Genomic DNA, 113,035 nt, shown 5'->3' with positions numbered 1-113,035 from the left:
TGAAACCTCGGATTGTTATAAATTGTTATATCCTTCCAATTTGTCATATTTTGTTAAATTTAAATAGTTTTTATTATATATTTTATTTAAAAAAAACCCCACCAATGATGATGTCCCGTTAGAGTCCAACTTCAGTCGTTTATGTCGTATGATACCTGAACCAGTTTAAAAAGAAAATAAATAAATAATAAATTAAAGTTTTTCGTATCCAAAAACCCCGAGCCCTTTTTAACTTATAAAACAGTTTTATGATTTGCATATCAAAAAACTCAACACATCGTTCATTAATATCCTAGGTTTAAAATACTACATTATTATTAAAAAAAATTAAAGAATTGAATCCGAGCAATATCTCTTATACTTTTATTTGGAAAAAAAATCATCTGAGAAAAAATGTATTTTCTGGGTTAAGATGATGATATTGTATCTATCAACATCTCCGATCTTCTGAATAGCAGTCTTTTTAGCCCTTATATCTTCATTTGTTTACATCTACTTCACATTTGTCTTTATAATGTATCTTAGTTGGTCAATAATGATATTATGATCATCTCTAACAATCTTATGAATTTTCTTGGCCAAATACATATAGTTGGAAAACTTGTTCTCATTACTTCTAGCACAATTGTATTTATCTTGATATATGTTGGACTCGAACCGTCAATTCTCACGCTAACATCGGATACTATTGAAACAAGGGAAATCTTCTTCATATCTTGCCCCTCTTTAAAAGTAGGATGTCTAGGTCCCTCTTCATAAGATCCCTTCATACTTAAATCATCACCTTCCTCATTTGTCTCATTGAAGTGTTCAAAGTCATCTCCAGCTTCACTTTCCTTCCTCTTCTCACCAATTTTACTCTTTTGCAAATATTTCTTCACCACTGCTCCCCTCAGTATCCTCCAAAAGTTCAGACGGTGCAGCTGAGTAATTTTCATCTGAAGAGTCATCAAATTCATTAGGTTCTATAATGCCTTCATTCTCACTACTAAAAACATTACCAAGATCAAGATGATAGGATTTAAATTTTGAACAAGAGAAGAAACTGGAATATTGTCAGAAATATCATCTGAGGAGAGAAGATCTTCATTCAAATATTGTCAATGTTGATTAAATTCAGAAAAGGCAGGCAGGAGACAAGTATCATCGTTATTTTTCTAAGATGTTGGAATTTGTTCAGAATTAGTTTCAAAGATTCATTTGGTCACATTCATCCTCGAACAAATTTTTTCTAAATTATTAATTGGATCGAGAAAATTTCACATATTTAATTATCTATTCTATCAATTACTATTATTATTATTATTATTATTATTATATATTTAAAGTTTTATATTTTGCTTACACTGGGACGACATTAAATATCATTCAACGCCCAAGCCCACGAGAGCATTCATCCCTACTTGCGGAGTTCTGGCTTCATACCTGTAAACCCTAACCCCATTGATATCCACTGTCCTGTTCACGGCGTGACGGCGAGCTTGTCTTCGTCGGCGGTAAATCTCCGGCGTCTGTCTTTTTTCGACTGTGATTTCATGTTTTGTTTTCTATCGTATACTTCAACGCCTGACCTCGCATATTCGTGATGGATTTTATCATCCGAAAGTGATTTCTTGTTCGAAGCCGTGATTTTAGTTGCAAAGTTTTATTATTTTATGGATTTTGAATTTCCAAAACAAAGTTTATTTCTTTCCCTGTTTTGATTTGTAGCTTAATTGTTTGTTAATCATCTTTTTGTTGAAACATGATAGAAATTTATGTTAGCTTGTTTCACGCAGTCCCGTATTGGATTGGATTTGGCTTCTTCTTTTCTATGTATACCTTCACGAAATTTAGTTACCATTTTTCATTATGATGGACCGTAACGCTGCATAATCTGTCGAGGGACAGATGAATCTTGGCACTTATGCCGCAACCATTGTATATTTAAGCAGTGATGAAAAGTGGTCCCAACCATTCTGTAATGTGGTAAAACGGCGGGGATTTCATTCTTTTTTTTGTCGCTTTGATGGTGCTGGTTCGTTTTTTTTTTGTGGATAAAAAAATTAGAACTTAACGTTTGTAGTGCTAGTTGGACAATTTACAAGATTCATTCAAGCCCACCGCTCGTGACCGCTATGCTTTCCCCTTTTTCCCAACAATGCTACTGCTTGTGACCGTTATTCTTATTTTTTTTCCCAATAATAATGTGTCTTATTGCTGCTAATGTCACTGCTGGAGTTTTTTTCTGCACGCTTGCTGCATATTCGTTTGATGGATTTTTTTGACGGTTGTGCAATTTGAGACGGAATTCATTAAACTTCCTTAACTTCTATCTGGGATTCAAATCTGAAATGCCAACGTTATCTGATTTATATACTTTTATACTTGTTTCTACTCTACCTTGTCTATGCAATTGCTATCTATGCCCGCTTTGCTTTTGCTAAGATTTGAATGTGTAACTAGTGCTACACCCTGAAAGGTACAATTGTAATTTTTTATGATTTGTTAAGAGCATTTACTTTTTCTCTACTTGTAACAGAGAGTTTTCATGACGGCTAGCTTGTCTTTGTTGGCGGTAAATCTCCGGCGTCTGTCTTTTCTAGACAGAACATGGTGATCTGCATTTGCCACCCAAATTAAGAGAACCATCACCATCACAACACACACAAGTAGCCCCAACCCTCATACCTTCATCATGTTTTGTTTGATCATGCATTCATGATGATGGTTCTCTTTCTCAGCATTTCATGTTTGACATAAGTTATTTCACCTTTTCACAGCTATGGTGTTGCTTTCCATTGGAGAGAAAAATTTCATAAAGGGTGGGATAGCTCAGGACCTTCGTACTGATGGAAGGAAAAGATTAGATTACCGGCACATCAATGTGGAAACTGGTGTCATTCCTCAGGTATCCAGATTTCGAATCTTTGGATGTTCTTTTGTATGTCAGACATTTTATTAACGCTCATTTCTGCTCATGGACATGAAAAGGCTAGTGGCTCAGCAAGAGTGACGATAGGTGCAACAATTGTCATTGCAAGTGTGAAGGTATTTCACTGTCTCGACATCAATACTTTTTTGATTGAATTTCTCATTGTTTTGGGTAAGTAATATGTTATCCTTCAGTCATTTTCTTTGAGATCTATGTTATAATTCGACTCATGATCAATGCATAATTTCATTTGCAGGCTGAGCTTGGGAAGCCCCATCCATCTCATCCTGACAAAGGAAAGGTTTCTATTTTTGTTGATTGCAGCTCGACAGCTGAGCCAACATTCGAGGTTTAAAATCTTTCATGTTTCTGTTGATTTACTGCTGATAGTTCAAACACTGGAGTTTACCTATGATACTTTGCAAAATTGAGAATTAGATTTTTTAGGCGAAAACATGTTACAACTAATTTATAAGAAGTTTTTGGGAAAAAGGGCATAAATTATATATATATATATATATATATATATATATATATATATATATATAGTTACTGCTCACGTACTTTCTTTCGTACCCAATCCCCGGGTTAATAAAGACAGTTTTTGGCAAGTTGACCGGTTGAACTTGATTTGAGAAAGGAAAGCAGATGAAGCACTTAACCATTCATCACAATCTGGAGATTGTTAGTTCTTGACGATCTGGAGCATCTTATAGGGTTTACTGCTGTTCATTTGAATGTTATGATTTATAGATCATTTTTCTCTTTTTGTTGGAGAATATTGTTGTCATGTTCAAACATGAATTTATCTTGCATTAGTTTATTGTGGGCTATAGATACTGGATGCTTCTATTATTCAGTTACCCATTTTCTGCTTTACACTTGACTGGATAGTTCTATTGATTAGCCAAACAGAGGTTTGGTTAAGTGCTTCATTGATTTACTCGTGCTTGTAGTGGTAGGGGTTTCATTTAGGCTATTTTGATCATCTTTCATGAGATTTAAAGTTTGCCTTTTCATATTGAGGCCTTGAGGTGTGGAATCAATAAGCGTACAGGGTGGCCTCGATAATTTGTGTTACCAATTTACTGAATCGTCATATTTTAAAGCTTTGCTGCCAATGCTTGTGTATCGTGATGCCCTGCAGTTGCGTCAGTTAAATGAGGATCAAAGTGATCTTTTGGAAAAATTCATGCTACAAAAAGGTTTAAAAGACTATTTTAAAAAAAGGGTTTAAAAGACTATTTAGCATTTGTTAAAACTTAAAACTAATGTTGAAGTTTAAAATAAAGTAAGTTCACGTGTGTGTCTGAAAATTCCAATACCGAAATAAGGTATTTACCGAAGTTTTAGTCTTAATTAGAATACTCTTAACTCTTTGGGACTACCTAATTCATGCATGTCCCTGTATATTCTCATTTCTCATTCAGTGTGCAAGCGCATCTATAATGGGTTTGCTGTAATTTTGTTTCGTTAATCACAGGGCAGAGGCAGCGAGGAATTAGCCGTGGAGCTCTCTTCGGCACTTCAATTATGTCTTTTGGGTGGTAAAAGCGGGGCAGGTATAAATAATCAATGAGTAAGGGAGATATTATACTTTGACAGTTTAAAGACTGGAAATTTTTTATGCCTTGGGCTGCAGGGGCTGGGATTGATCTTTCGTCTCTATCTATCATTGAGGGGAAGGTTTGTTGGGATCTTTACATTGATGGTCTTGTCCTTAGTTCAGATGGTAATATGCTGGATGCCTTGGGAGCTGCTGTTAAGGTTTATTGTTGTTACATATTAGAGATTCTTTATATTACTGTATGGTGGTTTTACTTTTTCATCGCCATGTTCTTATTTGCTTTTCCCATTTACGCTGCCCCCTTCTAGGCAGCGCTAAGCAATACGGCCATTCCAAAAGTCCAAGTTTCAGCAGATGCCTCTTCTGATGAGCAGCCAGAGGTTGATGTAAGCGACGAGGAATTTCTTCAGTTTGATACAACCGGAGTCCCTGTCATTGTCACCTTAACAAAGGCAAGATAGTTCAAACATCTGGTATTTGGTCTTTGACATGAAACCTTTAAACACAACCAACTAGTTCTCTCATCTGAAATTTTAGGTTGGAAGGCATTATATAGTAGATGCAACTTTGGAAGAGGAATCCCAAATGAGTTCCGCTGTCTCTGTTTCTGTCAATAGGCACGGGCGGATATGCGGGCTGATGAAAAGAGGGGGTGCGGGATTATGTGCAAGCACCATAATGGATATGATATCAGTTGCTAAACATGTAAGTGAGCATTTGATAAATGAATTGGATTCGGCGATTGCTGCTGCTGAGGCTTGTGATGAGGACTAATGAGAAGTTGCATTTAGCTCCTTTTAATTTTTAGGCATTAATCGAATTTGATCATTGTAAGTGATCTGTAGTTTGAGTTTTATGTTCAATATTGCACTTTTAATGGCAAGTGGTTTTATTAGAGTGAATTAGTTATGCCTTCAGATTCTTTGGGTTTATCAGTTTCTTGAATAATACTATTGTTATGGTTAATGTTTTAAATTAGTTTAAAATTTTGGACCATATTGTTGGTTAAAACGGGTGACCCAAATGTAAGTCGGGTCCAACTTTTTAATTAATGAGTAGGTCTCTTGTGAGACGGTCTAAAGAATTTTTATCTATGAGACATGTTAACCTTATTGATATTCACAATAAAAAGTAATATTCTTAGCATAAAAGTAGTATTTTTCATTAATGACTTAAATAAGAGATTCGTCTCACAAAATATGATCTGTGATATCGTTTTAAACATGTTTTTGCTTTAATTAATCAACTTTTCATTTATGTAGAAGAAACCTTAGTAAACCCATAATTTTGTATTGGAACAAACTAGGGATGAGCAATTGGTTAATTTTATCGGTTTAACTAGTTTTTGAAATCCAAAATCAGTGTTTTAGAAAGCGGTAGGTGGTAGGCGGGCGGTTACCTACCGCCTAGCGCCTAGGCGATTAGGCGGGGCTTAGGCGGTTGTCTAGGCGGTTGTCTAGGCGATTTTTTTAAATCTTAAATTCATTAAGTGGCTCATGAGTATTATGTTTGTATATGAAATAGATATTATTATAAAATTTAAATTGTAATAATAAATATATATTAATAAATTTTTATATATGAATCATCCACATCAGTTTACTAATTTACTACAACCGTTGTACAATGAAAATTAAATTTGTTCCACATTTTTTCCAACATAATATATTGATATTAAACATAAACATCTAACTCTTCTAGTTCATCTCCATATTTTTTCAATATTTCTTCTATATCGGATTTAAACTCAAAATCCATGGCTTCTTCCTCCTCTTCATCCGATACAAATTCTTCTTCGTGAAGTTCCCCTGCATCTTCAACATTTGTCTCAACATCTTCATCTCCATCATCAACAATCAATCCTTGTGCCATAGTTGTTTCACTATAACTAGGAATATCATAATTTGTTTTTTTAAAAGTGTAAACCGCCTGGGCGGATTTTTAATTGTAAAATCGCCTAGACGACTTTCGCGCCAGGCGATCGATTAATATGGTGGCACCTAGAAGTTTCGACTAGCCTAAAATCGGGGCGGTTTTGGACCGCCCAGCGCCTAGGCGCCACCTAAGCGGTCATAGACGGGGATTTTTAGAACACTGTCCAAAATCGAATTGAAGCGATATAGCTGAAATAATTGATTTCATTTTTATTAAGAAACGAACTTCTGAATTAACTAAAATTTTGAATTAATTCAATTCGTTCGGTTAAATCGAAATTTTGCGTATCTAAGACAAATGAACATGTTGCTAAAGACTTACCGGATAAAAAATAAATTTTTTAAATTATAAAATATGGTTGTGTTATTATAAATGTAAAGAGCATTGTTTTATATATATATATATATATATATATATATATATATATATATATATATATATATATATATATATATATATATATATGTGTGTGTGTGTGTGTGTGTTCTTATGCAAAAATTTGTGTGAGACATTCTCACATGTCGTATTTTATGAGACATATCTCTTATTTTGGTAATCAATGAAAAATATTACTTTTTATGCTAATAATATTACTTTTTATTGTGAATATAGGTAGGATTGACTCATCTCATAGTTAAAGATTCGTGATACCGTCTTACAAGAGACCTACTCATGTTCTTAAGAATCGAAACCATCTTAAGATTGTTAAACTAGGTGGAAGCATTCAAATCGTCGTTAAATTATTAACTAATAATTTCAATTAAAATAAATAATTATTATATTATATTAAAGTAAAAAACTTGGTATGAATTTCTGATTAAATAAAATTTAGAATAAAAATAATAATAACACATACAACACGTATATATTTTTTACTAATTTATAAAATTAACAAGGATGGTAGAAAGAAATTATTATACTTGACTTGATATTTGATCTATTAAAATTTTAAATACTTTTTTATTTTCGTAAAGTTTTTTAAACTGAAGTTTAAAAATTATTTCGTTTTTAAACTCTATAAAAATATGATATTTTTAGAATATCACTAGATTTTTATAGAGTTTAAAAACGAAATAATTTTGATTGAATATTTATATATTTTTTAATACTAGAAAAGTGCTTAAAAATCGTATAATTTTTCCATAGTAAATACAACCTCTAAAAATAGTTGGATTAGCCATTTTTGTATGAAAATTTGGTGAAACTTTTTAAAAAAGGTATTTTTGATATTTTTTCTTGATAGAAAATAATTAGGTTTGCCTAATTTTTGGTGGGACCGAATATATATATATAACATAGAAAATGGGCTAACGCGCACGCGCTTCCTTTTCTTCCCTCCACAAGGCAGCGTCTACGAGTTCTCCCCACTTCTGGAAAGCGGCGGCGCGGAGGCGGCAGCAGCAGCAGGATAAACTAAGCCTGTATTTTTCTATGTATGTACATTTCTGCTTGGCTGACTATATCTTTTCCGGGGCTGTTTATAGTGTTTCTGCATCACACTGTAATTTTCTCAAAGGAATTTGTTTGTTTGTTTGTTTGTTTGTTTTTCGATCTCTTATAGTTGATCAACGAGACTGTTAATCATGGGTAGAAAAGGAGGGAAGTACAAAAGGAAGGAAAGTAGTGGTCCGATGAAGAAAAAGGCGATTCCCTTCAATTCGGATGACGAAGACATGATGAATGATGAAATTGATGCCTGTACGTGTTTATATTTACCGTTTATATAGAATTCCGTAGAAACTGTATATTGATAGCCGTGTTTCTTTACTCTTAATTGTGTGTTTTTGTTTCTTTCGGGTTGTTGTTACTGGCTTGTGTTTTTATCTAGTTCATAAGCAGAGAGATGTTGTGCCGTTGCGGTTAGATGAGGATATGGAAGAATCCGACGAAGAGGGCGAGCAATCCGTGTTTGGTATTGAGGTTTGGTTTATTTAATTTAGTTTTATCTCATCGGTGTAAAGATTTGGTCTTTTTGAACGTTTTGGTATTTGTTTTGAACGTTTTGGAATTTGTTTGATTCATTCATTCTGTGTTTACTAATCGTTTTCTCTGTGCATGTTTTTACTCGCTCTCTTGGTGTTTTGTGGTAGTTTTTATTTATTTATTTTTCATTTGATCGAGCTATTTATTGTCAAGTTAAGCAGTAATGGTGAGCTATTTTTGTGTGCCTTTTCACCGAGATTGCATTCCAAATTTGTATTTTTGTTATCTTCTTTTTCTGTTGACTTCTGTTTCTTTTCTTGTTCTTTTAATGTACTTTGAATTTAATTTAGATAAGGGTGAAAGAAAGGTCTGAAAATTTATCCTATTTCTAATAAAATCTTGTTCATCTTCTTTTTAACCATTTTGAGTAGGCTGAAGAAGACGATGAAGAGGAAGATGCTGAGATTGATGATCCCCCGCCTAAGGGTTTTGAGGCAAAATGTAAGAGTGTTAGCTCTTCTTGCTGTGAATTCAAATGTGCTGGATATGGCTTTAACAATATGTAGGGGTGATCAAATTTTTTTATTAACCGCCCGAACCGCCCGAACCGAATTGCACCGCACCACCGCTTTTCATAATATTTTAGAAAAACCGCAATTAAAAATATTAATCATAAACCGCACCGCAAACGCGGTTCGGTTATTTTTTTTGCCAAGAACCGCACCAAACCGCACCGCCTAAACCGCTTGCCATAATATTGGCCTAGAATTATAATAATTTGTAAACAACATATTCAAATAAAAGAAGTCATCATTCATTATATCCTAAATCTCTTTAAAATTATTATTCTTACAAATAAAATTTATCTTTTTCTTAATTATACTTCATATTAGTCATTTATTAAAGTATTTATTTTTTTTGCTACAATATTTTGTTTGTAGTCTGAAGGTAAAAAAATTGATAAAATAGTGTAAATGTCATTTTTGTTGTGAATGTGTTGTGTTGTTAAATTATTAACTTAGTTTTGAATCTTGATTATTGTTTAATCTATTTTGATCTTTATATGTTTTGAACTATATTTTATATTTGAAAACAATATATTGTTGTTGTTTTCAAATAAATTATAATATATGTTCTAATATTTTTCATTAAAAAAACCGTAAAACCGACCGCAACCGTATGAAACCGCTCAAAACCGCAAGACTGATTTTTTACATAAAACCGCGATTAATTTTTCAAAATACTAACCGACCGCATATGGCAATTCGGTTTGAATTTTTTAAAAAAAACCGCAAAACCGCACCGTGATCACCCCTAACAATATGTAGTAAAAAGTGTGGGTTTCTTTCCTCGGGAGTTTCAGAATCACTGGAGCATATTTTTCTCTGTCTGAAACTTATTTGTTAGATTTAGAAATTGTTTTTCTTATATCAAGTTCAGATTTTGTAACTTTTCGATTTTCTCAGGTGGTAGTGGTTTTTATTCTTGGATGGTGACGGGTTTTGTTCTTATATCAAGTTCAGATTTTGTAACTTTTCGATTTTATCAGTTGGTAGTGTTTTTTAATTTTTGGATGGTGTTGGGTTTTGTTTATGACATATATTATAGTCTTCATGACCAATACTGCAGTCAACTGGATTTATGAGTCATGAGGTGATTTCTAGAGTTGGTTTCACTTTTTGTGCTGAACTAATTTGTCTACGTGACACTTGTAGGTATGCGATGACAGTTATTATTGTTAGAACTTTTTTTTTTAATCTAGAGGAGCAGATGCTTTGTTCTTTGTTTTTTCCTGGGTCATCATCATAGTCGGGTATCCCTCGATTGGGCTATTTTTTGTTTCCCTGATTCTTCATATATTAAATTTGTTGTATTAATTTCTATAGTTGATATGTATAGTGCAGAGGACTCAAAAGTACATGATGGCTGAGTTTGGTGGAGTTGAAGATGAAATTTTTGATGATACCCACGAGGAGGAACATGAAAATGTTGTTTGGGGCGGTACTAAATACAAATATGGTGCTGATGTGGTCAATGAGGTAGTTTCCAAACAGTTCTGTGTTCTTTAATTTACATTGTACATAAACTATAGGCTGATTGATTGTCATCTATTGCTATATTGAACTTTTAATTATGCAGTTACCTCCAAGGATTACTTTAATTTAAATACACGATTTTAGTTGATGTACTGTGAGTTATTTGTTATTTTTTATACATGGTGACAATTCTGGTTGCATAATAAATTCATTATCAGTTTCCTCGTTGCGAATCCAAGTAGGAATCATTATTCCTTTCTATACTATTTGTATAAACTTAATCATCTTGAGGATGCCCTATTATTGTCCTTACATTAGATAAACCTTTCTTCTTAGATTATCTTTTGTTTCTCATAATCTCATACAAAATTTTGTATTGTAAATTTTAATGAGGTAAATGCTAAAGTAAAAGGTGCAATCTATCCCTCAAGACATTGGACCCTCATTCTTTTTCAATTAGAGCAGTTATGGTTCATGGATTCGGTGCTTGTTGTCCTGCTTGTTTATGACCAGCTAGTTTAAATTCCTTGATAATGATGATCACCGACCATAAAATCTCTTTTTCTTCTCGGGGCTGACACGATAATAAGTGGCAAACTATGCTGAGAACTTATAAGCTATATCGGGTAATCGAGTATTGAAAGCAGTGCAAAGCATCAATGTGTATACCTGTCAACTTGAAGTTATACATTGGGATTTTTTTTAGAAATAGATTTGCTTTGTATTTTATTTTGGTGTGTGTTTTGACATATCTAATGCTTGTGATAATCATAAGCCATTATCAAGCGATGATGAGGACGCAGCTGAGGAGGAGGCAGAGGTGTTGAAATTGCAGAGTGAGAAAGCAAAAGCTCTGACGATGGAGGATTATGGTCTTGGAGATGATGGTCAGGATGTAGCTGGTGTGGAGCCCACATTGGAGGTGAAATATACTTTAGATTGCCTCGATGTATATCCATTACTAGTCGTGATCCTTACTCCTGCGGCGATGCTTGGAATGGAAATATCATATTATGGATTGCATCTTCTCCCCCTATTTCAGGAAATTTTTGACCAAGGGAAACCTGCCTCAAGACCTTCTTTTGACAAAGTAAATGAAATGGGTTTGATGTATGAGGTTGTAAAGAAAGACCTACATTCTTTGACGAAGGAAGAACAAATGGATGTTGTTTACAGGTCAGCACGATTTCACTCTATCTTACCTTCTTTATTATTTATCCGCATGTTAACTTAGAAGATGTGAATGAAGTCATTGAGTTGCTACAAGGTTTTATTGACTCTAAGATGTTACTTTTTATAATTATTGCAATACTGAAGTTGTAATACAAACAAAGATACTTAAATATGAAAAGATTCTTTTACCTGTCATTTATGCTTGCACGAGTGTGATTGTCAGAGTACTGGAAATGCTGGTTTCCCTTCTTTTTGTATAATTTTTTCATTATAACTTAAATGCTGGTCAATATTTGCATCAAGCTTTATATTTTACCATTTAACTGATTTGTGATTTATGATGGGAAACTGAAATTGGCCCATCATATTGAATTTTTCGATTTTGATTTAGAATTATTGGAAACGAAGTAATTTGGAATTCTACACAGCTTATGTTTGACTAGATCATCAGTTAACTTCATATTGGTGTAGTTTATTTCATATTGGTGTATTGGGCCGAGTAATAGCCTGTCTGTCGTGAATTCAAGTTGACAAATTAGGTGTTTTGGCACACAACAGTTTTCACGCTCTTTATGCAAAGTTGAAGAATAAATGCAAACTTGAACTTAATGTTTACTGTAACTACTGATACTAGAAATTTCTTTATGCTGTAACGGGCTATCACTTTAATAAATCACACGCACATTCCATCTAGCTTTTACGATGTTACGCAAATTTTGGTAAATAATAATTTTCTTACAGAGTTGTTTTTTGATTCGTTTGGTTATGTACGAATTTTTCTAAACTTTTTTACGCAAATTTATTTCAGTTAATTTATATAAAATTTATTCAATAACTTAGAAACTTTTTATATGTAATAAATTTATCCATTGAATTTTAAAATTTAATAGGTTCAATACTTGTGAATGTGAATTTAACAAAATAGAAGTAAAATTGCAAAAAATTGTTCACAGCAACTTAAGTTTTACAAGTATAGTAAATTCAAAATTATTGTTACTTATATTTTATTTCATCATATTTATATTTTATTTATGCTGGAAAAACACAATTATTCTCCTCGCAAGTTGGAATAAGAGCCATGTTGATCAAAATTTGAACGTTGATGATAATAGATTGAATTATTTTGCTTAAATAAAGAATATAGTTTAAATTATAAATTTTCAAAATTTGAATATTGTCAAAAAAAGATTCTCTGATTTATTTAGATTAACTTGTCACCTCCTATCAAACATTAAATAGTAAATTTGTATCCCCTGTTATTTCAAAAGTTCCCATAATTCTTGTTAGAATTATTTGTGGGTCTTTAAATGAAAATCTAACAATTTTACTTGCAGCCTGCCTTTCTTTTCTTATGATGCCTTACTAACCTGGTTACTTGTTTAATTGTTTTACAGCTCTGCTCCTGAACTAATTGGACTTTTGTCAGAACTTAATGGTGCCCTTAAACAACTTGAAAACAAAATTAACCCACTGGTGAACAAGGTATGCTTGTTTATATTTGATCAAACTCATTTTCATTTGGATTAAACTATCTGATCGTACTGGTACAGTTTATCAATGAGATTTTGAAAAACATGACATCCACCATCTAAAGTTGTATTAGCTTACGGAGCGTTTGCGAAAGATTATGCTTTTAAAGAACGATTAAATTTATAGATTGTTCAGAACTTAGAAAAATTTGTAATTGGGTTCTTTGAAAATTAAAGTGAAGCTGAAATTTTTTAAGGTTGAGTGATTGGTAAATAAGTTATTCTAATACTAGTTTTTTATAAAATACCAAAAGTGTTTGCAAAAGATAGAGTTTGATGGTGTATTTTAAAGGGTAATACTGACTAGACAAAAATATCGGGGGTAAGAGTGTTGACAAATTTTCATTTATTTACCAAAATACTAGAATCATTTTTTAAGAATCAGAATTAGCGTGGGCTAGACTTTTGGGTTTGAATTAAAATATGTAGAAGCAGAAGAAAAATTTGGGGTTAAGAACCACAAAAATTGATTTTTTAAGTGAAAAGTGAAAAATCTTTCTTTTATTGGTTGCAAACACTTCCTAAGCTTTTGTTGTTGAGAAAGCATTCCAGTTACAACATGAAATTATTATTTATGCCAGAGGATATTCTAATCTTGAAATTATCTTTTCTTTGAAACTATTTGTGAATCATGGAGTCTCAATGTATAATGATTGCAATGTATGCTCATTATTCAAAAAAAGAAAGCGTTGGAGGAAAAAGTAACTGCATTTCAACCAGCAGATGATCAGAGAAAATGAAAAGGATATAGATGAAGTAAATTGTAGGGTGAGAGTCACTCAAAACGAATAGAGATGTGCTTGTTAACTACAAGAAGAATTTGGAATCAGCAGCTCTGTTTAATGTTACATTATGCCAAACGAATATGTTATCTTATCAATGAACTCTCGCTGAAAATGGTCTTAGTGTTTGTGTGTCAAATTTTTAGCTTCTTCCCTTCATCAGGACCATTGCATTTCTGTGTCTTGGTGACAGATGCTGGATTGTTAAATGACACCGTTTTTTAAATTTTATTCCGTACCCAAGAAATCAATATGCAGCAAATATTACCTACTCGATTATTCTAAAAGTAAAGGTAAACTTTTTTCTGTAATCTTATTCACTATGTTGATTGATTATTTAGATTAGAGAACAAGAGAGTGCAAAGAAGGGTGTGATGCATTATATTGAGGTGAAGCAGCTTCTGTTGCAGTCTTTCTGTCAGGCTATAACCTTCTATCTTCTTCTCAAGACTGAAGGGCTACCAGTCCGTGATCATCCAGTTGTTTCTCGTCTTGTGGAGATCAAGAGTTTGTTGGATAAGGTTTTTATATCTTCTCAGATTGGCCTAATTTGTGTATTATTGGCGTCAAAGTTTATTATGCAAGATAGTATGAAGAAGATTCAACTCTATTGGATTTTAAATCTTCTTTATGTCTTTCTTGGTGTTAAATTTTCTCTTTGCTTGTATTTTACCTTTCTCTTGGGAATATGTACCATCATATCGCAAATATATGTGATATAAGTAATTAACTACAGGTTTCATTTGATGACTTACCGTTTCTTTTGCTGGCTTTCTCATTGCGACATGTTTCCTGGTCTAAAAATGTATTAGATCATTTGGCAAGGCTCTTTCGTATTTCTATTCAAGTTTTGTTGGGAATTCATTTAAATACTGGAGATGCACGTAAGATTTTGTCATATTGCAATAATTCTAGTTTCAAGAAAATGAAGGTTTGGAATGGTTAGCCGGAGCTGGGCTTTTAATTTTATTCGTCTGAGGACATATTTTTTTAGCATTAGTGTGAAACTTTTTATGCTTTCGGAAATATGTTTGGTTCACTATGTTTTCGAAATTCCTGCATTGCTTCTGGTTGTCTCCTGATACCACGAGTTGAGAGTGACGGAATTTTTATCGTTTCTTCTTTGGTGGCAGATGAAAGAATTGGATGAGAATCTTCCATTTGATGTGGAGGATATTGTGAGCAAACATGTGAACCATGCAGCTGCATTGAATTTGGCTGAAGAGATGGGGGCTACACATGCTGATTCTTTCAACAAAGCAGTGATTGCCTCCACAATGTCTTCCTTGAAACACGCAATAGTTGAGGTATGTCCCCATTTAAAGTATCTTCTGTTACTTAGTTGTCACATATATTAAAACTCATCCATTGGGTTTGAGGGGTTTGTCAGAATCGTGCGTAAAGTTTATTTTGTTACTGGAGTCAATTTACCAACTTTTCAATTTTTAAAAACTTATTTGGCTGAAGAACCAAATAAATATCTTATGTTGGCTTGATGAGAATAGGTTACTTGATATTTAATATTCTTTTAACATTTTGTTTCAGCTTCAATTGTGTCAAAATATTAATATTATCCCTATATTTTAAATATCTGGGAGATAGGAAGAAAAAAAGGGAATGTAGGAATTTAATAGCTCGTCCATGAAGTGTACAAACAGCGCAAATGTCTAAAACTGTTATTATTCTCATTCAATCTAAATTATGATAATCACCCTATATAAACAGGATCTTTGTTATGTTTTGCTAGGTACTCCTGTAGAAACCCTTCTTTTTTATTGTTATTATAATTTTGTTCCTATGGATGACAGTAAACCGAGACCCATATTATAGTTATAGGAAAAATCTAGACATTAATAAAACAATCTCATTTTACTGAAGGTGTAATGAATTAGATTTTCCCTGAAATGTTATTTTAATGCCGGAAAGCTGCTGGTTGGACAAGATTAAAAGCAATCGAAAACCTCAGGGACCATGAATCCCTCAAACTTCAAAGATTAGTTGAAAATTTTCCTTTGAAAGTGTGTTTTATGTTTGATTTTTTAATCCTTTCTGTGAGTCTTAGTTGTTAAAAGAATAAACCCTTTGAGCCTTGACAAGAGCCAGGGCTAAGCACTTTGAGGCATGTGCCTTAACGATGAAGCCCATGCATTTTGAAAATCCCGAGCAGGTATTTGATGCTGCTTAAATGCAGAGATAATAAATCTAAGATGAAAGGCAAGACAATAGTAGTTTACTTTTCTAATAAACTAACAAGTATTTGTTCTACTGTTGCCCCCCCATCTTCTGTTTTAAGTAGTGTTTTACTTGTATTATATCTAAGCATACGAGGGCTTTTTTTTTTTGCTGTGGCATATTATATATTATTACGAATTTAAATTTTACAAAATTCTCCCTTGAGCACTTCATTTTAATAAGATGGTGCGTTTCCTCCCATTTTGCGCCTAGACTCTACAATATCCAGGCGCCTTAGGACTCCTCTATCTTATAAAAGCTATTGTGCAAGTGCACAATGTTTGTGGAACTCTTGTCTGAAATCTGTAGTCTCATTTTTTCCCTTTCTTTGGTTGGTATTAAATTGTAGCCTGATGAAAAACCCGAGCTAGCCGAGTTGAATATCACAAGAAGTTCAAAGAATATTGAATCGCGACAGAAGCTCCAAGTGAGTTTGTGAATATCTGCTCTAGTATCTTTGCTATTTGTTTGCTATTGACCATAAAGCTGTTGCAGTGGCTATGTTATAACTGTGTTATTACTTGTATCATATCTGAATTCATTTGCTTGACATTCTCGACATAATTAAATTGTTGCAGGATATACAAGTTGGAGCGGAGAGTCTGGAAATGTTAAAAGTAAGGGCTGCTCTTGAGGAAAGATTGAAGCAGAAAGGTGTTTTGAGTTCTCCAAAGAATGTTCGGAGGACAAAACATCTGGAACCGGTGAACGGGTATTTTTCGTTATCATTGCAGACAATATATTATTTCATTTGTTCTCTGTACTAGCTTATGCCGTCTTCAAGTACTCCTTTAAGTGAATATGAGCAAAATTTGTTTGTATTAGGAAACTTGAGACATTGAACGATTTTGATGACGAGGCCAGAGAGCTAGACTGGCGTGCTTATGGTAAGAGTAACAGGGATGAGAATAAATCAAGTTTGAGTAAACTTTCCCAACAGCCGCATCTTCGGCCAAATAAACGCAAGGTTTGAGGTTGAACTGATTTGTTTCTACTTATAGTGGCAAAATAATGATTTTCGTTTTGATATTTACAGTTATATCTTTAGTCCTTGCGAACATTACCCCCATTCTCTTCACTTACGGCCAACTTTGACTAAACTTCCATTCTTGTATATCAAATCTCTTATTGGGCGCACTTTGGCCCGGAAAACAAATTAAAATTCAATTAAATTAATTCAACTTATTTAATTTATTAGTGATTTTTAAACGAGTAAATTTTTAAGTAATTTGGATAAAATCCAATTAATATACTTCTATATACTTTTATACATGCATATATATAATGATCTTGTAAACTTTATCTTTTGTAGCAAAATAAATATTGAATGACCATTATACGCAATACATTTATTGCTTTATTACATAAGCGAGACTGCGAGAGTAATTTAGTAAAAACATATAAGATTCTGACCAGATGAGTTGTTTGGTATAAAATTTGGTGTTTTTTTCTTTTGATATAGAAATTTTAGTCACAGTTTTCTGGTGAAATTTTTAAGAAAGAGTTTTTGGGGTTTTTAGAAAAACTATCATTCAGTAACGTTGTGTGTATTGGACCTGACGGAAAAGCTTCTATTTGTTCCTTTCAAACCCTGCAAGATATTTTGTGACTAAACCTTGTTTTAGTTGTAAAAGATCAGGGACTGAAATTGTCAAGTCCGATGGCATAGGGAATAATAATTAATTAATGATGAAATCATCATCCTTGAAAAGTTTTTGCAGGCTAAAATTATCTCCCATGTTATTGTTATCATTGCAGAGAAAGTTAATTTAACCATTGGAAAAATGGGTTAGTAGTAAATTGTAACACTGATAGCAAATAAGAATTTGAACTGTGTGAGTGATGCAAGGCCCTCTGTGGAATGAGTAAATAGGAAAAAAAGCATATATTAACCAGACTCAGTCAACTTGAATTTTCAGCCATAAAAGTGGTGTAAATATTAACTATTCAAAATTTCTAGAACAATGGACAAACCATGAACAGTCCAAAAATTGTTACTGCATTAGATTGACTTCTTCATTTTTATGATCCAACTTGAGGAATTTACTTGTTACTGGAAATAAGCAATAGCAAAGTAGCTATTAACTCAGGTTTAATTTACTGGCTTTCATGAGCAAGTGCTCCTAACATAAAAATTGGTGTATATTTTGTTCAATTCCCTATTTCTGTTCTCATAGAACATTCATGTTTTAGTTATTTATTAAATAAAATATTCTACTTGTTATTTGAATGCACCATCTAATTTGTATTTGTCAGGGAACAAATATGAAACAGAACAAAGCAAACAGAATTTAGTAGAAGGAAGAGGAATAACAACTGGAAACATAACATATATTGGTGGAAATTAACAAGAAAAACACAGAGCAAGCTCTGTAACAAGCAGAAACTCCCTAGCTCTCGCTAGTCACTTTCAAACAGAAAATAATCAGAAAACGTGAATGCTAACTAACTCCTCTCCTCTCTCCTTATATTTCCCCCCATGCGTTTCTTTTCTCACCCTTCTAGAACATACATTTCTTATAATGGGCTTATCATTATTTTTATGACCCATTTGATTTATAGCCCTTTCATTTACAGCCAGCCCTGTCAATACCCTCCTCCCCAAACAGCCTTATCCTCAAGGCAGAAGGTCGGAAGTTGAGCGATCATGGTGTTTGCATCCTCCCAAGTTGCTTCCTTCATGCTTTTGCCCTTCCACTTCACAAGGACCCGCTGCACTTGCTCCCTTGTCTTCGTCTTATATCTTCTTGTCACAATCTGTTCAGGCTCATAGTCAATGGCCAGATCAACCTCCATCTTTGCAGGCAACTCAATCGCCTCGTTTTGCTCTCCCTTAGCTGCCTTTAAACATGATACATGGAACACCAGATGCACCTAGAACCAGTGGGTAATTCCAATTTATATGCCACTTCTCCCACCTTGCAAATAATTCTAAACAGCCCATAATAACGTGCAACCTGCTTCTGGCAGGCTCCTTTACATAAAGATTGCTGCCTCTGGGGATGGAGCTTTACATAAACCCAGTCATTTACCTGAACAACGCCTCTCTACGACAGACGTTGGCCTGTTTAACCACGCGCTGATGTGCCCTGTTCAAATTGTATTTTAACTGACGAATCAACTCGTCCCCGTCACTCAAGTCTTGTGCAACAACTGCCACAATGGACTCACCTGGCAGAAACTGAACAATCGGCGGGGGCTTGATCCCATACATGGCCTCGAACGGAGTCATTCCGGCGGCTGATTGATATGAAGTATTGTACCAATATTCGGACCAATGAAGCGAGTGTGCGCAACTATGAGGCTATTCCCCTGCAAAGCAATGCAATTAAGTTTCTAAGCATCAGTTTAATACTTAGGTTTGTCCATCCGTTTCTGGGTGGTAGGCATAGCTCATCTTGAGTTTAGTGCCCTGCAATTGAAAGAATTCGGTCCAAAAATGTCTCATAAACAGAGGATCTTTGTCACTTACTATAGATTGAGGCACCCCATAAAGACGAACCACTTCCTTGGTGAACAATTCAGCCACTGCTCTTGCAGTAAATGGATGCTTCAAGAAAATAAAATGTCCATACTTAGTGAACCTGTCCACTACAACCATGATAACATTAAACCCTCTAGATTTTGGTAATCGAAAGGCTCCTGAATGGCCTCCAATCAGAGTGACGTGGAATTCTTCCACGATTTTCTTTACCCATTTAGATCCATCTGTTCTTACTCTTAGGTCACGGTGGAATAGTCGTCCTTTAATAAACATATATGGTGATGGTTCATCTGAACTCTGTTGGATCTGCTTAATGATTCACCCCAAGGTTGCATCTTCGCTTACTGACCACTACACTTCTTCCCAATTCATGTGGTGTAGTGATGCGCTGCTGCAATAAGCTTCTTATTGACTTATGGTCTGTCAAGACAATGAATTTCTTACGCAGCGGGTAATGCCTCCAATGCTGGATTGCCCCCACTAACGCCGCCAACTCTTTTTGTAGGTGGATTTAGCCAAAGCTTGTTCAGTGGCTATGGGTCGATCCTCTTGCGTAGTACCTCCCCTACTCCTTGTCCCGACGCATCGCAATCTATCCCAAATGTCATATTGAAGTCCGGCATCCTCAAAACAGGTGCTGAGCTGAGTACATTCTTGAGCTCTTCGAATGCCTCCCATGCTTCTACACTCCATTTACAACTTTTTTTTCAGCAACTTCGTCATGGTTTAGCGATATTACCGTAATTCCTTGTAAAATTACGGTTATTACCGGTCAACCACAAAAAACCCCGAATCTCCTTGATGATGCGAAGTTGGGGCCACGTTTTTATGCTTTCGATCTTCTTAGGGTCCACACTTACTACCCGACCCGAAATTACATGCCCCGGTAGTCAATCTCTGTCAATCCAAATTGGCATTTCTTGCTGTTCAACATCTGATTGTTTTGCTGCTGGGCCTCAAGGACTGTTTGAAGATGATAGACATGTTCGTCCCAACTTTTACTGTAAATCAAAATATTGTCAAAGAATACTAGCACAAATTGCCTTAAGAAAGGTCGGAATACCTCGTTCATCGTAGCTTGAAAGGTGGCTGGAGCATTCTTTAAGCCAAAGGGCATTGCTAGAAACTCACAATGCCCGACATGCGTTCTAAACGCCGTCTTTGACACATCATATGCCAACTCTCTGATTTGATGAAAGCCGGGCTGCAAATCCAGCTTAGAAAATAGCTCTGCCCCGTGCAACTCATCTAGCAATTTATCTATCACCGGAATTGGATACTTGTCCGGAACTGTAATCTCATTAAGTGCCCTGTAATCAACACAGAATCTCCAGCTGCGGTCTTTCTTCTTGTCTAGAATAACCGGGCTAGAGTAGGTACTGTTGCTAGGATGAATTACTCCAGCCTTCAGCATTTATGATACCATTCTTTCCATCCCGTTCTTCTGGCTATGGGCGTATCGACAGGGACGCACCGCGTTGATCACGATGGCATGATCATTCTCCCTAATCGGTGTCAGCCCTCTAGGCTCCTCAAACACCCCTTCGAACTCATCCAACAGCTTCCTTAATGCCAAGTTCCTCTCCCCCTCCTCAGTTACACTTCACCGTGGGAAACATCCATAGCCCAAATAGCTCCCCAAATTCCACATTCGATGATTTGATGATGGATTTCAAGGATACAACCGTTCTGTTAAGTGTAGGATCACCTTGCAACAACACTTCCTTAGAATTCTGCACAAAACTCATCTGCATCTTGTCCTAATTCTCTTGGCATTTCCCAGTGTTCTTAACCATCTGACTCCTGATGTCTAGTCCACTCCTCCAAGATCGAACAAATACCAATCGACGCTCACCTGACATACTCCTAAATCCACTGTCGTGCCCTTGCACACACCATGGCAAGAGATTCTGCACCCACCACCCAAATACACCCTAAAAAGCCCCAGGCAAGCACATCTTTGTTTCCCTTCCCCACTTGATGTATAACTATATCAAATTTTCTTTTGGCAGGTTATTTCTGGTGATGATGACATACCGAAACGAGATGATATTGGAGAAAGGAGAAGAAAGCATGAGCTGCGAGTTCTGGCTGGAGCTGGAGTCACATCTGTTGATAATCACGAAGATGCGACTGATAATTTTTCCAGTGATGGAGTTTCTGAGGCCAATGGGGAGAGTGATCCAGATCCGGATTTGGAATATTACAAACAAGTGGAACAACAGCATGCTGCAAAGCTTGCTGCTAAATCTAACAAGTATTCCAGGTAATTTATGATGCGAGGAGGTATTGTTCTTTCGGCTTGATAATAAGTGCAGGTAAAAAACGTGGAAGTAAAAATTTGTCATTTTTGTGATGCTATCCAAAGCCAGAATCAAGTACATTAAAATAAAATGCAACACTATAATTGATTTACCTTTGCAATAGAAAGGGATTTTAGTTTGTCTTCTGATATATGCAGTGCATAGTGAGTCAATATATGGAAGAATGTCTTCTAATATCGTCTGGCCTCCTAAATTATATATTCTGACCAACCATAACCTCAACAGGACCCCTGAAGTTTCATCTTTACCTGACGATACTGTTGATGGCAAACGGATCATCACACGTCAGGTGCGGAAAATTTTGTTCCTGCTAAATGAAACTATTTTCAATTTTTGGTGGTTATTGAAAAATTTATTTCGCTCCATTTTTGTCTAGATGGAGAAAAATAGGGGATTAACTCGTGCTCGTAAGAAGTTGATTAAAAACCCCAGAAAGAAATACAAGGTATCATTTGCTTGAAGCCATTAGATGTCTGAGCCTTTGATTAAATATGGTGTGTGGTAAGAGTTCCAAGACTAAACATCTGTTAGACTAAACATCTCTTTTCCCATCTCTCAGTTGAAGCACCGGAAGGCAGAGATACGCAGAAAGGGGCAAGTACGGGAGGTCAGAAAGCCTACAGGTTCTTACGGTGGGGAAGCAACCGGTATCAATGCTGGGATCAGCCGCAGTATCAGATTCAAAAGCTAATTTTGCAGTAAGGTTACATGAAACTAGCAAATCGAACTGTGAAAGAAGGCCGTTTCCCTTTGTGTGCAACCTTTTTTGCTCAATTTCTCGTAATGGAGTCTGCCAATATTTATATTTTCAGCATATTACCTCAATCTAGTGTCAGTAGATGAGACAGATTCTTGTATGCAATTTTGACGCAAGTTTTTCCATAATTTGTTATTCCTTTCTCCTGTTTATGTATTAAAACATATTTCTGCTGTTTCAAAATGAGAAGATAACTTTCTTGCAGTTAGTTCATCAATTGTAAACAATTTGACAACTTTTTTGTTCAGTTTGCCTCGCTTCTACTATCTATCCAAGACTACTGTAGAATAAGAAGCTCTATCTCAAAACAATCACTTTGATCAATGTTAGATGTTATGAAAGCAAACCAAAATCAAAGATGTAAAAAAAAATTACAGTGTTTTAGTCCAATTAACACTGATCTGCAAGAAGCATGCTTTTTAATGATTAGTGCGATCAAATTAGGAGTAGAACTGGGACAATATCTGGATATGTGTTTTCGGCGTTTACAAAAAATGCCTCCGGCGAGTAAGTGTTTGCGAGCCAAAAAGGTTGTGCGAATGATATTTTCCTCTAGCATTATGGTCACATTTATGGTATCGCGACTATACGACAAATTATAGACTTCACTAAACATATAAATACTTATTTTGAAAATGAATTTTTAGCATATCAATATAATAATTATATAAAAAACAAATTTTAATATTTCCTGTTACTAAATAAGCCCAAAGTTATCCAAAGTTATTTCCTCACTTAAATGAATGAAATATAAAAGTATCTTTTTTAGTATGTGAAATTATCTAATTTATCAAAATTATTAATTGGATGGAGAAAATTTGGGTTAATTGGGTATCAGTACCCAATATAAAAGAACTTGTGTTTTAGTACCTGGTGAGAGAAAAGAAATTTTAAAATGCCAAAATTGCCCTTGTCTTTTATTTAATTTTAATTGATCCCCGCGCTCCCGAAAAATGGTATCAGAGCATGGTTAATTTATTTCAAACACAAAAATTTTATTATTACTAGCAACTAAATGTATGAGAAGGAGAATTTCGAAAATTATGAATCCGGACTTTAGTTCGAGAAAAATAATTTACAAGAACTATTCCAATATTTTGGAATATACACAAGTTTATCTAACTATTGTTAGATATCAGAAACATGAGAACAAACGAAATTTATCTCCTGATAAAAGACGGCAGTATTTGCAAAACCTTGCATACACAAAAGGTAGACCCTTACAGGCCGAAAAAACCAGATCTTCATTGATCTGTTAAACATGCCAGGAACTACCATCCAGTTCGAAATTGAACTTATTTCGCTAGAAATAATTCAATTAGAGCAAGAATTACAGCGAAGTACATGCTTCACTGAACTCAGCACAAAAAGTATGCGTTTACAAGGTTTAAAAAACCGGAAAAACATACTTCAAAATCTACTCAGAAGAAATTCTTCAGAGAACAATGGATCTGTATAGACAGCAGATTTACGAAGGGAAGCTACTGCACCCTCAGGTAAAATCTCAGGTAAACTTATGATACAAAATAATAAGTTTCTGGAGATAGTTCCAGACTCTTCTAAGCTCTCTTTAGATCTTAGAGAAATTCAAAAGACAGTCCAAAATTATGGCAATATGCTGTATTTTGTACCGCAACGAGTTGAGAAAATCCTTGAAACCCAAGAAGAAATTCTGGGATTAATAAAGGATATTCAAACAAGAATTCAGAAACTAGAACAACAACCAAGTTCTAGTAGAAGAACTTCAGGAGGATGGTTACCACCATCTTTTGGCACTGAACCTTTGTTACATCAACAAAGGAAGGCCAGAGTGGTGTCAAAACCTTTGACTGAAGAAGAAAAGATGATCAATCTAATCAAGTCTGTCTCAGAAAAGAAATTCATCTGATGACAACTTTAGAAAGGATTGGTTTGGAGGATCTACAAGAACTTGCGGAATCTTTCGCAAATCTCAAAGTAGTAGATCTAAAGATGAATACAGCAGTAGGTGAAACACCACCTGCAATAACCTGGTCATCTTCTCAGGAACCACTAAGGGAAAGTATGGGATCTCATAATGTAAATATGAGAGAATCTCAGACTAATTTCCATACTGGTGGAGGATCACACCCAGCGGGAACAAGGGCAAGGAGAACTCAAATTCCTTTGCACCAAACACCCTATGGGAAAACTGTTTTAGATCCTATACATCCTTACGGGGTTATGCTTAACCTTGATGTATTAGACTTCAAAAACAGAGAAGATCTCATAGACGATTGGACATCTGCTATGAGAATTGCAGCAGGAACACTTGATCTCAACAAAGAAGGATTCATTAAACTTTTGGAAATGAGTCTTATGGGATCAGTAAAAATTGCTTGGGACATGACTTCATCAGACATGAAAGAGTCAGTCCTAGTTGGAGAATCTCTTAGTGAGATCGCGGGAAAAATGGCTACCCTATTTAAAGCACACTTTATAGGGGTAGACTATTTCAACAGTCAAGATACAGAGAAGAAGAAGAAATACACTCAAGCTCTGTATAGTCTTGAATTACATGACATATGTTTGGTGGATGAATATATTATGTTATTCACTAAATACAGATGGAATTCAGGAGTCGAAGAGGATATAGCTATGCAGCTTTTCTTCGCAAAAATGCCGAGCCCTTGGAGAGAAATGCTCATAAGGGAATACGTACCTGGTAATCCAGATACGTTGGCAAGAAGAGCCTCTTTCCTTAAAGGAAAACTGGCAGAATGGTGCCATATGGCAGCATTACAAAAGAATTACAAACGCTTAAGGGGTATCAACAAAAGAACTCCTTTGTGTTGTAAAGAAAATGATCTTCCAACAATTATTGGAAGTAAACCACAGAAGCATAAAAGGAAAAGCTTTAGGACTCATCCTTATGCACGAAGTGGGAGAAGTTCTTGGAAACCAAGAACCGTATGGTCTAGACAGAAAGCCAGATCTTATAAATCTGGACAAAGAGGCGGACCATCGAGAAGTAGGATATCATCCCAGGCATCGAGTTCATCTCGAAGCACAGGAAGAACACCTACCAAGAAAACTTTCAGAAGAGCTCATACTAGGGCCAATGAAAGTTTCAAGGACTGCAATTGCTGGACATGTGGAGCAAGAGGTCATATCTCGACCAACTGTCCAGAAAATGAAAAAAGAGGTATTAAACGCTTCGACCCGACTCCGGATATAGAAGATGTAGTTTATTACCAGGATCTTATTCAAGTATACCGATTTGAGGACATTGCCTCAGATGAAAGTATATATGAAGAAGAGGAATTCTTAAGTCAGGAAGAATCTGATGGAACAGAATCGGAATCTGACTGAAGACGAGGTGTTTCGACATGAAACACATGAAGATTTGTCTGGGTTTTTCAGCCAGACAACTATATCTCATAACATGGTTCAAAGAATCATGAGAGAAAATCCAAGTCTACAGAGATATCAAGGTTTCTCCGCAGGACAGGTAGAAAAGTTCTTAGGAAGTCTTGGCCTAAGAAACAGAAAGCATCATCTAATCTATAAAGTTTCTAGAAGGGAAATGGCAATCCCAATGGAACTTACAGGAAATAGGATGGAGATGCAGTTAATTCCTTCCGAAGAAATTAAGGAGGAATTACAAAAACTCAAGATAGAAGTAGCGAGGACTATGTCCTGGATTCATATCGGAGCAATCCAAATTATGATAAAGGCTACTTTCAAAGAAGGGATAGATTCACCTATCGATATTGCTATTTGCGATAAAAGAATGGGGAATCTACAAGACTCAGTACTAGGAACAATCTCAGGAAACCTCTGTGCAGGAAAAATTGTAGGGGTAATCTATCCAAGGATAGCCTACAACCTGGCAGATCGAGATTTCAGCCGAGCCTTGACATTGCATCAGAACTTCAAGGAAAAAAGGCTGATGAAAGAAGGTAATAGGCCATATTCTATTACCTATCAAATTTCATATGCTCTATCTAATACACATCATTCTGAACTGTTTATTAGAAATGAGTTTATTGAAATACCTGAGATATTTGCTAAAGTTGCTCAGACAATTTATCCAGAAAGAGTCGAGTTTCCTTTAATACAGGAAACAGATATCCAGATCCAAGACAAACCGATTCTACAAAGGAATCAAAGTCTTAGATTGGAATCAAGAAGACTATTTTTCAAGGAGATAGAATTACAAGTTACAGATGGGATAAAAGGCCTGTCATAGACACCCAACAGGAGCTGAAAAGTTTTTCTACAATAGGAAAACTTAGATGCCCGGAAGGGTGGAAGGAGGTTGAAATAGTATTTGATATTACAAAGCAAAGAATCAATTTCCTTGTAATTCAATATACTATTTAGAACAACCTGCGATGGGAACTTACCAATGACTGATTAATATCGGAGAATTGTAAGTCCATATCCAAGGGATTCCAGGGAAAGAATCAGATCGACTGATTCTTGGACTAGAGTTTCTCGAGGAACATAAACCTTGGAAACGTCTAGAGTATGGAATGGAGTTTATGGCAGAAGATAAAATGTGGAAAATACAATGACCACAAGTCCATTCTCCATATACATTCCAGTAGGAATGTTGTATGAACAATATAAGGCAGAATATTTTGCTGCTTATATTGATTCAGGTGCTGGAATATGTACAGCAAAACGAGGAGTTTTTCCAAATAATTTGGAAGAAGAAGTTACCCAAGATTGCTGGAAGAGATTTTTCCAGAAGAATCTTAAACTTAGGTAAAGGGATCAAGATGACTGAAATCATGATTGGCGGTGCTGGACAAACACCTTGGTACAAGGTAAAGACACCACCAATTTATTTTCATGACACAGGAGCTGACATATTGTTAGGAAATAATTTCCTACAAATGTTCAAGTCCTATACACAAGAAAATGAGACTAGAAGATTAGTGTTCACAACACCATGTGCTCACAAAATCATAGTCCAGAGACTTAGGGAGGCATTTTACAGAAAATTGCCAATCCAGTTTCGCAGCAAGCGTGGTGATTCAGGAAAACTTCTGAACCCGAAAATGAAAGATTCAAGACGGTTTGGAGAAACAATGCTCCAGTTAAGAGCAGATAAGGAACTCCAACCAGAAGATATAGAATGCCTTAAGATAACTCTACATACAAATGAAGTAGAGTTTGAATCTAAGGTATCACTGGAAGATGTCAAGAAAAGGATCAAAGAAAATTATAACGAAGATCCCTTGGCATGGTGGGACAGAAATCAACTCAGGGCCTGCCTTAAGATCAAGGAAGGCAAAGAGTATGAATTTGTCCGTTGTAAACCCATCCCAATGAACATCATTGATCAGAGGGATATGCAGATTATAATCAAGGAACATTTAGACCTTGGATTAATCAAAGCAGGCATATCACCATATAGCAGTCCAGGTTTTCTGGTAAGAAATAATGGTGAGATTAAACGAGGGAAACCCAGATTGGTTATTAATTATCAAGAAATTAATAAGATTCTGGAGTTTGATGGGTATTTTATACCTAGTAGAGAACACTTGATTAGTTGCATTCGCAATGCCAAGATATTCTCTAAATTTGATTGCAAGTCTGGATTCTATCAGATTCGGATGCAGGAAGAAAGCAAGAAATTCACAGCTTTCTCCACACCTCAAGGACATTATATTTGGGAAGTATTACCAATGGGATTGGCTAACTCACCCCAGATATTTCAAAGAAAGATGGATAATCTTTTCAAAGATTATTTCAAGTTTATGTTTGTTTACATCGACGATGTTTTAATAGCATCCAAAGATATGAATGAACATGTTAAACATTTGGAAATTTTCTCTAATGTTTGCAAGAAAGAAGGACTGGTTTTATCTGAAAAGAAAGCAGTCATTGCTACAAGAAAGATTGAATTCCTCGGAATTGAAATCGATGAGTCAGGAATAATTCTGCAAGAACACATAGTAGAAAAGGTGCAGAATTTTCCAGACAATCTCAAAGACAAGAAGCAACTTCAAAGTTTTTTAGGGGTTGTTAATTTTGCTGGGATGTTTATCAAAAACCTAGCAAAACACAGGAAAGTGTTCAGTCCATTATTGAAAAAAGATGCTAGATTTATATGGACAGACGAACACACAAAAGGACTTATCCATTTAAAGAAGGTTTGCAAAAATCTTCCAAAGATGGCTATTCCTCAAGACGAGGATGATCTGGTATTGTATACCGATGCCAGTGATCATTGGTGGGCTGCAGTATTAACCAAGCTCACACCAGATGGAGAACAACCATGCAGATATTGTAGTGGGTTATTCTCAGATGCAGAAGCCATAAGATGGCATATCAACGAAAAAGAATTCTATGCAGTAAAAAGGGCTTTTGAAAAATGGCCGTTATTTTTACTTGCAAAGAAATTCACTTTGAAAGTTGATAATACTCAAGTTAAAGCCTTTTTAAGGAATAGAATTGAGTCTAAACCGGAGAAGGCTAGATTATTACGATGGCAAGCTTTATGTCAGAATTATATTTTTGATATTATGATAATAAAATCTCATGAAAATATTCTTGCAGATTTTTTAACAAGAGATGGACATCATTGACATTGATGCTATTATCAAGATGCAGAGGCATTTGAGGGAACACCTTGAAATGCTTCAAAACGAGTTCAACAAGTTAGCTGTTAACGCAGAAGTTGCGGGAAGGCTACAACAAGCTGATAAGAGAATTGTCTCTGATCGAATTACAGGATGTTTACAGGCATATACTCAGTTATGGTCTGTAACCTAAAGGCCTATCCTCCAGGGCATTGAGAGACCACTGGTTTCTCAAATGGAGAGTTTTCGAGTACAGGACTCTATACCTGTAGCGGGGGATTCAAATACCCCTTGCACAAGTGTTAAGTCGGGATCATCATCAGATGAGTCGGCCAAAACAAAAATTGAGACTCCTGATCCTTATCTTGAGTCTTCAAGTCAACCCTTCATCTCGGGGATTGAAGAGGGAGAGATTAACCTTAGGCCTCGTATTGACAAAGGCAAAACTAAGGTTGATACTAATGAAAGTATAATTTCTCCATTTCAGGTTTATCAGCAGAATTGGGAGAAATTAAAAACACGAATTGACATTAACCCAGCTACAAGCAGGGTTGACGTTTCAGGAAAATATCCAAGGGTATGGATGAAACAAAATTCATATCCAAAGGAAGTTAAAGCATGGTATGAATTTGGGGCTCTTGCCTCAGTTTATACTACATCACCCAGCTTTCCAGAAATTTCAGGTCTACCAAAATGGATCCAGGAAGCTGTTCACGAGACTTGGGCAAACAATGATTATTTGTCCAGGGGAGATGTTCTAGAGCTATATTTCTTTAGTACAGCACCAGAACCAGCAGGAAAAGGTTCTCACGAAGCCTTCCATTTCATCAAGCTAAGGAGGCCAGATTTGAATGTCCAGAAATTTATCAAGGACCCTCCGACAGAAGAAACACCCTGGTGTCTTCAATAACTGAAGATGACATTTCTACCAGAAGAGCTTGGGGTATTTGGGTCTGTCTCACTGAGATGGACAAAGTCAAGTTTCCGTTCAAATTCTACAATCATTCAGTGAACGGATCATTCCTGTTAAATACCATGACAGGAAAAACAACAAGTTTTGCAGAAGATCTATTTGAAAAGAAAAGAAATCTTTTGTGGAAGAGCAAGCTGCCGGCAAGTAAAGAAACTCGTCGGAAATTCTGTAATATGGCACATGTAGGAAGATGGTCTGAAAACATCTGTCCAGAATGCCAAAACCAGAAGGAACCGGAATTTGGTAAAGGATTCAAGCCGAGATCTGATCGGAAACACTTTACCGATACCAGTACAAGTGGGGATGGACCACATTCACGATTTCCTCGAGGAAGCCGAAAGCCGAAGATTCCTCGACAAAATTAAAAGGGACATGTGACCCTCCATTACAAAAGCAGGACCACTACCATGTGAGTGGTAGAAACAAGACAACCACTAATTAGTGGTAAAGGACAAATAGACCACCAATAACAAATGGTGGATGACTCAGCAAGCATTGGATACCAATCTAAAAGGAATCCAATGAATAAAAGTAAATTAACTGGTCCCGAAAATTCATCCATAAATAAGGACAGAAAGGAAACCAGTTAACACACCAGAATCAAAACTTAAAAATGTATCGTGTATATTTGAAAGTTTTGAAAAGAAGAATAACATACAAGAGGAAAGAGGCAGAAGCACTGAAATGGTTAGTAAATCATTTCAAAGAGTATAAAAAAGATGAAATTACTGCCGATATCCTGGAAACTCATCGTCAATGGTATCTAAGAGAGATAAAGGAGGATGAGAAGTTGATGTCAAGATTAATAATCTAGACAGGGACCCCTCAACCACCAAATGGTCCCCAATGCAAGCTGTAAAGGCTTATGAAGATTTGAAATCCGAAGTTCAAATCCGAAGGAGCCTTCTATAAATAATGCAGGAAGAAAGAAGTGAAGATCATCAAATATTTTCTCCATTTCTTTCATACAAGGTTGTAATATTTTCTTTTCAAGTTTTATGAGTGTTAAGAGTTCAGCTACGATAAGTAGCTAAACAAGTTTCTCCTCCTCTACAGGAGGTTACTATGTAATAAATAAATGCTTGTGTTTGAATAAAAGAGATCTTTTGCTCTAGCCCCTCTCATGTATTATTTTCAAAATTTTATTTTATACTTTACACTCTAAGGTAGGAAACGAATTAGAGTTGTGCCAAGTGCTGCTGAAGGAATCTGCGTCGGTAACCATCGATTGCGATCGCGTGGTTAGGCTGTGAGGAGCAGTCTGTAAAATACGGTGGATATAACCCGGTGGCACTCCGGTCAAAGAGGTATAATGTTTAATTTATTTTACGGAAGCATGATGGGCCGTTAAATTTTAAAAGAAAAAATCAATTATTTAAATTAAAGCATAAAGGGTATTTTGGGAAGTTGGGTACTAAAACAAAAATTGAAAAACTTTAGGTACTGAAACCTAAGTTGCCCAGAAAATTTCACATATTTAATTATCTATTATATAATATTTAAAATTGTATATAAGCCCAATTTTGCTTGCGCTGGTACGATATTTATCATTCAACGCCCAAAAGCCCACGAGAGCATTCACCCCTACTTGCGAAGTTCTGGCTTCATACCTGAAAACCCTAATCCCATTGATATCCACTGTCCTGTTCACGGCGTGACGGCGAGCTTGTCTTCGTCGGCGGTAAATCTCCGGCGTCTGTTTTTTTTCGACTGTGATTTCATGTTTTGTTTTCTATCGTATACTTCAACGCCTGACCGCGCATATTCGTGATGGATTTTATTTTTATCATCCGAAAGTGATTTCTTGTTCGAAGCCGTGATTTTAGTTGCAAAGTTTTATTATTTTATGGATTTAGAATTTCCAAAACAAAGTTTATTTCTTTCCCTGTTTTGATTTGTCGCTTAATTGTTTGTTAATCATCTTTTTGTTGAAACATGATAGAAATTTATGTTAGCTTGTTTAACGTAGTCCCGTATTGGATTGGATTTGGCTTCTTCTTTTCTATGTATTCCTTCACGAATTTTGGTTACCATTTTTCATTATGATGGACCGTAACGCTGCATAATCTGTCGAGGGACAGATGAATCTTGGCACTTATGCTGCAACCATTGTATATTTAAGCAGTGATGAAAAGTGGTCCCAACCATTCTGTAATGTGGTAAAATGGCGGGGATTTCATTCTTTTTTTCGTCGCTTTGATGGTGCTGGTTCTTTTTTTTTTTGTGGATAAAAAATTAGAACTTAACGTTTGTAGTGCTAGTTGACAATTTACAAGATTCATTCAAGCCTACCGCTCGTGACCGCTATGCTTTCCCCTTTTCCCAACAATCCTACTGCTTGTGACCGTTATTCTTATCTTTTTTCCCAATAATAATGTGTCTTATTGCTGCTAATGTCACTGCTGGAGTTTTTTTCTGCACGCTTGCTGCATATTCGTTTGATGGATTTTTTCGACGGTTGTGCAGTTTGAGACGGAATTCATTAAACTTCCTTAACTTCTATCTGGGATTCAAATCTGAAATGCCAACTTTATCTGATTTATTTACTTTTATACTTGTTTCTACTCTACATTGTCTATGCAATTGCTATCTATCGCTTTGCTTTTGCTATGATTTCAATGTGTAACTAGTACTACACCCAGAAAGGTACAATTGTAATTTTTTATGATTTATTAAGAGCGTTTACTTTTTCTATACTTGTAACAGAGAGAGTTTTCTTGTAATTTCAAAAAACTAACGGAACATTTATGCGGATTCTCGATTGAATGTAGTGCCTATCGTCGACAGGTGGAGATCATTTAACCACTCAATGAGCAGATGATGTTCCTGATTGTTGATTATTGCCTCTTTGACACCTTAGTTTATGTACTTTAAGAGAATTTTAGATGGATGATTTGGAGGTGTAATTATGAGGATGCCAATTAGAGGGAAGCCAGTTGATCAAAAGTTTTCGGTTGATAATTGCATAACTGCTATTTGTTCGTCGGTTACAGGAAAGATTCAATTCATCTTGCTTCTGCGACTTCTCAACAATTACCAGGATCTTTGTAGGAACGTTGACTGTCGCCAGAATCAATGGATCCTGGCCGCTATGGTCTGCAGCAAGGATGGGAACATAACAGCGTAATTGTGGTTTCCTTTTAATCACATGATATTTGAGAAATTAGGCACATGTGATTCTCCATATTTTTGCGGACTCTCATCCTTATTGAATATATGAGAGAAGCCATGGAACAGTGAGGATGTGGAATCGTCCCTGTCTTTAGCATGATTATTAATTGCTGATATAGCTTATCCTCTTGAATCCACAGGCCTTGGAGGGTTATGGTGCCGTTCACGATTCAAGTTTTCGGTGAGTGCAGTTTGATGCTTAATAGTCAAGAGTGTAATTTGTTTCTTGTAGTGAGATAGAATATTCTCGAGGCGCATACTCAACAGAATGCAGTTGAAGGTTGCTCTTGGATGGATCAAGAGCAAAGTAAATTTGAGGCGTTGATGTTTTCCTTTTGTTTTTTCTCTCATTATGTTTATTACATTAAGGTTTTCTAATAGCTGCAGTATTGTACTTTTCCTTGTTTCATCTGCTTGTTTCCTTCATTTCTTTCACCTTATTCTATTGTCCATCCTTGGTATTTTTTTGACAGGGCTGGTGTATCATATGATGATCGGAGGTTTGTAGATGAAAGGTTCTCGAGGGACAATGTCTACCCAAGGGGATCCTTACACCGGGACATGTTGGAGAGGGATAGTTATCCTCCTCCGCATTCAACAGCTAATATGTGGCCACAAACAAGGAGAAGAAGCTACGAAGAAGAATATTCTATTGAAAAGGATTACAGACGACATGAGAAGCTGTATGTTGATTCATGTCGATAAATGGTTTTTTTTTGTGACGCTGATAAACTATGACTAGATTGATCTATATCATGATTGGAAACAGCTATATCTTATAACTGTAACTGGACTATTGACAGTTCTTGTGATGATGGATTTGATAGGCCTGCTAGATACGGAGCGCGTGACCGCGATGACTATGCATATGATGATTATGACTATGATTATAGGTCTCGTGCTTCTCATCACGGCAGGGAGGATAGCCATGAAAGAAATTATGATTACGGACGTCAAAGTTATGATTCTGATTATGACAAAGATGATAGGAGAGAAGGCAACTGGAGAAGGCGTGAATCTCGAGATCGTGAGCGTGACAAAAGAGGTCCGAGTTGGGAAAGGGATGGAAGTCCGTATGGAAGGCACTGAACATTCTCGATCTCGTTCTCATGGTCGGGATGATCGTGCTAGGTCAAGGTCTCCTCTAGGTAGAAATCATGGACGAAGTCATAGGGAGGACAGCTATGATGACAGCTGGCATGGGAGAGACCGACATAGAAATCACAATGATAGATATCATCATGACCAATACTCTGTTGTATGCTTCATTTGTACGACAAGTTGCTTTAGTTATTTTCTTCTCTTGTTTGATAGATTGATCCGTTGTGCTGTCTCTTTATAGGCTCCCTCTGCTACTGTTGTTGCGAAGGGTCTTTCTCCGAAGACCACCGAAGAAGATTTATATCAGATCCTTGTAATTACTTAACACATACAACTTTTCCTTTAATAATTCAATATGTGATTTGATTACTTGATTTGCATCAATCTACCTGATTCACATTCACAATCTTGTTTCTTTAAAAAACAGGCTGAATGGGGACCCCTACGACATGTTCGTGTCATTAAAGAGAGAAATTCTGGCATTTCTCGCGGGTTTGCTTTTATTGACTTTCCTTCCGTGGTATGGAAGTGCAAAACGTTCTATTAATATGTTTGATATTTGTTGAATGCTGTCAAATATGGAGCTTATTATGTAAAGCAGGATGCAGCTCAGGCGATGATGGATAGGCTTGGGGATGATGGTCTTCTCGTGGATGGTAGGAAGCTCTTCTTTGAATACAGGTATAAGGAACTCATTCCAATATTTTGTCTGTCCTCAGTCAGCTGACATTAATTTGGTGTAGCTGAATTGTGTTGAAAAGGTAACATATTAATGAATTTGATGGAATACCGAGAGCATTAAAATACATGGAGAGTTCCGAAGTTACAGGTTTGATCTTGAGTGTAGTCATGCAAAAGTTACATGTTTTAATTTATTTAAACAAGAAGTACTTGTTCACCACCAAGCAAAAGAGAGGATTGGAAGAACTATGGTACTATCTAAAGGAAACTGTTGGGAATTATTGGGAAAAAGTGAGCTCATAATTTCTTGATGCGTAGAGATAAAATAAACTTGCTGTTTTTTGCGAGGGTATTATTATAATATTTTCGAGTAAGGGTGATGTCAGAATATTCTGCACTATGCTTTTGTATCCTGTATCTGCTTTTATCTTCTTCATTACTGCAATGTTCGAATTTTACAAGCTTGGATAATTGAATTATTTGCTTCCTTCTAAAGACTCTAAACTGCTAGATTCAACTGATTTGAAAAATTGCTGATTAGTTTCTTATATTTTAATAAACCGAATTCGGCACCGATTTAAGCTTGTTATTTATTACTGATGAAACTCTGTCTACCGCTGCAACATAAATTTTACTTTCATTGCAGTAGCAAGCCAACTGGGATGGCCGGTGGATCTATTGGAGTAGATACTGCACCAAGATCGGGTCATGGTAACCGTAAAAGTGTCTCAGTGCCATCTGATTGGATGTGCACCATATGTGGCTGCATCAATTTTGCTCGGCGAACATTCTGTTTTCAGGTTTAATTTCTCACCCTCTAGTTCTGTAGAATATTTTTTCACTTCGAGATTTGAGATTTCCCAGCTTTCGCTACTAGTGTTTTGAACTTTGTTTTGATTTGTGAATTCTCTCGCTCTCTCTGTCTTAGGGAAAAATTTCCCTGTTAGCTAGTTTACCCCCTCTCTGAAAAAGAAAAAACCTCTACATATCTTTTTGCATGAGAGGTTATGTGTTAGCCATACAAAATATTGAACCCTCTGTCCATCACTTTTCAGTGTAATGAGCCTAGAACTGAAGATGCTCCTCCAGCTGACATGACATCATCTAATCCTGCTCCAATTGGCAAGAAAGGAGAAGCAGGTTGGTTTATGGTGCGCTATCATTATTAAAAAACATAACTTTTCTGCATTCAATAATTCTTAAATTGATATGCACTTTAGGTCCTACATATGTTCTTGTTGTTCGTGGGTTGGATGAAAATGCTGATGAGGAAATGTTGCGTTATGAATTTTCTAAACATGCTCCTATCAAGGTGCATTATTTTTCCTTTGTTGTGTGCTATTTTTTTAATCTGCCTTTCAGTTTATATATACAATAACATAATCAAAATTGCAGGATTTGCGGCTTGTCAGAGACAAATTCACACATGTCTCAAGAGGATTCGCTTTTGTGCATTTTTACTCGGTAAGTACAGAGTAATTTTAGTGCCTGTTCATGAATAACGGATTCCAATTGTTGTGCTAAAAGGATTAGAAGTAACGGCAAACGTCACCTTCCAATTATATTTTTATGTAATAGCCAGGCTTTTCACATTGGTGGTTTAGTATTTTTCGCAACAAAATGATTATATTGTGTTTTCAGATAGTCGACAAAAGAAATGTAATATTACAGTTAATTCTTTGGAACTGAAAGAAACGTGCTTTAATAAAGTGATTGACAGGACCATTATATAATTTGAGCGATGTTTCTGAATGTTCTGTTGGTTGTGGAAGGTAAATATGTGTTAACATATCAAAATTCAGGGCTTAATTTCAAAACTAATAAATGTTTGTGTTGTAAGGGCTGTATGAATATACTTGCCGAAGAGAGTACCCAAGAACAGACCAATATAATTCCTTCTGTCATCTATTAGGATTTTGTTTATCCTTGAATATTAGGCGACCTTTTCATGAAACATGTGCAAATATTAAAGCCACTTGATGTTGAAAGTTGAAAGTAGCACAGGGTGTGAGAGACTGTTTAATTAATTGTCTAATGAATTCTGAAAAAATGGCTTGCAAAACTCAATGTATCATATAGTGTTTGTTCAATGTTACTCTGAAGGCATAAATATGTATGAAATTGGTTCTGTGGATTGTGATCTAATTGTTGGTGTCTGATTCTTTGATGCCCTTTTTCCCCGTCTTGAGAGATTCTCCGACTTCCGGAAAAGTTAGCCTAGATTTCAAGGAAGCTCTGATAACTGCATAGGCCATTGGAAAGGGCATCTATTTACTATGAATTCCTCAGGTGCACTTTCTTTTTCTGTTTATTTTTCTTCCCTCTAATCTCCAAAATAAGATGTTCAAAATGGGCGTAATAGCTATTGTTCACTGTAATAGTTGGTTTTGTAGTCTCTCTTTTGTCCCTGGATTTCGTGAATGTTTTCATTCCCTTTGAAAGCTCATCTTTCTGATTCTTCTTTTAATGAGGACAAGTATTTATTATCAATAAATTTGTCTGTACGTCGAATTACCTTAAGGTTGAGGATGCTACTAAAGCACTTGATGCCACAAATGGCACTACTTTGGAGAAAAATGGTCAGATCCTTCGAGTTGCCTATGCCAAAAGTATAATTGGGCCTGGATCCACAGCTTCAGGAGCTTCTCAGTCTAGCAGTCTCGCTGCTGCTGCAATTGAAGCCGCAACATTTGCCCAGCAGGTTTGTTATCCCCTTTTCTGCAGCACTATATATATATATATATACACACACACACACATTTGCTAACATAGTTCTGTTTCATTTGAGACACGTTTCTTCCTGCATATCTTGTAGTATGATGCAGTTGGTTGGGCGCCCAAAGAATATAATCCAGATGATAAACAATCATCTGGTGGTCAAGAGCAGGGCGGTGTCTCAGGTCAAAATAATTCTGCCCCTCCACAATCTGGTTTTGTGTGGGATGAGGCCTCCGGCTATTACTTTGATGCTGCTTCTGGGTTCTACTATGATGGAAATACAGGTATGTTTTGCGATTGTTTGCTGAACTTTCACTAATATATCCCTTTGTGGAAGACATGAACTAGAATCACAAACCCCTGCCCTTGACTTACTTTAAAGATCCCATGTCCATAAAAGCTATTATTTTCTTCAATCCCTTGAAAAAAAGAATTTTATTCATTGTATCTGGTGGACGCTTGAAATAAATCTGTTGTGTCACCATTCATAATACATTAATCTAACTGTAAAGTGTACGGACAATACATAATTATCGTTTTTTGTTTTAAATCTCGGAGCTTGGATTTATGAGCCATTACTCCAAAATGGACAGCTTAACTAGAATCTTATTGCTTTGACAAATTTTAGTTATGGTTGATAACTGTATCGGTTATAACTTTCAAAACAATTTAAACGATGTTTTTTCTTTTGAAATTTAATGCTGGATCAAAAAATAGCGGGCTTGTAAGGTTGTGAGAGTAAGTAAGTTTAATCAATTGAGATGATATATCATAGGATTTTAAAAAAAATTATGTGGAACAAAAAACAAATATGGCTTGATTTTTATTTATGTAAATTATGCAACTTAAGATGTCTATGTATACTCGAGAATTTACAATTCAAGATAGACGTATGATTCCATCTACGATCCCACAGCTTTATTTCCTATTTTAAAGAATCGGAATTGAACTATTGGTTCTCGTTTTTGGTACCATTTTTTGGGAATCGAAACAGAAAAGGGTTTTGTGATTCAGTTTGTTCGTATCCTTCAAACTAAACCATGGTATGGTCTAATGTTGGTTTGCCTTCATGTTTTTTATTCCATGATACTTTTTTGATGGGATCATACAAATAAGAGTAGCAGGTTAGTTATAAGCTTTTAATAGTCGCTGATTGATGTATTGTATTATGTGTTTTTTCAATTCCTGCCTAGTATTTGTCTCACTCATCCACACGTTCCTATCTATCTGAGAATCTGATGGATAAAAGTTTGTAGGGTAGGGTTCTATAATTTTCCCAGTGAAGAGTGTAAATGACATTGATACCTGTTCTTGCAAAGTAAAATTGAGAATCCGATGGATAAAAGTTTGCAGTATAGGGTTCTATAATTTTCGCAGTGAAGTGTCGTGGTATTGATACCTATTCTTGCTAAGTGAAGTATTGGCTTTCTTCCTTATGTATTATATACCTAAGATAGTGGAGCTTTCCAACTTTACTCTTATGATAAGGAAATCTTTCACTGCGTACTAGAAAGTAAAGGATGTCATGTATTTTAATAGTGGAAAGATTATATGATCTGGCCAATGAGGTGTGGCCTATGAATTTGTCCCTGTGATTTTCGTCCTGAATAAAATGCTGGATGATGGAATTCTGTTTATTTTGATGCCAAAAGCCTGTACTGATCAACACAACACAGAGAACCTGACCAGGCTCCACATATAACTCATGCATAGGGTATTTGATTGAAATTGTTTGTCTTACATGTATTTTCCATATAGAGATGCAATTCATTACAATTAAAACTTTTTTATTTCTTGGTGCTGGTTCTTGAGCCATACTTTTAGCAGTTTTTGTGAAGTGTTGGTTTACTTCTTTTTTTTTTGACAATTTTCTCTCATTGAGTCTTTATCACTTCTTGAAATTCCTTGTTTTTGACCTGGTGTACTTCATCATCATAATGCACATTGAATCGAGCAATCTGAAATATTGCGTGCAAAGGAAAATATTCTACTTTCTGCTGATTCATCTTTCTTGTTGCATGACAGACAATTTGTCTAATTTGATGATATAGTGTTATATTATGTTGATATAGATTTTACATCATCTGCTCCATAGGTTTATATTACGACGGCAACAACAGTGCCTGGTATTCTTTTGACCACACAACCCAGCAATATGTCCCTTGCACTAATCAGAGTGATGAAACAACTGAAAAGCAGATTGAAACTTCTAAGGCGTCTGATGGTTCCTCCAGTAGTCGGAAAGTTGTAATATCTGCCCCAGCAGCTACCATAACAGCAAATGAGAAATCTGCTTCATTACCCGACGCCGTTCAGGCAGCAGCAGCAGCAGCAATAGCTGCTGAGAAGAAAGAGAAGGAGAAGTTAAAAGAAATAAGACTAGCCTCCAAAAGTAGCATCTTGGCTAACAAAAAGAAGATGAATAATGTTTTAAGCATTTGGAAGCAAAGGAGTCACGAAGGACAAGCACCACGTGTGGCTCTTGATGACAATCAACTGTCAATTTCAGCTGAAGAAAAAGCCATCCCCGCATCATCAACAAAGAACAAGTTAAAAAATGAAGTGCTGACAGCAAAAGAAAATGCTATGGCTTCTTCAGGCTTTACAATGAGTGCCATGACACAATCTACAAACTTGGAATCTCAAGAAAAGGCAAGGTCTGTTACTACCAGTTCTGCAGGAACTTTAAAGGGTGTTATCAGAGGCTCAGGACTGAGGGTGGTCAAATCAGATACCCTTTATACAAGTTCAGCAGAAGTTCCTTCCACTTCTTCAATCAGTACATTTAGCGCTGTATCATCTTCAACAGTCGCAGATATGTCCACAACAGTGGCTCCATTCAGAACAGATGCATCTGCCTTGGGTTCTTATGCACAGCCTGTTGCTAGTGGTAGTAAAAGAAGATTCTCAGAGATGCCGTCTTCTTCTGTTTTAAATAAAGAACAGTCACAAAGTACTTACAGGGATCGTGCTGCTGAACGGAGAAATTTGTATAGTTCATCAGCTTTTGGAGACGACATTTCAACTGGGGTTGGAGATTCAAGTAAGTGGTCTTCAGTTTCTCTTAATGCCATGTTCTCTCTCTGTGATCAATAAAATTTTGTCGGTTCATTGTTGTATCTAGAGTTACTTGGGCATATTGCTCAGAAATTTGAAGGATCTAATTTTGCAATGGGGAATTGTTGGAATATCATGGTCTTAGCATCAACCTTTGACTATTGTACTTAAATAAAGATTTGAGAAGGATCTTATCCATTGGGTTCGATTGCTAGTTTTATTTATCTTCGGACTGTGTATTGACTTGTGAGAAAATTTATGTTCCTGTTATCGATGGGCTTCAAGATCGAGATTCAACATATAAAAGGGGCGTGGGCGTCAGTGGCTTCTATGCCTTTTCCCCCTGGTGTTGGAGGTGGACGTGTTACTGGAGATTTGGATAGTCAGAGCTATGATATTATCACAGCGGACAGGGCAATTGATGAGAGCAATGTAGGCAACCGGATGCTACGGAACATGGGATGGCACGAAGGCTTGGTACCATTTCTGATCCCTATCTTGCACAACTTTCCTTTATTTTCCAAGTTGAAAATTTTCTATTCCACCATTGTCAACAAATTCCCTCACACTGCCAACTCGATTGTTTTACTTATTTTACCATCTCCCTTCCATTTGTCACATCCAGTGGTGTATATTGTCCTACTTTGGAATAGTCCTCTTTAAATTTGGAAACCTCTGACTCGTCAGCATCATTGGTTATATAGTGGCCATCTTTTACTTTTTTACTCATCCTGATCCGACTTATGGGGTTGGAATTTTTGTGGTTTTTTTGTGTCTCAATCCCATGTTCAGGGACTGGGGAAAGATGGCAGTGGCATGGTAGAGCCTGTCCAAGCGCAAACCATGGAAACCAGAGCAGGTCTAGGTAGCCAACCAAAGAAAGTTGACCCAAACCTTGAGGTGCAGGCAGGAGATAGCTACAAAGCTGTTATTCAGAAGAAGGCCATTGCCCGGTTTCGAGAAATGTCATAAAATGACCGGATATTAAAACAGTAAGCATGTGTGCTGATCTTTTGCAAATATAATTTTTCATGATTGCTTTGTGTGCAGGTGCTATTTATAGAGCCCTGTCTGCACTAGTACTAGCTGAAGTCAATTAACCTGTTTATTTCTATCGGCAATTCTCCTTGTGCTCATGATTGTAAACTGGGCGAGTTTCGTGTATGGTCATGACCTCGCAACTTGGTGGGTCTCTCTGCGTGCCATTTCTTGAGCCATTGTAGAACACGGGGGACCCGATGAAGGAGCTTTTATTTTATAAAACGTGCGTCGCTGTGTCTTCTTTACCGTCAATGCTTTCGACACTGTTTGACAAGTATTTTAATTAAAACGTTATAGTGTTTTGCAAGTGACAAAAACTTAGTGTGTTTATACAAGATTTCTGCAAAAGTTTTATAAAAATATGTTCTCTAAGTTTACTTTTTAAAGAATATAAATAGAAGTTGTGTGTTTTTTTTATATATTTTTAGAACTTTCAAAACTTTTTAATTGTGTAAGCGTTTTTATAAAAAAATTCTGAAGACTTTTAAAACTTTTTGTAAGAAACACTTTTATAAAAACATTATTATAAATAATTGTCTAAATGAAACTTTCATTTACACCATTTTTTCAAATGATATCGCTTCCATCTGGTAGAGACCATATAAAGAATACATTCCTATTGAAACTAGGACATGGATCTTCAACTCATTTTTATAGCACCATAGAATTATGTGGGTTGTTATTTTTATGGAGGTTGACCTCATTTGTTGAGAATCCAAAATCGGGTTTTGTTCACGTCAAACAAACTCTTGGTATCAATGATTTCACATCACGTTGTCCTGTGTACAAGATCGTTCGATAAGATGTTGATAGGGAGTTGTGTTTACTCTACCAACACAAACACTCATTTGAGACGTTTCAATTACATTTTCCGTTTGATGGACGGTGATTTCACTGAAATTCTTTCTTCTTTCATCAAGTGTTTGATTTTTTTTGTGTGGACTAAAAACCAAGTGTTAACTTTATTTCTCAAGAGGTTCATATATGTACAACCAATCCAATTACAACGTAAATATTACATATATCATGCTGAGGTTTTATGAAAAGTAATAAATAATCCAATACTTTTTAAAATTACGAACTCCACATTTTGTTATTCATCCTAAATCTTCATCCCTCAAATTGGTATTTATCTTATATTTTAAGAGGCTAATGTAAGATAAAACAACATGGAGATTATATGTAATTTTAGATGAATGTTCAATTACGCTCAAATAAAAAGTATCCTATCAAAAAAATATTTTCATGAGCTCACAAAGAGATCTTCTCACAACTACGTCCGTGAGACGTCGAAAGTTTTTTCATTTTAGAAATTATTTTTATCTATAAAACAACACATGAATACGTATGCCCCGTACGTAAAATTGAATTTTATTTAAAATACACGATTAATTTGTTTTAACCAAATTTTTGTAACAATAATTGAAACTAAATTTGGGTGTAAACGAATTTAACCGTCTTGAAAAAACATTTTATTTGTATTCGAAATTATCAAATTCGAGCAGAAAAATATGTTCAAACTTTTTCGAACCGAACTAGATCTCAAATTATTTTGTTAAGTAATCTTGAAATGCTAAATATTCTACTAATATAATATAATATAATTATATATTAAATAACATATTTCAAGTATTTATTTTCGAGCGGCTCGCGAATATATTTGAGTATTTTGAGCCAAACTCGAACATTGATTTGGACTGAATTCGAGAAAAAAATATTAAAATTTTTAACATTCAAATCGAATTTAAACTCGAATATATCTATTTCTCACTTCAAAATTTTCTTCTTTGGTTAGCTATGAATGCATGTGAAGAGAGACCAAAACCAAACTTGTCCTAAATGAAAAGGAGGAGCTGGCCGAACGCTGTGCCCAACAAAGTTGATTGGGCCGAAAAAGACACAAAACTTGGACGAATTCGGATCGTGGCATTCTCCCTTCCCCCCCATTCATCATGATAATCCATGAAAGAAACTACTTTTTTTTGGGCATCTCAAAACCGTAACCCTAATTTCAACCAATGATGATTATTTTCTATTGATTAACCACTAGCCCTGTCGGGATAAAGAGGGAAGCAATGGACAATCACTTTGCTCATAATCTTTTCGACAGGCGCTCCATAACCAAGTCCAGAAACCCTGCTGTCAGATGGGTCAGAGAATGGTAAGGAAGAAAATTCTCAGTTCTTACTACTTGTTGATATTTCTGTATAAATTTACTCTGGGTTCTGATATACTTGACCTCGTTTTTGGTATCTGATAAGGAATTGAGTTTATTGATTGGTTCTTACCTCTGTTGAACGATTTGAATTCATCTTCTTGGGCATTGTTTTCTCTTTTTCGGCAGTATTTACAATAAGGTCTGGGATGAACTGTTCTCTTTTTCTGAAGCATTTACCAGAAAATCTAGCATCAATGCAAACCATGTGGGCATCTTATTATTTGTTTTTATCTGGGAGAGAAACCTTAACATGGGGGGACAATAGATGAAATGATTATCTGCGCATCTGCCAGTTCAATTTTCATTATCTCTATTAGTGTTGGAATGAAAACATGCAGGATTTGTTACTATTTTTTTTGTTTTGTTGGAAAATCAAAAGGGATGCATTTAATTGAAACAAAATTGAAAATTCAATAGACTTCGTATCTTTAATCCTTTCTTTCATTTCTTCCAATTTTTCAATTTGAAACCGTGGGTAGATCCATTTTTCACTTCCTATCTTTTAGTTGTTTACTATTTATTCAGACATGTCTGTCAGGATCCATGGAGTAAAATATAAACTATGAAATTAGATTTTTAAATCTACTTTTATAGAGAAGCATGCATCCTCCTTAGGTTTGACTCTATACACGGCAACCTCCCCTAAGAAAGAAGAAGATTGAGATAGGAAAAGGAGTCCTCTGCTGAATTAAGCGTAGTTTGTGGTATAGCATTGATATTTGCTCTAACAGATTGGGGTAATGCTTAGAAATTATGAGTGCCCATGATATAATTGCATCAGTTTGATTTTTTCTGTAAGTTGTACAGTGTGCTCATTTTCACCTAATATTGTATTGAGTATGTGCTTTAATTTGATTAAGTTTGTACCTTTTGCCTTGCTGCCTTGTTGTGGCGCATTTTAATGCCTGTGATCTTGTGAGAATCATTTGTCTAGAACATAAAAAGCATCATGGCCAATGAACAGGCTTTTTCGGCTTTGAATCATATTTGGGATGACTGCGATAACAAAATTACTGAAAAATGGGTTTGTTGGTCCATTTAAAGTGAATTTAGACAGATAATTTGAACAAAGTGCTTTAGAATGGGTTTTTGGGCATGTTCTAGTTGCTTTTTAAATTGTTCAAAAAGTCAGAAATTAGGCACTGGTTACCTTTTGCTTAACTTTGTCTGCCAAAAAATTGTTTTTAAATTTTATTTAGTATATCCATTCTTAAATTTGCTTCTAGTTCTATTTGAAATTAATGTTGACTTTTTTTATCCAGTTGCTCCTGTTTCCAAACTTTGTATTAGTAAGCTGGTTGTGTGGTTTCGGTTTTAATTTATGAATTGCTATTCGATGAGCATTTTATTGATTTTTGCTCCATGTCCTTTAATTTTTAAAAATTGACAATATGCAACATTCTTGCTCTTTGATTTTGTTTCATACTTTATTAAATGTTTTTTAGTAAACTTTTCTTACCTGTTTGCTTTGCTCTAGGGTGCCTCAAGATCTTGTCGCTACTGGTGGGAAGTGTTTGGTTTTGAAATGGGTTAATGGTTAGTTTCAATTTCCTGTTCTATTAAGCAGATGATGGATTTCTTTAATTTTGTTTTTATTCCAAATGGGTATAATTTTTTTGTATGGAATTGGCCAAGATGTAGCTATATGTGATTGTGTTAATTTTTCTTTGGTTGCCTTAAACTCGATGCATTCTATGTAATGATAACTTGTTTCTTCTTTAGGTATGCCATATTGTCTCTATCTAGTGCTTATTTCCTATCCTTTGCTTTTGCTCAATTGTACCTTGAGTCGCTGCCACCTTGTTGGGGAGGTTATACAGGAGACTCGTTGATTTGTAACTCGAAAGTTTTTAGTAGGATTCAGACTTTATTAATGAGAGACATAATGCACAAAATTTGACTTCTAGTAGTCATCAATAGAAAACAAAGAGGTCAAGAAATGATTAAATGATTTAGACATTTAGTGATTTAAAGCTATTTCCTACCTTGTTAAGGGGAGGATTTGCAGGGGGCTTAGTTATTTGTAATTTAACATTTTTCGTTATGATTCAAACTTATGAGATAAATAATGTCCAAGTAAATGACTTCAGTCAGGATCAGAATAGAAACAAATGGTCAGGATATAATATGTTTTTTTACAAATTGTAAACTGAGTGATGCAAGGACTTCAAAGAAGTAAAAGAAGGAAATAAGAAACAAAGGCACACAATTGATGTGGAAAATTCTTTTTACATCGAAAATGGAAGTGCCATGTACACGGAGAGAAATAATTTTTATATTTTATATATATTTATTATGTTGATAGGAGAGATCTAATTAATACTGCCTCCCCGCAAACTTGATTAACTTAGAGATGTTATTGTAACTACCTAGTGAAGGATGCACTGGGATGTTTAATATTGCTGTTGAAGATGGTGAGCTAAGCTGTTCTGCTATTACCGGGTGTGATGAAAATAAATTGAAACAAATGTTCATTTGAGAGCTTTGATGCACAGTTAGTTGGCAGTATTTCGTTCTCGGTAAATTAGTTGAGTTGATCTTTTTTCTGAAACAGCACTTGTTTATGCATATAGTTTACTACTAACAGCTATTATATTTTTTTATTTCCTGAGGATGATTGGAAATCAATTGAAAAAAATCTGATTGTAGAACTTCAGACCTAGACTGTTGTCTTTTAGGAAGCACCGACTCTTGAGCTACCAACTTATATCTGGACCTTCTTCATAAGATACTCTTTGGGTACACCTAACTAGTATAATTTCACGTATCTCAAACTTATTTTGCCATATCAGTTGCATATTAGACATTTAAGTAATTTCTAGTAAGAAATTACTGTACCAGTCAGTTGGATGATGTGATACTGATTTCCATTTGTTTATTTTTCTTTAGAGTTATTCATTGATATTGATTTTTCCTTTTCCGTATTCCCATAGTTATTTAGGGCGCAAGGCGCACTAAAACGCTAGGGTACCTTGGAGCCTGAGACGCAGGGCGTAACAAAAAGCACATGCTTTATCGAAGGAAAGCGCATTTAAGATATATTTTAAAACTCGATATATATAGTGATTTATACTATAATATTATATAAATTAAATAATTTTCACAAAGATAACAAACATTATAAATAAAAAGTTCATTAATAGATAATGTAACGTAAATCATAACCAGGAAAAAAAATTAATCATTTAAAGTTCATTAGTAAATCATCAATTCATAGTATATTAAAAAAATTCAAATATCTAAATCATCAAATTCTTGTTCAACGTCTGCAACTATATCGTCGTCGTCTTCCAAAACGATGATGAGTCATGAGTGTAGAAGAAATTAGATTAAAAGTTTGTATATGATTACACTATCATCTAAATCATCAAATTCTTTATCATCCTGCTCAACTTTCATCATCATCGTAAATGAAAGAACATTACAATAAAAGTTTGAATAAATGACTTATGAAATTTCTGTTAAAAAAATCTTGCATAAATGAGCGACAATATGGTTTTTTTAAATCATTAAATAGCCACAGACTTTGCTAATTGAGCTTCAAAATTGGTTGAGTTCGAGTTAATTTTTATTCACCTACAAAATATCTCAACTTCTTTAAAGCGCACGATTTTGCGCCTCTCAGAGCCTCGCGCCTAGGCAAAGGCGCACGCTTTAAGCGCGCTTGTTTCAAGTGCTTCCCAGGCGCAATGTGTGCGCCTGGCTGAGCCTGTCGCCTAGGCGCAGCCAGGCGCACGCTTTTAATAGCTATGTGTATTCCACTGAAAATTTTACTTAACTTGTGAGCCAGAGGCTAAATCTGACCCGTAAAAAGTGTTCTGTTTTTAGAGGCAACATTAAAGGCTATGAAAGACAAATCAAAATTGCCAGAAGCAGCAGAGCCCGAACCTGAACCGACGACAGAGGTTTTGTTTCTTTGTAGCTATGAGGGTTGTGGAAAGACATTTATTGATGCTGGAGCTTTGAGGAAGCATTCTCACATTCATGGAGAGAGACAATATGTTTGCCATTATGAGAATTGTGGAAAAGTAACGTGGCTCCTTGTTTTCTCAATGAACTATATGAACTTTATTGTAACACATTTTAAATTGTTTTTGCCACATTTCATGTTTGACGAGTGTTTCTTTCATATTAAATAGATTTTATTTTGCAGAAATTTTTGGATAGTTCAAAGCTAAAGAGACATTTTTTAATTCATACCGGAGAGAGAGATTTTGTGTGTCCCCATGAAGGCTGTGGTAAGGTGAGTATTACCTTCTAGGAGGATATCGTGTAAAACCCCTCCTCCCCCACATCCACATGCATGCACCAGGGTCCTCTTAGTAGCCAGAAATTAATCATATCATTAAATGCATAAGTCTGAGTCTCGATGAATTTGTGAAGATGCCATTTTGTTGTAGACAAATTGGTAGCATACAAGTGGATGCATTCTGTTCGTCTTCGACAACCTTGATATATTTCAAGAATACCATAGATTGGAAATTTTAATGTAACGTCTCTTCCTAGTATTCTGTTACACCTGGCTTGTTTTCTGATGCTGTGAGTCAATATTTGTCAGGCATTCTCTCTGGATTTCAATCTAAGGTCACACATGAAAACACATTCGCAGGAGAACTATCACCTTTGCCCGTATCCTGAATGTGGAAAACGATATGCGCACGAGTATAAGCTAAAGAATCACATTGCTTCTCATCACGAGAAGGTGATACATTTTCCATCTCTTTTCAAGTTTTAGTACTTTCCTTTTTGTGATTGTTTTGATCACATCATTTAACGTTCTCTGATTTTTGCTTTTTACTTGTACCTTTTAGCTATTTTGTTGGATGGTTTCATTTTTGGAACCTAAAAGACTCACTTCTGGACTCTGGTTATCCTGGTTCCACTTAGATTAATTGTGGTCCGGTCCCTAATGATTCCAAAATCACTTAAGATTTCATGGCTCCAACTTTTTGTTGAAAACAAACAGCCATGGGATTCAGATGTGTTTGCTTTTATAAACATGAGGGACAAAAACTGATGAGTTTGTGAGAGGATCAAATCTAGATTTGATACAATGGCATACTTGAGGGACCGAAAATGAATTTAACCAACTAAATTTTTGACCCAAGCAGCTGTATTAATAAAATCTTAAGCCCAAGCATAGAATCAGAGAAGACAAAGTTCATTGAAATTTCCTTTTTAAGATATAGCTGGGCTATTACATTTTATGTCATTATGAAACATCAAACAATTATTTGCTTATGTTCAAGGTGAGGATTTAAAGCCCGAGGCATGGCAATAATATACACAAGAAGGTCAGATGACTTTAAAGATCATTTTTCTTTTTATCATGCTTGATAAATATTTTGAGACAAATGCATTAAAATGCTTGAAGAAGATCATGTGCTCTCTGTTCCTTTTCTTCCAAAATCATCTGAGAGAGTCACAAAGTTAATTGAACCGCCGAGACAAATTGGTGTAGAGTTGCCGGTTTCAATGGTTAAAGGTTGTTTTTTCCTCTTTATAATAGAGGTAACATAAAGATCATTTGCAACAAGACTTTTATAAGATTCAGGCATTGAATTTATGTGGCTCTGTGTAGAGATATAGATTCACATGAGACTTACAGCTGCTATTCTTCTGTCATTTTTAGCTCTTCTGTAATGTTCCCCAACTTGGAGTCTTGGACACAATGAGATTGTAGGGCTGGAAAATAATACCAAGACAATCACAAAGTGATGTGACATTGGCAATTAACTTGGGAATTTTTTTAATTAAAGCAAGGTGTGGTTTGTTTGGACAAGCCTTGGTCTGACGAAGGGCAGAAATATGGGTTTTTGGGTAAAAGTAAAATTGGTTAGCAGCCTCCTTTAGTTATGTTAGAGTTACGGGATGAACACATTATGCACCTATCTCCACAGACTCTATGCTTCATCCATGGAGTATTGGCAAAATGTTTTTACAAGTCAAAATTTTCTCCTGATTCCATCTCATCTGTTGTAGTCCCTTTCCTATATGAAACATATTTGGTTCCCAAGCTGATAAATTTTGAAATGAAGGGGAGACCAATTACTAACACGAGGGACTAACCTTGGTTAGGGAGTACCCCAATCGATCTGGGGGCATAAGTTACGGGACAAAATGATGTATGCTTACTGTTCATACTTAGATTAAGGTTCTTGTGAACTTCATAGTGTGATGGGTGTTATTAAAGGACCAAAATGAAATCACCCCTCTTTTTGGTTGTTGATGCTCTGATAAATGGTTCTTGTTAACTCGAAACATAACAGGTATCATCAGACATTAAAGTCATTTCTCCTTTTTCACATTGAGCACTACTAATTATTGTCTGTTGCAATGCTGGGAAAGAGATATTAATGGTTCTGTTTGCCTGGACATGTTGAAAAGCTTTTCTACATATGATATACGTACTTTAAATTTTCACTTTTGATATCTTGTTGCTGCAACATGTAAGTAGCTTGAACTCTGGCAATTTACACAGAACGGTTTCGATGATGTCAAATACACCACACCAGTAGAAAAACCAGTGAAAACTTCAAAATCTAACACTGGAGCTTCCGGACCTGCATCATCAGACCGCCCGTTCGCATGTCCATATGAAGGGTGTGAGAAGGCCTACATCCACGAGTACAAGCTGAATCTTCATTTGAGACGAGAGCATCCTGGCCATTTTCCAGATGACAAAGCCAAAAACAACACGCAAGCCAATACTGAAAATGAGATAGATGAAGGGAGTGATCAAGAAGCATATACTGGAAAACGTGGGAATGGCAAAGTTCAGAAACAAAGCAGGTCAAAGCCAACTTTGAAGATGCCTCCTTCAAAAGCGACTCAGCGCAAAACTACTACCACGTCTTCTGCCAACTTGAATGTGGTGAAAAAATCTTGGCCTGTTAAAGACGAAATGTATGATGAAGAAGATAGTGAAGAAACGGAAGAAGAGCGAGATAACTTAGCAGAGGGAGGATGGAGGTATGGGGAAAATAATGATGATGATGAAGAAGAGACAGAAGACGAGGATTAAGCGGGTTGTTTAATCGGTGTTTGAATGCCTTCCTCTTGAAATGAAAGAGGTGTACTATGATTAGAAGAATTTAATCGATAATGCTTTGTATACACAAAGAAAGATCAATAAATAATCTTAAGTTCATAAATTTGGAAGTTCAAGTTTTCTTTTTTCAGAGCTTCAAAAAAAAGTGTACTTTTTTCAGAGAATTATGGTTGGACGCTGGGTCTAAAAGCATTGAATCGAGCCAAATCAAAAATTTTATATTCGAGCTCGATTAGAAATTTGAAAATTTTGTTATTTTGTTCGAAATATTTGAAAATGTTGACGAGTTTTTTTAAAATAAAACCTCAAAGTATATTTATTTTATATATAATTATCTAATATTAATAAAATATTTGCGAGTGGTTTTTAAACTTTCGAATGAAATAATTTGAGCATGATTTTGGTATGAAAAAAGTTTGAATATGTTCGAGTTCGGGTCAAATTCGATATTTATAAATGCAAAATAGGTTAGATTATGTCTCATCCTGAGCTAAACTAGTGTGGTAGCTTAATCGAAGAAGTTGAGCTTGTGCCAAGCGCACTTTTTATAAAATCTTGACGATGGATAGAGGAGTTTTGGAACCCTCGTCGTGAATTTAATGTGAGATATTTTAAACCAAAAGTCATGCTAGCAATATTTTATGGATAAATTGGTGGACAGTTCCCAAATCAAAGCAAAGTTTATCCCAACTCCCTGGTAAGAGAAATGTTTCATTTCAATACCAAAAAAACCCTTAGTTCATATTAAATTTTAATTGATCCTCGCGCTTTCGAAAAATGGTATCAGAGCTTATAAAAAGCCCCGAGCCTCTATCGCGTGATCTGACACGAAGCACGACTCTCGGTAGAGGATAACCTAAGGCTCTTATAAAGAGTTTTGGGTTAGCAAACTGATAGGTACCTTTTGGAGTGTCACCCTATGATTAATCCTTAGATCCCTCATCTCCTGATGCAAAAGGTGGAGCTCTGAGTTGGGGCACTGATCGAAAAATGATATCAGAGCCAAGGTTGATTTATTTCAAACACATGATTTATTATTATTAAGAAACAAAATGTTTGAGGAGGAAAATTTCGAAAAAATTATGAATTCGAACTTAAGTTCGAGAAAAATAATTTACAAGGATTATTCCAAAATTTTGGAATACAAACAAGAGCATCTAACTATTGTTAGATATCAGAAGCAGAAAGGGACGCATCAGCACCCTCAGATAAATCCTTAGGTAACTTATAATTCAAACAAATAAGTTTCTGGAAATAGTTTCAGATTCCTCTAAGCTCTCTTCAGATTTTAGGGAAATTCAGAAGACAGTACAAAACTATGGCAATATGCTATATTTTGTACCTCAACGAGTTGAGAAAATCCTTGAAAACCAGGATGAAATTCTTAGAATATTAAAGGATATTCAAACAAGAATTCAAAAACTAGAACAACAACCAAGTTCTAGTAAAATAACTTCAGGAGGATCGTTACTACCATCATTTGGTACTAAACCCTTGTTACATCAACAAGGAAAGGCCAGAGTGGTATCAAAATTTTTGACTGAAGAAGAAAAGATGATCAATCTAATTAAGTCTGTCATAGAAAAGAAATTAATCTGATGACAACTTTAGAAAGGATCTGTATTAGATTTCAAAAACAGAGAGGATCTCATAGATGACTGGACATCCGCTATGAGAATCGCAGCAGGAACACTCGATCTCAACAAAGAGAGAGTCATTAAACTTTTAGAAATGAGTCTTATGAGATCGGTGAAAGTTGCTTGGGACATGACTTCATTAGACATGAAGGAGTCAGTCCTAGCTGGTGAATCTCTTAGTGAGATCGCTGGAAAAATGGCTACTATATTTAAAACACACTTTATAGGGGTAGACTATTTCAACAGTCAAGATACAGAGAAGAAGAATAAATATACTCAAGCTCTGTATAGTCTTGAATTGCATGATATATGTTTGGTAGATGAATACATTATGTTATTTACCAAATATAGATGGAATTCAGAAGTCGAAGAAGATATAGCGAACATTATGTTATTACCAAATATAGATGGAATTCAGAAGTCGAAGAAGATATAGCGATGCAGCTATTCTTCGCAAAAATGCCTAGTCCCTGGAGAGAAATGCTCATAAGGGAACATGTACCTGGAAACCCAGATACATTGGCAAGAAAAGCCTCTTTACTTAAAGGAAAATTGGCAGAATGGTGTCATATGAAAACATTACAGAAGAATTACAAACGCTTAAGGGGTATTAACAAAAGAACTCATTTGTGTTGTAAGGAAAATGATCTTCCAACAATTATTGTAAGCAAACCACATAAGCATAAGAAGAAAAGTTTCAGGACTCATCCTTATGCTCGTAGTGGAAGAAGTTCTTGAAAACCAAGAGCAGTATGGTCTAGACAGAAATCCAGATCTTACAAATCTGGACAAAGAAGCGGACCATCAAGAAGCAGGATATAATCCCAAGCATTTAGTTCATCCCGAAGCACAGGAATAACACCTACTAAGAAAACTTTCAGAAGAGCTCATACGCGGGCTAATGAAAGTTTCAAAGATTGTAATTGCTGGACATGCGGAGCAAGAGGTCATATCTCGACCAAATGTCCAGAAAATGAAAAATGAGGCATTAAATTCTTTGATCCTACCTCGGATATTGAAGAAACAGTTTATTACCAAGACCTTATTCAGGTATACCGATTTGAGGACATCGCCTCAGATGAAAGTATATATGAAGAAGAAGAAGTCTTAAGTCAGGAAGAATCTGATGGAACAGAATCGGAATCTGACTGAAGACGAAGTGTTTCGACACGAAACACATGAAGACCTGTCTAGATTCTTTATCCAGACAAAAATATCTAATAACATAGTCCAAAGGATCATGAGAGAAAATCTTAGTCTACAGAGATAATAAGGATTCTCTGTAGAACACGTAGAAAAGTTCTTAGGAAGTCTTGGCCTAAGAAACAGAAATCATCATCTAATCTATAAAATTTCTAGAAGGGAAATGGCAATCCCAATGGAACTTACAGGAATTCCTTCCGAAGAAATTAAGGAGGAATTACAAAAACTCAAGATAGAAGTAGCAAGGACTATGTCCTGGATTCATATTGGAGCAATCCAGATTATGATAAAAGCTACTTTCAAAGAAGGGATAGATTCACATAGTGATATTACTATATGTGATAAAAGAATGAGAAATCAACAAGATTCAATACTGGGAACAATCTCAGGAAATCTCTGTGCAGGAAAGATTGTAAGAGTAATCTATCCAAGGATAGCCTACAACTTGGCAGATAGAGATTTTAGCCGAGCGTTGACATTGCATCAGAATTTCAAGTAGGGATGGTGTAGTGACCCGTTCCAGAATCACCTACTAATCAAGAATTACGCATGCAATGAACTTAATTAATAACAATCAGAGATAATTGCGGAAAAGGTCAACAAACGATAGATATACAACCAAATCGAAGTCCAGAATAATTCAAACAACAATAAATGGTACAACTGTCTCGAAACAAAGCAGTACTGATAACTAAAACAAATGGCTACTCAACGTCCTCCTCCTCCTCCTGAGCCATCCAACCTGAGACCTGCCCCGTGGAAGTGGGGTGTCCAAGATAAAGAAAAACGAGGACGTGAGCGATAAGAACGCTCAGTACAAAAGCATGAGTATACAAGCCTATATGAAATGCACATGCTATGATATGATACCAGGGTAGTCAAGAAACAGGAGACACAAAAGATCTCAATATGCTCAGTCTAGAGGCGCCAAGTGGATAGTGCCGCGCGGTACTCCTCTGGGTCACTGCATCCACTACAAGATTAGACGTGGACATGAAATGTCCCGGATCACCGAAGCCCTTCCGACCCGTCGGCCACTGTGTACTCTCGGTGTCCATGCGTCCACAAAACAGGGCTGAGCGGCCCCATAAGATATAGCTTATCTCGAAAGAGATACAGCTCAACAATAAAGGCTATCTCGAAAGAGATACGGCTCAAGATGAAATGCAACATGCAGCATAAAGTGTGACATAATAGCATGCATCATATGACATATATCAATGCAGCAAATAATCATGCAACACATATAAGAATGTATACTCAACCAGGATATCTCGGATAGTACTTTCGTACCTCTAGTAAAGCAATCCTAGTCCACAGGAAATCCTATCAATCGGGTCTAGTCCGTCGTCAGCCCTGACGATACTGAGCTCCTTGACTGCCCTTCTCGGACCGTCGGCTATGCCCGGCTGCTCTGTCCGGGCTGCTCTTCCTTTCCTGGCTGCTCTTCCCTTCCCGGGTTGATCTTCCCTTCCCGGGCTGATCTTCCCTTCCCGGCTGCTCTTCCCTTCCGGGCTGATCTTCCCTTCCCGGGCTGCTCTTCCCTTCCTGGCTGCTCTAGAGAGCTAAAACTTGCATTAAACACACAGTACCCCCTCCACAATGAGAAATCCCATGGCCTATTTATAGACCTCAGCTCGGAACTTACCTGCATGAACGTGTCAACCAAATCCCATGCATCCGGACATCTGTCGCTAGGCAGCATGCACAAAGACACCTCACCTTACATGCATGAACGTGTCCATTACTTACCATGCACTTGACACCTGCCCGGCAGGCGTGTCAACCAAATACTAAAACTCAATCGACACCTCGGCTACACCTCGGCTTACTCACGCGAACTCTAAAGCCAAATTACACATGATTTACTTAATTAAAGATACTTAATCATGTTTATTTAAATAAATAGGATTCGGGCTACTACATTCTCCCCCACTTAAAAAGATTTCGTCCTCGAAATCAGGCTAGAAGAAGAACGAAACGAAATCACAGCATCGATAAACAGCTTAAATACTGTTGAATACAACCGATGTTTGGTTTACAACGGAAAAACACACATACATCCATATTACAACTACAGTACAACTCAAAAGAGCTCTGGATGCTCTGAACGCATACGGCTCTCTAGCTCCCAAGTGGCTTCTTCAGTGCCTCTGCGCTGCCACTGAATTAAGACAAGAGGAATGATCTTATTCCGCAACACCTTGTCTTTGCGATCGAGAATCCGAACTGGTCGTTCCACGTAAGACAAATCCGAATCAAGTTGAACTTAAGAGGGATGTAAGATGTGAGACTCATCTGCTACATATCGTCTCAACAAAGATACGTGGAATACATCATGAATACTTGATAAGTATGGCGGCAATGCAAGTCTGTAAGCCAAATATCCTACGCTTTCCAATATCTCAAAGGGACCAATAAATCTTGGAGACAACCTACCCTTGAGACCAAATCTCAAAATCCTGCGAAAAGGCGAAACTCGGAGAAACACTTTCTCACCTGGCTGAAATTGAAGAGGTCGACGCTTGGTGTTCGCATAACTAGCCTGTCGATCCTGAGCAGTCTTAATCCGCTTCTTGATTACTGCAACCTTATCAATAGCCTGCTGGACTAACTCTGGTCCCTCAACATGTCGTTCCCCAACTTCGTCTCAGAATAATGGAGTACGACAACGTCGTCCATACGACGCCTCAAATGGTGCCATGCCAATACTACGATGATAGCTGTTGTTGTACGCGAACTCAATCAAAGGCAAATGATCCTGCCAAGCGGTTCCGAAATCCATAACACAAGCTCGCAACATGTCCTCAAGTGTACGGATAGTCCTCTCTGTCTGACCGTCGGTCTCTGGATGATAAGCCGTACTCAAACTTAGTGAAGTACCCAATGCTGACTGGAAACTACCCCAAAATCGTGAGGTAAAACGAGGATCTCTGTCACTAACAATACTGACTGGCACTCCATGCAAACGTACAATCTCTTGAATGTACAATCGAGCCATACGATCGAAAGTGAAATCACGGTTATATGACAGAAAATGAGCAGACTTGGTGAGTCGATCCACCACTATCCAAATAGCATCACTGTTCCACGAAGACAATGGCAAGTGAGTAATGAAGTCCATCGCGATATGCTCCCACTTCCATTCAGGAATAGGTAAATTCAACAATAATCCTCCCGGTCGACGGTGCTCTGCCTTAACCTGCTGACAAACTAGACACTTGGAGACAAACTGATAAATGTTGCGCTTCATCCCTTTCCACCAAAATCGTGTCCTCAAATCTTTATACATCTTGTTGCTTCCCGGATGAACACTCAACTTGCTTCGATGAGCCTGAGACAAGATCTCTTCCCTCAAAGTATCATCCTCTGGTACTACAACCCGATTAGACAAACACAGAAGACCATTAGACTGATAATGGAAATTGCTATCTCCACCAACTAACCGAGCTAATATCTGAGTCTTGAGATCAGACATCTGAGCATCTCGAATCCGAGTGAACAAAGTTGGCTCAGATAAAATGGTAGCAACACGAATGCTCTCCATACCTTTCCGATGTTTGAATTTAAACCCCAACGAACAACAATCCTGGACAGCACTAGACATAGCACTGGTCTGAAGTGCAGAGGCTCTCACCTTGCGACTAAGAGCATCGGCTGTGAGATTCGCAGAACCTGGATGGTACTTGATCACACAGTCATAATCCTTAAGTAGATCCATCCAACGACGTTGTCTCATGTTCAACTCAGCCTGAGTGAACAGATACTTCAGACTCTTATGATCAGTAAAAATTTCAAACTGAACACCGTACAAATAATGACGCCAGATCTTCAACGCAAACACAATAGCTGCCAACTCTAGATCATGAATAGGATACTTTTCCTCGTGAGATTTTAACTGTCTGGAAGCATAAGCGATCACATGACCATTCTGCGTCAACACACACCCTAAGCCTTGAAAGGAGGCATCGGTGTAAACACTGAAACCATCAGATCCTGACGGTAACGCCAAAACAGGTGCAGAAGTCAGAAGTCGACGAAGCTCTCTGAAACTATCTTCGCACTCAGATGACCACTCAAATGGAACATCCTTCATAGTAAGCTGCGTCAATGGTCTAGCTACCTGAGAGAAATTCACGATGAAGCGACGATAATACCCTGCCAGACCTAGAAAACTACGGATCTCGGCCACTGTCGTCGGACGTGACCAATTCAGCACTGCCTCAATCTTGCTAGGATCCACAGAAACTCCTTCCTTGGAAATCACATGACCAAGGAATACTACACGATTAATCCAGAACTCGCACTTACTCAGCTTAGCATACAATTGCTTCTCGCGAAGAATCTGCAACACAATCCTCAAGTGCTGGGTATGCTCTTCCACACTGTGAGAATAGATCAAGATATCGTCGATGAAAACCACAACAAACTGATCTAGAAAATCCCGAAAGACTCGGTTCATCAGATCCATGAACATCGCTGGCGCTTTTGTCAATCTGAATGGCATAACTAGAAACTCGTAATGCCCATATCGAGTACGAAATGCAGTCTTGGAAATATCATCATCTCTGACTCTCATCTGATGATAACCCGATCGCAAGTCAATCTTGGAGTAAACAGAGGTACCCTGAAGCTGATCGAACAAGTCATCAATACGAGGTAATGGATACTTGTTTTTGATCGTCACACGATTCAGCTGGCGATAATCAATACACAATCGCATCGATCCATCCTTTTTCTTGACAAACAAGACTGGAGCTCCCCAAGGTGAAACACTCGGGCGAATATAACCTTTATCAAGAAGATCCTGCAATTGCTGCTTCAATTCCCTCATCTCTGACGGAGCCAGACGATAGGGGGCACGAGAAATCGGTGTAGTCCCTGGCATTAATTCGATGCCAAATTCCACCTCTCTAATCGGAGGAAAACCAGGAATCTCATCTGGGAAAACATCAGGAAACTCACAAACCACTGGAATATCATCTGTACCAACACTACTTGTGGATGAATCAATCGCATAGATGAGGTAGCCTTCCCTGCCCGACTCTAAAGCATGACAGGCTTTCAGAGCAGATACCACTGGCATCGGAGGTCGCGCTCCCTCACCATAGAAAAACCAACTAGAGCTCTCAGTCGTACGAAACTGAACAAGCTTCTGGTAACAATCCACAGTAGCTCGGTAGGTAGTCAACAGATCTATACCCAGAATACAATCAAAATCTTCCATCTCTAGGATCATAAGATTCGCAGTCAACTCGTTACCCTCAAAATCTAAAGGACAACCCATCACTAGACGCTTTGCTAACACCGAATGACCTATCGGAGTAAAAACGGAAAGAATGACGTCTAGATAAACATACGGTAACTTATGACGCTTAACAAATCGTGCAGAAATGAAGGAATGTGATGCTCCGGTATCAATAAGAACGAAAGCAGGAATACCGCATAAACAAAAAGTACCTGCTATGACTCTCCCTGTCTCATCTGCAGCCTGATCCTGGTTCAATGCAAATACCTGACCTTGGGCACGAGGTCGAAGATTTGAACTGCCCATTGCCTGACCCTGCATCCTCTGCTGAACAGTCGTCTGAGATCCGGAACCAGATCCTGCTCCACCTCGCAACTGAGGACAATTCTTCTTAAGATGACCCATCTCTCCGCACTGAAAACAAGCTCCCGCGGCTGATCGGCACTGCTCCGATGGATGGTTCTTCCCATAATGCACACAAGAAACCTTCTTCTTACCAAAGCGAAAAACACCACTAGATCGAGATCCAGATCCAGATCCAGAAGAAGAACCAGACTTCTTGAAAGACTGAGATCGAGGGTTCAAAGTATTCGGAGGTCTAGAAGAAAGAATAGACCTACCACGCTGGAGACTGATCTCTGCCTGGCGACACCGGTTCACTAACCCATCATAAGAAGTAGGATCATCGCAGACAGTGACTCGATCAAATATCTCCTGGTTAAGACCCTGAAGGAAATGGTCATACTTGGCCTCAGAACTGCCACTAATATGAGGAGCAAAGGGTAACAACTCGAAGAACTTTTGCTGATATGCATCAACAGACATACTACCCTGCTTAAGACTCAGAAGTTCAATCGTCTTTGCCTGGCGAAGGGCTGGAGGAAAATATAGCTGCATGAAAGCTGCACGGAATTCAGCCCAAGTCACCCTACCCTGAGCCTGGACTATCGGCGCAGAAGTCGATCGCCACCACTTGCGCGCACGGCCCTCGAGAAGAAAACCAAGGGTCTCCATCTGCTGCTCTTCGGTGCATTGGAATGCACGGAAACAACTCTCCATGCGCTCTAACCAATCCTCAGCAACATCGGGAGTCTCACCACCGACTAAAGGCTTAGGCCCCATCTGAATGAAACGGTGCATCTCAAAACGCCTAGGCCCATCACGACGATAACGATGTTCACGATGACGCCTACGATCGTCCTGGTCACCCCAACGACCTACACTCCCCTGACTACTTTCATCACCAAGGTGGTCAGCCATCGCTACAAGATAGAATGGGGAAAAAATGGTAAAATGGTCAACGGAAATCCCAAAACAGAATCTATATCCCAAAATCATATGCATGCTCTGATACCATAAATGTAGTGACCCGTTCCAGAATCACCTACTAATCAAGAATTACCCATGCAATGAACTTAATTAATAACAATCAGAGATAATTGCGGAAAAAGTCAACAAACGATAGATATACAACCCAATCGAAGTCCAGAATAATTCAAACAACAATAAATGGTACAACTGTCTCGAAACAAAGCAGTACTGATAACTAAAACAAATGGCTACTCAACGTCCTCCTCCTCCTCCTGAGCCATCCAACCTGAGACCTGCCCCGTGGAAGTGGGGTGTCCAAGATAAAGAAAAACGAGGACGTGAGCGATAAGAACGCCCAGTACAAAAGCATGAGTATACAAGCCTATATGAAATGCACATGCTATGATATGATACCAGGGTAGTCAAGAAACAGGAGTCACAAAAGATCTCAATATGCTCAGTCTAGAGGCGCCAAGTGGATAGTGCCGCGCGGTACTCCTCTGGGTCACTGCATCCACTACAAGATCAGACGTGGACATGAAATGTCCCGGATCACCGAAGCCCTCCCGACCCGTCGGCCACTGTGTACTCTCGGTGTCCATGCGTCCACAAAACAGGGCTGAGCGGCCCCATAAGATATAGCTTATCTCGAAAGAGATATAGCTCAACAATAAAGGCTATCTCGAAAGAGATACGGCTCAAGATGAAATGCAACATGCAACATAAAGTGTGACATAATAGCATGCATCATATGACATATATCAATGCAGCAAATAATCATGCAACACATATAAGAATGTATACTCAACCAGGATATCTCGGATAGTACTTTCGTACCTCTAGTAAAGCAATCCTAGTCCACAGGAAATCCTATCAATCGGGTCTAGTCCGTCGTCAGCCCTGACGATACTGAGCTCCCTGACTGCCCTTCTCGGACCGTCGGCTATGCCCGGCTGCTCTGTCCGGGCTGCTCTTCCCTTCCCGGGTTGATCTTCCCTTCCCGGGTTGATCTTCCCTTCCCGGGCTACTCTTCCCTTCCCGGCTACTCTTCTCTTCCCGGGCTGATCTTCCCTTCCCGGCTGCTCTTCCCTTCCCGGGCTGCTCTTCCCTTCCGGGCTGATCTTCCCTTCCCGGGCTGCTCTTCCCTTCCCGGGCTGATCTTCCCTTCCCGGCTGCTCTTCCCTTCCGGGCTGCTCTAGAGAGCTAAAACTTGCATTAAACACACAGTACCCCTTCCACAATGAGAAATCCCATGGCCTATTTATAGACCTCAGCTCGGAACTTACCTGCATGAACGTGTCAACCAAATCTCATGCATCCGGACATCTGTCGCTAGGCAGCATGCACAAAGACACCTCACCGTACATGCATGAACGTGTCCAACACTTACCATGCACTTGACACCTGTCCGGCAGGCGTGTCAACCAAATACTAAAACTCAATCGACACCTCGGCTACACCTCGGCTTACTCACGCGAACTCTAAAGCCAAATTACACATGATTTACTTAATTAAAGATACTTAATCATGTTTATTTAAATAAATAGGATTCGGGCTACTAGAGAGGGTAATGGGCAGGGTATTGGTTGGATTTGATACATCCATCCTCATACCCATTTATTAAATTCATCCACATACCCATCCCCAAACCAATCGGGTATTGAATTTCATCACCATCCCCATATCCATCGGATTATTGGATACACGTACCCTACCCAAATACCCTATTATCAATTATAATTGAATTTTTTCAAATTTAAATTGTTTCAATGAAGTTATGAATATTTAAAAAAATTATTTAAATGAACAATAAGAAAAATTATTGTTAATAAAAATTTGCAAAGTAAACTTTATAAAAAAAAATAACAAAATATTAAAAATAATTTATATTAGTTGAACAAAAGTACGTAATTTAACAAAAATAAATTATTTTTCAATTTTTAAAGTCAAACATGGAATAAACTTACCAATGAAGAAGATGAGAAATTGAATGAAAAATAAAAGAGCGGTAAAACCTTAAAATGTAAAAGTGAAAGTGAAAGGGAAGAGAAAAGAAAAAGTATCGATTTACTTGGATTTGAGAAAATGAATCTTTAATATAAATAAATATAATTACTATATATATAAAGAGAAAATAAAAAATATCGATTTACTTGGATTTGAGAAAATGAATTTTTAATATAAATAAATATATATATGGGAAGAGAAAAGAAAAAGTATCGATTTACTTGGATTTGAGAAAATGAATCTTTAATATAAATAAATATAATTACTATATATAGAAAGAGAAAATAAAAAATATCGATTTACTTGGATTTGAGAAAATGAATCTTTAATATAAATAAATATATATATATATTAACTTAAACGGGTATTCGGGTCGGACGTGGGTCGGATTATATCAAACCCGCCTCCATACCCGAACCCGAAAATCCCCATACCCGATTACCCAATTATTTAATCGGGTCTAAAAATCCCTCAATATCTTTTTTCTATTCGGGTCAGGTATTGGATCTTCCAACGGGTTCGAAGGAAATTGACATCCCTAATTTCAAGGAAAAAAGACTGATAAAAGAAGGTAATAGACCATATTCTATTGCCTATCAAATTACATATGCTCTATCTAATACACATCATTCAGAGTTGTTTATTAGAAACGAGTTTATTGAAATACCAGAATTATTCGGAAAAGTCGCTCAGACAATTTATCCAGAAAGAGTTGAGTTTTCTTTGATACAAGAAACATATATACAAATAGAAGACAAACCGATTCTACAAAAGAATCAAAGTCTTAGATTGGAATCAAGAGAACTATCTTTTCAGTGAGATAGAATTACAAGTTATAGATGGGATAAAAAGCATGTCATAGAAATCCAACAAGAGCTAAAAAAATTTCTACAATAGGAAAACTTGGATGCCCAGAAGGGTGGAAAGAAGTAGAAATAGTATTTGATAATACGAAACAAAGGAATCAATTTTCTTGTAATACCATATACTATTTGGAACAACCTATGATAGGAACTTACCAAAGACTGAACAATATCAAAGAATTGGAAGTCCATATCCAAGGAATTCCAGGAAAAAAATCAGATAGACTGATTCTTGGACTAGAGTTTCTCGAGGAACACAGATCTTGGAAACATCTAGAATATGGAATGAAGTTTATGGCAGAGGATAAGATGTGGACCAATGACCACAAGTCCATTCTCCATATACATTCCATAAGAAATGTTATATGAACAATATAAGGCATAATACTTTGCTGCTTATATTGATTCAGGGGCTGGAATCTGTACAGCAAAACGAGGAGTTTTTCCAAATAATTTGGAAGAAAAATTACCCAAGATTGTTGGAAGAGATTTTTCTAGAAGAATCTTAATCTTATGTAAAGGGATTATGATTACTGAAATCATGATTGGCGGTGCTGGGCAAACACCTTGGTACAAGGTAAAGACACCACCAATTTATTTTCATGATACAGGAGCTGACATATTGCTAGGAAATAATTTTCTACAAATGTTCAAGTCTTATACTCAAGAAAAGGAGACTAGACGATTAGTATTCACAACACCATGTGATCATAAAATCTTATTCCAGTGACTACGAGAGGCATTTTACAGAAAATTGACGATCCAGTTTCGCAGCAAGCGTGGTGATTGAGGACAACTTCTGAACCCAAAAATGAAATATTCTAGACGGTTTGGAGAAACAATGCTTCAGTTAAGAGCAGATAAACAACTCCAACTAGAGGAAATAGAATACCTTAAAATAACTCTACAAAGAATGAAGTAAATAAGATATCATTGGAAGATGTTAAGAAAAAGATCAAAGAAAATTACAATGAAGATCCCTTGGCATAGTGGGACAAAAATCAACTCAAAGCTTGCCTCAAGATTAAGGAAGGCAAAGAGTATGAATTTGTCCGTTGTAAGCCTATCGCAATGAACATCATTGATCAAAGGGATATGCAGACTATAATCAAGGAACATTTGGACCTTGGTTTGATCAAGGCAGGTATATCACCATATAGCAGTCCATGTTTTCTGGTAAGAAATCATGGTGAAATTAAGCGAGGTAAACCCAGATTAGTTATTAATTACCAAGAAATTAATAAGATTCTGGAGTTTGATGGGTATTTTATACCTAGTAGAGAACACTTGATTAGTTGCATTCGTAATGCCAAGATATTCTCTAAATTTGATTGTAAGTCCGGATTCTATCAAATTCGGATGCAAGAAGAAAGTAAGAAATTCACGGCTTTCTCCACACCACAAGGACATTATATCTGAGAGGTATTACCAATGAGATTGGCTAATTCATCGCAGATATTTCAAATAAAGATGGATAATCTTTTTAAAGATTATATTAAATTTATGTTTGTCTATATTGATGATGTTTTAATAGCATCTAAAAATATGGAGAAACATGTCAAACATTTAGAAATTTTTTCCAATGTTTGCAAGAAAGAAGGAATGGTTTTATCAAAAAAGAAAGCAGTCATTGCCACAAGAAAGATCGAATTTCTAGGAATAGAAATCGATAAGTCTGGAATAATTTTGCAAAATCATATAGTAGAAAAGGTGCAAAATTTTCCAAACGAATTAAAAGAAAATAAACAACTTCAAAGTTTTCTGGGAGTTGTTAATTTTGTTGGGATGTTTATTAAAAACTTAGCAAAATACAGGAAAGTGTTTAGTCCATTGTTGAAAAAAGATATAAGATTCATATGGACAATTTAACAAACAGAAGGACTTGTCTATTTGAAGCAGATTTGTAAAAATCTTCAAAAAATGGCTATTCCTCAAGATGAAGATGATCTGGTATTGTGTACCGATGCCAGTGATCATTGGTGGGCTGCACTGTTAACAAAGCTCACACTAGATGGAGAACAACAATGCAGGTATTGTAGTAGTTTATTCTCTGATGCAGAAGCCATAAGATGGCATATCAACGAGAAAGAATTTTATGCGGTAACAAGGGCTTTTGAAAAATGGCCATTGTTTTTACTTGCAAAGAAATTCATTTTGAAAGTTGACAACACACATGTGAAAGCTTTCTTAAGAAATAGAATTGAATCTAAACATGAGAAGGCAAGATTATTGAGATGACAAGCTCTATGTCAGAATTATATTTTTGATATTGTGATAATAAAATCTCATGAAAATATTCTTGCAGATTTTTTAACAAGAGATGGACAGCGGTGATATCGATGTCATCATCAAGATGCAGAGGCATTTGAGGGAACACCTTGAAATGCTTCAAAACGAGTTTAACAAGCTGATCTTAAACGCAGAAGTTGCGGGAAGACTACAACAAGCCGATAAGAGAGTTGTCTCTGATCGAATTACAGGATGTTTACAGGCTTATACTCAGTCATGGTCTGTAACACAAAGGTCTATCCTCCAAGGCATTGAGAAGCCACTGGTTTCTCAAATGAAGAGTTTTCGAGTACATGACTCTATACCTGGATCAGGGGATTCAAATACCCCTAGAACAAGTGTTAAGTCGGGATCAACTCTAGATGAGTCGGCTAAAACAAAAATTGAGACTCCTGATCCTTATCTTGAGTCCTCAAGTCAACCATTCACCTCGGGGATTGAAGAGGGAGAGATCAACCTTAGGCCTCTTAGCAAAACTAAGGTTGGTACTAATGAAGTTGCAATTTCTCCATTACAGGTTTACCAACAGAACTGGGAGAAATTAAAAACAAGAGTTGGCATTAACCTAGCTACCAATAGGTTTGATGTTTCAGGAAAATATCCTAGGGTATGGATGAAACCTAATTTATAACCCAAGGAGGTCAAAGCATGGTATGAATTCGGGGCTCTTGCCTCAGTTTATACTACATCACTCAGCTTTTCGGAAATTTCAGGACTACCAAACTGGATCCAGGAAGCTGTTCATGAAACTTTGGCGAATAATGATTATTTGTCCAGAGGAGATGTTTTGGAGCTATACTTTTTCAGTGCAGCACCAGAACCAGCAGGGAAAGGTTCACATGAAGCCTTTCATTTAATCAAGTTAAGGAGGCCAGATACAAATATTCAGAAATTTATCAAAGACCTTCCGACAGAACAAACACCCCTGGTGGCTTCACTAATTGAAGACGATATATCAACCAAAAGAGCATGGGGTTTATGGGCATGTCTCACTGAGATGGATAAAGTCAAGTTTCCGTTTAAATTTTATCAAAATTCAGTAAACAGATAATTCCTGTTAAATACTATGACAGGAAAAACTACAAGTTTTGCAGAAGATCTATTCGAAAAGAAGAGAAATCTTTTGTGGAATAGCAAACTTCCGGGGAGTAAAGAAACTCGTCGGAAATTCTGCAATATGGGACATGTGGCAAGATTGTCCGAAAACATCTCCCCAGAGTGCATTAACTAGAAGGAACCAAAATTTGGCAAGGGCTTCAAACCTCGAACAGACAAAAAGCATCTTGCAGAAATAGGACCAAGTGGGGAAGGACCAAAAGCACGTTTTCCTCGGGGATACAGAAAGCCAAAGATTCACCGACAAAGCTAAAAGAAACATGTGATCTTCCCACTCAGGAAAAGAAGGACCACCATGTGAAAAAACCATATGAGTGGAATTCAAGGACCACCAATAATCGGTAGTAAAGGACAAAGACCACCAATAATAGGTGGAAGATGACAAAGGACATTGGATTCTTTATCTTTAAAGATAAAGGAAATCTGATAACGAACAAGAAAACTGGATCCAAAAATCATACTATAAATAAAGGTAAAAGGGAACCAGTAAAACCACACCAGAAACCTAAAGAAAATGTATTATAATTTATACATATCTAAAGGTTTTAAAAGGAAAAATCAAGTATAAGAGAAAAGAGGCGGATGCTCTTAAATGGCTAGTCCAACATATCCAGGAAAAAAGAGATGAGATTACCTCAGATCTTTTAGAAACTCATCGTTACTGGTATCTCGGAAGGATAAAAGAAGATGAGAGATTAATTTCTAGATTAATAATCTAGAAAAAGACAGTTCAAGAAGGGACCACTCAACCACTACCTGGTCCATGTGCAAGCTGTAAAGGTTTATGAAGATTTGAAATCCAAAATTCAAATCCGAAGAAGCATTCTATAAATAAGACAGGAAGGAATAAGTGAAGATCATCGAACATTTTCCTCATTTCTTTCAAAATAAGGTGTAATATTTTCTCTTTCAAGTTTATGTATTTTTCAAGTTCGGCGACTATAAGTAGCTAAACAAGTTTCTCCTCCTCTAACAGGAGGTTTCGATGTAATAATAAATGTTTGTATTTGAATAAAGAGATCTTTGATCTTAGTCTCTCTCATGTATTATTTTAAAAAATTTATCTTCTACTATAAACCCTAACGTAGGAAACAAACTAGGGTTGTGCCAAGTGCCGCTGAAGGAATCTGTGTCAGTAACCATCGGTTGCGATCGCGTAGTTGGACAGTGAGGAGCAGTTCGTAAAATACGGTGGATATAACTCGGTGACACTCCGGTCAAAGAAGTATAAGATTTAATTTATTTTACGGAAGCATGATGTGTCATTATTTTAAAAAAAAAAATCATTTAATTTAAAACATGATAAAAGTACATTTTAGAAAATGGGGAGTGGAAATAAAGAAGTTGGTCAAAAGGGTACTGAATGTCAATTCTCCCATATTTTATATGTTCATAATATATCTACTACATGTAATAGAGTTGACCGAAAAGGTCCTATTTGGATATCAAGTCAAGTTATACCTTGTGTGGTTCGAGTGATATTTCACTTCATAGCCACAACTCATCCGACTCCTCGAATAGTTAAGAAGAAAAATAGATATATACTTATTGGAATCTATTAAAGCTATGATGTTTTAGTTGGACATTGATATATTTATTTTTCATTTTTTGTGTTTCAATATAAATGTGCTAAAACTAGATTCATTATTTCAAAATTTGATAAACAAAATATTATATTACAAACATTACGCATGTTGACATTCATTCATTAAAAATATCTATGGCAAAAAATAATAATACATGAATGATAATCTATACTATACTATTATTATATTATTAAGTAAGAGACTTCTAGAATAACTAATTCTTGGTGTCATGCTTTGTTATACTAATTATATATATTAATAAAGTGTTAAAAATTTAATGCAAGTCATGTGTAGTTTGGTGGATAAAGTCTATGTTTTTTAGTCATAAGTTTGTAGGTTCAATTCCTACTTGGGTCTTTTTTTTATTTATTTTTTTAGTTCATATATCAAAATTACATTGTCGCTACTCATTATTTCTTATAAATATATTTTGATCCTCATTTAAATATAAACCAAATAAATTATAAAAAATATCGTACAAGCACGCAACACGTGTGTTGATGTACTAGTTATAATATAAGAAGTGTGAAACTAATACATATATTACTGTAAAGTTGATTTTACAAATCTATCCTTCGTTAATTGGTTTTACATTTGTTTAATTTATGGCTATTATTAACCATTTTGATCTTTTGTTAAGTAATTAATTATATTTTTTTAATGCAATTGATCTCAGTGGCCGAGCCACAGTCCTCAAGCCCGGGTGACCTTAATTTTTTTTAAGAAAATTATTTGGTTAAATTTGATATTAATTCGGATATATCAATTTAAAATATCAAAAATTTTAGAGTTTAAAATTCTAGCTCAAATATAATCGAATTATTGGCTCCACCACGTATTGATCTATGAGAAAATATTAGCAAAAACTTGTGTGAGACGGTCTCACAGGTCCTATTTGTGAGACATATCTTTTATTTGGGTCATTCATGAAAAAATATTACTATTTATGCTAAAAGTATTACTTTTTATTGTGAATATCGGTAGCGTTGACCTGTCTCACATATTAAGATCCGTGAGACGGTCTCACATGAGACCCACTCAAAATATTATATCTATCTACACATACAAACTAGCTTTATCAACATAATAATCCCGACATCATGGATAATGAATGTCCCTACCTAACTACATCACATGGTAGTTTGACTTATAAATATAGATACATATTTTGCATGTATTTATGCGTGTTTTGTGTATTTGAGAGAAATTTATGTCATTATATCATTAGAACGTTTGACATTAAATTTTGTTTTCCGACAATGAAAACAAATATTGCCTTGGTTTTTTTAAAAAAAATTCAGGTCTTGTATTTGTATATGCAACCTTCTAATTATTCCTTATTAATATATATTTTATATATAATATAATTTCAAATACATATTACCATATGTTAATGTAATGTCCCAAAAAACACCTAATATTTGATTGAGGCCGTGAGGAGATGATTAATATGAATTATTGGAATAAGATACGAATGAAATCAATTTTGAAATGGAATGATATGTGAGTGAGAATTGAATGCTAATTTTGGTACCCCAAAAAAATTTTAAAATGAAAAAAAAAATGTAATGAAATTATTTTTAATAATCAAATATATTTTTTATTTAAAAATTCAAAACAATAATTTACTCAATAAATAATATCATTATTAAATTATTTGATAAAATAATTATCATCATTTTATTTTTTTATTATTAATATAATCATCATAAAAAAATATATAAAATAATAATCATTATATTTATTATTTATTATTATTTTTGTTGTTGTTGTTGTTGTTATTACAAGAATATTTATTTAAAATCTTTAAATTAAATAAAGTAATTTTTTGTAGAATAGATAAAAACTGAAAGTGAGAATGATCATTTTCATTTAAAATGGGTAGAATGATCATTTTCATTGAAATGAATATTCTCATTCATGTGTTTTACCAGGCACAGATATAGTAAATGAGATGTGAATGCTCTTTTTATTTCCACCTACAACAGCATGTCCTTAGTCCTTACTAAGGACATGATTTATAAGTTTGAATGGAATAAGAAATGAATAAAATCATCTTCAGATATGAGTGTCAAAATCAGATACGATCCACCAATCCGACATGGTACAACCTAAAAAAATGAAGTTTGGGTTTGGGATTCTCGGGTTCGAGTCAGATCGGGTTGGACCCAATCGTTAATCCGAAAAAATGATCGAGTTGAGTTGGGTTCGGGTCAACCCGGTTTGACCCGAAATTTTTAATTTTTTTTAAAAAATATAATTAATAAATATTACCTACATTTTTATATATTGTATATTTGAAAAAATTGTATATTTATATCATAAATTTTCATAATTTAATGTTTATTTTAAACATTTTTTTTATTTTTTAAACAATTATTTATTTAATTTAGTAAATATACTTTATTTTTCTATAATTAGACTTTCAAATTTAAATCATATATATGAGAGAGATTTTATTATTATGTTTTTAAATTAAAATATTAGTATTATTTTTTTGAATTTTATTTAAAAAGATTATAAAAAATTTAAAATCAGGTTATACGGGTTGATTCGAGTTCAGATTTAGGTTGAGAGTTTTTGGGTTGGCTCGAGTTGAGCAACTTTTAAATAGTAATATTGCTCAACCCCAACTCAACCTACCCAAATTGACATCCATCACTTCAGAATGGGAATATGAGAGGAAATGAAATGAGAAATTTATCCTATTCCTATTAATGATCAAATGAAATGAAAAATGAATGAAATGGAAATATTTTTTATAATCAAATAATATTTTATTTAAATTTTAAAATAATGTTTAATAGTACTAATATTTTATTTAAATTTTAAAATAATGTTTAATTACTATTTACTATTTATCATTAATATTATTATTATTATTATTATTATTATTATTATTATTATTAATGTTTTCGCTATCAAATAATAACTAATTTTATTTAATTTTATAATATCATTATTAAGTGATAATTTTAATATTAATATTTAATTTATTTATTGTTATATTATTAATAATTTCTAATAATTTATTTTTATCATCAAATAACAATAATAGTTTTTATATTGATTGTTCTTATAAAATTATTGTTATTATTTTATTACTAATATTATTTTTGCTACTATTTGTGATATTTATTTATTTATTTATTATTAGTATTAATTTTTTACAATTGTTATAAAAAATAAATTTCTACAATTAAAAGATTTGAAAAATAAAAATATTGCATATATTGATACTTATGTACGATAATATATATGAAAAGTAAATAATAGGAAACTTTTCTATTTGAAAAATAAATTGGAAAGTTTAGATGATGAGAATAGATAAACTCAAACCAAATGGAATGAAATGTCTATTTCATGTTCATTGGAGTGAGTACTCATTCCAAGCATTGAAATAAGAATGAGGTTGGGAAGACCTATTCCATTCTCATCTCATTCTCATGTATCAATAACGTCTCGAGTGTTAAAAAATATTATTTTTTCGAGATATTTTAACTAAATCTTTAAAAAGAAGAAAAGTAAGATTAAAGTAAGTTTCGAATTGGAAAAAAAAATCGGGTACCCTTATTGTTTTGCACTTTAAAATCTATTTATACATGTATTTTAAATTACTTTTCCCATTCTATTATAATGATTATGTAGAAACCCCAATTATACAAATTTTTTTTTGGGACTATATTCTTTATTTTAAGTGATTGTTCATGTTTTCAAAATTCTAAAACAGTCTATTAACCACTCAAGATTATTATTTGTCATTCTGATCATAATAAATAATATCAGAACGAGTTTTTTTTCATATAATGTTTTATTTAAAATTCATTTTCAAACTAACTTGAAAATGTTTTTTTTTTTTGTTTTGCTAGCATGGTACCATTTCAACCAACAAATTGTTATATTTTCGAAAGAAGAACATGATGCTAAAAATAAGAATGCATGCTGATTGGCGGTGCTAGAACTTGATAAACAAAAACTCTATGATTTACGTTAAAATTTTAACATTTATTAATATGTATAATTATTAAAACAGACGGTTACACTGAAAGTTAATTATTCTGAATATATTAAATTTAATAAAATAATATAGTATTGAGGGAGGATATTTGTTAAAGGCGCTGCGTAAATAAGCCGACAAGCAAGGGTATTCTGGTCCATTCGAACACACGCATGCCCCATTATTTCGTAAATTCCGCCACTATCCACCTTTCTCATTTAAACCCACCCCACTTCCCATCTGCTCTCTCTCTACTGATACAACTTTGTTTTCTTGAAAAACAACAAAGCAGAGAACCATTGTATTTCCAAGCCTCAGAGGGCGAGTAGTCCAAGAATGGTGGACGAGATCATGGTGTGTGTGGACAGGATAATAGCGTCAGCTGCATATTTTCAAGAATCATCGTCGACAACGGTCGATAGTAGTGGCGGGGTGACGGGAGAAGAAAGCAGCGTCGATGTTTGTGGGAATGGTGGCTTGAATGGTTATAAAGGAGGGGTTTTTAGTGGGAATGTGGACGAGGGGTCTTCTTTTTCCTCGGTAAAATCGAAAGGGTGTGTGCAGGAATGCAGGATTTGTCAGGAGGAAGATGAAGAGAAAGAAATGGAAGCCCCTTGTGCTTGTAATGGCACTCTAAAGGTACGATTTTTCTTTGTTTTTTGGTCTCTTTGGTCGATCATGGGTTTGTGCTATTTTTGTTTCTTCTCGAGGTATGACTGATTTTCGGCTCAAGTTTCTTGGTTTTCTTTTCGATATTTTTAAGGTTGACTTGGCTGTCTTTTGTTCTGAAACGATTTTCCTAATGTTATTAAACCTTTTTGGTTTTTTATATATAAGTTGTCGGAGGGGACATAGAATGCGAAAATCACCAAATTTACTGCTCAACTTTTTGAAAAAAGATGCAAGTATCTTGCCCTCCTCTGGGGTGCTAGCATGCAAGTTTTATGAAATTTTGTGCTTTATTGAGAATTTTTTTCTATCTTTGGAAAATTTTTGGGTCGTTGTGCATTTAATTATGCCATTGTGATGAAAATCTTGGCCTATATCCCTACTCGGTTGGATCACTTGTTACGTTTGGCATGGAAGCATTAATGAATGCATTCATCTGGTTCATGTGGTCTATTTCAAACTCTTTGGACATCTTCGACTCTTGATTTGAGTGAATTCGTTTCTCGTGAAACAAATTCACATGTGATCATCTTTACCTGTTCATATTATGTGTCAATTATGAATCTTTCAATTTAAAAAGTTCAAAATTTGATGCATTTGCAGTTTTATAAATCTCACCAACAAATTTAGCATCTTGATATCAGATCCAGCTGTACAGTAGTGCTGTGATGTTGGATTATGACCTTGGGGCGGCAGATATTGTATGATGACCTAGCAAAATTAACAACATATAAAGAGTTAGAGAGGCACATTTCTAATTAATGACCCATGGAAATTTTTGGTGTTTTAATCAGAAGGGCTGCCTCTGGCTTATGAATTTTTGAATTTGTAAGATTTTTTGTCATTTTGAGTTATTATGCATCTCCTGGTTGTTTATCCTCGAATAGTGCCGATCTTTTTTTTTTGTGCCTTACGTGACTGACAGAAGGTGTCCCCGGGATATTAGCCTGGCGTTCTCACATCTGTAGTGTTATGGGCAGAGCTATTTTCTTGACTGTTATTCATGTTTTTGAAGCATGTTATTGCACAACTCGTTTGAAGTGTGAATTACCTTTTTGAGAATATGATTTTCATTTTGTTTTGGCGTCAACGTAGTTTGCTCATCGAAAGTGTATTCAGAAGTGGTGCAATAAAAAAGGTGGTATCATTTGTGAAATCTGCAATCAGGTTGGGATCAGTTACGTCTTTGAGCAATGACTCAAATTAATATTATCGCTTTATAATACCAATTATGAAGATAACTGTGCCCTGTGTCAACAGGTTTTTTCACCAAATTATACGAGTCCACCACTGAGAAGCAATGCTGATGTCATGGCTATTGATATCCGGTTTGTTTTGTGTACATCACCTTTACGACAATTTATTATAGAAATTTAAATTCTGTTAACTCTAGTGAATTGTTTCTTTAAACTATAACCTTTTGTTTGAACTACCCGAATAAGCCTGACTAGTGTTGATGAGATAACTGATACATTTAGTTCGAAAGTTATCCTTAGAATTGATATTTTTTGTTGAACTAGCATTAAGTACGTATGATGCACATAGACAACAATTAGATATCATATAAATAAAAAATTTTGGAGGTAGAAATAAAAAGGAAAATTCAAAAAAAAAGAAGGTTTTCGCCGTGCTCTTTTATTTCAGTTATAGGGCAGAGAGAGTGAGGCAACTGATTAGAGTCGGGTTTAGGTCGTCTATTACTTATCTTTCAACCTACCGATATGAAATAATGAAAGCAAAGGAGAACATTATTTAGTGATCACCTCCTCTTTAAAGAGAAAAACTCCCTAATAGCTAAGATTATCAAGTTGGTGAGCCGTGTGAAGGGAAACCTTCCCGCACGGTTCGGAGAGCACTAAATTAGAATGAGAGGTTCACCACCACATCATTGCATGCAAGGGGAGCTCGCTCGATTCGCAGATTGGTCCGACTCGTAATTCACTTATGACCCCGTGTTCGATAGCCCGACCATAGTGATGTTAATTGTGGTCGCATTCATAAGTAGCTTGGTCCATCTTTATTCTGTTTCATATATGTCTGAGGATCCGCATAGCCCTCGATCTACGTGTTATTTTTTTAGCCATTTATACTTTTTTATGCCAATGTAGGACGAAGAATCGGGAAATCGAGTATCAAATTCTAGCTCTTTTGGGGCATCAACCACAACACAGGTTGCAGACCTATCGAGATTGCTTCCTTGCAGAACCCAACAAAGGCTGTAACTCAATAGAGTGAGTGGGAAACCTTGTAAACACGAGCAGGAGAATAGAGATCGGTCTGTCTTGTCTTTGACTAGCCCTGCTCCATCCATCTTGTCTATCTTGAGCTTGTTAATAAGCTTGGGGATACTTTTTATTTCTGTTTACTACTAGGGCTTCCAGCACTAATTCCTACACTTAATCGGGTCTCATAGTCCTTGCTGTGACCTTCAGAGCCTGATTAATGCGGTTTTAAAGCGCACTTCTATGGCTCTTCCTCGAGCATTTTCGAGTTTCTTTCTCAGGATGTGCCTTTATCTTCATCGGCATACTTATTGTGAACTTTTGTACGCGATTCCTGTTGTTCGTTACCAGTGAGTGTAGCATTAATTAGTTATATAGTCTTGAGAAATGTTTGAGCATCTTGTATAATAATATAGATTTTCATAATGTTGAGCATCTTTTCGCTATGCTATGTTAGCTTCTTTGATTCATAGCTAGTTTAAAACTAAAAAACTATAGGGTAGGGCTTTTCCCACGCTATTGCATACGTACTTAGCTTAGCTAGTTTAGGGCTTCTATCGCGTTATATTTTAGCTAATTTTAGGCGAAAAAGACGAGTTTTAAAAGCTAGAGATATTCAATCCATGTTTTTTTATGATATCTATTTAATCTTGTTAGTTAATCCATGGTCGCCCCCGTCACAAAGTGGCTAATGCCTATCAGTACGCGTGCGCACGAAAGGATCTCAGCTGTTGTAGGGTTCTCGTCCTACAGATCCCATTCGGTGCCAATGCAGTGGGCCCTCCAGTTTTTCAATCGTTCTTCATGTGCGCGAAGGTTTTGTGGGCCCATGATATCTTGATCTGATCCTTCTCTTGACTCGCAAGCGGCGATTTACTCACCATAGAATAGATCGAGAGAGGTTCGAACTCCCATTAGATTCCATCCGATCTTGTTTGACTGCTATATATACGAAATACGTGAACCCTTCCAAATAGTCCAAAAATGACAGCCATCAAAAGGACTAAGCCATATAGCCTCTGCATGTCCAAATGATGTTCAGCGGTCTCTACCCAAGTAGCTTTGGCCCATGATCCAAAAGACCCACAACCAGTCAATCATGCTATCCTTACCTTCCAACCAATCGGCCAATCACGCTTTCCTTACATTTCAACCAATCCCTTCGATTTCGCTTCTGCAACAGTTTAAAATCTCGGTCCCTTACCTTGATGCCTACAGCTCAATTTGTTTTCCAGTGATGGCAAGAATCCGCGAAATACTGTTTTTTCTTCTTCTTGTGTTGTTTCTGAATGACATCATAGCTACACGAGGGAAAGCGTTGCTGCCCATTCTGCCGCCGCAAAAATAAGGCCGCTTTCTTCCTGAAAAAATGCAAGTTCCACCATCAGAGCCCAGCAAGCAGCATAATTCTGTTCCGAGGCTGCGTATTCATTCCAGCAACAGTAGTATATGGTTCAAAACGCCTTGTTCCATCCGGCACGAATCCCCTCCATCACTAGTAAAGTGGAGGTATTATTTGTATTGCAATAATGAATAAATGTACGAACACAAATAATGAGCAGACCAGTCCACTTTTATATGTGGTTCATTTCATAATGTATTTTTGTTTTGAATAAAGAAGCGCGCTCCTGTTAGTGTAACGTAGATGTCTTTCTCGGTTGATGGATGAGATAAATGCCTATATCGCTTGTAATGTTATTGTCATGTTGATGCTCTGCTATATTAAAGAATATAATCTAAAAAAGTTGCTTTAGTCTCATTCTTTATAATGGTCTTTCTCGTACTGTGGAAACGAACTTCAAGTCTTAATTGTGTATTCACCAGGAAGCGTCAGAACATAGGTTTGGGCCACCTCCGATGTCGATCGACAGTAATAGTTTGTTTTCGAAAGTAGTTTTCTGAGATAGATTATATTTTAACCTAGAGCGATTTGCTTGCTTCTTTCTAGGCTATAGTTTACATGTATCATGCAAATGTCCAACACTTAGGTTAGGTCCAATATCGCTGGTACTATTTATGATGTCCCTGGGATTGTAGCCAGGACATTTGCATGATACATGTAAACTATAGCCTAGAAAGAAAGAGGGAAATCGCTCTAGGTTAACATATAACCTACCTCGGAAAACTACTTTTGAAAACAAACTATTACTGCATATCGACATCGGAGGTGGCCCAAAACTAGGATGTGACGCTTCCTGGTGAGTACACAATTAAGACTTGAAGTTCGTTTACACAGTATGAGAAAGACAATTATAAAAATGGGACTAAAACAACCTTTTTTTATTATATTCTTTAATATATCAAGAGCATCAACATTACAAAGTGATGTAGACATTTATCCCATCCACCAACCGAGAAAAAAACATACGTTACACTAACAGGAGCGCGCTTCTTTATTCAAAACAAAAATACATTATTAAATGAACCCACATATAAAAATGGGATGGTCTGCTCATTACTTGTGTTCGTACATTTATTCATTATTGGAATACAAATAATACCTCCACTAATCTAGTGCTGGTGGGGATTCGTGCCGGATGGAACAAGGCGTTTTGAACCATATACTACTGTTGCTGGAATGAATTCCGCAGCCTCGGAACAAAATTATGCTGCTTGCTGGGCTCTGATGGTGGAACTTGCATTTTTTAGGGAAGAAAGCGGCCCTTTTTTTGCGGCGGCAGAGTGGGCAACATCGCTTTCCCTCGTGTAGCTATGATGTCATTCAGAAACAACACAAGAAGAAGAAAAGCAGTATTTTGCGGATTCTTGCCATCACTGGAAAACAAATTGAGCTGTAGGCATCAAGGTAAGGGACTGAGATTTTATACTGCTGCAGAAGCATAATCGAAGGGGTTGGTTGAAATGTAAGGATAGCGTGATCGGTTGGAAGGTAAGGATAGCATGATTGACTGGTTGCGGGTCCTTTTGGATCATGGGCCACAGGCTATTTGGTAGAGACTGCTGAACATCATTTGGACAGGCCGAGGCTATATGGGCTTAGGCCTTTTGATGACTGTCATTTTTGGGCTATTTGGAAGGGTTAACTTATTTTGTATATAAGAGCAGTGAAACAAGATCAGATGGAGGGACTTCGAACCTCCCTCGATCTATTCTATGGTGAGTAAAGCGCGTCTTGCGAGTCAAGAGAGGGATCGGATCAAGATGCCTTGGGCCCACAAAACCTTCGCGCACAAAAAGAGCGATCGAAAAATTGAAGGGCCCACTGCAATTGCACCGAAATGAGGTCTGTAGGACAAGAACCCTCCACCAGCTGAGATCCTTCCGTGCGCACGACGTACCGATAGGCATTAGTACGTATGCAATAGCGCGGGAAGAGCCCCTACCTTATAGTTTTTTAGTTTTAAACTAGCTATGAATCAAAGAAGCTAGCATAGCATAGTGAAAAGATGCTCGACATTATGAAAACCTATATTATTATACAAGATGCTCAACCATTTCTCAAGACTATATAACTAATCAATGCTACACTCACCAGTAACGGACAGCGGAAATCGCGTACAAAAGTTCACAATAAGTATGCCGTTGAAGATAAAGGCACATCCTGAGAAAGAAACTCGAAAATGCTCGACGAAAGGCCATAGAAGTGCGCTTTAAAATCGCATTAATCAGTCTGTGAAGGTCACAGCAGGGACTATGAGACCCGATTAAGAGTAGGAATTAGTGTTGGATGTCCTAGTAGTAAACAGAAAATAAAAAGTAGCCACAAGCTTATGAATAAGCTCAAGATGGATGGAGTAGGGCTAGTCAAAGACAAGACATACCGATCTCTATTCTCCTGCTCGCGTTTACAAGGTTTTCCACTCACTTTATTGAGTTACAACCCTTGTTTGGTTCTGCAAGGAAGCATCTCGATAGGTCCGCAATCTGTGATGTGGTTGATGCCCCAAAAAAGCTAGAATTTCATACTTGATTTGCCGGTTCTTCGTCCTAGCGGCCCCCTGAGGATGCGGGAAGCCAATGGTAGGAGTGGTTAACTGGACTCTTCTTCGAAGGAATTCAACCTTGATGCCCTATCCTGACAGCAGGTAATAGGATAAACGAGGAGAATAAAAGGCTTGACATGCACACTTTCATTTTGAGACTTCATTCCCTTTGCAACAACCAAAAAAAGGGAAAACGATTCGAGCCAGTTGGTTGGAGGTTCTACAAAAGAACTCAATCCGACACCCTTAGCTCTTTATCTGTCATCCTTCGCTTGTTTGTAGGCTGGTTAGGAGTGTAGAACCTTTGCGTTCCCTTACAACGAGCACGCCTGTTGTAATATATTTAACGAGCACGCCTGTTGTAATATATTTATGAAAAATGAATTAAATGATATTTTACATTTTTTTATTTAATTACAATTATATGACATTCAAGCAGTGTTCTAAAAGCCTCGCTTAAGCTTGAAGTTCAACAAAAACGCCTCGATTCGGAGATAAACGGAAAAAAACGGTTAAACTGTAGTTTGACCGAATTAAGCGTAATTAATACATTTAATCAAGTATATTTAAACACAATTAATCGCTTCTATTTATTTTTAATATTTTTTTTATTTTGAAGATATGTCTTTTTATTTTAAATAATAAATTAAGTTTATAATTTAGATGTTTATTTTTATAATTCAATTATGATTAAGCGCGTCTGATAATGATTTGACAAATATTTAGCATTTTTTTAATGTGTTCTAGTTGCAAAAACAAATAAAGATTGTAATTTTGAGATTTTTATGCTTTTATAAATATGAGTATTAATGAATCAGACTTAAATTTATCATATTTATATATTATTTTATCTATTTATTAGTTTGAGATAATTACAATTACACTAAAGATAAAAAACGCTTTTTCACCCTTAAGCATGTGCTAATCTTGCTTAAGCTTGAAAAGTTTGGAGCTCGACATCCGCGCTTCGGGGCGCTTCACGCTTTTTAGAACCTTGCGTTTAAGTATGGGATTGAAGTGGATGTTATGAGATGAATAATATTAGTTGAGAAGTTACTTTGTAATAGAAAATTTATTTTGAATGGAAAAATGAAGAGTTGTAAGTGAATAATTTAATAATTTCTGCGGTATTATATTTATTTTTATATATAGTTATTATTTATTATTCTTTCTTCTATGTGGTGTCATCCTAGCTTACTCTTTATCTATAACTATTATTGGCTTATATTTTATAATTTCTTATAAGTTATTATATCAAGTGGTACTCTACTAACTTAATTATCATATTTAATTTTTATTATCTCTATTATTGATACTTTGCATATTTTATTAAGTACATTATTTATATTATATGTTTATTCCATTTATTTATTTACTTTCAAATTAGTTATGTTTTATATTGGAGTGTCTGTTTTGTTAAGTAATTTCGACAAGTATTTATTTCTTAATAAATAAGCTCTACAATTCAGATTCTTTCGTGGGTAAAATTTCTTCAAGTATTACTACAATTATTATTGATTTTGTTCAACGTCTCTTTCCAGGATCTGGTATTCAGCCTTTAATTTTAATTAATTACTATTGAATGCATGGTTTGCCAATAATAAAGTGGAGCATATGTTATCTAAAAATTTGTTAAAACTCAAGCTCATTTTTCGAGAATATGCTCTAACTACTTTATTGAGAAAGAAGTTAATTTAACATTTCTTTATTTGAAACTTATTAATTCTGAAAAATATTAACCATAAAGTATATGAAATGATATGCAAAGTTTAACATGAAATGAAATTTTTGAATGATTTATGATTCTATTAAGTTAAAGCATTTAGTTACTATTACATGACATTAAGTTATGAGAATGAAGTTGAGGTTATGAGAGGAATGATATTAAGTTGAGAAGTTGTTTTTTTCCATATATCTCTATAGCTAATATTTTTTTTAATGAGAATATCCATGTGAGGTCTTATACTAAACACATATGTGCTAGTTTTGTCAATTTACAACTAGAAAACATATATATAATATATATATATATATTATATATATATAGATATAGATTTTTTTCTGTTCTCACACATACAGTTGTTAAATATTGTTTAGTCAATCGTGAGTATTCTATTTTGATTTGCACTCATGGAAGCGAAGTTCTGGACAAGACCATGCATCCTTGATATTTATCTCTCTTTTTCCTCCTGTTGACCTTGCCTTAAGACATTCTATGGATTTGTTTCTCCTTCTTGATTGAGCTTGAGCTGAACATTTTTTTTTGTAGAAAATGAACTTGTCAATATTCTAATATTTTATCCTTTCTTACCCAGACAAGCATGGGGCCCTCACATTGATCTTCGAGATCCTCGTTTATTGGCTTTAGCTGCGGCTGAACATCAATTTCTGGAATCTGAATATGACAGTTTTGCCATGGCAAATAGCGGGACTCTAGCATGTTTCCGCTCCGTGGCAATCATTGTAAGCAACGGAAATCTCGTTGATATGGATTTTTCGTGAGAGTTATCTAAAAACAGTATTAAAAACTTACTTATTAGTTATGGATATTTGATATCTGCAGTTGATGCTAATATTGCTGACACGGCAAATTTTAATGATCACAAGAGACTCTGATATGTTCCAGGGGTCATCAGCTTTCTTCCACGTAAGTCCAAGACTCCAAGTTTTAAGTGTTTCTTTTCTGATGCCAACCAGATGTTGACCGTCTGGTTTCATTATATTTTTAGATCGCAATCTGGAATGGTGCACATATATATTTTGATGTTTGTGATGCATTTGTGAACTACAAATTTTTTTTTAAAGCTATAATTTTAGTTGGGATCAGACTTCAAATGAGTTGTTAAAAACCTCCTGTAAATTTGTGACAAGTTGATTAATGAATCCCCCTAGAAAAATAAGGGAAACGATTACCCCATTGGCAATAAAAATGATTTTTGAACCAAACCTCATATGAATACGTTCACAATATGAATCATTCATTACCATCTTAATTGTTGGCAGGAAATATTTCAAATTGATTATTTTTGCTTGGATAAAATAATTTTGTTGTTTCCAAATGATGCATGAGAAAGTCACGTATTTCCAACAAAATCTTTAATCCAAAGATGGTTTGAGTGCATGGAGTCTTTATTTCTTTTAATTTGTCAGTGTGTATTTCAGCACTGGAACCTTGATTTTTCTTTTTATTTATTTCAGTATCAGATATCGGTTCTTCAGCTGGCTGGTTTCCTCCTTCCTTGTTATGTGGTGGCCCGTTCGTGGTACATAGTACAGTGCCGAAGGAGGAGGCAGGTCTGTCTATGTTGTCGTGATTCTTTTCTGCGCTATGCTAATTGGTTTCACCGGATATGCTAGCTCATTCCAAGTCAACCTAGAGCTACAACAATATATACTTGATAATATTCGGATTGACTCGATTTATTTGCATTCATTGTGTGCACACATACATGATACACCTTTATGGCATTTAACCCCGAAAACACCCCGGGAGCATAGGACCAAATCCATAGTAGATTAGTCCATTTCCATTGAGCGTGGCTGAAGAAAGTGAATCACTCTGGGAAACCAATGATAGGTTTGGAAGAGGAAACATAATTTTTTTAATAGAAGCTGGCAAACTGGCAACTACTTGGTGTCAAGAAAAGAATTAATCATTTTCAAAATAATATAGGGGGATGTATCTCAACACTGTTATCAATTCTTGGATTGCACTTTGACCACAACACATGGACAAAAATATGAAAGAAAGTCCATTTAGCTCATCATTAATAGATAACTACTCGTATCAGCATACACTAATTATTGTGTAATTTCTTGTGTTGAGATTGATTGCACAAGTTTTATTTATTATCTCTTTCTGATTGCTTACATCCGACAGGGTTGAAAGAGAAGGTTGATGCTGCATAAATCTCTCCTTAAAGGGTCTCATTTATTTTTCTAATGCTCTTGGTGATAGTCGTGGATCTGACCATTGTGCTGTTGTGCATAAGCTTTCTGCATTCCCTAATAATTCATATCAGAAGGTCCATCCAACAACCCAGTGCTCGAACTTCTGTTCTACTTTTAGCTCATAGCGTAAGCTATTAGTCTTTTAAATTTGCTACCGTGGCGCAGAACTCTCGAGTAAATGTACATGTGATGGTTGAGTTCACTTGCTGCTTTTGCATGCGATGCATTCGAACTGTTGTGATATTTAATGTTCTGATGAAGCTTGTATATATGGCAATATTCAAGTCGATGCTGATGATTGTTCTTGTTTTTGTTGTTTTTTTGTACAATCGAATCTGATGCTGTCTTTGCAACATATGAAGGTACTTCGGCTATGTTTGTATCTGCATGATCACACAAAAGAAGAAGAGAAAACAGAAGGAAAAAAAGTAACAATTATCAAGAAGTTCTTTTGTAGTATTATTATTATTATATTAAAGTAGAAATATTTTTTAAACTAATTTTTTTTTTTTGAGTAAAACCAGTAATTTCATTGCGAAAAATCATCAATTACAAGTTTAACAAACTAAGATGGAAATTCTCCATTCATCCGTACAAAAGATGAGGGAGAAGAAAAAGCAAAACGAACAAAATAATGGACAACTAAATTAGTTGACTGTCGCATAAGAATGAATTTTGAAATAATAGGGGTCAGAATTCGATCTCTGATTTCTGCCACACAAGAAATGTTAATGTTTTTTTTTTCCATATTTTTGTATTAGGAGTCATAGTCATTAAAAAAATGAAAAATGTAGGTAATGATAAATAAATAGTTTTAGCAATTTAAAGATTTTGGAAAACGAATACCTATAAATTTAAAGAGTAGAGTTTTATGATAGTTTTTATTAAATATAAATTTAGTTTTTTTGGTATTTGAAAAATGTGATATCATAACATCAATATTATATTAAAATCTTCATGCTTTGTAATATAGTTTAGATGTTTTATGTTTGAATATTTATTTACAATCCAAACTTTTGGAAATAGAAATTGTAATAATATCTAAAAATAATACAACAATCATAATATTTGATTCAATTTTGAGATTTTATATATGATAAATCTTAGGAATTTTAATGGTTTGAATTTTTGGAGTTCTGAAGTTAAATATTTGAACTAAATTATGATTCTTGGAAAATGTGGAAACAAAAATTAAAATAAGAATTTTTTTAATATTTATTTTAATATTTTTTTGGGGAGAAATTTGAGGAATTTATTTTTAATAAATTTTTTTGGATGAGTAATAATTAATATTAATAAATTATTTTAAGAATAGCAAAAATATGTATAAAAGAAAACAAAAGGAATCGAACCGAAACAGAAGAATAAGAGAACCCACGCTGAAAAACAGCCCCAAATCTGTAAGAAAACAGAGTAGAGGAGAAGATTTGAATATTTGCTTCGGTTTTGATTCTCGGTCGAGCCGCCACAGTACGGAGCTATGGAGAAATGATTATGGGCTGTTTTCCAAGAAATCTTTGGTCTTGAAAGGGTATAAATCTCAATCTTTTTTCATGATTTTTGATTTGTTTCGACGATTTTTGTTACCGAGATTGTTTCAATCTTAAGCCCATTATCGAACGTGGGGAAACTTGTAGGTCGGGAAAGGATATAAATCAACCAAAAGTGGGCTGGCTAACTGCTGCCAGATTTGTAAAAAGAAAAGGAAGAACGCGGCAGCACACGAGCATGCAGCGATTGTTCTGGTGAAGAAATTTTAGTTTCGGGATCTGCTGAAAAATGTTTTGGAGAGAAAAGGAAAGAGAGAACATAGAGCAGGCTGGCGGACCTCCATGTGGGCAGGTCAGAGTGCTGGTTGTCGGAGATTCAGGTAGTTAAAATGTGGATCCTGTGCTTATTTATTCTGTGTGTGTGTGTGTCAGCTCATGCTTTATTATCTTTTGTTTATACCCAGTTCAGATCTTCTTGAATTGATTGTCTAGTGGTTGTTATTCCGATACTGTGACCGTGATCTGTGTGTACAACTTAATGGTTGTGAATGAAAATTAGATGCTCAAGTTTGTTAACCGAAGTTTGGGTATATTGAATTCCACCAACATCAGATTAATTATGGAACTTGAACTGTAAGAGCTAGCTTGTTTTCATTCTTTCGTTTAGTTGGAAATGAGGACACAAAACCTCAAATTATAGCTTGATATTCAATTTAGGCAATCATAATCCTGTTAAAGAGTTCAACAAGAGACTAAATTCTATATTTTGGTGTATGGAATTGAATATGTATGGTAAGACGTATTATCACTTAGTATTTCTTGAATGATGTTTGTGTTGGATTGGATGAGTGTTTTGAGTTCAGTATTAATGTTTTTATACAAACATAGGTATAGTAAATGGAGCTCTCAACTTAAACATAAGATTGTTAAAATTTATTTATACCTGACGTATCTGCTTTGTCAGGTTCCGAATGTTTGAATTTTTACTTGCTGGTTGCTTTTTAGTGTTGTAGCATCTGCTTTGTCGGGTTCCTAATGTTTGAATTTTTACTTGCTGGTTGCTTTTGAGGGTTGTAGCATGCTATGTGTTCTTCATAGTCCATAGTTGTGTAGTTCTCGAATATCAGACCTTTGGAATCTAGGATATTAAGAAGTGCTTGCTCTTAGTTATCAAATCATGGCCTATTTTAGACTTTTAGTTCTACTTTTTATTGAAACTTGAACGTACTGTTCAACTCTGCATTAATTGTGATATTCTTCAGGTGTGGGAAAAACTTCTCTGGTTCATCTGATTTTGAAAGGCTCTTCTGTTGCTCATCCACCTCAAACAATTGGCTGTACTGTTGGTGTCAAGGTAAGGCATCTATTTTCTTTTGCATGTATTGATAGCTAAGAGTGTGGGATGAAGTTTCCAATTTTTTGTGTTATTTTCTTGCAGCATACTACCTATGCAAGTTCTGGTAGCTCATCAAATATTATCAAAGGAGACACTGAGAGAGATTTTTTTATTGAGCTCTGGGACATATCAGGACACGAGAGATACAAAGATTGCCGGTCTCTGTTCTATTCTCAAATCAATGGTAAATGATCTGACCTTTTATTTGTTGAATAACATTTTGAAGATGATAAATATTGGATACCGACTTCTCACGTGCGGTTCCTCTTCATCTGTAGCTACTCCAGTTCTAATGCTTTATTTCTTTACTCGTTTCCTATGTATTATGTTCATATATTCGAGACTGGATTACTTGTTGTGCATGGATTACTAATTCACGCTACCGCATTGTCCTCATACATGGAGTTGCTTGGAAATTGCATATCTTCTTTTAATTGTAATATTATTAAGCTTTTTATCTTTGTATTTTCTTTTCTGTTTTTTGGGCTCGAACATAAATTTTAGGTGTCATGTTTGTTCATGATCTCTCGCAAAGGAGGACAAAAACTAGCTTGCAGAAGTGGGCTACTGAGATTGCAGTAAGTGGGACATTTTCAGCTCCTTTGGCTTCTGGAGGTCCTGGTGGTCTGCCTGTTCCCTACATCGTTATTGGTAACAAAGCAGATATTGCTTCGAAAGACGGAACACGAGGGAGCAGTGGTAATCTTGTTGATGTAGCTCGCCAATGGGTCGAAAAACAGGGATTACTTGCACCAAGCGAGGAACTTCCATTGACTGAAAGTTTCCCTGGCAATGGAGGCCTTCTAGCGGTAGGTTTGATTGAAATGTGTACTTCAAACTAGACTGAAGAAATTCAACTTATTAGTCTGCTAACCCTAGTTTCATATGATGCACATAAAGGACATGGAAATTATTGTTTTTACTATTATTATTATTATTATTTTATTTTTATTGTTGCTGCTGCTGTTGTTGTTTTAGTCATCACTGCTCTTATTGTAGTTTTATTTTTGTTATTACCATTACCATTTAATTTTTATTTTCATCACGGGTGATAAAGAGTGGGGAGGAAAAAGGGTTTGATTTTAAGTTAGAATGGATATGAATTGGGGGGTAATTTTGTCAAGAAAAAAAGGGCTATTGGGAGAGATATGGAATTACCATTCCCTAAAAAAAGGATGGCTACTCCCATGAAATTGGGAATAGGGACTCCCATCTTCGTTCCTATACCTAGCGTTGTCTTCAGTAGGGCTTAGCATAAAATATACTTTTTGTAGATCTCGTTATTTTCTTTTTAATCTGGTTTATGTGCTCTATTCCATAATATCTATTCCAATGATCAAGATATGCTCTAAAGATATCTCTTAGTTTTGATGGTTGTATGTGTCATCTAGAAGTAAGTTTCTGATGACGTAGGTGGATGATATCTTTCTTGCATCATCTCTTGCAAGATTTGAATATTGTTGTTCACATTAGCTATGCCAAGATGCCACAGGTTTCGTATTTACCCGTGATTCATCCTTATACCTTGTGCGAGTTAATATGAAAAAGAGCATTTGCATGGAAAAACTATATAACTGAAGCTCGTTTTATTTTAGTAATTATTTTTTCAAATTTAAAAGTGACATCTGTATACCGAAGCTCTTTAAAAAGGCATACATGAAAACACTTTTTCAGAAGCCAAAATAAGTCGTGGGCTTTTATTAGCTTCTTTTTAAAGAGGGAAAAAATTTTAATTTTGATAGCTATATCCCATCGTGAAAACTGGTTTTATTAATTCTGAGAAAAGTGTTTTCTAAAGTTATGGTAAGATAAAGGTGTTCTCTTAAGTTATACTTCTTTATCTAAATTGGTCTTTGGTAAACTTCATGGAGAGAGAGATCTGGTATTATCTTGCATCGAGAATGTTGAGTTTATAACTTAAGTTAGAAATTTTATTTGTCAACTTTTTCCAGTTAATGATAAAAGAATTGTGGTGTCAATACAGGCTGCCAAAGAAGCTAGATATGACAAGGAAGCGGTGATGAAATTTTTTCGAATGGTCTGTTCTTTTCCTACACATAATGCTTATTTCGTTTGAATCTATTACCTTGTTGAGTAATTATATTTTTGTGTAGTTGATTAGGAGAAGGTACTTCTCAGATGAATTGCCTGGTGCAACTACATGGTCTGCTCAAGTTAACAGGCCACTGACACAATCTGGTGAAATTACAAGTGATAATGACCAATCGTACAGAACTTCAAGGTATGTCATGCAGAAATCTCTGAATTTGATTTTCATTGTTCAATGGATGATTATGAATGTGTTAATCAGTGGTTTATTGTCAATTTACTTTAAATTTTCTGTTATTATTCGTCGATATTTATATGTAGATTATTTCGGTTGATCATCGTTTTCTTCTCATGTTTGATCTCTCTTGGATGAGCATCAGTTGCATCTGATTCTTTCTGACTAAGATATTTTCTTTTTAAAACTAAATAAAAGTGTGGCAAACATCATGAAAGAAATTGAAGATTATGAGAGACAAGGGTGACAAGGAAAACAATTACAAATAGGGGATTTTTTGCTACATTCTAAATCTTGAATGCGAAAGAAAACTTGAGTTGTCAGTTGTCACATCAAGAGATTTTCTCATCTTTGTCATTTTTTTTTCAAATGATGTAGATAAGTTCTTTTGTCCCCCCAAACAAATGTATCTTTCTATTTTGAGGTATTTGTTGGAAAAAAAGATTATAAATTTTAGAATTCTCGTCAACTTGAATGGGATATTGTGAGTTGTTATTTTGAAGTCTCTATCTTGCTCATCTGTTTTTCCCAGTCAGCATGTATGTTCATGGACAATCTACATGGTGGAGACATCGACCTCTTTTTTTCTTGACAGGAATTTTCATCTTAAGAGTCGTTTTCTCGCTCATCTGATAAATAGGTCTTTTATGGAGTCTGCTTGCTCAAAATGATAGGATTTGGATATAAATTGAATCATTTGATTGATAACATGAGGTCTATATATGTTTTTTGAGTTTGCTTCAAAAAAGTCAATTAAATTTTTGTAAAAAGCAGATAGTTTACTAGTCCTGATTTCTTTATGATCTTGCGTTTTACAAGTGCTTATTATCTCACATGATTATCCTCGTGAGCGCAATTTTAATCCTGAAAATGGGAAAATGAAGCTCTCGCATCACAGCATCAGGTAGGGAAAGGTTACAGAACTCTACCCATCCAAGTACCAAATTTTTTTGCACAACTCAACACGGAACTACCAGTTCATCATGAAGCAGCCTTTCCATTAGTATTTGCTTAAATGTAGTATAAACATAACTATAATGTTCCCTGGGGTTGTTCGGGTACATGATACCTTGTAACATCTTTTATCTTGTGCTGATTTCAGTCTGATGGGCGATCCGTACAAGTACAATGTACTTCCTCCCCTTCCTGCTCAGCGCAACTTGACGCCACCTCCAACGCTTTATCCCCAGCAGCCCATGTCAACACCTGACAACTACAGCATCCCAAAGTTCACGTTGGCAAACTCATCCCAGGACCTCACTAGTGCAAGATCGAAGCGTGCAGACATTAATGTATGATCGTTTCAGTCAATATTTGCTCTACTATGGTACTAAGTTAATTTTCTGAGCTGAACCTGTGAACCTGTCTACGTCGCCTGGATGTATTATTTCTGGGTTAAACAAGATACATATCACTTGTATATCGTTCAATTCTTTCTTTCTTTTAGTTTTGATATTGTAATTCTTCAGGCAACACGCTCAAGACTACGTTGAGATGCTTTTTAAATGTTTTTATATGTTGTTTTTGTATGGTTTGGCTGAATAACAAAAAAAGAAATTTGTGAATAATTTTTGAACATATATAAATATAAATCACTATTGTTGTGTTTGAATTTATGGATTTTTTGAATTATTTGGAAGAGTAAAATATAAGTGAATTACTGATCGACAAGTTATTACAATTACTGGTGATAGATTTCAAATATACATAATATGTTTGTAATTTGAAATCAACGTACGTATTATGTATATTTAAAATTCATTCATCAGATCATTTCTCGTATTAAATCTTTTCATTCGAATTAAATTAATGAATGCTAGTTTAACTTAAACTCGTGTTATTGGATGTGATCATTTTCAGGTGATGATTAAAGGGTTTCTGTTCATATTTATAATAAAAATTAATATATTTGGCATAAAAAATAATAATTTTTTTAAGGGTGATACAAATATAATAATTTGACCGTTCAAGTATCAAAATTGCATGGCACGACCACTTGATAAAATTGGAGGGAAGTGGAGTAAATGGCCGATACTACCAAAAAAAAAAAAAAAATTCAAAAGTAAATCCAATTCATTTTCAAAAAAATTGACAAACTATGGGAGTTCAATATTGAAATAATTTCAAAGGTTTTCCCTGACCTGTCATCCCAGTCAATTTAAGTGAGGCAGTGGGGATTCGAATTCCCCTGGGGGCAATCTTGAGCCCCAGTTGTTTAAGCGTTGGTCCTGTGGTCCCTCCCTCTCTAGTTGCATAAGCGCAATACGCACACTCATCCTCATGTTTCCCGCTTCGTTAGAATAAGAATTCAACCAATAGCTATTCGAACTCCTTTTACTTGCTGCTAAATTTATACCGTCTTATTTCACAAAATTGACTCCTGAGACATTCTCACGTAAATTTTGTGTCATGCAACATATATAGATTTGGTCAATGAACCTAGTGATAAAATTTATATGAAATATGAAATTTCAAATGGAAACCTTATTGAATTACGTAAAATAACAAATGTTAAATAATATATTTGACATTTTGATTTTTTTGGGCATATAATATTAATATACGGGCTAATCGTATATAACTTTGGATCGTTTGGCCCCATAATTAGTTATTATTAGCCCATGTACGTTTGAATTTTTTAAGAGAAAAAAAATTATTCTAAAATTTAAAATTAAACAAACAAAACACATATAATGCCATAAACAATTTTAAAATAAATAAAGATAATACAAATAGGAAAAAATAGAAAAGAAAGTCCCATAAATCGAAGAATAAAACCATCATTTCATTAGATAAATTCAACGCAAATAGTTTTAACACATTGGAAATTAACTAAAGCTAAATTAAAAACGACGAAAGAAACTCATTTCCCTTAACAATTTCTTTATAAAAATGAATAATAAGGAAAAAAAATAAAAAAATCCTAGATTTGGAAAAAGAAAGAGATGAGTAATAGGACAATAATATGGATTTTTATATAAATTTATGAGAGTATATCACAAATATGATTAATTAATGATTTTTCCTCTTATATTTTTTTTATATTAAATTCTGATTTAATTATCTCAAACTAAATTACTAATTTGAATATACATTAAGAGTATTTGATATATTTTTCCATTTTTGTACAAGCAGTGATGTGGATATAATTCATTCATTAGGATACCAAATTGGCATTCTTAAAAAAATAAGAAAAAATATAACCAAAATGTAATCTTAAAATAATATTTCTATGTAGTGATAACATTTCGATCTCTAGTTACTCGATCCTTTTTATGATGAGATATTTGAACTCGAATTTATATCAACGAAATAAATGTAACACAGAATGGAGTGCAAATAACATTATTCTTTTTCATTTGCGACCGCAGTTGCGTTGTTTCCAGTCTTGGCACCATTCTATGTTATAGTAAGCAGTTTGTATCAAACATGGCCCTCTTTCTCGTACATTCCAAACACATCTTTTATCACACCGGACCTCCAACTTCCTATCGTAGACGGCGTAGTTTCCGCAGTCGGGCGCGGTGGTGAAGTCGCAGTAAAACTTGGTCGAGTGGAAGAAGTTGACGTCGAAACTCCAGGAGAGGTTTTGGCCGAAATTAAGATCATGAGTGCCAATATCATCCTCCGAAGAGTAACAATGGATGGTAATCTTTTCTACCTTGAATTTGATTCACTATCGCAACGTCGGTTCGATCGAGCAGTTTTACTCCATCTCCTTCTGTCGTGAGAACCATCCCACCAAGCAATAATCCTATGATCGTGACAAATAGTTTCATCTTTCCCTCTATTAAATTTCTTTTATTTTCTCTTGATATAAAATACAAGAACAAAGCATACATACATACATACATATATATATATATATATATATATATATATATATATATATAATATATCAGACAAAGTATTAGGTTTTTGTAATAAAAGGTTTATATATATTTGGAATAAATTAGGTTTTCGTAATATAATTTTACGTTTTTGAAATGGATTATGGGATTTTTTTTATAAAGATTATGGATGTGCTTCGAATAAAAAAAATCAGATTTTCATAATATTTTTTCGTTGAACAATTTATATTTATCTTATCAATCATACCAAATATTTAGTAAATATATTTAAAATTAGATTCTTGACCGCATCTCGAGTCAAGAACTCATTCTTGACTAGTTATTTCCTTCCCCATACAGAGAACTTACGCACGGCTTGTCAAGATTGAGTTTATTACATTCTGTACATTGTTGTTGGAGATTTTATAAAATAAATTCATAAATCATGTTATTAAATTCGTATATCATCATAACATGCCAAAAAATTCATGTCAAATCATCAGAAAATATAAATAACAGTAAATACGTACCAGAATCCATTGATTGACATAGTATTGTAGTTATGAGTCTTACAAGGTAAAAGAGAATCGACCATTTTACTTTGACTCAGATGAGAGAATGATGTAGATCTAGAATATGTGTACTGTGTATATTTTGTGTTATTCTCTATGTCTCGAGGACCATAACCTTAACAGTCTTCGACCCAAAGACTTAATTGAACCGAGTTTCTACATATAATGTGTATCGTACCAATTTATTTAATACTTTGAAAACTTGTTATTAATTAGATCACCTTATTAGATACTTTATTAGATAGTTTGTTAATGTACAATTAATTAAATTATGCGAGCCTAAAAAATAATTCCAACAATTTTTTCTTGAGTAGGTCTTTTGTAAGACGGTCTCACGGATCTTTATCTGTGAGACGGGTCAACCCTAACCATATTCACAATAAAAAGTAATACTTGTAGCATAAAATGTAATATTTTTTCATGAATGACCCAAATAGATATCCGTCTCACAAAATACGATCCGTGAGATCGTCTCACACAAATTTTTGTCTTTCTTTCTTAAGGTGGCTCTCCTTTTTACACAAAAAAAAAAAAAATTCTTTTGTCTTTAAATTTGATCTAGTGACCCTTCTTGGTTTGAAATTTGAATCTCTTTTCTTGCTTCTTCTTATATTCAAGTCTTCAGTCCCTCGCCTTATTATATGTTTGTTTCTTTCGACCTTTTCTTCAATTCCTTGGAGGAACATGAGTCGGTCGTACTCTTTCGAAAGTTAAACAATCTCTTCCGTAGATCAATGTGTCCGATATATTATCGAATTCACTGGACAATGATCGAAGAAGGAGTAATACTCGATCTTCATCATCGATTTTGACACCGATATTATTATGAAGATCCAATATGAATGTATTGAAATCATCCAAATGATTTTTCAAATATCTTCCTCTCATGATCTTGAAAGCATAGGTGTATAAAAGTTATGAAAGAATAAATTTCTTGGATGGTTATGTCCATTTTTGTACTTAGACTTGGAATAAATTTAATTACGAAAGAATGTGTCACGTCTCGAGCCTGAGATATGGATGTGGCATCGACAAAAATCTCAAAAGTCACTAATAAACTTCCGAAAATATTTAAACCTCCGAAGTATCAGAATTCATGAATATCGGTCTATTTTATTACTAAATCCAAGTTTTACAACTCTAAAGTGAATACAACAACAAACCGAATATTATAATTCCATGAAATACCGGTCTCTTAATTATATCAGTCGTTTATATTTTACTCAAATAAAATGATGTAGCCCGCATGGGCTTAGCTCAGTTGGTCAGCAACAGTAAATCTTGGAGCAATGACCAGGGATCGAGTCTCGCAAGCGGCAGTGTGGGAGTTAAATTCCCTCCAATGAGGGGGAGCTCCTTGTGCGCGGAGTAGCATAAGGTCTAGCTGCTGCTGGTTGGCTGAGTCACCATGATTTACCTCCTCTCACATTCATGACGGGTCGGGGGTGAGGGGCGCCTAAGGTGAGCGATTTCACCTTTTGGAGCAATAAAATGATGTAGAAATTGTGATGTTTGGTTCATAATTTCATTCAATGTCCAATGTCATCATCATGAATCAAAACTTAGATTTTTAGGAATTTCACCTATCCTTAGATTTTGTTGTGTGACAGAAACTAAAATAAAAATGAAACAACTTACCGAAAAAAGAAAATTGATCGAAATGATTCTAAAAGCTTTGCCTTCCTTGCCACAACTTCTTGATTCTTGAAAACTACACACCTTCTCCTTTTGTTTTTGGTGAAAGATCATGGTGTTGGGCGACGAGGCACGTCTCCCAATTCGGTCTCCATTGTAACCATTAATCTCGTCATCATGCTGCTGATTCAATTTTCCAAATTCTGAAACGCAAGAGGGATGATGGATTCGAGCTTAGTTCAAGGGTCTCACAAAAGGTGTGAATTCATTTTGAATTGAGATTTTGAACTGTGATTAATTACTTTGTTTTCTGCGGCGTTCAGTCGGACTTCTGGATCACTGTAGGACCGAGTGCTTGCCGCTTTACCAAAAGCTATAGCTAGTAGTAATGGTGCAACTCAAATATTTTAAACCACACAGCAGCTCAAGCACCACAGTTCGATCGCTCTACCAAGCATGGACAATTATTGCACCCAACAATCACTTCAATTTTAGGGCTCTCAATAACTTGAAGGCGGTGCACTCGTAGAGCATGGAAACATCTGGTGAGCCCGTGTGATCTGTTTAAATTGGTACAGATTCTATTTATTCTCTAATACTCTCACCAGTTGACGAAAGTGTTTTCTTGTTGTGGAATGCTCAAAAAGTTTACATTTTTCTCCAAATTCGATTCATAAAAAATATCTTGAAACTATAGTTGGTTGATTTTTGAAGCATTCATATTCTGTGTTTATTATCTTTAATCATGGTTTTTTTTGTTGTTGTTGCTTATTATCTGTTGTTTCTTGATGCCAGATGGTGGTCTAAGGCACCGTTTGCTAGGTAGGATGAGATTAATAGTACAAAGATAAAACAAATGATAAGAAAGTTGAAAAGGTGGACAATTAATATGAGTTTTGAAATTTATTCTTGTTTGGTACTACTCATCCTCACATGATAAAGACAGCTACTTTTTTCCATTTCCCGTTTTTACCCTTTCGAATGTACATAGCAGGTGTCTTCATTTTGTGGCAACCCAAATTCCAGATCTCCGTATCTTCTCTCTCTCACTCAAGCCTTCTCCTCGCCATCTCTTACATCCCTCAACAAATGTAGAAGCCAAGTAGATCTACGGAAGAAAGATCCGGAAAAAATGTAGAGCAAATACATATTATGAGATGGTGATTTTTTTCTGTTCAGTAATTTAGATTCTAGTCTGTTCATGTATGTTCAGTAATTTTGCTTCTTCAAATTTGAGGCAAACAAACTTTTGCAGGTTTGTGAAAGCTTGACTTGTCCTTGTACACCATACAAGATTATTTTCGCAGAGAAAAGAAAGCCATCAACGACGCCGTCCGCGTTAGAGTATATCAGATGGTGAGTTTTTTCTGTCTAAGAAAACTCTCTTTTTGGGTGCGCCCTACGGGTCGGAGCACATTACTTCTTGTTCACATGTGATACTTTTTTACTTATTCAAATCCATCCACTTCTTTAATTGTAGCAACGCTTCCAGTGCGAACAAATTTCGCTTCTAAAATTGAGTACGTATTATCTTCGGTGCAGAAAAAAACATACGTCGTGTTCGTGGGAAGGAAGCCCGGAGTGTACGATAGCTGGCCTCAGGCGAACGCACAAGTTTATCGTTTTTCGGGTGCCTGTTACAAAGGTTACGAAAGTAGAGAAGCTGCGGAGGAAGCCTTTAACTGTTTTGTGCAACTACCCGTTGAAAATCCAAATTTTAATGCTTCCAGTAGTACCACTTCTAATACAGCTGAACAATGTGCCCCGACAACAACTCAAAGTAAGAAAGTAATTCAGCTACTGAACGAAGTTTCTGATTTAGTTCGTCAGACTCGCGACGTAGGTATCAAAATGGAGAAGTTGTCCAACGAGATTGGAAAGTTATTTGATGATTTGAAAATTAATTAGGGGCCCCCGATAAGTCTTCACACTAAGCTTCGTGCGTCTGTTACAAATTAGTGTTTCAATTTTATTGTTCAGTTGCACTGTTTCTTTCAAAAATTTGAGGTACTATATATGTAAAAGTGTTGCCTGCTCCACTTTCGTTGCTGATTGTTAAAGAACCACAACTCATTGTGGCACACATAACTCTTTGAGTCAGGTATGTTACTTCTGTTCATCGTCCATTGAATTTATATAATCTTCACGCTTATCTTTAACACGAATTCTCTGTGTCAACGAGTTGTTGGTGGTTGTTTCTTCATTTCAGGTTGGGAAAACATTACCTTTTTTACTATACTTTCGAATGTTGTTGGTAAGTCATTTCTTTATTTGTGATGGTATGTTGATAAAGTGTGTGCTTCTCTTAAATACACTTGTTCCAAAGAATTTAATACTGTCTACTGCTTTCACAGTTAACGTAAGTTCAGAGAATGTATTTATTGCGCTGTTGTTGTGGTGTAAATTTGTTGGGTGCATTTTTGGGTTCAACAGATTTCGTAGGTGTTGACCTACAACAGATTTGCATCGAATCAATATCTAACTGCAGGTCATTGAATACAAGTAGTTGGGGGAATTAAGTCTTTAAATTTTTCTTCTTATAAATATGCCGGTAGCTTCATTCGATACAATAAAAAACTCTATATTGCATGGTGCTTCTTTCGACAGTGTAAAATGTCTTTTCCTTCTCAAAATTATTCAGAAGAAACTGTGAGCAGCAAGTATCAGGTACCTGTCATTGATCTCGTATCTGATGATGAGCAATTTAAGTGCAGCGACAATTCAACCTAGCCTAGCAATAAGATAATATCGGGACCACTGATGAAACTTGTCTCAACTTCTCTCACATTCATAAATCATACCTCCCTGGATGATGCCGTGAACAAAAGACACCGAAAAAGAGAGCTTCAGTAGGATTCAATGAATGAGTATTGCAAAACTTTTTCTAATTGCTCGAAAAAAGAACCAATTAAAGACTAAAATAGCATTATGCTGTGCTTCGCCATTTCTTAGACTAACTTCAAAACAAATTTGAGCAGATGACATTAGGCAATCCATATAAATCACAAAAAACAAACCTAATAGCCAGAAGAAATAATAGAGTAGAAGTAATCACTACTATATGCAGAGGAGCATGAATATAAACACTTTTAGGTTGTGATATCTATTTTCAAGAATAGACAAATTAAACCTAAATGGCCAATACTGGTATGTAAACCACTGCATGAAGAGAAGGCAGTCAAGATTTTACTTGAGCTACGAGTTGGAATAACCACCAGCAGCCTAACACAATCCCCTGGCTTGGCCACATTAGTTAAAGCCCACTTCAAAGCAGTTATTGAAATTTCTTTAGACAAATTCTCAGCAACAACAACGACACTCTTCTCCACATCCAATTCTCTGCTTCTAAAATCACTAATCTTTTGCCTCAAACTCATCTCCACTCAGTAGAAGAAAACCCAAACCTATAAATTATAATGCAATAGTACGAATGAACACCGTAAATATTAACATGCCTGAGAGTGCCATAGTGTACGTGAAGAAATGTTACATACAGGAACAAGCATACAATAGTTTGAACTGATTTGTACAAAGTCCAACACAAATGCAAGCACTTATCAAAATAAGAGATTAAATAATCCATTTCATCCACGAGTACAGATAAGTAAGTAATGGTTGCATACCAAGCCTAGAACCATTGCTCCCAAAAAAGAAAATACAACATTCCACTCAACCAACATAACCCATGGGTAAGTTACGGCTAATCACCAAGTCAAAAACCACTGTTCCAAAACATACTTACGACTGCAATCGTTACCCGCTACGCAACAACTTCTTAACCAAGCAAATCCTCCCACGTTCGCCAAGTCTTTTGAATAGGGCCAAGTCGTTATGGTTGTTGAATAACAACTTAGCTGCAGCAACTTGTTCATCTTCTGAAAGGTCAGGAAGACCTTGCAATGCCTCCAAAACCGTATCTTGAATAGCAGAGAGTTTGTCGTCGGCGGAAAATTCCTTGATCAATTGTGACATCGTGTCTTTCGTTATGTGAGCGAGGTTGTTGATTGCTTCGACTATGGACTCATCATTCTCACTAATGTGCTTCCTTTTTTAACTTTTAGAAGACGCACCTGCATTTGTTTTAGATGTTGGCGTATGCGTCTCAGATATTGAATCATCAACACCATCGAACGGGATATATGTACGATTCTCGCCAAGGAAATCTCCGTGTGGAACTTCTTCACCGAGATTAAGAACTTGTTGTAAAGCAGTCTCAAAAGTCTTCGATTGCTCTCCAGTAGCTCTATCATTTCCGAAGATTTCAGCCCAATCATTGAAATGCGTCCACTGCTTATGCCGCATTGCTCTCATAGTTGGGTCATGCTGCCTCAACCAAAAAGGGAATGAGTAGTCGGTACAATTGTTTAAGTCAGTTAAGTAATGGAAAACACATACCTTCACAATTGATTCCCAAGTCTCGTCTGTAGCATCGATCGTGTTATCAGTGTCATTCCAACCGACTCCACTCTTCGATAACAATGTCACCAAACTACTATATGTTTTTTTCCACACATGTATTTTTGAATTTATATGAGGATTCCCACGTATATTTGTTCCTGGTAATGTCGTATGCATTGCATTCTCCAACAAAGTTAAGTAACCTGCTTTGAAACCATTCTCACTTTTCCAACCCTTGGTCGTAATGTCTTTCAGTGACTGAATTAACTCATCTTCTTCACGGCCACTCCAACTTCGCCGTGTCTTGTCTGGTTTGTTGCACCTCGCAGTGCCGCTACCAGAAGTTGCTACACTGTCCATGATTACACGAAAGCTGCGTCTAGTAATTCTGTCACGATATAAACATTACGTAAGTACAATTAGCAATAGTAGTCAATGCAATAATTTCGAATCTTATTAATTGAAGAACAAACTACGACATTAAAGTCAGGAAAATGCTCGACATTCAATAAGCTGGTGGAAATAGAGTTTTGCAAACAATACAGCTCACTATGAAAAGAAGTACAACGACACATTTAATTACAATATGTATAGATGTGCCACTCCATAAGATTACAATAAAAAGGCATTAGTGGTAGGTGTTCCACATGGACATTGCACACTGATCTCGCCAATTAACCCATTCGTTCGATGACTCCAAACTGCTAATGTACTCATTATGTGTATCATGAATTGGACTGCCAACTTGTTCATCGTATTCCTCTAAAGGATCGTCCGGAATTTGATTACGGATGAAATTATGTAATAGAATGCAAGCCAGAATTATTTGGTTTTGAACATGCAAGGGGAAGAATGAAGGACTTCGAAGGATAGCCCATCTCTTTTTCAACAAACCAAACAATCTTTCAATAATGTTTCTTGCTTGCGAATGCCTCCAATTAAATAACTCCTTGTGATCTTGTGGTGCTGATGCACGATTGCCCCAAGCATCCCTATGATATCTTACTCGTCTGTACGGAGTCAAGAAACCATCCACATTAGCGTATCCATTGTCACAAAGGTAATAACAACCTGCAGAATGAGTTAGTGTCAATTAAGTAGTGTCTCACGAGGAGCAATTAATGGTGAATTGAAAAAGATATCGCGTATGTAAACAATACAGACATGTAGACAAGAAGCTTATTTATAAATAACCTCTTGGAACCTTGAATGCATCATCCCGAGTTAATGCATCTCGTAAAACTCTGGCATCGGCGGCCGATCCTTCCCAACCAGTTAGAGTGTAAATAAAGTTCATATTTCGATCACAAACCCCCAAAACGTTAACTGCAATAGTTCCTTTTCTGGTTCTATATTTTGCTTTGTCTCTGGCACGAACGTGTACGCCGATATGAGTTCCATCCAATGCACCTAGACAACCCTTTAAAAATTATGAGAAGAGGTCAGTAGTGTTAACGACGAATTAATTTAATTCAAACACATTTGGTCCACAGTGTAACAACAAAACAGCTTATGAACAAAATAATACCTCAAACCATTTCCAAGGCTCGCTGTCACATGTCTCATCCACAGGGGTAGGCTTCACAAGAAGTAACGTATACAATTTCAACAACGCACGCATAACTTCATGAAAATGTGCGCTGACTGTCTGCCCACTACGCATGTAATCGTGACTGGTTACCCGATTTTTCTTATGGTGTGCCAATACAGACAAAAACATTGCAACCTTTTCTTGGACGCGGACATACCGAGAATCTGTTAGTCCTCCTATGTGCATTAGAAGATAGCACAACCTTCCAAATGCATTTCGATTCATTCTCAAGTTCAGCAGACATTGAACATCACCCGCATCAATAATCATATTCAAATGGCAAAATTGAGCATTGATTCTTTGTGTCATGTTGTACGTAACAGGTGTATTAAGAGTCGCACGATGTCGACGGGCAACCATTCTCGGACGTCGTCGGATTAGAAGATACAACAGCACCAAATTTGTAAACAATATTTGTTGTACCATTACAAGCAGTAGAAGTTTTCTACGTTTCATGTCCATCTTGCGACAACACTCAACCAACGACAAGACATTCAAATTTAGATTGACAAAAGCATAATGTGAAGAGAATAATATTAAAATTCCAGTTACTCTAGAGAAATCGTCTTGGACAACTATGCACTTCGACGAGTATGAGGAAACATATGCACTTGAAAACTATTCACAAGAACAGAATTATGCAGTAAAAATTTTGTTTTCAAAGTTCACGGAAAACGCCATCGGGAAGTAAGAAATAATGACGAACAAAACAGTAGAGGGGTTATTGCTCTGTTGCCGTCGTCCTCCTCGTGCGTTCAACAAATTAATAACCTATGTTCAGATGAAACTTATTTCTCCGATTTTAGACTGGAATGTTGGATTGGACTCAAAAGTCGCTGAAGGAGTTCAATAATTACAGCAGAAGTTGAAGAAAAGATGAGCTCCCAACATTTTGTTTGACAATTTTTTTTTAAAGATATCACACTTGCAACAGATGAAAAAAATTCACGGACAGGTGAAGATAGTATCCTTCACCACAAAAATTACCTGGTAATGTTAAGCAATTCAGATACAGTCTGCGATGTGGAGGTGGACTTCAATGGTCATTCGGTCGTAAACCTCATCCGAAGACGACGGCTGCCAGTTTCTTACAAGAAAGCGGATGTGTCTGAGAAGGGAACTTGCGTTGAAGTAGGGCGAAGGGTATTTGTGGGAAAAAAAAGGTTATCAAGCTTACTGTAGAGATGAGGACAGACAATACCTGGGTGAAAAGGGGATTCATTTCTTGGTTTTTCACGCTTGCACAGTAGCTTTTCCCGGGCCCATGGTTATTATTGGTTGACTTAAAATGGTACCAAACACTTGATTATAAGTGTTATCCTACCCCAATCCCAACTACCAAACGAGGCATAAGAGATATATATGTCCTTGTTGTTACGTTGGACTCTGGTGAAGTATATATCATTGTTAGATTGTCTACTAGAAGTGATACTCAGTTATCTATATTGATCCAACTACTGGGTAGGGATGACAATTTCTTCTGAACCTGTTGGAAGATCCGATACCCGACTCGAATAGAAGAGAGTATATCGGGATTTTTAGACCCGATTAAATAATTGGATAATCGGGTATGGGGATTTTCGGGTTCGGGTATGGAGGTGGGTTTGATATAATCCGACCCATACCAGACCCGAATATCCGTTTAAATTAATATATATATATATATATGTGTATATATATAATAATTATATTTATTTATATTAAAGATTCGTCTTCACAAATCCAAGTAAATCGATACTTTTTCTTTTCTCTTCCCTTTCACTTTCACTTATACGTTTCAAGGTTTTACCGCTCTTTTATTTTCATTCAATTTCGCATCTTTTCCATTGGTAAGTTTATTCCATGTTTTACTTTAAAAATTCAAAAATACTTTATTTTTGTTGAATTGCGTATATTTGTTCAACTAATATAAATTATTTTTAATATTTTTTATTTTTCTATAAAGTTTATTTTGCAAATTTTTATCATTAATAATTTTTCTTATTGTTCATTTAAATAATTTTTTAAATATTCATAACTTCATTGAAACAATTGAAATTTGAAAAAATTCAATTGCATATGATAATATGGCATTTGGGTAGGGTATGAGTATCTAATAATCCGATGGGTATGGGGATGCAGATGAAATTCAATACCCGATGGGTATGAAGATGAATTTAATAAATGGGTATGGGGATGGATATATGAAATCCGATCCATACCCTACCCATTGACATTCCTACTACTGTGTCTCTTCGTTATACAGAAAAGTAGGGTTATGATATTTTCAAGTCTCAAAAGGAAACGCTAGATTATTTAACTAACGGTTCAAAGTGGCTTTGAAACGTCTAATACTCGTTTTTCTTTAAAAGATACTAGAATTTTTTTCTTCCTTTTAACACTTTTGGCCGAATATACTTATATATATATAAATACTTTTGCACCTTTTAAAATAAACTCACCCACTATTTTACTCAAAATCCAAAACGCGGTGAAAACGTAAAATCGTCAAACCAAAACCTAAAGCTAGCATTTTTTCAAAAATAACATAAAATCTTAAATCCTCTTGAAAACCAATCAAAAGCATCAAAGTCATAAAATTTTTAAAGTACTATAAAATCATTGTGTGGATCCGGACGCTAATCATCTTCTTAATCACTTTTTGGAAATAATTAATCAATAAAAATAAACAGGGTCTAATTTTTTTTTTAAATACGAGAGTACGCAGCATATGAAATAAGTCTTATCCCATTTACAAGATCATTATTCAGATCTAAGTACAAGTCCTGTTCAACAATAAATTATAATAATTATTGTTTCTTCAGTACCCTCAGGTGATATAACAGATATACTCCTAAGTCCGGATCTCCACGCTGTCTTTTCTCATCCTCTTCTTGACCCTGATCCAGCCCCACCTATTGTCATGCACACATACAAAACAAGACAACAGCCGGATAACTCCGGTGAGAATAAATCCCAGTATAAACAATGTAAACATGTAATTATAAAAAAAACATATATAAAAGCATAAATAAGATATCATTAACATGTAGGAACTCAACAGACATGAATGATATAAACACTGTAAATCAACATGTCGTATCAGACTCGACTCAACCGACGCGTCGTCTCAGACTCGACTCAATTCTAGTCTAGGGATCTCGGTGTCTGAATCATGATAAATATACCGAATCTCAGTCGATAGGAATGAATCAATCCCTAAACGGCATCGATATAATTTAAATATCTAGTGTCTGGGCGAATCGGCCGCAGAATTTACGAATCAGTCAAGGACTTGGCGAATCAGCCAATAACCAAACGAATCAGCCGGTGACTAGGCGAATCAGCCAATAACTAGACGAATCAGCCAGTAACTAGGAAAATCAGCCAGTAACTAAGCGAATCAGCCAGTAACTAAGCGAATCAGCCAATGACTAGACGAATCAGCCAATGACTCAATACATACAATGTCTATGAATCAATAGACCACACATATCAATCTCATCAATTACAAGTATCAATGCAATAACTAAAGTTTGTGATTTAGGGAGACTCGAGTCAAACCTCACTCGAGTTGTGCAATCCCAACTCAACATTAATTTATACCTTTCTTTCTGATACTCTGACTCTGTTGAAGTTTCGAACTCAAAGTCTGTCAATACTCAATCTGACAATAACAATATCGAGGATACGGTATCAATACACCACTCAATCAATACTGGATATGATCAGAATTCAATCAAATTCTGTTTCAACAACATAACGTCATAATTTCAATATATCCAGCACTACCATATCAGTCAAATATCAATCCCAACACCTCATACTCGATAATACTTCAATCCTGTATCAATTCTCAATCAAATCAACTCTAAAAATCATAACAATTTCACATGGTATCTGTTCCTCAATCCAGTTTCAATTATACTATGTCTAACATGTCAAGAACATCATATATGAATCATCTCAGATTCTGACAATACCATAATTTCAAAACATATCAAAACGTAACAAAACTTAAGTCCAGTTGAAGTCTACGTCGATAGGAACTCAATACCGAAGTTGGATTCAAAATCAGATAGACGGATTTCTCACAAAAGGCGTAAGGATTTTTCACTCTTTCTCTGAAGCTTTCTTCACGATTCTTTCCTTTTTTTTTCACGACTGAAGACTCATGTATATATATATATATATATATATATATATATATATATATATATATATATACACACACACATACACGCACATGCAAAAAGACGAGTGGCTCAATGTACATACTGCACGTCTCGCGTATATGCGCGACCACCTTCCGCGCATATGCGCGAGACATTCTGTCTCAGCGCGTTCCAAGCACGGCAGCTCGCGCAAATGCGCGACTCATCTCCGCGCATATGCGCGAGGTCCTCTGTACTTCGCTTGCACAGCTCGCGCATATGCGCGCACCTCTTTCACGCATATGCGCGAGGTCCTCTGCCCATCTCGCGCATATGCGCGCCTACTGGTCGCGCATATGCGCGAGGGCTACTGTTCCTTGCACATTTTTATGCATTTTCTCGTCTTTCCCGATCCAATCCTTTCCGTCTATAATCACATCAATTTATTAACAATTCATTCCGGATAATCATAATCAAAATCTCGGGCATTACATTTCTCCCGCCTTAAGATATGATTTCGTCCCCGAAATCACAGACAATCAAATCATATCATAAGAAGGTATATAGAAGAAGCTAAGTAAAATAACTCATATCAGTAAAATAACTCTGGAAACCTCCGTCTCATATCTGACTCAGTTTCTCAGGTAGCTTCTTCAATGCCATGACGACTCCACTGAATCTTCACAAGTGGAATAGTCTTCGTTTTTTTTTGAGCTGTTTATTCTTTCGACCAAGAATCTAAATCGGCTTTTCGAAATAACTCAATGTCTCATCCAGCTCGGCCTCATTTGGTTGGATGACATGTGAAGCATCAGGCAAGTATTTTCGCAATAAAAAACATGAAAAACATCATGTATTCCAGATAATGAAGGTGGTAAAGTGAGTCGATAGGCACGATCTCCTATCTTCTCAAGAATCTCGTACGGCCCAATATATCGTGGAGATAGTTTCCCTTTCTTGCCAAATCTGACCACTCCTCTGAAAGGTGAAATTTTCAAAAATACTTGGTCTCCAGCCTCAAATACCAACGGTCGTCGTCGGACATTGGCATATTTGGCTTGTCTGTCTTGGGCTGCCTTCATTCTCTTCTGAATCAGCTTCACTTTTTCAGTCATATCTCTGATCATGTCAGGTCCGATCTCAGGAACCTCAGAGATACCATCCCAATAAAGAGGGGATCAACATTTCTTTTCGTAAAAAAGTCATTTCAGTACTCGTCGGATAGCTGTTGTTGTACGAAAACTCACCAAGTGGCAATGCATCTTGCCAGCTATTGTTAAAATCAAGCACTACTGCTCTCAGCATATCCTCCAATGTCTGGATCGTCTGCTCAGACTATCCATAGGTCTGTGGATGATATGTGGTACTAAAATGTAACTTCATATCCAAAATCTACTGTAAATTCTGTCAGAAGTACGATGTAAACCGAGATCACGGTCTGCTACAATCGACTTCGGCACTCTATGCAGTCTGACTACCTCTCTGACATAAATCTCAACCATTTGGTCATGTCGGTACGTCATCTTGTACAGAATAAAGCATGCGGATTTGGTCAATCTGTCACTCACAACCCAAATCGCATCTCAACCCCGGGAGGATCTCGGTAACTTCATTACAAAATCCATGGAAATGTGATCTCATTTTCCTTCAGGATTAGACAAACTCTGTAATAGTCTTCCGGGTTTCTTTCTCTCGGCCTTCCTCTTTTGGCAATTTAGACATTTGGCTACAAATTCAGCAATATTAGTTTTCATTCGTTTCCACCAAAACTGTCTTTTCAATCATTATAAATTTTTCTGCCATCAAGATGAATACTGAATCGATTGTTATGCGCTTCTGACAATATCTGTTGTTTCAACTCTGAAACATTTGGCACACCAAGACGATTATTCACATACAGAACCTTATCACGAACCTAATACTCAGATCGATGTTCTGTTCTAACTATTGCTATCGATTCTGTACATTCTGATCACCTTTCTGAGATACTTTAATCCTCAAAATCAGCTTTGGTTCGACTTGAACGGCATATAATCTCAATGGTCTGCTATCTGTCTCAAATACCAATCCAGACAAACAGCAATCTTCTAGCATCTTCGTCACACTCATAGTCGATAAGGATAAAGAACATACCTTTCGACTCAGTGCATCAGCTGTCGTATTGGATTTCTTCGGATGGTATTTGATTTCACAATCACAATAATCAACAAAATCACCAGTATCTGGTGGAATAGTCGACACCGTAGCACCGGTCAAAATCTTCTTCAACTCAAGAAAACTAAATTCACAGTCTTCTGGTTCTGAACGCTGTTTTTGAGATATCAGAATTCCCTGACTCTCAGCTAATGATATCTAGATCTCAGATCGATCTTGGAATATACAGAAGAACCTTGCAACTGATCAAATAAATCATCAATACGAGGCAAGAAATATTTGTTCTTTACCGTCGCCTTGTTCAGTTGCCGGTAATCAATACAGAGTCTCATTAAACCGTCTTTCTTCCTTACAAACAATACTGATGCACCCCAAGGAGAAACACTCGGTCTGATGTACCCCTTGGCCAGTAAATCTTCCAACTGGTCTTTCAACTCTTTCAATTTTATTGTGCCATTCGGTACAGAGCTCTAGAAATTGGAACTATACCTGGTACCAATTCAATGCTGGAGTCTAACTCTCAAATCGGAGGCAATCCAGGAATTTCATCTGGAAAGACGTCAGCAAACTCGAACACCACTGGCAGATCGGCCAAAAATGGACTCGATTTCAATAAATCAACTGAATAGACAAGGAATCCTTCCGCTCCTTTCTGCAACAATCGAGTCATCGACATAACAGATATCAAAGGAATTCTGGCTCGAGGACCCTTACCGTAAAATCTCCACTCTTCAGCCATCTCGGGTCTGAATCGTACAACTTTGAGGAAACCGTCAACGGTTGCTCTGTACATGGTTAGCATATCGACACCGATAATGTCGTCAAAGTCAGACAATCAAAGTACAATACAATCTAATTCAATCTCATGCCCGTCATACTGTAGTACACAATGTGTTTTACAGAATTCACTGATATCAAATCTATCCCCAACGGAGCAAAGACATACACTACAGTAGATAAAGACTCAACAGGCAATGCATGACTCAATGCAGATCGTTCAAAAATAAACGTATGGGAAGCATCCGTATTTATCAATACAAAAGCAGGATAACTACATCAAGAACAGTTACCTGCAACATCACATCTGGTGCTTCCTGAGCCTGCTCCTCGGTCAAAGCAAATACTCTTGCCTGCTGTCTAGGAGGCTGGCCAACTGTCTGGCTTCCTCCCGGCCTCTGCTGTGACTAAGAGGGTGCTGGTTGAAATGAATGAACAGCAGCTGATCGTCTACTCCACTGTGTCGCTGATCCAGATGATTCGGCTCCCTGGGATCTTTGGGAACCCCTCTGTGGACACACTCTGGCAAAATGTCCCTGTTGTTTGCAGAAGTGACAACTACCAAGTACTCCTTGCATTGCTCAATGGGATGTCTCCCTCCACAAGTTCCACAGTAAGCCCCGGTATAACTCTGTTTGGAACCACTAGAGCTAGAAGAACTGCCGCCAGACTTCTTAAACTGCTTTCCTCTAGCCTTTAGAAAATCTTTCTTTCCACCACTGCTACTGCCACTCTCGAATCGGGGAGGTGGTTGCTGTGGTCTCGATACTAGAGGAACAGATGCAGCTCCTCTCTGCCTTATCAGGCCTGCTTCAGCGCCCTTTGCTCTATTCATGGCATCAGCAAAGTTATTCGGTCGCCCTGTGTTCACCAATGTAAAGATATCGGGATTTAAGCCATTGATGAACTGATCAGCAACGGCTTCGTCATTTCCAGCCACATGTGGAGCAAACTTCAAAAAGGTAGAGAACTTGGTCACATATTCTTCAATGTTCAGCTGACCCTGTCTCAAATTGGCAAACTCCGCCCCCTTGTCTTTCCTGTACGAGACTGGGAAAAATCTCTGATAAAACTCAGTTTTAAATACATCCCAAGTAATAGTCGTACCTCGATGCTCCAAGGCCCTCTTCATCGTAATCCACCAGTTCTTTGCAACATCATGCAACTGGTGCCCAATCAATTTAATTCGGCGCTCATCACTGTAGTCCAGTGAATCATACAACATTTCAATGTTATCTAACCAACTCTCACACTCAACTGATGTCTCAGTATCCTTCAGAGTCGGTGGTTTGAATGACTGAAACCTTTTCAATAACGTTTCCATCGGAGTTGCTGTCACATCCGTTGGAGGATTCAATGTGCTACCCTGTTCTGGTATTCTTCGGGGAGGCATATCTGATAATCAAATGGATTAGTAACCCAATCCAATAAACCTGTTTCACTTCAGTTCCTTCCTCCGATCATCTTACTGCTGATCGAGAATCGGTTCAGATTCGTTCCCAATAATACATATTACAAAATCAAATCAGATAAGTCAAGTAACATGTATTATATAAAGCAGTAAAGCATGCTAGCAATCACAAGCAAGGAAATAAAACTCAATCTACCCCATTCACTAGCTTCTATATCATTCTAAAGGATCTATCGCTCTGATACCACCTGTTGTGGGGACCCGGACGCTAATCATCTTCTTAATCACTTTCTGAAAATAATTAATCAATTAAAATAAACAGGGTCTAATTTTTTTAAAAAAATACGAGAGTACGCAGCATATGAAATAAGTTTTATTCCATTTACAAGATCACTATTCAGATCTAAGTACAAGTCCTGTACAACAATAAATCATAATAACTACTGTTTCTTCACTACCCTCAGGTGATATAACAGATATAATCCTAAGTCCGGATCTCCACGCTAACTGTCTTTTCTCATCCTCTTCTTGAACCTGATCCAGCCCCACCTGTTGTCATGCACACATACAAAACAAGACAACAGCCGGATAACTCCGGTGAGAATAAATCCTAGTATAAACAATGTAAACATGCAATTATATAAAAACATATATAAAAGCATAAATAAGATATCATTAACATGTAGCAACTCAACAGACATGAATGATATAAACACTGTAAATCAACATGTCGTATCAGACTCGACTCAACCGACACTTCGTCAAAGACTCGACTCAATTCTAATCTAGGGATCCCGGTGTCTGAATCATGATAAATATACCGAATCTCTGTCGATAGGAATGAATCAATCCCTAAACGGCATCTATATAATTTATATATCCAGTGTCTGGGCGAATCGGTCGCAGAATTGACGAATCAGTCAAGGACTTGGCGAATCAGCCAATAACCAAACGAATCAGCCGGTGACGAGGCGAATCAGCCAGTAACTAGGCGAATCAGCCAGTAACTAGGAGAATCAGCCAATGACTAGACGAATCAGCCAATGACTCAATACATACAATGTCTATGAATCAATAGACCACACATATAAATATCATCAATTACAAATATCAATAACTAAAGTATGTGATTTAGGGAGACTCGAGTCAAACATCACTCGAGTTGTGCAATCCCAACTCAACATTAACTTATACCTTTCTTTCGGATACTCTGACTCTGTTGAAGTCTCGAACTCAAAGCCTGTCAATACTCAATCTGACAATAACAATATCGAGGGTACGGTATCAATACCACACTCAATCAATACTGGATATAATCAGAATTCAATCAAATTCTGTTTCAACAACATAACGTCATAATTTCAATATATCCAGCACTACCATATCAGTCAAATATCAATCACAACACCTCATACTCGATAATACTTCAATCCTGATATCAATTCTCAATCAACTCTAAAAATCATAAAAATTTCATATGGTATTTGTTCCTCAATCTAATTTTAATTATACGATGTCTAACATGCCAAGAACATCATATATGAATCATCTCAGATTCTGAAAATACCATAATTTCAAAACATATCAAAAAGTAACAAAACTCACGTCCAATTGAAGTCTACGTCGATAGGAACTCAATACCGAAGTCGGATTCAAAATCAGATAGACGGATTTCTCACAAAAGGCGTAAGGATTTTTCACTCTTTCTCTGAAGTTTTCTTCACGATTCTTTCCTTTTTTTTCACGATTGAAGACTCATATATATATATATATATATATATATATACACACACACACATACACGCACATGAAAAAGGACGAGTGGCTTAATGTACATACTGCACGTCTCGCGCATATGCGCGACCACCTTCCGCGCATATGCGCGAGACATTCTGTCTCGGCGCGTTCCAAGCACGGTAGCTCGCGCATATGCGCGACTCATCTCCGCGCATATGCACGAGGTCCTCTGGACTTTGCTTGCACAGCTCGCGCATATGCGCACACCTCTTTCGCGCATATGCGCGAGGTCCTCTTCCCATCTCGCGCATATGCGCGCCTACTGGTCGCGCATATGTGCGAGGGCTACTGTTCCTCGCACATTTTTATGCATTTTCTCGTCTTGCCCGATCCGATCCTTTCCGTCTATAATCACATCAATTTATCAACAATTCATTCCGGATTATCATAATCAAAATCTCGGGCATTACAATCATAATAGTGCGGAAAACTAGCAATGGTCTTTGGGTTATGTGCAACATTAATACAGCCAGTTCAACCATCAATTCCTCCAATATCATCAAAATTATTCTCACCTGAATCATTCATATCTAATGAGTAATGACTCAGCAAACCTGAACTATTATAACAAGTAATACGTATACATCCACATGCAACAATGTAAAATACTTTTAATAAAAATAACTTTACCATGAACATGCATGAAATTTTAAACATTTTTTTTCATCATATACATTTTGTTTTCATTATATTTATATATATATATATATATATATATATATATATATATATATATATATATATATATATGTTTCCCTTTATTGAATTCGGATAATGAATTGTGACTTTCGTATCAGTTGTTGGTCGATTGATCAATCCTACGTATTACCATGGTACAAAGCGGCGTGGACATCAGTGACTCTCTCAACCGTCAAATCAGCCTTGGCCAAACATGTCATCGTGTCATTTCGCGTATTAGTCACAATCAAATCACCTCCTTCAAATCATTTTATTATATTCATCACTTATAAAAATTTATGCATATAACATTTTCTTGAAACCAAACATGCAACTCATTCTTTAACATTTATCGTTTTCCATTATAAAACTCCATAACCTTTCAAAATAAATATTTTAACATTCATTACAGCATTCATGACACTGCCAAGACGTCTAACATTTTTCAGGCGTAAAATGACTGTTTTGCCTCTGAAACCCAAACTTTCCTAATTTACCCTTGTACCTTAAAACTACGACCCGAATTCATCCAAAATTATCATAACGCCTTAAAATACATCCATAAAAATTTCTTAGACGTAAACTTAAGTTCCTCAACTAAATTCATAATTCATTTTTAAAACTTGAATTGAAGTCCCGGTTTTATCCCAAATCAACTCGAAACTTAATTAAACTCTACCAAAATTTAACCATAGCTTAATCACTCCTAACCGTACCCTATCCAACCCAAATCAAGCCATTTAGAACCCTCAGAAAAGCCTAGAAAGCGGCTGGAAATTTCTGCCCTATTCGAACGAAACCCTAGCTTCTACCAACCATGTGAGATCTTCGACCCTAGCCCATAACCACTAGACTCGAACCTACCTGACCCTGATGGGACCCTAACAAAACCTCTTAGGACCCTTTTTGACCAGCCTCTACAGCCCATGCACGAGAACGTGCACCGCTTGCTCAAGACCCTCACGCGCATGGCTAGATTGGGTCCTAGCAATTCGCCTCCCCTTCATGGACCATCCCGTCGTCCTTGGAACGCCATGACTCATGGCTAGGAGCCTCACGAACCCTGCCCCTTACCTGGACAACCCTTGCACAACCTCCTTCTTATTTTCTTCCCAAAAGCCGTGCCCTAGCCCTCTTGACCCCAAATTCGAGCAACCCCTTTTATCATTCTTTTCCAGCCCTTAACTATTCATCTAGGAGTCCCTAAACTCTCTAAAAATCGGCCCTCCTAATAGCCCTAACTTGACAGCCCCTTTGTGCATCAATACCATAAATTAAAAAGCATGAAAACCCAAGTTTTTGGCATGTACAATTCATAAACGAAAATATAAAGAGGGTAACATATTTTTCGTGCAAACATGTATCTTTCACACATAATATAGTATGAATGATGAACGAAAATCAATTCTAGATGCGAAGAACATTGGCGGAAAGACGGAAAATCCTTATTACGTTTTCTTCCTTGGAAATCATGTGAATTGCTTCACAAAAACGTGAGGTGTGTGGCGTGAGGGGTGGGAATAGAAAACCCTAGGTTTCTTTTGTGATATGAAGTGTTTTGTGGTTTAGAAACTTTATCTTTTGATAAAAATAATTGGATAGAAAGCTAGGCCCATTAACCTTGT

General features: G+C 36.0%; 7 protein-coding genes and 1 pseudogene across 8 annotated transcripts; 7 read left to right on the top strand and 1 right to left on the bottom strand.

The window, feature by feature from the left end:
* The first annotated feature begins 1,353 nt into the window (after positions 1 to 1,353).
* Positions 1,354 to 5,398, top strand: LOC140827710 (uncharacterized). Its single transcript, XM_073190492.1, has 9 exons — positions 1,354 to 1,496; positions 2,522 to 2,651; positions 2,763 to 2,890; positions 2,974 to 3,030; positions 3,171 to 3,263; positions 4,398 to 4,476; positions 4,557 to 4,681; positions 4,790 to 4,933; positions 5,019 to 5,398. Exons 3-9 carry the CDS (start codon positions 2,765 to 2,767, stop codon positions 5,253 to 5,255), a joined length of 861 nt encoding a protein of 286 aa, XP_073046593.1. The 5' UTR covers positions 1,354 to 1,496; positions 2,522 to 2,651; positions 2,763 to 2,764; the 3' UTR covers positions 5,256 to 5,398.
* A 2,294-nt stretch (positions 5,399 to 7,692) lies between these two features.
* LOC140827708 (protein THALLO) lies at positions 7,693 to 22,806 on the top strand. Of its 2 annotated transcripts, none has more exons than XM_073190489.1 (17): positions 7,693 to 7,849; positions 7,978 to 8,114; positions 8,245 to 8,336; positions 8,771 to 8,840; positions 10,239 to 10,378; positions 11,151 to 11,297; positions 11,418 to 11,551; positions 12,943 to 13,030; positions 14,201 to 14,380; positions 14,993 to 15,166; positions 16,441 to 16,518; positions 16,670 to 16,803; positions 16,917 to 17,058; positions 21,588 to 21,841; positions 22,125 to 22,188; positions 22,276 to 22,344; positions 22,459 to 22,806. In XM_073190489.1, the coding sequence occupies exons 2-17, from the start codon at positions 8,000 to 8,002 to the stop codon at positions 22,588 to 22,590; spliced, it is 2,013 nt and encodes a 670-aa protein (XP_073046590.1). In that variant the 5' UTR covers positions 7,693 to 7,849; positions 7,978 to 7,999; the 3' UTR covers positions 22,591 to 22,806. The 2 variants fall into 2 exon arrangements, with proteins under 2 accessions (XP_073046590.1, XP_073046591.1); XM_073190490.1 differs by having other exon boundaries at positions 7,693 to 7,853.
* An 8,921-nt stretch (positions 22,807 to 31,727) lies between these two features.
* Positions 31,728 to 42,197, top strand: LOC140827709 (SUPPRESSOR OF ABI3-5). Its single transcript, XM_073190491.1, is given in 19 exon segments — positions 31,728 to 31,864; positions 32,971 to 33,306; positions 33,495 to 33,535; positions 33,828 to 34,037; positions 34,158 to 34,440; positions 34,442 to 34,612; positions 34,697 to 34,768; positions 34,883 to 34,975; positions 35,057 to 35,136; positions 35,786 to 35,936; positions 36,192 to 36,276; positions 36,357 to 36,448; positions 36,532 to 36,600; positions 37,658 to 37,837; positions 37,952 to 38,138; positions 39,950 to 40,897; positions 41,197 to 41,237; positions 41,239 to 41,388; positions 41,704 to 42,197. Coding segments are annotated over 18 exon segments (3,081 nt in total). The 5' UTR covers positions 31,728 to 31,864; positions 32,971 to 33,258; the 3' UTR covers positions 41,884 to 42,197.
* Positions 42,198 to 43,832: 1,635 nt separating this feature from the next.
* LOC140827707 (zinc finger transcription factor YY1) lies at positions 43,833 to 51,354 on the top strand. The gene is made up of 6 exons (XM_073190488.1): positions 43,833 to 44,113; positions 45,648 to 45,706; positions 47,999 to 48,198; positions 48,324 to 48,413; positions 48,729 to 48,872; positions 50,652 to 51,354. Exons 1-6 carry the CDS (start codon positions 44,028 to 44,030, stop codon positions 51,192 to 51,194), a joined length of 1,122 nt encoding a protein of 373 aa, XP_073046589.1. The 5' UTR covers positions 43,833 to 44,027; the 3' UTR covers positions 51,195 to 51,354.
* Positions 51,355 to 72,710: 21,356 nt separating this feature from the next.
* LOC140827706 (uncharacterized) lies at positions 72,711 to 83,638 on the top strand. Its single transcript, XM_073190487.1, has 7 exons — positions 72,711 to 73,117; positions 74,243 to 74,314; positions 74,408 to 74,475; positions 81,629 to 81,776; positions 81,877 to 81,960; positions 82,512 to 82,607; positions 83,194 to 83,638. The coding sequence occupies exons 1-7, from the start codon at positions 72,815 to 72,817 to the stop codon at positions 83,197 to 83,199; spliced, it is 777 nt and encodes a 258-aa protein (XP_073046588.1). The 5' UTR covers positions 72,711 to 72,814; the 3' UTR covers positions 83,200 to 83,638.
* LOC140828431 (uncharacterized mitochondrial protein AtMg00170/AtMg00620-like) lies at positions 76,439 to 78,167 on the top strand (annotated as a pseudogene).
* Positions 83,639 to 84,588: 950 nt separating the features above from the next.
* On the top strand, positions 84,589 to 89,963 carry LOC140827705 (small GTPase LIP1). Its single transcript, XM_073190486.1, has 8 exons — positions 84,589 to 84,795; positions 84,902 to 85,134; positions 86,017 to 86,108; positions 86,193 to 86,334; positions 86,655 to 86,959; positions 88,135 to 88,188; positions 88,265 to 88,392; positions 89,537 to 89,963. The coding sequence occupies exons 2-8, from the start codon at positions 85,044 to 85,046 to the stop codon at positions 89,730 to 89,732; spliced, it is 1,008 nt and encodes a 335-aa protein (XP_073046587.1). The 5' UTR covers positions 84,589 to 84,795; positions 84,902 to 85,043; the 3' UTR covers positions 89,733 to 89,963.
* An 8,558-nt stretch (positions 89,964 to 98,521) lies between these two features.
* On the bottom strand, positions 98,522 to 101,040 carry LOC140827403 (uncharacterized). Its single transcript, XM_073190065.1, has 5 exons — positions 100,398 to 101,040; positions 100,064 to 100,289; positions 99,532 to 99,940; positions 98,867 to 99,257; positions 98,522 to 98,794 (listed from the first exon to the last, which is right to left on the bottom strand). The coding sequence occupies exons 1-5, from the start codon at positions 100,920 to 100,922 to the stop codon at positions 98,522 to 98,524; spliced, it is 1,824 nt and encodes a 607-aa protein (XP_073046166.1). The 5' UTR covers positions 100,923 to 101,040.
* Positions 101,041 to 113,035: the final 11,995 nt, after the last annotated feature.

Source organism: Primulina eburnea, chromosome 3 (assembly GCF_022965805.1).
Source record: "Primulina eburnea isolate SZY01 chromosome 3, ASM2296580v1, whole genome shotgun sequence".
In the NCBI taxonomy this organism is placed as follows: domain Eukaryota; kingdom Viridiplantae; phylum Streptophyta; class Magnoliopsida; order Lamiales; family Gesneriaceae; genus Primulina; species Primulina eburnea.
The sequence above is the reverse complement of the archived record's forward strand: the minus strand, read 5'-3'. Positions and strand labels throughout refer to the sequence as shown.

What these genes read in the sequence shown, in the direction of transcription:
- LOC140827708 (XM_073190489.1), top strand. Translation starts at nt 8,000, where the DNA reads ATGGGTAGAAAAGGAGGGAAGTACAAAAGGAAGGAAAGTAGTGGTCCG. An exon ending in GTGCTGATGTGGTCAATGAG is followed by an intron (nt 10,379 to 11,150) that starts GTAGTTTCCAAA and finishes GATAATCATAAG; the next exon opens with CCATTATCAAGCGATGATGA. An exon ending in TTCGGCCAAATAAACGCAAG is followed by an intron (nt 17,059 to 21,587) that starts GTTTGAGGTTGA and finishes TTCTTTTGGCAG; the next exon opens with GTTATTTCTGGTGATGATGA.
- LOC140827705 (XM_073190486.1), top strand. Translation starts at nt 85,044, where the DNA reads ATGTTTTGGAGAGAAAAGGAAAGAGAGAACATAGAGCAGGCTGGCGGA. An exon ending in GTTCTATTCTCAAATCAATG is followed by an intron (nt 86,335 to 86,654) that starts GTAAATGATCTG and finishes CATAAATTTTAG; the next exon opens with GTGTCATGTTTGTTCATGAT. An exon ending in CAATCGTACAGAACTTCAAG is followed by an intron (nt 88,393 to 89,536) that starts GTATGTCATGCA and finishes TGCTGATTTCAG; the next exon opens with TCTGATGGGCGATCCGTACA.
- LOC140827707 (XM_073190488.1), top strand. Translation starts at nt 44,028, where the DNA reads ATGGACAATCACTTTGCTCATAATCTTTTCGACAGGCGCTCCATAACC. An exon ending in GTCAGATGGGTCAGAGAATG is followed by an intron (nt 44,114 to 45,647) that starts GTAAGGAAGAAA and finishes GCTTTGCTCTAG; the next exon opens with GGTGCCTCAAGATCTTGTCG. An exon ending in TTGCTTCTCATCACGAGAAG is followed by an intron (nt 48,873 to 50,651) that starts GTGATACATTTT and finishes CAATTTACACAG; the next exon opens with AACGGTTTCGATGATGTCAA.
- LOC140827710 (XM_073190492.1), top strand. Translation starts at nt 2,765, where the DNA reads ATGGTGTTGCTTTCCATTGGAGAGAAAAATTTCATAAAGGGTGGGATA. An exon ending in CAGCTGAGCCAACATTCGAG is followed by an intron (nt 3,264 to 4,397) that starts GTTTAAAATCTT and finishes CGTTAATCACAG; the next exon opens with GGCAGAGGCAGCGAGGAATT. An exon ending in TCATTGTCACCTTAACAAAG is followed by an intron (nt 4,934 to 5,018) that starts GCAAGATAGTTC and finishes CTGAAATTTTAG; the next exon opens with GTTGGAAGGCATTATATAGT.
- LOC140827706 (XM_073190487.1), top strand. Translation starts at nt 72,815, where the DNA reads ATGGTGGACGAGATCATGGTGTGTGTGGACAGGATAATAGCGTCAGCT. An exon ending in TCCGCTCCGTGGCAATCATT is followed by an intron (nt 81,777 to 81,876) that starts GTAAGCAACGGA and finishes TGATATCTGCAG; the next exon opens with TTGATGCTAATATTGCTGAC. An exon ending in GGTCATCAGCTTTCTTCCAC is followed by an intron (nt 81,961 to 82,511) that starts GTAAGTCCAAGA and finishes TATTTATTTCAG; the next exon opens with TATCAGATATCGGTTCTTCA.
- LOC140827403 (XM_073190065.1), bottom strand. Translation starts at nt 100,922, where the DNA reads ATGGACATGAAACGTAGAAAACTTCTACTGCTTGTAATGGTACAACAA. An exon ending in AGCCTTGGAAATGGTTTGAG is followed by an intron (nt 100,290 to 100,397) that starts GTATTATTTTGT and finishes TAATTTTTAAAG; the next exon opens with GGTTGTCTAGGTGCATTGGA. An exon ending in TGGGTTAATTGGCGAGATCA is followed by an intron (nt 99,258 to 99,531) that starts GTGTGCAATGTC and finishes ATATCGTGACAG; the next exon opens with AATTACTAGACGCAGCTTTC.